The following is a 144179-nucleotide window of genomic DNA, read 5'->3' as shown; positions in this document are numbered from 1 at the left end:
AACACAGCTGGCACGGGCCACATGTCCCTTTTGCTTTGTCTTTTTTGCCTTCCTTCTGGCTGGATGTAAATATGATGGCTGAGGATGAAGGAGCCCTGTTAAGGCAGGAAGTGATTTGCTCAGAAAGAATGAATAGGCTAGAATGAAGTGAAGCCCTATAGATCTGTAAAACAAAGCCCTATGTCAGCCCTGGATGGCCTGCCTTCAGACCTAAACAAAAGTAATGTGTTTCTATCTTACTTAAGCCGCTGTTATTTGTAGTCACTATTAACTTGTATCCAAACCTACTTCTAACTGGTATAGATAAAATGTAGGAGGAAAAGACTGTCACAAGACAAACCTTCTACATTTTCAGTTAAAAAAATGGTGGCTAATAAACTGATAATTAATTGGGGGGTGAGGAAAACATAAAGCTTTGAGCAGAGAGAAGAAGTAAGGTAATAATAACCATTTCAGAAAGTAAGCATATTAGGGAACAAGCTAGTATTGACAGAGAGTTCTCAGTGACCCCTGGCCATTGTGACAGTGATTTAAAATTGTACCAGTTTGCCAAGTGGTATAACTGTTCTCCAGCATGGTTTGGATGTTTGGGTTGAAGCAGAGAAAAGGCAGGTAGTTGGAAACAACCAGATACAGGTTTTACCAGGAAAGTTAAGGATGGAAAGTATGGCAAAAGTTGAGGGTGTTTGTCAGGTATTATTTTCATAAATGGAGCACAGGACCTAGATCAGTCCAAAAGAAAAGTTAAGAAGTGAAGAAAAGAATTAGATCAGTTGGCCGTAGGTCTTAATGAAGTTCAAGAACTTTGTAGATACTTGGGAAGAGATGTGGAAAATTTGAAGATTGTTGTCTGAAAGTAAAATGATTGAAATTGAATTTGAGATTTTCTAACTTCTCTTTTTAATATTGTTTTCCTCTGCCCTGGTAAAAACAGGACTGGGCAGAAGTTGGGACAAATTGTCTTCTGTAGTTCCAAATAAAATAAAAATTGTTTAATGAGAAAGTTTTAAACATTTCAAAAAAAGAAATAAAATGATCTTCAGAGAGACATGTTCCCAATGGGTACACACAAGGTCTTCTTGAAGTGTAGAACCACTATTGCACAAAGAATTATTTTAGAAATTAGTATAAACATACAGTGCTAATAAAAATACAGGCATCCCTCATCATTCAAACTCATATGAACTAACAAACCTAATAGAATTAAATTTTTTTGTAGATTCTTGTGGAGGACACTTTCCTATCTAAACTCTTAGTACCTGAATTCTTGATATTTTAAATGGGGAACCAAATATATTTTTTGTAGTAAGAGAATGCATTGAGGTATATACGTTACAATTTTCTCTATATCTTCAAACTAAATGGATTTTTTATTTCAAATTTTTGTACTATTTTATTAATAAACCTTAGTAAAATATTTTAACATGGCTCTTCACATTTATTCTTCACATCTCCATTTAAAATATCTGACCCACTCAGTGGTATCCCGCTGGCTTGCATCTTAAAAGTTTTCTGCTTCCTCAAACGTTTTTCAACCATTTTACTTTGATTCTTCATTTGGCTATGTTTTAAAAGACAATCTTAACAAAAACATAAAATATACATTAAAAAATCTATGTTTCTGACATTTTTTCATGCTAAATGGCTTATAAGATTTCAAACAGCTGCATATGTCAGAAGTTATTGTCAAAGAGCGGTGTTCACTGTGCAGAGGTGGTCAGGCTTGGCCGAGATTGCTGCTAGTAATGGGCATCTGCATCTCTTTTGTGTTTCCCAGGTGGGAGAAATAGCATAATAGCATAGTTCATTAGCATCGCCAAGTGACTTAAATTGGATAGGTTATGAGCATAATTTCAGACGCTTGAAAGTGTGCAAAGAAAGATCATAAATTGTAATATACGATTGTGGGAGTTAATTTCATTCCGAGTGGAATTAGGATTCTTGAAACATACAAGATTTAACCTCCTTGTTATTTCCATTAAAGAGAGGACTCGAAAAAAATACTGTATCAGTATAACGTACAGATCATGAAGAATTATGGACTTTGAGAATTAACTAAAGGCATGATTTAAAATGAACTGCAGAACTCACAGGCATCCATAGGCTATTAGCCTCAGACACATTGAACAGAGCCTAAAAGATAGACTGTCAGACCCAAAATGAATATACTCTATTTAATAGGCATCATTCTCTACTCTTTAAACATAATAATTTCTTTAATTTAAAGTTCTAATGAGGCTTAAATACAAAAACTAACTCTGGGAAATATAAAAATGATTCATGGAAAGAGAAGAATAAGAATAATTCACAGGTAAAACTATGTCTTGAAGGGTTTTCAATAGGCAGAGATGAAAGGAAAATAAAGCATATGCCAGGGAAAAGGAGAGTACATACAAAGTCAGAAAGTAGGAATGCATACAGCCCACTGGGAGGTCAGGAAATCCCCTACTGCAGATAGAGGATAAAATGCTTGAAGGAAAGGACAAAGCAAAGTAGGATCTATAATTTAGGATATGGTCATATTATGAAGAACTTTCTCTGTTTAGTTTGAATTTTATCCTTGTGAATTGGTTAGCTATGAAGCAGTATTCTGACATGATCAGATCTGGATTTTGGAAGAAACTGTCCTGGGGAAATGGAAGATGAACAGGAATGGAGAGAGACAAGGTGAGGAAGTCATTCAAGAGGCCACGGAAAGGAGACAGAGGCTAAATTCAGGCAGTAGCATTGAGATAAAAAAATAAAAAAAAGGAAAAGATCCAAGGGACGCTTCAGAGAAAGAAGAAACTATTTTTTTTCAACTGAATACAAGAACTGATGAAACTAGAAACAAAAACAGAGACAACAGTGACTATAAGCATTATTTTTTGACCCAAATGGTCACCAAGATGGTCACACCTAATGCGTGGTTCTACCCCTCAGATATTCACATGGTGGTAGTTGTGAGAATTTTCATACACATGAAAATGTTAATAACAGGTTTCCACAAAGGCTTTCAGAAACCACTGTCTTTGAAATTGCTTCTTCAGAGAAAACAAAATGAAAAACAAACAAACAAAAAACAATAAAACTAATTGGGCAAATAAGGTGAATAGAACATCACTTCACATTCACGAAAGAACCCTGGCAGTCAATTGTATATTGCTTGGGCAAATCTATTTTGGTAAATTGAGATGTTGACTGTAAATACATAGCTCCTATATATATATACATATACACACACACACTATATGTATATATAGTATATATATATATAGCATATGTATATGGATATATATAGAGAGAAGATATATAGAGGATATATATATATAATTTACATATATAGAGAGAGGATATGTATATATTTAGAGGGTATATATATATAGAGAGAGACAGGAGGTATCTATCTACATATATAAATATATATATATGTATATATGTGTGTGTGTGTATATATATATATATTTAGAGGATATATATATCTTCTAAATGCCACCACTATTTCTTGTTAGCAAAAAATATTACTAAAGCATTCACCTATGTATAAATTGTTGCAAATTGGTCACACAAGTTACACAGACCACATCTTTCAGAGATTACCAAGGTACAAAGCCTTATGAGGGAACATCAGCCCTCTGAAATGTTTCTCCTTGGTGAGTCCTACATTATCAACTGGCACTTACTAATGACTGCTTGGAGATGGGCATTTGGGGGTTGATTTGTAAATAAGGAGCCTCATATAATGCATATCAAAGTTAATCAATCTGAAATAAGGGTGCCAGGGCAATTATTGCCACTACCCTCACAAAACCACAGATCAGTTCATTACTTTATACTCTTCATTCATCACACAAACTCTGGAAATTGCCAAAATGATAGTGCTACAAAATTATTCAAATATCCCTTGAGAAGAAGATGTTAAGTGGATGAAACATATACCTCAAGGGAACTACAAATGCCCTTATTAGTCATTTCTTTATAAGCAATTGTGTTTCTGGACTTAAAAATTGCTTTATTTTCTTAAAATATTTTATTTATCTATTTGAGAGAGAGAGAGCACGAGCAGGGTTGAGGGGGCAGAGGGCAAGGGAGACGCAGACACCCCACTAACGTCAGGTCCATCCCTGGACCTGAGATCATGACCTCAGTCAAAGTCAGATGCTTAATGGACTGAGCCATCCAGGCACTACCAAAATTGTTTACTGTGTACTAGAAATGTTTTTCTTTTTATACTATAAGATAATATTGATGAATATAAAACTAAAACTTAAATCCTCATATTTGCATTTGTTCTTAGGTTTCCTTGACCACCATGCAATTAAATCTTGAGTGTCTGCTAAAAATCTATTTCTTTTTTTAAAGATTTTATTTATTCATTTGAGAGAGAGAGAGAGCAAGCATGAGTGGGAGGGGCAGAGGGAGAGAGAGAAGCAGGCTCCCCACTGAGCAGGGAGCCCAATGACAGGGGGCTGGATCCCAGTATCCTAAGATCATGACCTGAGCAAAAGGCAAACACTTAACCAACTGAGCCACCCAAGCACCCTTAAAAAACTATTTCTAAGAGGAAAAGCATTTTAATAGTATTACTACATTTTAAACAGCTTCCAAAATACAGCTAAATGAGTTAACCCCATGGAACATGAATAACTGGTCAGATTTTTATTACAGAGGAAGGTGAAGCAAAGATTTTATCTTACTCAGGACTTAGATCAGTAAAATTCAGGGTATTTTGTATAAAAAAACTATGCAATAGGGGGCCTGCGTGACTCAGTCCTTTAAGCATCGGACTCTTGATCCCATCTCAGGTCTTGATCTTAGGGTCATGAGTTCAAGCCCTACATTGGACTCCATGCTGGGTGTGGGGCCTACTTTAAAAAAAAAGAAAAAGAAAAAGAAAAAACTATGCAACAAAGAATCTAGTACAATTTGTGGTAGTAAGAATGTAGTATAATGAGGTGTGGCTGAGTTAACTTGAAGTATTCATCTCCATGATTTTTGTATATCCCTCCTACTGGGCCATTTTTCCTTGTCCCATTTATAATTCACTAGACTTTAGATATTCACTTCATGAGCAATCACAAAGACTATAAATAGATAGAAATGTTATCGTACATGTATATAAGCAGGATTTTCCACCCTCAGAAAATAATGTCAGCCAGTGTTGCTTAATAACAAAGCTGGTGCTTATGTCCCTTCCTTTACCTCTTTCTGGTGGCGTGACACAGGGCAAGTTACTTAACTCCACAGTGCCTCAGGCATCCCACTGGTAAGGTGGGCATAATATTAGAACTTGCCTTGTATTTTCTATGATCATTAAGTAAGTGGATTCATGAAAAATTGTGTGTGCAGTGCCTACCAAAGTAAATCTAACTCAATGTTAGTTATTATTGATAAGAACTGAAATGTGCAGAAGGGAAGAGAAAATGAGACAACTTGAAAAGCAAATAAAGAAATGGGTAAATCTGGATTCTGGTAGACTCTATGGGGAGGCTGATAAGAATGAAGACCTATTGGGGCAGCCAGGTGACTCAGTTGGTTAAGCATCTGAGTCGTGATTTCAGCTCAGGTCATGATCTCAAGATTGTGGGATGGAACCCCAGGCTCTACTCTCAGCACAGAGTCTGCTTGTCCCTCTCTTCCTCTGTTGCTCCCCCTGCTCTCTCTCTCAAATAAATAAAATATTTTTTAAAAAAGAAGGAAGACCTCTCCATCAAGGGGACCTGAGAGCAGAATCAGAAGCTGACACAAGGTCAAGTTGTTTGAGGAATTCATTCCCAAGCCAGAGCCTGGAAATTAGAATGGGTTGACAGCCAACCACCTGATGATGAAAGATAATCCCAAATACTTCTGAATGTATGGATCTGGTAACTTCATAGGGAGTCATGGCACACTGGGCCAGCTATGATCAAGGTAGAACTGGAGATGAGCAGACAGAGATCTCCCTGTGAACAAGGTCAGCAGTAGACATATTACCTCTGTTACATATGGTTCTGATTTGGGGAATCCAACACACTTCTCCACTTTTTTTTTTTTTTTTGAGATTTTACTTATTTATTTGACAGAGAGAGACAGCAAGAGAGGGAACACAAGCAGAGGGGAGCGGGAGAGGGAGAAGCAGGCTCAGGGACCCTGATGCAGGGCTCAATCCCAGGACGCTGGGATCATGACCTGAACTGAAGGCAGAGGCTTAACTGACTGAGCCACCCAGGCGCCCCCACTTCTCCACTTTTTAAATTTAAATATCAACACATTTATACACAGTAAAAATTTAAAAATTCAAGCTATCACAATTAAAAGGTCTAACAGCCTGTTGCTGGTCTCCATAAGGCATTTTTGCTGATTACAAGAATGATGGAAACTTTATTTAAAAACAAAATATGGACCATTTATGCAGGTCTGCCACCTAAAAGTAGACACAGCATGATTCTTTCTTCTACCATTAATATATTCTCTGAAATAGAAAGTCTTATAGTACTATATACTATACACACTAATTAATGCTAATGCTATATATTAATATTATTCATTCTTAATTAACAACTTCTCATGTAGTTGAATGGGAATTGGAAAATGGAAATGACACTTGTACACTGCACCATGAAAAGCTTAATTCCCAAAACTTAAGTGTTTGGATGAAGAGAGGAAGATCTGTGGGAACAGTGCCTTCAGATGACTAGATTTAGAATTATAATAATGACCACAAGAATGCCAATGATTTCTAACATTTATGGAATAATCTATATGTACTGTATAGGTGCAATCTATATTATCTAATTCAGGGAGTGTATGATAATGAATATACAGCATTAAATGTATGGAAGAAATATAATGAGGACTTGACTGTTTATGGTTAACTAGAGCAATAATTTATGACCTGGTGAAAAATAAATGTATGACTTTTTTCTTCCTAATCCAATGATAGAGAGGTGGGGGATACAGGCTTTCCTCCAAAAGACTCTCAGGAGTCTCTCTGTGACCTTGGTAATTTAACCTCTCTCTAATATCTGATTCAGAAATAAGACATTGTCAACAGATCACTGGCAACTCCTCTTGGTGACAAACTTGTAAGTAATAAAATGTGAAAGTGATGTATGAAATCACAAGAATCGCAATGCTAATCTATAATAACAACAAACACTATTATGAAAGCAAGAACATTCCTACTCCATGTCTTAACACATTATCACAATGTAGACTAAACGAGAAGCCAGATACTGATGGAGAATTAGCTCAATGTGTAAGTAATTAGAACAAAGGAAGATGATAGATTGAATATTAGTTTAAATTAAGCTGACTTTGCCTGACGCAACCATCTGGCATTAGGAGTGATTTTGCCCATATTCAAGGACCAGGATATTCTGATGTGTTTGCTAAGTCTCTTTCTCCTCTGGTGGAGCTCAGATGAGCACTGCAGACGTTTGCTTCTAGGTATCTTCGTTTGTTAGGCTTCTGTGGCTAAGAACACTTAACATTTTAAATTTTCTATTTTGAAATGTTGAAACTTGTAATCAGGTTATATTCCAGTCCATAAGACCTGGAAGATATTTTGTCACGTTCATGTGAATTTGAAACTTCCTTTTTGACTTTTGCGTTCAACTCTCAAAGAGCAGATTTAATTCTTTGATTTTCTGAACTTGGAGATGTGAGGGTGTATACCTAACTGAGCTCCTAAATTCTTCAGTTATATAAAAAATTCTGATTCTAAAATATACTATTAAGTCAATTTTCTGATTAGTAAAATGCCTTTCTACTGAAATGTTCAGTGTGCCATATGCTAGTTTACTATGTAATTCTTAGAATAGCCTGAGAATGATAATTGGAACCACATAAAAAGTGAGAACACATGCAGCCGTGATCTGCTTGCTCGGAAGCTCAGCAAGACAAATCCCATTTTTCTTGACTTTCAGTCTGCAATTGTTATACCATAAATAAGTTCTCTTTCTTTGCACATTAGCTTTAAATCTGCACACCCACTCATCCCATTATTCTTAACCTGCATGAAGAGCTGGATTCATTACAAAAAAACACAAAAAACAGAAACCCCCCAAAAAATGGAACTTTCTTTTTCTTCTACAGAAAATGAGATGAGAGAATAATAAAACATTTACAACAATGGGTGGCAAATAGGCAAGACGTGGATGGCTTTCCTGGCTTTCTGTTCTAGTAGCTACTTGTTTCCCTGGTGCCAGAGTGCCCTGCTCTTCTTAATGAAGCCCAAGTGTTCTGTATTGCTTGCCCTATAATTTTCTGGACAGAGTGAGCTGTTGTGTGTGCCAAGAGAGAACTACACACTTCATTATCTTCTCAATTGGCCTGAAAATTATTTGTTTAAAAATCTTTCCCACTGCCACTTTTAGAAGTGTTTGCAAAAGTGATTGTTATAGATTTCCCTCTAATTATAATTTCAGACTTTCCTCACATTCATTCCCTCCTATAATTCCATAAGAAACTGAACTTGGGAATTTAAAATTCACCTGTCTTCCGCGGGTTTGTGTCTTTCCCAAGAGTTGCCCCATCATTATTCATCGGTATTTTGGTTCACAAACTGCTCTCTTTTCATGCATTCAATCATTCTCTTTTCATTCTCATGAGAGCACTTCACAGCGCATCTTCTGAGGGACAGATTGTACCATGCTCTTAATTTCTCCCTTCACTACCCACAAAATTATCACATAACAGCACAGGAAATTTATCCAGGACAGCACTCCGTTGCTGATGTCATTTTAGCTTGAGGAATGCTATAATTTTAGGGTATTTTTCTGCCACATTTGCCTAGTGTACATTTTTAAAACATTCCATCATTTAGTTCTCTAAACGTTTCTAGGATTTCAGGAATCTTACAGAGAGATTCAATTGTGGTCTGTATAAACACAATTACATTAAAAAAAAAATTCTGACCTAGACTTCTCAACCCCCTTATTCCACATCTATATAACTGCTAATGAACAAACCAATCTGAAATACTTCTGATTTCTGACATTATATTTTAATGTCTGATACATAATTTTTTCCCTCACCAAATAGATTCTACTTCCCACAATTAGCCCTCTTTTCCTAGTCTTCCTGCAATGTGGCAGATAGAAGTTGTCCCTGCCTTAAAGAACTCACATCCATCATCTCAAATCACTTTCTTTTTCATATTAGTTTCTGCTCATGAGCTCAAAAGGTAGCTCTCCCAACCCATCTACCTACATTAGGAATAGCAGGAAGGCATCAGAAAATGAGATCTACATGAAGTCCTTTTCCTGCTATTTACTAGCTTTCAATTAAAAAAAAATCTGTTCACATATAACTGTGATTTTTTTTTTAAATACTGTGGTTGCTTTGGAGTAGAGTTTATACCATATTTGAAATCAATGATTTATGAATAATTTGGTGGAGTAGTTCTTTTTTTTTTAAGATTTTATTTATTTATTTGACAGAGAGAGAGAGAGAGGGATCACAAGCAGGAAGAGTGGCAGGCAGAGGGAGAGGGAGAAGCAGGCTCCCCGCTGAGCAGGGACCCTGATGTGGGGCTTGACCCCAGGACCCTGGGATCATGACCTGAGCCGAAGGCAGACACTAAACTGAGTGAGCCACCCAGGTGCCCCGGTGGAGTAGTTCTTAACATCCCTTATGTCATGCTGTAAGGAGCTAGGCTAGCTAGCATCTTCATTTTTCAGACTCCTGGGCAGCTAGACATCTAGATTTGATCTAGCTTCAGCCGAACAGATAAACTCACACAAGATTTGAAAAGTGAATGCCAGAAGAATGAAGGGCATCCCTTGTTTTTGTTTATTCTAGGGAAGCATAGTCTGGAAGACTTGGAAGTTTCTCCACTAATATTAGCCGTAGCTAATAGCTCTTCTTACTCCACAGGACTTAGAAGCAGCGCACAGAACTTTACCTAATTTGGACTGTGGGTAACAGCATTCTTCTGCATCTGGACATAATAGCAGTTACTTGGTGATGATGTTTGCTTGTGGCCAGTGTTAGTTCGGGTACCTGTGGCTTCCTGATTATAAGAGAGACACTAGTTTCCTTGGTAGTTGTTCTATAGCACATCTTTGGGAGACTTTCCTAACCTAGACCTCTGTACAATTCGTATCCTATAAGAAATTCATTCTTATTCTTTTGGTCTGCATCTTCACAATGATTGATAAAATAGCGGGTGACAAGAGTGTTTGAAAGTAATAGACTCTTAAGGAAATGAGAATTTGGAGTTGTTTAAGTGACCTGGTTCAGCTTTAAGAAGGCAATGTTCTTACTAATATGAGTTGGGCCATGGGTAGTCTATGACATGCAACGGTAAAGGGGTTACTTGAATTCTGAGAGGTAGTATATGCCTTGGTTGAAGTCATAGATTCTGGAGAACTATGACCTATATTTGAAATCAGGCTCTACTATATACTAACATGGTGATATTTGCCAAGTTATTTAATTTATCTGCCTCTATTTCATCATCTGTGTAATAGTAATAACTTGCAGCTTTGTTATAAAGCTAAATAAAATATTTAAAGTGCCTAGAAACATGTCTGGCAGGAGTGGGGTTTTTTGGTTGCTGTTATTTTAAGTATTATCATTGTTATTGTTACTATTGTTGTTCTGGTGGTTGTTTTTTATCAACAACTCGGAAGTCTTGTTCACAAGTTAACTAGCCACGGTTTTCTGAATTTTCTGGGGAAGACCTGAGATTCTTGGGTCAGAGACGAAAGTCAGCTTTTTTACATAAAGCAATAATAGCCAGCATATCATCATGTTACCATCCATTTCCTGAGCCCATTTCCTACAGAACAACAAAAAGAGATTCAGGAGGCTCCTGTACACATAATGGGTTATATTATGAGAGAGGAATTTCCAGTTCATGGAACCAATTTTTTGTATGGGGAATAATCCTGGCTTTTGTCCCAGAGACAGACATTACCTTTATCATACTTACTGTAAACGACTTGACTTTGAGACTGTCTTTATCTTCCAAAGCTGTTTACTACACAAACATGTTTAAAAAGATAATTTGAGACAAAGGCAGCCAGTGCCCTTGCAAATGTGCAGAAATGTGAAAGGCCTTTGGGGAATTGTTTCAAAAAGATCTTCCCCTTGCTTCTATACTGTCTTGGCTTCCATGAGTATATACCACTTCATTGATTCCTCCTATAAATCTGACTGATAGAGGCTTGGATTGTATCTGTTCACTTTATCTCCTAAAGCATTTAGCTAAGCCTATTATCAATGCTCCTTTAAGAAACAGGATGAAGCAAACCTGCAGTATTGACCACAACAACGGTCTTCCGGGTTCTCAAACCTAACCAGCTGAGTAACATAAATCGTCAGGGCCCATCTTAGGAAGCCAGGAAATTTTCTTAAGTTTTTGTATTAACCTTTACTCTTGTCCTGAGGCATTAATCCATGTAGAACAGAATGTATTAACAATTGCATACCCTACCCTGACCCTCGAGAAGGAGTCTTAGGACTATTCTCACATCCCTAACAACCCAAGCCAGTGAATTGAGGGTGACCTGAATGTCTTTATGGGTCAAGGTGGTGTCATTGATCACTTCAGATAAAGTCAGGAAACAAATTTCCTACTACCTTTTCTAATTGGGTGACTTTCATTATAGGGATAAACTGCCCTCAGTATGCATATAAATAATGAGTCAGTTATCTCTCCAGGAAGCCCCCTTGAATAATCAAGGATAACCGCATTTTGGAGAGAGTTCTGTAGTGTGAAGGCTAAATGATCTACTGGCAATGTTTCCTTAAATACCTGAAGGTCTCTACAGTGCAATTTACCGTGTTTTAAAGAGAAAAGCAAGTTAGTGCCTAGCTTTCATGCAAGAATTATAGTCCTGGAGCACACGATTCCCTTGGGAAAAAGTGTTATTAACAATTGTTGGGTATCTCCAGCTGGGACCATTATAAATTGAGAGGGGCACAGGATGACAGTACCACCGACGTGGCTGAGAGCAAAATAAACATGAAATGGCCAGAAGAGGAGGAAAGTAATGATTATGAAATATTATGATGATGAAAGCTTCATCATCAGTTGGCAACAACGAACAGAAGTATTTATTCATAATTTCTCTTCCCCTAGTATACACGTATTTTCTTTCCTTCTTTCTTTCTGTTTCTCTGCTCCTTTGTTCATATTTCATATAACCTATGGTTGTAGAGATAAGCTTTATATAGTTATAAACGTCAACATAGAATTATGACTGTACTAATGAAAGATTGAGATTGAACACCTCCCAAAGAAAAATTCAAAGGCTGCTAGAATATTTTCTTTTCCTGGGACACCTGGGTGGCTCCGTTGGTTAAGCATCTGTCTTCGGCTCAGGTCATGATCCCAGGGTCCTGGGATTGAGTCTCGGAAGGGGGGAGGTCCCTGCTTAGCAGGGAGTCCACCTCTCCCTCTTCCTCTACCCCTCCCACCTGCTCATGCTCTCTCTCTCTCAAATAAATAAATAAAATTATATAAAAAATTTCTTTTTCCTTTTGGAGAGTTTTTTAATGTATTTTTTTGCTGTTTGGTGATGATTCACTGTGTTTTGTACGAGTTTATTGTTATTTCTCTCTCTTTAAAAATTTTTTTGTAAATTTAAGTATGAGAAGAAGGGTGCTTATGGAAATAAAATAGCCAAATGGGCAACCTGTGGTTAATGTAGTAAACTGATAGAGAGTGACTTCATATATTTTGGAAGTTTGAAAGCTAAATATTTCATAACCCAAGTTCTGGATGATTTATGTATGACCAATAAGATACAATTCTGTGAGATTTGGGAGATTGACGCAAGATGAAGACTGGGCTCCTCTCTCAGCTCTTTCTGTGGGCTAGCAGAATTAATAACCATGGTTGATTTTATGGTGGCAGCAATATCAGACATCCCAGTCACTAACTTGATAGATGTTAAGAGACAGGACACAGAGTAAGAATGTAGCTGGTAAAATCTGTATGTAGCACAAGGTGGTCCTGGCCCAAGCAATATCATACTAGCTTCTTGATTAGAGGCTTTCTTGATTGTGGCTGTGGTGGTCTGGATCTTGAATCAGTGATTTCTTAATCATAGAAGAGATAACAGCCTTGTTGGCTTGGTCTTCCAGTGTAGATATTGAAAATTTTTCTGAAAATTCATCCCCTGTTCTGTTTTATTAGCCTTCCTAACGATTCCATAGGCAATTTGAAAATTCTGTAATAAGTCAGTTCCTGCTTAAAATACCTAGGTAGACTGTTTTCTGCAACTGAGGTATGATTAATATAGTGCTATAGGTTTACTCCCAAAAAAACCACTTATTTATATTTTTACTTATGAAGTATACACCTTTAATAAACTATGTATACACCCTATAAAGTATGACCACAGCTAACATAAGCACATCCTTCATGTTCCTATTTTTTTTCCCGAAAATTACATGCAATAGTTCGGATTCCTTCAAACCTAAAGTCAAAATGAATTCATTTAGATTTTACGGCTTTGAGTAATTCCCTCCTCCAGGCACTGAATGTTTAAATAGTTTCATATTTCAATGTTTATGGAGATACTTGCAGTTTTTCCATGAGCAGTTAATTACAAATGAAGTGTGTTTTTTTTTAATAGCGAATACTAACATGCTGGCCCCAGCTGCATCTTGATGTATGCAATCTGAAGATGTTTTCTAGGCACTTATCTCTTTAATAAGATGAGTCTCCTTTGTTACTCAACTGAATAATAGACGGCACAACAATCACAGACAAGGACGCAAGACTGAATGTTTCGGCATCGAGATGAAGTCACTTCCCTTTGAGCTTTCAAGTAAAATCTGGCTGAAGTCAATTGCCAGAGTTTCTTTTTAGAGACTTATTCAGTCAGGAAATCTGTTCACATTTATTGAGCATTTAGTATATTACAAAGAACTGAAGTCTGCAATAGAGCATAGGAAAAACAATAAACAGAATGTCATTTTAAAACGGTAACATTCACTTACCCATGCTGTTTCATATGACTGAAACTACACGCAGAAAATGAAGCAAACAAAACTCTAAAGGCTAGGATCTGGGGGCAACCAGTTGAATCAGTTTCCTTGAGTACCTTCCCTAGTGCTCTGCCACGGATCACAGAGTTTCAGCCCGGAGGGTCCTCATGGGCTAATGTGATTTTTGTGAAATACCATTACATATGTAAGGTATTTGTATTTATATGAATTCCTTTCAGAGCAAGAGAATTATAGAATGACTGTGTAATTTAATGGCAATGCCATGGAATTTGGAATTCAAAATATTAAAAATGTGTTTTTGTTTTTGTTTTTTTTAGGCAAGTCATGTGGTCTTAGGTCAAAAGAAATTATCCAGAATGTAGCACAGGGAGTTAAAGACATGGAAAACAAAAAAGAGAGGTTAAGGAACATGAAGGATACAATGACAAGATTTAACATATATCTAATGAACATTCCAGAAAGGGTTGGGAGAGAGGAGAGAGAAGAAAGAATGATTTTTAAAGAAACGATGACTGAGAATTTTCCAGAACTGATGTAAGAAACAACCCACAGATTCGAAGAATCTCAGTGAATTTCAATCAAACACTTTGACATCAGATGGGCATAATCCTGGCCATTAGGAATGTTATAGATTAATGGGGAAAGCAAATATTGGTAAGTGTGGGCTACATAGGCGCCCACTGATATGCATGGGGCCATGCAATCATTTACAAGTTTTCCACAAAGGTGATTTGCATTTCATGCACAGGCCAGGTCAGTGGGAGGGACGTGGAAACAGTACTAGCTTCCTAGAAAAACAGAACTCCTCCCCTCCAATGCAATGTCTATTTGTGAAATAGCTGAGAAATGCAAATAAAAACTGATGCAGAGCCTAATTTTGCCCAATGTAAGTGTGTCATAAAAGTTTGTCTATGCCTTGCTCAAATCACATAATAAATTATTAACTATTATCAAGTGTGTCAGTTCTATTGTTGCTAAAATATTAGCTAGAGCTCCATCAAATTTAAAGTACTGAATGGGTTCAGTATTATAGAAATTATAATGATGTATGCTTAACAAGTCATTACTAGTGACACCCTATATAAACAAAACTTCATTCTTCTGAGCAGAAAGTGAAACATTCCTTCAGAAATTAGTACTGTACTACTGTGAAATATGGTAATCAAATAACTTACGTCTATGTTAAATGTTAGATGTGACCACTGTTCCTGTATCAAAATTTCTCAAATGGTATAAAAAGTACCCTAAGTAATTATGTTTGAATAAGGAAGCAGCAGTATACCACATGCACATTTAACTGTAAAATTTAGTATCAGGTAAATGGCCAGTTCTAGTTTTTGAAAGCAGGGAAGACCAAGTCTTCTTTACTCAAAATTCCAAGAGTAATGATTTTGTCACTGTCTTCTGCTACCGTCTCACTAAAATAAAATTGTATTCTCTTCTCAAAATGTCACTTCATCTTACCTCTTTTCTGTAACGTTAGCGTTACCCAGCATGCATTATGAGCATAATGGGTAAGGAAGACAAGGAAGGTTTTCTAGCTCCTTCTTGGTCATCAATCAGGACTGTATTTCCTTCACTTATTTCATTCTGGTCATCTCTTAACCCTCTTGTTTTGGCATGTTCCTTCAGTTGGAATATGTTGTTTGTAATTTTTCTGTAATATTCCTTGCCAGAATAATTTCTGTTTGACATTAAGCTTTAGTCTCTATCTAGTCCTGGAAACAGTGAAGGCAAAACTTCTAATTCCATAGAGAGCACTTTGATCCCTCAGTTCCTCCCTTTCTGAATCCTCTCTAGAGCAAGATGACATAAAAATTTTGTCTTCTTATACATAGAATCGAAAAAAAATTAATTAAAAAAACTGAATTCATAGTAGCAGAGTAGAATGGGAGCTAATTAGAGGCTGGGATGTGGTGGAAAAAGGGGGATAAAAATAGAGTGGTGGTTGCCAGGGGCTAATGGAAGGGAGGTTGTGGGGAATAATTATTTAATGGGTACAAAGTTTCAGTTTTGCAAGATGGATAGAGTTCTGGATGGATGGTGGAGATGGTTGCACAACAGCATGAATATACTTACTACCACTAAACTGTACACTAAAAATGGTTACGGTAGTACATATAATGTTATATGTATTTGCCACAATAAAAAAGTTGAGAAAAAAGAGAACACCTATGGAACATTTCTCTCCTATATTGTGTGATGAACACATAATTCTTTTTCACTTTTCTAACAAGAAGAAAATTTTTTTCTATCAGAATAGAATTTCTAATAAATTTCTTTGGTGATGAAAAACATTTGTCCTCTAGGACGACCCCCCATCTACATCATGACCCACTTACCTGAGTCACCAGTCACCTCCATACTTCTTGAGAGACAACGCAGATAGGGGCAGTTGTCAGTGTCACCAAGTAGATGGCTTCTCATCCCAATGTAAACTAAGCACACGTAACTTTGACCATGGAGATATCTATGACAAAGTCTATGAAATACATGTGTCCTCTGCTCTCCTACATGTTCATTATGTTATATACATGACGCAGACATATGCATCTTAACAGCTCAGTGACAAATCGTATCGTCCTTAAGTAGTTGATTTGTATTGATTGGAAAACACAATGGTATATATAAGCATTGAGAACAAGAGTCTTTTTATTGTCCTCTTTTTTTACATATTTTTAAATTTTGTTTTCAATTTTGGAGTTTTCCAAAGTGTATATAAAAAAAAAATCTCAATTGAGTATAATAGCCAGTGTTTGAGGTGTATGCTGAGCCTTTGCCCCTCTTCAACGGGCACTGCCTCTCCCCCTACAGAGGGGTGGGCCCAGGAGCTGTGCTTATCTTTTTTACTTTTTTAAAAATTTTCATTTATTTGACACAGGGAGTGTGGGGGGAGAGAGAAAGAGAGAGAGAGAGAAAGTGCACAAGCAGGGGAGTGGCAGAGGGAGAAGGAGCAGGGAGCCAGATGGGGGCTCCATCCCAGGACCCTGGGATCATGACCTGAGCCAAAGGCAGTTGCTAAACCAACTGAGCCACCCAGGCGCCCCTCTTTTTGACTTTAGATGATACAGCTGATTGAACCAAAATGCTCTAATCAGATCAGTTTACTCAAAAATTTGAATTGAGCTACATGGGCACTGAGTTGTTACTCTAACGCATGGGTTAAGTCCATAACCCAGTCCTACCTTCCCTGACTTCAGGGGCTTTAATGCTCACCCTGAGACGTCATTTATCCTTTCGCTGGCTTCCTTTTGTGCTCACGGTAGCTGAAGTTGCTCTTGCTCTTGGCCAAAGGAGTCATGGTGAAGATGTTGACTTTCAGTAAGGAGATACACCTTTCAGTAAAATACCGTAACGTCACCACTACCTCAAGTTACCTAGAGGAGTTAAAATGTTCAGTATAATTACTGGATAGGATACCAGAACATCAAAAAGGGGAATGTTCTCATCAATATGAGGTAACATTTAAAACAAGAAAAAGAACTAGAGAATTATAAGCATTTTCTCCTCAGGTATAGACTCTGATATCTGGAACGAAGCGGAGCTTGAGCTAAGCCTTAGGGTGACTCCCGCGCACACCCACTGTGAGGTCTTCCTGTAAGCTGATCGAAGGGGCAGGCATGATGACTTTCAGAGACTGATAAATTCTTTCATGTTTACAATTATCTGAGATTTCATGTGCATTTCAGTTTGGAAGTAAAGCTAATTTTTAAACAGTAAGTGTAAAAGTAATTCAAACCTGATATTTTCCAGTTATTAGTTTAGATGTTTTTATCATTCTACATGTGAAGACATAGTTTAGAAGTTCTCTATTTTTATTATTTTTGTTGATTTTTGGAAGAAATGTATAAAAATTTAAACCATCAATGGAATAAAGCTTTCCACAGGAGTGAATTTTCCCGATACATGGACACCAGCTAATTAAGCTTCCAAATGTGCACTAGAGAAAGGTTCAACTTTTAAAAAATATTCATTTCCTTGATTTCTTAAACCAAGAACACTGGATATAAATCAACATTTTCTCAAGGGGCAATTGAAGGATTTAGTGCTATTTTTACTACTGGCTTCTGGTTGTTCCACTTTTCTAGTTTTCTGTCTGCATCGGAAAAGCTTCAAGACTTAGTATTGACTACAGACCTGAGAATATAAACCTTTTTCCATGTGGCAATGTAACAATCTTCAGGGACTACTATTATTTGAGTCTTACTGCTTTCTCTGCAGTTTCCTTGGATTTACGTTTTAAAGGTGGGATCCAGCTCCACAGAAAGCCCTTTGAAAGCTCAGTTGCTTCTTTCCTGAATTCTTCAGAGCAAAGGTGACATAAATGCTTCCATTTATAGCATTTTTCATCTACATGAATTTGACAGAGCCTGGACTATAAATTGATATTGGGGAAACTGGCTAAATGCCGTTGAAGAACGTAGCATTTTGCCGGCTTTAATTTTACTGAGAAGTGACCTCGGGGCTGTAAATACTCACCTCAATATTTAAATTGAGCATATTTGCCCTCAAGAAAATAGTAGCCAAAACATGTTAGTCTAAATAATTTTTTAAATATTTAAAAAAAACAGACTTGAAAATGACATTTGTAATATGTGTGTATATATATATATACACACACACACACACTCATATTGTTTATAATTAACTACAGAGTACAAATTATGAGGTACAAATTAAGAGTAAGAATAATTCTAATTAATTAATTATTAAATTTCAAGAATGAATACTTTGTTATATAAGGTTTGAGATTGTCACTTAAATTGACTATATTATATGAAAAATTAACGTGCAATATTCACTTAATTTTATGGTTGTTTCTTTTTTTCTTTACTAATATAGTCTAAAAGCTATAGACAGGCAGTGTAGGGCCAATGTTTTTTTTTTGGAAAACTCGTTTCAGCTCAGGTCATGATCTCAGGATTGTAAGATTGAGCCCCTGGTCTGCCTCTGTGCTGGGTGGACGACCTGCTTAAGATTCTCTCTCTCTCTGGATGCCCCATCCATCTCTCCTCTCTAAAAAGAAAACAAAAACAAAAAACTCCTCAGGCGATTTTAAAATGTGGGTGGAGTTGAGAAATATTGCAAAGGAACATACCATGTTGATAAAAATTGCTTTGCTGTTATATCTTTTTGACTTTTAATACTATTTAATTACAGTGATAGTTAAAATAATAATCGAGTAGGTCATTTAAATAATATTGCATTCAATTAAGAGAATAAGAGAGCTGCAAGATTCCGCGTTTATAAACAGAATGATGAGCTTGAGTTTGTCTAAAAAAAAAAAAACTTATTTATTTTATTGAATGCTTTCATGTAAATGTGAACTTTTTATGATAGAAGGCAGCCAGTTTTCTGGGTGAAGTTGTTTTCTGTACCACCACTTTCTTAACATGTTAAATGAATCGACGTTAGCACTTCATGAACCCCCCCCCCTAAAATTTCAGGGTAGGTTTCTACTTTCCTTGTCACCCCATAACTTTTCATTTTAAAAAGAAATTTAAGAAATTAACAACATTTAGAATTGCTATTACAAAATATCACTGTTATATCCCAAAGTAAAAAAGTCACATTTACAATAAATTCTTGTAAGCAAACATGTATGAACGACCAGAGTACAAAAAACGCAATTTTCAGATCAAATATATTTAAATTAATTTTAATAAGTACAAAAAGATAATGTTTAGCATTAATTTGCATGTGATTGATTAGTATTTTTTTTTAAACAGCAAGCATAATGACACATTCAATAAAGGTCAAATTATCTTACATATGTGAAAAATAGTGACTTTTCCCAATTACAACAAGGTCACAAATTACAAATATTATTAGCTCTCAAATGATTTTCTCAAATGAGAAAACCTACCATACAATTATATTGTCACCCAGAAAATTTCAAATTTCACCTAATGTGAATATTCAAAGTTTAGTGTTGGAGCTGTATCATGCATTCTCTATGCATGTAATTTTATTATTAATGTGTAGCAAGGGGAAAACATTTCATTCCTTTCTGGGTTGTTGTTTTTTTCCAAATTTAGCAACAAATATGAAGCTTTCGTAAATTTTCATGCATGTCAACTCGAAAGGGAATATTTCATGGAAGGTCACATTCCTCGTTTTAGAGCACAGCAAAACCTGAATTTGTATCTGCTCAGAAGAAGCTTGAAAAAAATCGGATACCAACAAACTCGAAATCAATTATGGAGCAGGCACCTAAGATCAATAAGTAATCGAGGACTTATCCATGGATGGTAAAGTTTAATTCATAAAAATTGTGGCTCAAAGTTTAGTTTCATTTAAGCCATTCTAATTACACATTAAACTTCTTCACACATTATGCAGAGTTTAAAACACAGCCAAATATTTAAACTACTATGTTGAATATTTTTGAAATAAATAAATGGGAACGAATCTATCAGCCATTATTTCTAAAGTAATTCTATATCTAAATCCTTTGTTTTGCTTCCCAACTTTGTGAGAAGTACTCATATTTATACAATAATATAGGCTGGAATTTGACAGCATGTTATGGTAAAGTAAGTCTTCTAAAACGAAGCATGAAAAACTGAAATTTTCACACCAACTGAGCTATTTCAACACTAACAATCCCAACTCTGGCGTGTATCTGGGGTCAGTTTAGACTTCTTTCTATAAATAGTAACTTGCAACAAACGGATGAAGTCAATACATAATCCTTAAAATCCAATGAGTTTAAATGTCATGAAACCAACAATATGGCAAATAAAACAAAACCTCTCTGACCCCTAACAAAACTGAGGGAGGGGGGAGAAAGAAAGAAGAAAACAAAATAAAGAGTGTGCTTAACCAATTTTAAGCATTTTTATACATTATCATTACCTATGGTTCAAAAAAGAAAAACACAACATACTCCTAGAAACTAAATTGTAACCAATGTTTGTGAATCACTAGTTTCACAAAAATGGGTTCTTGGTTGCTTTATAGTTCAGTGTTTGCTTGGTTTTGTCATATAGAAAAGCAGATGGTGGACTTTTCAATGGATTGACGCCCCCCCAAAAGGTATGAATATATATTTGAATTAAAGCAAAGAAAAATACAGCTTTTTTTTTCTTTGTCTAAAATATGTGTTAGACTAGCATGTCGGTGTACTATATAGAAATTCTAAACTTCCAGAAGTTCAAGAATCACACAGTGATTTCCGGTTGTTGTGAGGACTGAGTGAGGTACTCTATGTGAAGGGCTTAGAATATCGACTAGCATGCGATGAGCTCTCTATAAGAATAAACTCTGAACCATTTCAATTCAAAAAGGTATGAAACTGATCAGTAATGAATATAGATGACCAGGCATTTGCCTATGATCAACCAGATATTTAATTTAATGAAACCTTTCACAAATCTCCATTTACAAATTTGGAATTCAAATATTTTCGTATCCTGCCTTACAAGCAGAATTGTGAAATCATTTGAGCCAACTAGAAATACATCAGAAAGATGTTTACAACATTACAGGAAGGATATTTCTAACCATATGTATGGCTCAAGACTAAATTTCAACTAATAAGTTTCTGGATCTATTGAAAAACAATTCTATTGACTAAGTTAATTGCTAGTTAATAAGAGCTACATTTGAGATTGGACCCATTAATAAAATAAATTGTTTAGATTTCATAAAATTGTCTGAATTTCTCAAAATGTTCTTTCATACCTGGAAATACACACATACACACACACACATACATACACACACACTCACATATACACACACTTCTAATCAAAGCTAAGAACTTATTAAGGGTTCTTTGGGAACTATACACTGAAACATCTATTGGTTGTTTTTCCTTGCTGGCAATATTAACTGATGTTATGTATTAACTACAACATAGAGAAAGTGATTTAAAGTGGGGTATGTAATTATGTATATGAGAAGATGTTCTTCATATATACTGACAAATATAGAATATTTCAGTTAAATAAAGTTGAAAACAGTGGTATAAATATGTTGAACGATTAAGAATTTTCAAGAAAAAACATGATACAAAATTCTTATAAGAAATAGATTTTGAATAATTTTTTGATTACCTTTCCCGCATGCCTTCACATGAATTTCATCTATTTTAGTATTTTAATCATGATGCTTACCATGATGGAATCATAACTGTTAAACATTTCTGTATACACTTATGCATACTTAATTTCTCCCTTTTCTTGGGAGTAAAAAAGGAAAATGCTTCAGTAGGTTTAATTAGCAACAGCCTCATTTTTCTCTAGTGGGTTTTTGTCTTTGATATTTCTTTCCCTGTCCTAAATTTGTTTTTGAATTTGATGAAAATATGAGTGATTACACCAATGGAAAATATTAGTATCTTTTATATAAATGCTGGTTACAAAAGATTATTAATATTAAAAATGTCATTAAATACTGAATTTCATCTTTTAAAGCATGAATTCAATAAAGAAAAAAGATTATACCTTGTCTTGTCCATACTGTTATGAGTAATTTTGATACAGTGTCTCTGGTTTCCAAGCATGGATATTAAAATTAACCACAGCCCTCCTCAGTTTAAATGGTATGCTTCTATATACTGTGAATTAATAAGAGGAAAACCCAAGGTGCCCATGAAACCTCAATTAAAAGAAAAATAAGTTCACTACAAGGTAGCAATGGGTCAGCTTGATTCCCTTGAAATTCTGAATCTTTTTATTTAAATCTTGCCATTTGCAACAACTGGATGGAACTGGAGGGCTCTATGCTGAGTGAAATAAGTCAATCAGAGAAAGACAATTATATGATTTCACTCATATGTGGAACTTAAGAAACAAAACAGGATCGTGGGGAAGGAAGGGAAATATAAAACAAGATGAAATCAGAGAGGGAGACAAACCATAAGAGACTCTTAATCATAGGAAACTGAGGGTCGCTGGAGGGGAGGAGAGTGAGGGGATGGGGTAACTAGGTGATGGGCATTAAAGAGGGCACTTGATGCAATGAGCACTGGGTGTTATATGCAACTGACGAATCACTGAACTGTACCTCTGCAACTAATAATACACTAGATGTTAATTAATTGAATTTAAATTTCTTTAAAAAGTTAATAAATGCACTACAGGGTAGCAATGGGTCAGCTAGATTCCCTTGAAATTCTGAATCTTTTTATAAGAAAAAATTTTGCAAGTTGCTTCAAAAATATGCAGATGCCTGTGAGAATGTCAGAAGACTGACGACAGGAACAACCTATACAGTTTGGTGTTTGGTAAACCTATTAATATTAATAAGCCTATTAATATGGTCTCAGATTTCAAGTTAAATAATAAACATTTCAGTGTTTCACAGGCATTGTCTGAGGCATCAAGAATGGAGCATTTGGAAAAAATCTTAATAGATGCTGAAGAACTATGACTTTGCTGAAGGCGACTTGACTTACTTCCCTTGTCCTCCCATTGAAATGATGACAGGCCACGCCAAAGTACATTAGTGACAGAATCCACAGAGCTTTGACGCCCATCTAGAATCTATGATACCATGGCAGAATTCAGTTCCCTTAGCCAGGAATATAAAAAGAACCACATCATAATTAAATATTGGATTTCATCATATACATATGTGTATATGCATATATACACACACATATATATGTATACACAAAGAAAAATATGAGTGAAATAACAGCATCTGTGCTCTTTTAAAATAAACTATGAAATATATAAGAAAAAAATTGGAAATGTCACTCAAGGGGATCACTTATCCAAACCTGAGATAAATTCGAGAGATCCCTGAAGATTGCTAAACAGTAACATTGGCATTTTAAAAATCACTGACGTTTAAAATCATTACAAAATGGTTATATTTGTTCCATTTTTGTATTAAAGAAATAGGAACATGAATAGGAGGAAAAAACAAAACAGCCACTACCTTAACACACTCATGAACTTATAGCTCATTAGAACAACTCTTAGTGCTAAATTAATTCACATGTTCCATTTAGCCTTTGATCTTAAGTCTTTAGAAGAAGGTGCACTTTAATTTTCAAATAAATTCTGTGAGTGTGATATGAGTGTTATTAACACCATCCCCACGGTATGGCACATAGTAGGAGGTAAAAAAATATCTGTTGAATAAATATTAGCTAAATCAGAGCAGCAGCTCTACAATAATGAGACTCTATCTCTGTATATGCACAGGTTGTTATCTACATTTTTTACAGACCATAGCTCTTTTTGTCAATGTACAACTGCATAAAATAGGCATCATATTATGGGCCAAAGAGACTTCTGTTAGTATATTAAAAATGTATTTCCTGAAAAATTGGTCTCATTTTAATAAATTCATGTCACTTTTATTTTGCAACTTTACAATGGTTTCTGGAAGGGAGAATGACTGTAATCACTATAGTTCTATAATTTAAAATCATTTTCGATGGAACATCCTCCCTCTCTCCGGCAAGACCAAAAGCTCCCTTTGATTTATCTAAACCTTAAAAGATTAAGAAGTGCATTAAAAAAAATATAGCAACGTAGAGAAATAATAGAAAATCCTGATCTACATTATCAGAAAATCTGAACTGTTGGGATGTTATTAAGCTCAAATAAGGTTTTGGCAATTAAAACTAAAAATAAGGACAACAATAAGAATAACTGTTCTGGCCAATCTACCATAAATGTTAATAAAACTTGTGCCATCAATGTAGGTGCAGCCCTTTGTCAAAGGTAAAGATGAGTCTTTTCTGCTGTCACAGAGAAACTGCTATTTACAACTATTTTTTACATATGTACATATTTATAAATTTATAATTTATAGTCAGACATGAAGGGGGAAATGCAGAACTTACAAGAACAGTATTTTTAGAGTGTCTAATAATGCCTACCCTACAAAGCATTTTTACTGCTTGCCCTCAAGCATGGTGCACTTTCTTAGTCTCTTGTACACTTTCCTAAGCTCTACCGAAGATCTAGGTTACATTTAAATGTGTAGGAAAATAGGATCGCTTCCATTTCAATGTATGAACAAAGTGCATACGTTAAAACTATTTAGATGACAAAGGAGCTGTTATTGGAAGGGAATTAAAGAACTACATTTATTAGCTGATGTAACAATTTTATTAAGAATTATGGATTACCTTTTGTGAGGGAATTTTTAATGTCAAAGCTGTCTTCATGGCAAATTCTGTTAATAAGATGCATTTGTGACCTTGGTATTAATACAGTCATGCAAAGCACATAATAGAATCACACTAAAACAAAGAAGATGAAAAAAAATTAAACGAGGCAAAGGAATAGCAATTTTTGTTGTGATTTTGCTTATTTCCATAAGATACTCCTTTTATTTGATTTTATGAACATACTTATTTATGCACTATACTGAAATACTGTACAAAACTGCAAGAAATGCCACTATTTGACTACTTATGTTTCTACAAAAACACCATCATAAAGGTGTATCTATTAGTAAAAGTCAACTAATAACTGCTAATGTGGATGTGAGTCAAAAGGATTTTGGGTTTGCCAAAAATGCTAAATCTAGGCATGAGACACAATTGTTAACTTCTATTAACACATTTCAGGGGCATAGAGAGTATATTTTAAATATTAGAAGAAAAATGAATTTTGCCCATTAATCATTAGTAATTATATAAAATTGAAAACTGTGGTTTCTAATTTAGCTATTTGTGTGTGTGTGTGTGTAATTTAGTTAATGTGTGTGTGTGTGTCTGCGTGTGTGCAGGTGAACTAATCCACAATCTGTTGGTGATGCTTTAAAGTTTCTGTTTAAAAAGGTTCAACTCTTACCAAAACCTCTTCTGGTATATAAAGCTGTTGTAAATTTGAGTCAGTGAAATTTAAAGTTTCAATTTACAAAAGCAGATTTACATTAATTCTTATCTGAAAGCGCTGCTTCAAGACAGAAAAATGTGCCAACGAACTGCCCTTTCCATTGTAATTAGTGGCTTCTGAGTCCTGATGACAAGAAGCCTTAAGGCAGAATTTGCAGTAAACAGGAAAGAAGAGAATCATGTAAGTGCTCATCTATACTCTGGGACACCTATAAATTCTCATCGGTGGGAGTTTTTGGCACAATTTTCTAATCCAATATGAATGTTGCTCCACAGCAGCCAAACTGGATGCTTTTTTCCAGTCTCCAGCACCAAGAAAATTTAGCTGATCAATTTCAATACAACACATACCTGGAAAGAGTAAGACACATTTGTCTTTTTTTTTTTTTTAATTTAAGGTAGTTTCCAATGATTAAAATAATCTATAGGATTTCAATTATTACTCCCCAATAAACTCTGATGCTAAAATGTAATGACCATGACATTCTGATAGTTATTAAATTCTAGGCATAATTAACATCCTGTCAGGAGTGACTTGTAATTATTTGAACTTGTCATGCGGTAATATGTTGCTATAGATACTATACAGAGTAATTAAAAGCTGATTTCAGATCTCTAGTTTTCTTCGGATGTGTGCTAAGCTTCCAATTACACTAGCAGGGATTCTGAGCACTCATGAAGGGAACTGATGTCGCAGATAGGAGGTTCTGTGATTTAGAAGAATTTGTCTGGAATGACAGTGTTATCTTACGTTATAGTTAGGCAACAGTAAAAAAGAGTCCTATTTAAGACCTAAATCAAAAGAGTTCATCAAGTGTGGTATAGGATCCCCATTTTCATCACTAGTAGGAAACAGATCAGGTCACATGAAACCCACTTTAAACGAGTTCCTAGAGTAAATCTTTAAAAAAGGCAATGGCTCTTTGGGTAGGGGGTGCTTTCTGCCTGCAGTTCCACGAGTGAGCAAATGCGTGTCTCCGTTAGAGGTCTACTGGTGAGCTCTAGAGCTAGATACACACTGTACATGTTGGTTCACAAATTAGCAGTTATTAGTCAGACTGTACATAGCAAAACAAACAAAGTTCTATGTTGCTATACATCCCAAAGATAACTTGTGTCTAGATTCAAGGACTGACCCCTAATACAGGTTCTCTGTTTAAATACGTAGCCCAGTAAACTAAATTAAATGTACCAAACAAAACTGGGAAAACTATTCTAGACATTCTGTCAATTTTGCTAACACTGTTGAAGGTTTTCTTGGCTTCCGCTGGCTTGTTTTCCGGCTTCTTATTGGGTTCTGGCGTGGTTGCGCTCTTGGAGATGGTAGAGAGAACTGGGTCTTTTGAAAGATTCGGGGCATAATTGGCAACAGCCACCGCATAAGCATTGTTCTGTATCATGACAGAGGCCTTTTCTTTTTTCTATTGAAAAATACAAGAATTAACAGAATGTGGGTTGAGTCTGCCACTTAACATTTTCCAAACTCCAGTTCAAATTACGAAGAAAAGTATCTTGATAAACATCATTATCCATTATAAAGATGAAATTTAGTAAATAAATAAAAGGAGTCCTGAAACCATGAGGAAAGCCCCACAGTAAAATCAATGATACCATTTTCCCGGAGAACCATTTTTTGTTGTTGTTTACATGGAAAACAAATAATCAAAACCACACATTTAATAAATGATGCAAAATTTTGACTCTTATAAGTTATTCAAATATTTGTTGAATCGATGATAGAATGAATAAATGAAATGTAGAAATATTTTAACAAGAATGATCATCTACAATGTATGACCTCAAGTTCTGAGGAAAGAAATTTAACGTCTTTAACTAGAAAATAGGATTTCTCTCTTCCTTGTCAAACGCTTTACTCATATGATAGGAAACTAAGCATATACAGTTGGCAGTGAAATAAATATTAAAAATATGGAACAAAGATAAAATACAAACTTCCCTTTTTTGCCTAGCTCATCCATAACCTGTTTCTCCTCATAATCCCCACCCACTCAAATCTGACTCACAATTATCTTCTGCCTGGACCAAACAACATGCTTTGTGCTCTCCCAGCTTCACTTGACCTTGTCCAATCATTAGACACACTACAGCCACAGGGATTTTTTTTTAAGACATCAATGGGATCATGTCACTCCTCAGCTTAAATCTCTTAAATACTATCTCATGGAATTGAGAATAAAATCAGTAGTTCTTACCATGGCTTCTTTACTTCATTAATTATATACCAATCCCATGAAATAATTTCAGTTTTCAAGAATACTTCTTTGTTTGATGCCTTTTGCCATGCTACTTCCTAGCCTGGAATGCCTTCCCTCCATCCTGTTTTTCATGTCATCAATCCCCTCTCATACTTTGGTCTTGGCTTAGTGTTGGTCCTCAAAAAGACCTTCCTCACCACTCCATCTAGTGCAATCTTTTTGGCCATCTGCACTCTCCACAGTATTCAGATTACTTCCATCATGGCATTTTTCTTTTCTTTTTTTTTTTTTTAAAAGATTTTATTTATTTATTTGACAGAGACAGAGACAGCCAGTGAGAGAGGGAACACAAGCAGGGGGAGTGGGAGAGGAAGAAGCAGGCTCATAGCGGAGGAGCCTGATGTGGGGCTCGATCCCAGAACGCTGGGATCACGCCCTGAGCCGAAGGCAGACGCTTAACCGCTGTGCCAACCCAGGTGCCCCAATCATGGCATTTTTCAAAATGTATAAATTCTTTCTTTAGTTGTGTAATTATTTGACTGACATCTTCCTTTCTCATTAGAATCGAAGTTCAATAAAGCCTGGTGCTACTTCTGTCTTGTTTACCATTATCAACTGAACACTTAGCATGATGCTTTCCACCAGCTAGGCATATAATATGCAGCTGAATTAATGAACTTGAAAACATAAATAATATTTACCTGCATTTCTATACTAGTATAAGTGTCTTCTTAGTTATCTAAATGCAAACAAAATTGAACCGGCTATGAATTATCCAAAATTGTGAAGAGTGTAAATCAACAGATTTAGAGGACCAAGTGGCCTAGAACAGAATTTCAAATATCAGTTATTTTCAATTAAGAATTCTAATTGAACATAATTAAAATAAAATAAAATAAAATAAAATAAAATAAAAAGAATTCTCAAAATGTCCAGGCAAAATGAGATAAGAAAGGGCCTCTGAAAGCCCAGGAGGATCTGAAAACAAGCCTGGATTTCCTGTCCTTCACTGGCATTGGGTTTCTCCCTCTCTTCTTTCCCTTGCTGATGACGCATTTTTCCAGATCTGGCTGAAGTATAGAAGGAAAGGAGCTGAGGGCCTACCGTTATGAAAGCTATAAAACAGCTTTTCTTCTGTAATGACACATGCAGTTCCCATGTTACAAATGGAGGGTCATCCCCAAGTACATAACTGATAGCCAGATATAGCTAATACATTTTAAGCACTACGATGTGTCAGGGTGAGTGTTAAGCCTGAGGGTGTCATTTATAAAAAACTTCACTACTGGATAGGAGGTAAGTTCTATTGTTAACCTTATGTTACAAATTCTAAAATGGAGGCTAAAGAGCTTTCATGACATAAGCAGGTCTCCTGTCTACTAAGGGGCTGAAAAAGCGCACAAACTCAGATGTGTGTGATTTCTAAACCTCTGCTTAAACATCATACTGTGTGGCTTTCTTTTTGAGGAAGCTATTTGAAACCTGCGAGTACACTTTTTCTTAAATTTTTCCAAGTGAAGTTTATATCACTAGGTGGATCTTCTAAAAAGACTCCTTAAACCATAAAGTATGTAACATGTAATGTTTATATTACCATTATTTCAATTCTACCTAAATATCATTTAAAATAATATCGAATTGCACTTAGAATTTGGACTTTGGGAATGTTCCTTAACCTCTCCCTGCTTCAGCTTCTAGTAAGAAAAAAGGGGGATAATTATACCAAAGCCACAATGAGCTGCTGTGAGAATTAAATGAATAGATGAATATTCAAACCACATTGAAAAGCACAATCTCTTAGTTGAGAGTAGTAACAGTTATAACTCTATTACAAGCTAAACAATGATTGCTGACTTATAAGATATATAGATAATATACTTTATATCTTTGGAAGAAGACATAAACATTGCATGGAAGAACTCAAAAAAGGTGTCTTGGAAGAGGGACATTTAAGTTAAGTCAAGATTTATGGTGTAGGTCCCAAACATTTTGACAAAGAAACATAAATGCAAATGTCCTTTGTTACAAGAGGAGTCTATGCATAGAAACTCTGTACTGACTCTTACCAACTCCCTTCCTGCCCGACACAAATAACCTTCGATTGTATATAAACCCACAGGTGATGCTAAAATTATTTAACAAACTCTGAAGCAGACGCACTAACAAATCAGAACAGGTACTCTAACTAATCTGAACAAGTATCACCTGTAAATACCCAGAGGGCTGTGCCCGTATGTACCAGCCAAATATCACCCCTGCATGTTTGTATGTTGGTGGGGTTTTTTTTATCCCAATTCTGTGAATGCTATAATAAGCAGTGTTCAAAATAATTTTCACGTATGTTTGAAACTTTTATTGACTTAAACTACAAAGAACAAAATTTCATGATATTTTTTTCTTCGTTGCCCAAAGTATGGCTTCAATCTCTGAATATAAGTATAAACTTCAGAGGCAAGCTCAGTACCTGACAAGATGATGGCTTGACTTCAAATGCCCTCTTGGAACTTGGAAACTTGATTATTTTCAGAACCAACAGCAAGCAAAAGTGCAACAGTCATGAGTACTATCTTTAGTCAAAACCCAGTGGTGGACACCTGTAATTTCTTACCAATTCATTAAATGAAACACAGGGCACCCTCACTGGTGCTAAACCTTCTCAATTCCTAGACATAGCCCAGTGAAGCCTTTCTGGCTCAGATCTTACAAAGTCTTGTTTTAAAGGATAAAATAACTCCCCTTTTGAAAGTAATTGTCACAAATCTACAGAAAAGCAAATTGTTCCTATCTATTTAAAATTACTAATATCATGTATATAGAGAAAAAATCCTATTGACTTCATAGCTGACATACAGTTCTTAGATCTGCTAAAGCAGAGTACACAGAGAAGTCCACACAATATATTCTATTACTGTTCTTTGTAAGACATAGATGTGCTAGTGATAGTATTAAAAAATATTCAGACACTAGGCCATTACTAGAAGATATTACCTTGCCCTATTCATTACTAACTTCTATTAAAAAGAACCAAATTGATATCGTATGTTATAAATCCTCCTTGAGTATCATGCAAGCCTCTGATTAAGGCAGACCATCAGCAGGCTGAGTGCTTGGGCCAATGATTTTGACCCTTCCAGACTAATGTTACTTTACTCAATGTGACCCTTACCTTACACTCAGACCCTCAGAGCCTTGAAGAGAAATAGTGCAATGAACTCTATTGTTGCATCAACTTTCAAACCAGTACTAACTGCCACAAGGTGATTTTTTTTTTATGTTCATATCCCTATATAAAGTTTTTGTTTCTTTTGAGAATTAGGCAAGCTCTGATAGTTCACACTACCTAATTTCCCATAGTCTAATTTTATCATTCTGTATTTCTGCTTTAAGTCTCTTAGGTAGGCCACTTCATATAAGTCAGAAAGTGTAAGTAAAGAAAACAATATTAAATGTGAAGAATGAAACCAAACAGAAGGAAAATGGGGGAAATGAAAGCCAATGGACACTGCTATTTTCTATTAATTTTAAGTAACGCCTAAGGTTTTTGTTACCAATTCAAGGATGACTGACATAATACCTCTCACCAGAATTCTTACCCATTACGTTTCACTAGACTTCTCTATCTACACATGCCATAAGTAATTACAACATAAAATATCCAGAAATGAACTCAGGTTACTTTTACTCCCAACCTAATTCTGTACACCTTCCTACATTCCCTAATCTGTAAATGATACCACAATTGAGCCAGGAACTGATAACCAACCCACACCGACCCCCTACTCAGATCCACTTTATACTGACTCAGCTCAAAATCACTTCTTATTGCAGTAAGTACTCCTTCCATGTGCTTCCATAATGCCCTAGTGTTTGTCTCAATAATGGCACGTATACTTTTTTCACTTATTTTTTTCTTCCACTGATTGTAAGCTCCTTGAAAGCAAAAACTGTGCAAAGCAGAGCTCCTAGCATAGTTCCTGACACAGAAAAGGTTCACAAAATGTTTACTTTACAGTGAATTATATGTATGAGAATGATTACTGTGACAAAAAAATATATATTTAGAAAATATATCATATATAAAACAAGTATTTTGTAGAGTAGGCATTTGTTAGATTCATAAAAACTAGATTCCCATAGTATGTCCTACAATTCTGCTATGTAATTATCTTGAAAGTCCTCAAATTTACCATTCCACATGTTTGTGAAAGTTGTGTTGCTATAATTGAGACTCATATAAGTGGGAAGGGGGAAAATATGGCCAAACACAAAATAGGTAAATTATGTATTTTTACACATTATTTGGGGAAAAGAGTAAAATATGCTGCTATAGAATTTGTTGATGCTGTTTCTGAAGTGGAATGAAAACGAAATATAGCCCATACTAATTAAATTTTCTATTTTTTAAACAATTTTATAGGATTCAGAATATTCTGAGTTAATTACTTCATTAGGATGTCTGAATATATATTTAAGATTTCAAGACTAGAAAATTCCTGATTATAGAAATTAAAATGTCTTACACCATGGGGCAAACTAATCTCAGCAACCTTAGAGTGTTAGATAAAATAATGTGTTAAAAACTTGAGCAAATGCTCTATCTAAAATATAGCCATCTATTAGCAAAGTGACCTGGGATCTAAATAAAAATAATAATCACATGGTTTCAGAATTGGAAAGAATAGCAGAGATTGTCCTTAGAATAAGGAAATGGAGACCTCATAAATGTAACACTAAATAAGACAGGCTTTGGAAAAAACCCAAGGTAGCCAAAGTGGCGTATCTATGCTCTTGCTATATATACCATGTTGCTTTTTTAGTCAATTGTGGCTACTAGCAAGCCCATTAATTGTAAAGCAACAACATGCTCTTTGGTCAGATAATGCTGCTGTTAACTGTCTGCTAACCATCCTGACTGAGAAAAGTGATACTTACAGAAGATTGTTTGAAGGTTATACAGTCCATCCACTTCTCTAAGTACTCTAAAGTCTTTCCTTGGATTAAATTGGGCCATGAGAAAGCTATATACTTGGACCATATTAGCTTAGCTCCTTGAAGAATTGCCTTCACTGAGTTGTATGTTAATGTAATGCCTTCAGCTTTTATTGAAGGGGACTACAAGAAACATCAATATGAAATTCATTACTGCGTTTATTGGGAAATGTTGACATTACTTTCACCAGTACCCAGATTTCCCTAAATTAAAACCGTAAGATACTGTTTTATATAATTCAGTGTAGGAAAATATTTTCCCTAAGAAAATTTATGCTTCCATTTTTTGATTAAAAAAAGATAATAACTCCCCCCCTACCCCATGGCTTACTCTGGTAGACAAGAAGCTCAGAATTTAAAGCTCAACTTCTCTAGCTCTTAATGTTCTGACCCAAATGGTGGACATATTTGCATTCTATTTTCTTTCATCCTGATATCTTATTTCTACTTATGTTTTATTTTATAAGAGTTTAAGTACATGCGTTCTTTTGGTAAACTGACTGAAATGCTTTTGGAACAAGGCAAGATGTTAAAAAATGCAAATAAATGAATAAAACCCTTGAAATGTGATGTTTTCTATGAATGGCATGACGTGAATCACAAAACAATGGCACATTTCATGTTAGTTTGGATATTATGTGTTAAGTCTGTGTTTTAAGTAATTTAATATCTAGTGTGTTTCCATAGAACTATGTATGCTTTTTCTGGCCAGTGTAGAACCACTGACTCAGATTTAGAAATGGAAACAATCTCAAGAGACTAAAGTTATTTATTTTTAATTTAATTCAAATAAACTATGTGCTAACTGTTAGGTGAGGTAATAGCAGAGAAAATGATGAGTAAGACAAAACTATTATCCTCTTAGATCATGTAGCTTACTGTTGGAAACAGAAATATTTATAGTAAAAGTATAATTTAATAAGGTTACACAAAAGGAATTTGTGTCGGGTACTCTAAAAACATAATAGGGGGTGGCAATTACATTCATTTAGAAAGCTTCAATATTAAGTAAAATCAGATGGATATTAAGAAGTAAATAGGAGTTCATCAGTTATGGAAGGAAGGAGGGGGCTATTTAGCAAAAGGGATCAGCACATCTGATGTCACGGAGATGCGTAGTGGCATGGATATTTGGGGATGTTTGTAAAGGCTAGAGGAAGAATATGAGCATGGATTTTAGCTCTGTGTTCAGTCTTGGATGCACCACTTATTAGACGTGATCCTGAGCAAGTAATTTTATGTGATCAATCTTATAGTTTCTCATTTCTATTTTTTAAAGATTTTATTTATTTTTATTCTTTTTGTCAGAGGGAGAAAGAGAAATTGTGTGAGCTCAAGCAGAGGGAGTGGCAAGCAGAGGGAGAAGCAGGCTCCCCACTGAGCAACAAGCATGATGTGGGGCTCCATCCCAGGACCCTGGGATCATGACCCAAGCCGAAGGCAGACGCTTAACCAGCTGAGCCACCCAGGTGTCCCTAGTTTCTCATTTCTAACACAGAGATATTCCCAGGCATGTAGTAGTAAGTGCACAATAAATAACAGTGATATTTTCCTTATTTTTCAACATATATATAAACAAACTTACAAGAAAGCTATATATTTGGGCCATATTAGCTGAGCAGCTTCAAGAATTCATTAAAGAATTCAGCAATTAACATTAAGAATTCAACAATTCCTTAAAGAGCTGAAAAATGAAATGATCAGATTCCCGTTTCAGAAAGATGACCCTAGCACTAGTATGGAGGACAGACTGGAGGGAGACGACTAGGAACACGGAGAAATAATGAGACTCAAAATAATGAGAGATAGTGAGGGCATAGTTCATGACAAAGAGACAGGAAAACAGGTACCATCTGATGGCAGGTTAGATGTTAAGGGATACTTCCAAGTTGTTGGTATGTGAGATTAGGTTTTGCCATAGATAAAAAATAAGTAAATAAATACATGTGGGCAGGGGAAAGATAGAAAGTCAATTTAGAAGATTTTATTTTTGTTTGTTCTTTCTTTAAAAAAAGAGACACATAAAGATTGGGATGTTGTATTCACATAGAAATGCCTAGGGGACAGGTTTGATATATGATCCTGACAGTTAAAAGGAAGTATGGGGTGTGGTTGTAGGTGATAAGTGTGGAAGGTACGATAAAGGCATGAGCTGTAGATTGATTTGGTTCTATTTCATTCATTCATCCCATATTTATTATTTATTATTTTTATTTTTTTAAAGATTTTATTTATTTATTCGACAGAGATAGAGACAGCCAGCGAGAGAGGGAACACAAGCAGGGGAGTGGGAGAGGAAGAAGCAGGCTTCCAGCGGAAGAGCCTGATGTGGGACTTGATCCCAGAATGCCAGGATCACGCCCTGAGCCAAAGGCAGACGGTTAACGACTGAGCCACCCAGGCGCCCCTCATCCCATATTTATTGAGCATCTAACATATACAAGACCCTGTGAAAGGGCCAAGGATAAATGATTTATTGAAATAAACGTGGTCATTGTTATAATGATCAATGAAGAAAATGAGACATAAATATGCAATTGCATACTGCGATAAAGGATCTAATGCAAAATGGCAGGATACAATATGCACTTACAATCAGATCGAATCATTTGGGAGACACAAGGTTCAGAAGCTTCTTAAAGACTGACACTTGTGCTGAGGATGAATAGGGACTATCTATTTGGGGACAGTAAATGGGTGGACAGTGTGTTTAGTGTCGCAGACATCCCCACAAATATCGTCAGTAAAACCTTTAAAGTAAGAATCACATAGTGATTAGTAAAGACAAAAAACAACAATAAAATAAAGCCAAATGCCTGTCTTTAGGGAAAAACAAGGACAGATACTAGGGAGACTGGATCTACTCTGAACTCAGGCAGACTCTCAGAATAGAATGCATAGAGGCAGCTGCCAGAATCTGAGGGCAAGAAGTTGATATTCTAAGGCCTGTTTTAAAGAGGGAAAGAAGAGAAAATGCTGCTGGGTTGGGCCTGCAATGGAGTTCTGAAACACAGCAGTATTCAATGGGTTCAATGGGCATCCCTTGAGAAAAATGAAAAATTATTACCTGATCTGAATATGTGGGGGTTATTGGTGTTCTTCAGTTAACACGACAATAAATGGAAAGGAAATCAGATTACAGTGGGCTGAGAATTCAACTGAAAGTAAGAACACAGACATTGTAAGAAATGCTTTCAAAAAAGCTTGAATGAAGAAAAAGGATAGAATCTGAATGGGGACATTGGATCTGGAGAGAGTTTTGGTTTCGTTTCATGGTAAATTAAGCATACTCTTTAACTGAAAGGAAGGAGGCAGTCAAAAAGGAAAAGATGGCTTTGAAGAAAGGAGAAGAAATACTAACTGTTGGTTCAAGGCTGAGAAAAGAACAAGAAAAAAAGAAAGAGATTAAGAGCAGGAGTGGAAGAATTAGTTTTGGCCAGTGGAAGAATGTTGGGTATCAGGGAAGGTTCCAGAAAAACTTGGGGAATTTCACAAGATGATATTTTTATATATGAAAGGGCATAAAACATGGAATCGAATCATTTGATCCAGTACTACATTTTTAGTATGATAAGGTTTTGTTATCTAGTTTCACACCTGAGGCTAAAAGTGCTATAACATCTTGTCCGAGATCACAGAAGCAGGGTAGGCTATGTCTTTTAACAGAGGGCTCAAATGCAGCTTGAAAAATGGATTGAGTGGATTTATGTATTGGCATAAACTAACTTTAAAGATCATCAGAGTACAATCTACATAAAAATTGTATGTTAAATACATATTTCTTTTTTCAAACATATACTAGTGATACGTGTCATTGAGACATTATTCTTATGAGACAACAGAATATTTGCCAGTTCACAAATGTTTAAGAACTTTTCATCTGCTCTTTGGATTGACAGATAATTTAACTGCATTTGCTTATGATACCAACTTCAAAAGCAGAGGACTTCTACCTGTCTGATAAAACCAGCAGGATGCCAATATGGGCAGTGGATTCAAGAAATTTATCAAGAAAATTATCATTTTTCCACTTAAAAATTAAATCTAAGGAAAATTACAGCAGAGATAGCTGAAAGTAGATTATACCGAAGCATTTTTTTAAGGCAGATATGCTAATTTGGGGCACTCTACTTGATTTCCATTCACTTCTAAGGACCTGGTTATTTCCAAGCTAGGTTTAGGAAGCACCTCCCAAAATTCATTTGAATCAAGAAATTGGGTTGACTACCCACTGACAAATTCACCATTGTCAAGTTCTAAACTCTTTTCTGTGAAGTCAAAGAAGTCTTCTCATTGGTGTTGCATTGCCAGACTTAATAAGAGAAACTCATTGATTCTTTAATTCAACAAAAAACTCTGAAGTGCTAGCAAGTGCCTGCCGTTGTGCTTGGCCCCTCTAGCTATGGAAAAATGAATAAGAACAAGCAACATGCTGGATGTAATGTTTCCTTTAACTTAACCATGAACTTGAACCACTTAGAACTGAAATAATATAGAACTTATTAATTATTTTCCTAAAGATTATGTTGGAACATCAATGATTTTGTCCTAGATTTGTCTTTGCTCTGTGTGATTTGGTATGTGGTTTGACTTAAACCCAATATTCATTACTACTAGGTTATTGCTTTTAGAATGCATTATCAAGAATGTGTTTTGCATTTGTAAGTACCTCTGTTTTCCAAGTTCAGGGAGAAGGTATTTTATTTGATATGCCAAATCACAATGTCAATTTGACTGGCACCTTCATAGCATTAAAAAGTGATCTATCAATAAATATACAGAGCATTTATACCACAAACCATTTATCTTTTGTGACTTATTTGTAAATATGTCTGGCATTTATAAACATAACTAGCATTTAATCTTCAAAGAAAGTTAGTATGAAAGTGCATGTATAACTAATATAACTTAAAAAAGTAATTGCATAGATAGCAATGAAAAAGCAGTACATTATATGGAAAATGAAAACATAAATCAACAATAAAATGTGATGGAAATGCTGAAATAGCCTAGAAGTTAAGCATAGAAAATTAATCAGATTCCATTTAATATTCACTCAGTGGCTGTTCTTATGCAAAACATCACTTATAAAATGAAATGAACTAGTACTTATTAAAACTTACAGTTTATAAAATTAAGAAAAAAAAGTAAGACTTTTAAATTATCACATCAACCATTTATATGCTTAAACTGCAATATGGTCCTAGAAATGGGAAAAAATTATATTTAAATAACTGATAAAGAAGTAAAATCATTGAATATGGAAGGGCATAAAACATTCTAAATTTAATGGAAGAAGTATTTTAATAAATATTTTGTTAAAAAGAAGCCCTCCAAGTAGAACTGAACTATTAAGAAAACTTAATATCTCATTGTGATATATCCAAAACTTCCTCTTAATGAAGATGAGTAATAATCTATAAAATACACAAAACAGCTATTATATTAATGCTCAAAACTCCCACTAGCTTCAGTACTTGCAACCTAAAGATGGACACCAATAATTCCCAAAGAAATTCATCTTAAAAACAAATAACTCTTATAGACTACATTAGCAACTTAAAATTTCTGGGCATTCCAGCACCTACTTATTCCATATAACCTGGGAGAAAGAACAATGTTGCCTGAAATTCTATCCAAGCAACAGAGATGGGGGTAGGTGAAGAGTAACTCAACACACTGAAGGATCTGAAATTCTATAACAGGTAAATTAATGCCCACTTTCTTTTCCAAATCTCTCGATTAAGAAGCAGTGTGGTATTTAAGAGCATGAATTTCATGGTCAGATAGATCTGCATTCAAGTATATTTATTAACTAGTTGTGTGAGCGTGGGCAAGTAAATAATTTCACTAAGTCTTAGCTTCTTCATTAGAAGAATGAGAATTAAAAAGAGACCCTAATCATAAAGTTTAAAGATTACATGATAGAACATATGTAAAAAACTTAGCACAATGCCTGACACACAGTCAGAGCTCAACAGATGCTGGGGAGTTTGAACAGAAGTAATACTATAATAAGCACCGCTAAAGAATTTCAGGCAAGAGCATCCTTTAAAAGAAATCTGCATGATTTCTATATATATACATATCTACGACATAGATATAAAGATACAGATAATTTACATTTGAATGTTCTTCATGTCAATTTTTAGGAACTATCCGTTACAAGCTAAATCTGTTAGGGGATTCTCTTAATCATGGTGAGAAGGAAGTTCTCACTTACCTTGTCATTTACTACACTCTTCCCATCCCAAGCCCATCCTCTTTTGGTGAAGTAGTTAACAGTTGCAAATTCAATTAGGGCAGAGAACACAAATGCATAGCAGACAGCGATAAACCAGTCCATGGCAGTTGCATATGCCACTTTGGGGAGGGAATTCCTCGCGCTGATGCTCAGAGTTGTCATTGTTAGAACAGTTGTTACTCCTGCAGAAAGACAGAAACCAAAAACATCAACAGATCCTAGCAAGACAGAATTGGAAATATTCTTTTTTAAAGCTACTTTCACTGCCAGTTCTATCCACTTTAAAAAAAAAAGCCAAACTGGAAGAACAGTGCAAAGTTAATTATCACAAATGGCTATTATGATTCTTGAAGTAACTCTGAAATGCCTTCAGTTTTCATTTTTGTTTGTATGAATCTCCTTTTTCTCTTTTTAGTATTGTTCAGGTTAAACAGACGGGTGATATTCAAAGTAGAATTTCCTATGAGGAAAGCAGTTACTTTAAATTGATCCATTTCACATTAACATTAATTTTTTAAAAATCCTACACAAAGCCTCACATGAATTTGCTCATCATTTATTTAAATGATGCTCAGCAATGGACCAATCATCCACACCAGTGATCACAATGGAACTATGATTAAGAAGTTCTTTATTCTAAGTATAGCTACCTAAATATGAAATTAATTCTGGATCACTTACATTGTGAGGACATAATTTCTTTCATAATGAAGCTTAGACTCTATAGAAAATAAAACAAGCAACTAAACCTCAAACTTTATAAAAATGCAAATCACTACTTTTAAGGAATATTTTATGCCTCTGTTGGTTTAAAAAGTAATTTAGTCCCTTTCATTGTAAAGCTTTTCTGCCAGTAGTCAGGGAGTCACAATAATTAAGTAAAAAGAAAGCAATAACTCAGGAGGTAAGTTGCAATATCAACTGTCAAAATGTCTGCAATTACCTGTTTTATCAGAGATTCAACAGAAGTTTAATTATGTACATAGAGGATACATTAAATTAAAAGAGTTACAATGTTAAAGAAATGTTCATTCATATATTAAAGTTTTATCATATTGTATTTTTTGCTTTCCCTTAGGATAAATAGGCAGCTTTTTCATCTCATCTACAATAGAGTTAGTAATTCAAAACAGCAAAATAATTCTATTTAATCATGAGTGAATGCATCTAGGAATATGATGGTAGTAGTAGGAATAAAAGATAGAAAAATAAATTCAGTTCACCTGCTGCTAAGCCAGTATTAAAAAACACATCTATGGAAACACATTGCCTTTTCATGCATCAAACTAAAAGGTTTTAGATTGTGAGGATGTTTTCTTTTGAGAATTTGGTACAGTATAATAATTAAATAGCAGACACGATAGAAACAACCACACATACCCACAACCAAAACCATATCATCCTTCAACGCCTGTATGTGTGACCGGTATAGCAATGCAAATGACAAATCAACATATGAAAATATATTTAACTTCACTAGCAGTTAAGGAAATACAAACAAAGTGATAATGACATACCTTTTTAAAACCATATAGTCAGCAAAATGTTAGCAAACTTTAAAATATTTATACCATGGTAGTATTGAGGAGAATGTGGGATAACGGACATCCTCTCTGAATAGGGATTACAAATTGGTGTCATATCTCAGAAACTGTTACCTAATCCAAAGTCATAAAGATTTAGGCCCATGTTTTCTTCTATGAGTTTTATACTTTTTGCTCTGACATTTAGGTCTTGGTCCATTTTAGAGTAATTTTCATGTATGGTGTGAAGTAGATGTCCAAATTCATTCTTGGGCATGTGGATAGCCAGTTGTACCAGTACCATTTGTTGAAAAGACTTTTCTTTCACTATTGAATGGTATTAGGATTGTTGTTGAAATCAACAGACCATACCGTAGCAACTTCTTATTATATATGTCTCCTGAGGCAAGGGAAACCAAATCAAAAATAAACTATAGGGACTTCATCAAAATAAAAAGCTTCTGCACAGTGAAGGAAACGATGAACAAAACTAAAAGGCAACTTATAAAATGGGTAAGATATTTGCAAGCATATCTGATAAAGGGTCAGTATCCCAAAATATATAAAGAACTTATCAACTCAGTACCCCCAAAATGAATAATCCAATTAAAAAATGGGCAGAAGACACAGACATTTTTCCAAAGAAGATACACAGATGGCCACCAGACACATGAAAAGATGTTCAACATCACTGATCATCACGGAAATACAAATCAATGAGATATCACCTCACACCTGTCAGAATGGCTAAAATCAACACCACAGGAAACAACAGGTGTTGATAAGGATGTGAAGAAAGAGGAACCCTCTTACACTGTTGGTGGGAATGCAGATTGGTGCAGCCATTGTGGAAAACAGTATGGAGATTCCTCAAAAAGTTAAAAATAGAACTACCCTATGATCCAGCAATTATACTATTAAGTATTTATCCAAAGAATACAAAAACACTAATTCAAAGGGATACATGCACACCAATGTGTATAGCAGCATTATCTACAATAGCCAAATTATGGAAACTGCTCAAGTGTCCATCAACCGATGAATGGATGGATAGAGAAGATGTGTTATATATATACAATGGAATATTATTCAGCCATAAGAAAGAATGAATCTTGCCATTTGCAACAAAGTGAATGGAGCTACAGAGCATTATGCTAAGTGAAATAAGTCAGTCAGAGAAAAAGAAATAACATGTGATCTCACTCGTGTGTGGAATTTAAGAAACAAAGCAAACAAGCTTAGGGGAAGAAAATATAGAGACGAACCAAGAAACAGACTTTTTTTTAAAAGATTTTATTTATTTATTTGACAGAGGGAGAGACAGCCAGCAAGAAAGGGAACACAAGCAGGGCAGTGGGAGAGTAAGAAGCAGGCTCCCAGCGGAGGAGCCCGATATGGGGCTCGATCCCAGGACTCTGGGATCACGCACTGAGCTGAAGGCAGACGCTTAACGACTGAGCCACCCAGGCGCCCCAGAAACAGAACTCTTAATTATAGAGGACAGACTGATGGTTAGCAGAGGAGAGGTGGGTGAAGGGATGCATTAAATAGGTGATGGGGAAGAAGGAGGGCACTTGCGTTGAGCACTGGGTGTTGCATGGAAGTGATGAATCACTGAAACTAATATACACTGTATATTAACTGGAATTTAAATGAACACTTAAAAAAAAGAAATCAACTGATCACAGGTATATGGGTTTGTTTCTGCACTTTCAGTTCTATTCCATTAATCTGCACATTGATCCTTATGCAAGTTTCAGGCTGTTTTGATGACTGTAGCTTTAGAGTAAGTGTTGAAATTGGGAAGCTTGAATCCTCCAAATTTCTTACCCTTTTTCAGACTGTTTTGGCTATTCACAGTCCCTTGTATTTCCATGTGGTTTTATGATAAATTTGCTCATTGCTGCAAAAAAGATTGTTGGAATTTTGATAGGTATTGCATTTAAACTACTGTTCTGAGCACAATTGCCATCTTAACTATATTAAGTCTTCCAATCCCTGAACACGGGATATCGATTTAGCCTTTATAATTTTGTGTGTGTATACACACACACACACACACACACACACACACACACACACGTAATCTGTTTACTTAGAGCGTCTTTACTTTCTATTAGCAACATTTTGTAGTTTTCAGTGTACAAGTCTTTCACTTTAAGTAAATTTATTTATAGGTACTTTATTTGGATGCTAATGTAAATGGAAGTATATTCTTAATTTCCTTTTTAGATTATTCGCTGCTAGTATACAGAAACAGTTGATTTTTTGTTGTTGACCTTGTACCCTGCGACTTTGCAGAATGTATTAGCTCTAATAGTTTTTATGCGGTTTGCTAAAGGTTTTCTGTATATAAAATCATGTCATCTATAAATAGAGTTTGAATTGTTCCTTTCCAAACTGGATGCCTTTTATTTGTTTTTCTTGCCTAACTGCACTGGCTAGAACCTGCAGTATCATGTTGAGTAGAACTGACGAAGGCAGACGTCCCTATCTTGTTCCTGATGTTAGCACAGAAATTCTTAATCTTCACCTCTGAGTAGGATGTTAGCTGTGGACTTTTCTTCCATCCACTTGTATCAGGTTGAGAAAGTCCTTTTCTCATGCCAGTTTGTTGGGTGTTTTTTATCATGAAAGGATGCTGTGTTTCATTTTTTAGTGTTTTGAAATGATTGTAGGTTTTTTCCATACCCCATAAATTTGTTGTTTACATTGATTGATTTTTGTATGTTGAACCAAACTTTCACTCCCGGGATAAATCCCATTTGGTCATCACATGTAATCTTTTTTATATGTGGCCAGTTTCACTTCACTACTATTTGTTGAAGACATCTATATATCTAAGGGATATTGATCTGTAGAGTTTTTTTGGGGTTTTGTTTTATTTTTTTACTTGTTATTTCTTTGTCTGTTTTGATTTTCTTGGTAAATGGCCCCACAGAATGAGTCAAGAAGTTCCATCGGTTTTTTTTTCAGCGTTTGAGAAAGAATGATGTTAATTCTTTTTTCAATGTTTGGTAAAATTCACCAGCAAGGCCATCTGGCCTTGGACTTCTATTGATTTTTTGTTGTTGCTCACTTCATAACCTCACTTGCTATAGATTTGCTCAGACTCTTGACTCATTTTTGGTAATTTGTTGTTTCTAGGAATTGGTCCACTCTAGGTTATCTAATTTGGGGGGATACAATTGTTCACAGATTCCCTTAGAATCTTTTTTATTTCCATAAGGAGAGTAGTAATGTCCCCCTCTTGCTTCCTATATTTAAAGTTTTGTGTTTTCTCACTTTTTTCTTGGTCAGTCTAGCTAAAGTCTTGCAAGGGTAAGAAATTTATGGTAGTGTGTTGATCCTCTCTAATGTTATTTCTATTCTCTATTCCATTTATCTCTGTTCAGATTTGTACTAATTCCCTTCTTCTTGCTTTGGGTTGTGTTTGCTTTTACAGAAGCAGAGGCAGAAGCAACAACAACATTTGCCTGTAAATGCTTTCAGTGGCATCTCCCTGGTAGCAACTTTTGTACTAGGGAATTCTGAGTCGGGTAATATACAAAGACAAGTTTTTTGCAAATGCCTTCCAGGAAGACACCATAAGGTGATGACAATACTTTCTGAAGGAACTCCACTTTCCTCCCCCTACTACCAGGAGGCTTTTATTTGGAAGGTGTTACTCCACCATTTTTGTTAGTATCTACCCTAAGCCCCAGCAATTCTTCTAGATGGGGCGGAGCAGTGTAAGATACTGGTTAACAGTGTTGCTATGTCCTCAGATGGCCTCACAGTCGGATGGCCTAGGTTTGAATCCTAGCTCCCCTACTTGCTGTTTATGTGACTTTGAGCAAGTTCCTCAACTAATCTCATTACTTTCCTCAACTACAAAACAGAATTATAAACTATACCTTCTTCAGAAGCATGTTGTGAAGGTTAAGTATGCATTTGGCACAAAGCCTGGCACATTGTAAGTATTCAATAAATGTTAGCTATTTTAATTCTTCTCGTTTTTGTTGTTATCACTACTGCAATTATTAGAAATCGATCTTACTGAAATGACAGCAGGAAAATACATAGCAATAAATGATACACAAGGATCTTCACGTGAAAACGTTTTGTAAAAGTAAAAAAAAAAGTAGCAAACATTGGCATATTCATTGATTGGTAAATAGTTTAATAAATTGTTGATTATCTACACTAGTAATTACATCACAACATTACAAAGAGTAGAGTAGGGTTATTCATTTACTGCAAATATATCTATAATACGTTTTGCTTAAAAACATTTCATGATTTAATTTTCATGAAAACATATGCACTTGGATTTGTGTATCAGTATAGATATACCGGCATGAGCTTAGTAAACAAAACATAAAATTAAAAAGTGACATGTCAGTTACCACTGTGGGGAAGAGGTATTTTGTGGCTTGGATGGATGAAATAGAAAATGGACTTATGACTGATTTTTTATTGTTTTATTTCTTTGGTATTTTACCAGAAAAGCGTGAAAGGATAAAATCTGTAAGGATAGAATCTAACATGGTAGTCTTAGTTGCTTTGGGGAATTAATATTGAAGGGAATCCATTTTTTCTTCTTTCCTTTTTTCCCTGCAGTGAACTTGCTATGCTTTTGTGATAAGAAAAAAAAAATATATATATATATATATATATACAATTTTTAATTTAAATAAGGGATACTTGATGACATTTAACATTTGCAATTCAAGTGTGAATTTCTGGGAATGACTGATGGATACATTAATGCTAGTTTAAAGCAAATCTATCAAAAAATGCAAGTTCAAATTATGGCAAACCATAAATTTAATTATGATTCTTATTCCACACTGCTAGTTTAAAATTAGATCTGGGTCTAGTCATTCAAACCAATAAAACCTTATAGCAATTTCAATATGAATCTACTACTATGAGGCTATATTTCAGCATATTCAAATCTTTCCCATATCTAAATTTTATTTTCTTTCTTTTGATTTTGTAAACTTGGTAATTAAATTGTTAACATGGACTGTAAGTTTCTACCTCTTTTCCTCCTTTCTCTTTTTTTCTTTTCACTGGAAGGATGTGATTCTCCTACGCCAGCTTTTCTGCCTGCTGGTTCAGCTTTGCCTGTTCCCATCACACCTTAAATACAAGAGGTGGGCATTAAATAAAGAGATGCACTTACCTGGAAAGCTCACAGACCTTCCACATGCCCGACCCCCTCAACAATGGGCATTTTTCTATACCTACTAGGGCCTCCAAAAATGAATGTTCCCACATTTCTTTAACAGACTCTTCCCTCATCTCCTCTGTGTGACTGCCATAACTCAATGCTTCCTTGGAAGGTGTCAGTGTCTTTTTCAGAAAATAAAAGGCAAGTATCTTAAAGTGCTTTCAGCACTAAAATTCTACGCATGTATGTGAAATACGTGACCATTCCCCATACACAGACAATATCACACATACAGCTCTTTGATATTCTGGTTTTATTCTATGTTAATATTTCTTATTTCGAGGTACAGGTGCCAAAACCTCAACTGCTCATAGCCGAGCAAATAGACCAAACCTCTTGACCTCAGGGGTCATGAGATCGAGTTCTGCATCGGACTTGAGACCTTCTCTCCCCCTCCCCCTGCTCCTCCCTCTGCTCATGCACATTTGCACGCGTGCTCTCTCTCTCTCTCTCTGGGTCTCTCTTTCTCTCTAAAATAAAGAAATAAATCTTTAAAAAAGGGAATAGTGTTTTCCTATAGTGTTGATAGAGTGACCAAACGAGTTACTGCATGTAAAGCAGTGTCTTTATTATAAAAAGATACCTCAGTGCATGTGCAAAAGAATATTACCCTGAAAGCAAAGTCAAGACAAATTTAAATCAGAGAAATGAAATGAAATGAAACAGAACACAATCCTCCTTTAGACCTTTATCCCCATCAAATGCTTGTACGTGAGTGTTTGTGATTGGGTGTGGGGTGGAAGTTAGGAAGAAGTCTCAGAACCAAACAGGCACAAAAGCTGCAATAGAACACAAATGTAAAACTGTTTGATACCACCTGCTGGTTACTGCTAGAAATGGCAGAAAAAAACAGCCATTCTGATAATACAAGTGCTAGATTTTTTTTAACACTTACAAGTAGAGTATGAATGCACTATGAAAGGTTACAATTTTATTTTATTTTTAAGGTTGCAATTTTAACTCATAACTGTGCTACATCTGAAAGATAAAACGTTGAAACTTCATGTTAGAGACAGAAATTAGAACTTAGATGACGTATCTTGTCATAAAACCTAATTAAGTCAAACTCCACTAATTTAAAATTTGTGAGAATTTAGAAACTATCAATTATAATCTAGAAGAAGGTGTTTGAAAGGGTACTTTTAGTGCGCACAATACTGTGAAGGATTATAATTTTTTTTTTTTTGCTTACCTAAATGTATTCTGGATTTAATAAATTTAAAACTCATATCCCTTTACTCAATCCTTTTCTTCCTGAAACCCCTTTCTCAGTGAAAGGCCCCAAGATCTAAAGCCATTTTCATACCAGAGATTGAAGTTGCAGTGACATGAATATTTTCTCTGTTTGGGTAATTTATCAGTCTAGTCAACATAATGTTTCCTCTACCTCGGATCTTTTCCTTCTTAGTCATCCCTCTTTTTTAACTTAGTGAATTCCTGCTTCTTCCCTAAGTAAATTATGGAGTGCCTACTACATGCCCAGTATTTTTGCGGGCACAGGGAACACACCAATGAACAACATAGCAAAGATTCCTGCACCCTGGGAGCGTACATCCTGCTGAGGCTGCCGTATACAGCACAGTTTGCTCATTCTGCAGGATTTCACCCCTAAAGGCATCTGCGACCTGGTCTTACCTCTATCAAACTGTCTTTTCTTGAATTTATGTTGGCTTACGTGACTAGATCCCCTCAACAGACTAGATGGAGTACAGCCTTGTTTGCTCCCCCAATGGTAAAAGGGTACTCAGTAGAGAGGAGGAGGTCGTTAAATAGTTTTTAAATAAATCAACAAATATTTACTGAAACTACTTCTCCAATGATTTGCAACTGATAAGCATTAATTTATTAGGATAACCGTTAAGAAATTTATTTCTTCTTTTCTAATGCAAGTATGCATTTAGTCCTCATGGTGTGCCATACATGGTAGAGCTGCGAGTGGGATGTGAGCAAAACCAAAAAAGATAAAAGATAAAAATATGTTTTTTTAAAAGGGCACAAAGAAACCTAACATCACGACAGGGCAAGGTCTGTGATGAACTGTAATCAGGTGATCTACCTCGCCTGGGGATTTGAGTTAGGCTTCTCTAAGGAAATGAGGGGAAAAGCTAAAGTGGTCACCAGGCATAGGAGGATAATGCTAGACTGGGGAAAGCACACGCGCAGGAAGCTGAAGCCAGGGACATGAGGAAACACGATATTGGAACATAAGAGCAATGGAAACATGAGAGTGATGGAAAGAAGCCTGAAAGGTGGGAAGACAAAAGATAAGAGTTTCATGGAAGATGTCCATACTCCGCCTCCAGCAATTCATCAGAATGAGCATTTAAGTGCCTCTACCAGGGCATGATGCTTTAAGCAGCACCTCTTACAGGTAAAAAAACAAAAAAACAACAAAAAAACCCAACTTAGCTGTGTCTCGCTGAATGTGCCTGCCTCCTCACAATTTGGGATGGCAGTTTGCCTGTCACCTCGATTCTCTTACAAATGCAATAAAAGTCTTTAATTTTCAGTTTGTTCAGCTTTTCCTTGTTGCAAGGATGGAAGTGACAACTTGCAAGCTCTTCACATGTCAGCACTAAAACCTGAAGCCCAGTGCCTTGATGTTAATACAAGATTTTTTTATAACAAGATTTTTTTTTATTAGTCAAATGTCTATTTTTTCTACTTCTGAATTTCTGGTTGTATTCTAGGTAGTTGAATTGGACAGATCATCAGAAAAATTGGGGAATATTTCACAATCAATATAATACAGGCACTTTCTGGAACTGATGTCAGCAGATGACTGATAGTCAACAAGGCAAATTCACAAATCTCTGAATTTGCCCAGCATAATTAAATTTGAAACATAGGTGCTCTAACAATCCACTGTGTTCCTGCTAGCTGAATCTTAGAAGGGAACTTTGAAAACATGCAAAAATAAATCCAAATGAATTATAATATGGGAGTATTGTTCTAATATTGCTGTATCTACATCATTTAAAAATAACTCGTGAAAAATAGAAAAATTCAAGAAATCAACCAAGTTTTTAATCCTTTGTACCTAATTTATTTAATCAACTTACCTAATATTCTCTACTCCCCCCCCCCCCCCACAAGCTGGCTTGATTGATTTTCGGCAAAACTATTACCTGTGAAGTTTGGTCAAATTATCTAATGCTTTCACCACAGGAATAATCAAAATTATATTTTAAGACTGAAAGTAAGAAGAACGTTCATACAGTAATGGTACAGACCGTAATTTAACATGTTCATACACAGTTAAATTAGTAATAGGTTAAAAATCTTCATGGATATAGTCTAAAATTTATTTACAATCATTATGAATGTGAAGTACATGCATGAAAATGTATATGAATATTCAGGAACTCTGGGGAATCAGGAGTGGAGCCTCAAGCTATAAGGATCAGTTAATATTCCAAATCTAGACTGAGTGCCCCCTCCATGTTATCAGAGGGCACCCTGCATATTCCCAGAATATTACATATTGTAATATATGCAATTATTTACCTTCCCACCTCCTCAAACAGACTGTGACCTCTGTGAGTAGGGATCATATCTTTCTTGTTCACTTTGTGTCTGAAAGATCTAGCATACTGCCTGGCACATATTTTCAAATTGAATCGATGAATATAGCTTATGAAGCAAATACATCTATTTGTGTGGATACAGACACAGAAATAAGTGGATATATTTGTGTGTGTTTGGAGCTAAAGCCAGGTATTTTTTCTAGAATTTAACGACTGGAGAAATGGATGCCTTGTAATATTAAGATTAGAGCAAAGTATGACCATTCCAAGAGTTTTTATGTAAACATTTTACGCGCTCAACAACCCTATTCGAAATATTGTATATTTAAGATGTGCAAATAGTATATAGAGTATATTTAGTGTAGATATAAAAATATATATAAATATATATTACATATATATGTATAAGTGAGTGTGTATGTGTGTGTGTGTATATATATATATATATAATATTACAGTTAAATCTTGGAAAAGGTACTAAGCTAAACACCAGGTAAAGACTATTCTCTGGAGCGAACAGGTAGGAAAGCAAACAAAATACAATGAAAGCCCTCACCTCCCAACTTTCATTTGAGAATTTTGGTATAAGACATCCAAGGGCATGATGGCCTGCCTTGGTACCAAAGACCTAGGCTTCCTCTTTCTTACTTCTCTGCCATTTTTAAGGTATTGCCCATATTCTGGAGGTTTGAGAGGGCTTGCCAACACTCGATCTGCACACCAGCAAATAGAAGGGGAAGGGAGGAGAGCCACACCCTTTCACTTTAGGAGCATGTTTCTGAGCTGAAGGCCACAAAGGGAAAATTATACACCTAGTTTTTATTCCTAGGTCTTTAGAACTAGTCATCCAACTACATCTAGCAGTAAGAGAGGCAAAGAACGGTAGCCTTGATTTGGTGCACCCTACTAGAATAAAAATTTCTAGTATTTTGTGACTCATTTAAAGACAATCATCTCTGACAGAGGTAGGCCTGTGACTGTCCAGAAATTTTCCTATGAAAATTTAGGAAAGGAACAAAGGAGTGTTTTGTATTGACTCTCTAACATGCCAAACTCCCTGATAAATAAAACTAAACCAAACATGCAGACATTGGCCTCCTGCTAGCCATGCCAATGTGCTTGCTGTGCAAACGCAGCTTCAAGGCAGTCCCCAGTCCCCCTTCCAGACAGCCTGGTCCCATCTAAGTAAAGATTCCACAGCTACTAATAGTCTATGCACTTTCCATCTTTTACCCACTCTTCTTGCATTCTTTCTGTAGGCTGTCCTTCACTACTGGTCACTGAACTGCTCATATTCCACAAAGCAACATACTGCTCTTCTACTCTTCTTATGTTTCTGCTCTCTCTTGACAATATCATTTCTTTCCACTTCCTAACATTCTCCCATACCCTGAATATCTTCAAGGGTATATCTCATAAGCTTCAATCCCAAATATCTGACCATCTCCTGAATCTCCACATGGACTCAATAAAAATTTTCTGAACCTTCTATATCACATTCATTTTTTTTCATTAAAAATGTATTCAGTCTACTACATATCTGTCATTTTGTTAGATGTGTCTATTAAAAAAAAACATAAATGCTCAAGGAGAATAGAACCTACTAGAAGATGCAGATAATTGGTAGGCATATTATACAGACAGTATAACAAGTGATGGAGAAGGTATGGGGTGCTCTAAGACTCCCTGAGGACAACAATTGGGATTTTGGAGTAAAAGAAGGGTTTCTGAAAGAAGTGATACATAAAAGGAGATTTGAGGAGTCTGGGGGAATATGTTTAATGAAGGAAAAACATGCTTCTAGGACTGATGTAGGTCAACATAGCACTGGGTGGGCTCACAGTGGGTTAGGCTGGGGAGGCCTCATGAAGACCTTACAATTCTGTAGAAGTTTCAGTCCGTGGCTGCAATGTAGAGTCACAGAAAGGTTTCATACAAGACAGCGTTACATAACTAAATTGAGTTTTAGAAAGATCGCTTTTGCCACACTGTGTAGAATGGAATGGAGGGAGGCAGGACTAAGGACAGGGAGACCAGAGAAAGCATTTATGGTAATCTGACAGAGATGAGTCCCACAGAAACCTCAAATTTTAAACATTCACAACTGAACCAAAGCCTATTATGTCTTCCATAATTCTCTATTGTTGGGAATAATGTTACATTCACTTTGTCACTCAATTAGAAATCTAGGCGTGTTCTGCAATGACTACATTTCTCACCCCTTCAGATCCAGTGTCCTGCATATTCTCCCTCCCTCATATCTCTCAAATCTATAACTCCCTCTTCCACTAATATTCATTGTCCTATTTTATGCTTTTATTATTTCTCACCCAGAAGATGCCAATAATCTCTTAACAATCACCCTGTATTATTCACTCCATTTAAATCTATTTATCCAATATTCCTCATAATACTCTACCCTAAGCTCAAGTATGTCAATTTTACGCCCTTGCTAAAACACTTTTCAAGTCGTTTCCATGGCTTTAGCACGGGATGTAAGGCTATACATGAACCGGCTTCTATCGATCTAGACATCCTTACAAATAAATGAATCCCACGCTTAAGATATGCTGGTCAATAACTGGTTGTTCTCCATATGCTTCATCTTACTTTTGGTAATTATATACCTTCTGCTTAGAATATGTCCTTTTCCATGATGCTAATTTGCAAGACTTGACTTGACTCTTCTTCCCTTTGGGCTTCTCTGAAGGCTTCTTCTTCAGATAGAATTGTTTCTTCTTTTTGCTCTTACCTTATTTTAATATATTTCTTTCTTGGCACCCATAATCCTTTACTTCACTTACTTATTTACACGTCTGTCTCATTGCTCCACGCTCTGAGTGGCTTGTGGGCATGTGGCTCATTGTGTCTTTTTAAAATGCTGCCACCGAACTCAGATTCTGGCAACAGTGAAGACTCATTATCTGTTGGTTCACTGATTGAAAAAACTAATTTTAAAAATTGAACGGTAACAGTGGTGGACCATATTGATAGTTCTATCGGAAGGAATATACAAGTTCAGAATCTAACAAGCTTTAAAATAAAACAGAGTTTTAATCAGAACATTGTAATATAAATGTGATGTAAAGATAGCATAAATCTTTTGCACATAAGTCTTACATTCTTATATTATTCCAGATTGGATAATAAAAAGTGTCCCTGAGAAGTGCCTACTATCCAGGTATTATTGTCATCCTCTTTTGCTGTTGAGGAAACTGAGGCCAAGTGATTTGAGCCTTGATCTTACTGAAGATCATACTGTTATCAAGTAGGACAAGTGGGATACAAACCCAGCAATCTGTCTCAAAAGTCCATACTACTAAATTATACTGCCTAATCTGTAAGTAGTCAGCTGTATGTCCATATCATATATTTTTCAATATCATGAATCTAACCCTTGCATTCTATTGCTGAAGCCCTTCAGATCTAAATAAACTTTAAAGTTGTATCATGCATTAAAGTGTTTATGTTGCTTGAGAGGCGGCTGTACATAGACAAATGTGCACTAAAATCAGGCAAGGGTTTGGATTCTGCTTCTGCCACAGCAGTTAGGTGACTTGGCTAAGCTTCAGTACCTCCCCCATCTGCCAAATGGAAATGATAGTTTTCACAGATGTTGGGAGGATGATACAAGTATATATGCCCAGTGCACAGAATTGCTCAACAAATATTAAATTCTCCCTTCCCTCTCCCTCTTTCTCTCTCTCAGCCTCAGTGACTTTATCTTTAAAATGGGAATTATAATATATATTTTATATGCTTGAACGTTAAATGATATATGCAAATGTCCCATTTAGAACCTCTCAAATAAAGAGTGCTAGAGCTTCCCTGTTATTGCTGAGTTTATTAGGCCCCCAAAGTGTGGATAAAGAAGCTAAGAATCCAAACCAAGGATGCAAGAGTCCCATCTAGTGGTGGTTTAAGTAAAATCAAAAGACACAGGGATTATACTGCTTAAAGGGATGCTTAGAAAGCCTCAGGCTCTTTTATTTTAGTTATTCATTTCCTACCTTGAGAAATAGCCTGATGGGGCTTGCAAGAGAAGAGAAAGGAAAGCCTTGAACTGGATTCCCCTCCATCCTTCCATTTGTTCCAAGAAAGCCCCAAGTCTTTTCAGAGTGGATCCACATATTTCTGGTCTTGTTAAACCCATTATCTTCATGACTGAACTACCCTGTTCCTAGGTTTCTAAAAAGATATGATTGAGGTCCTTTGAAAGCCTTTTGCTATCAAATCGATTCAGTAGTATCATTACGACTTAAGACCAATCTCTTGTAAGAACTACCCATCAATCATCATCTATTACATTTTCAAGGTGACTTCCAAGAAACCTAGCATGGTTCACATCCAAGCTCAAATAATGTCAGGAATGAGATGGAAGTTCTGGATTAAAGTAAGGCTGGATCTAAAAATAATCAAACACAACCTGCCAGGAGTATCACTCTGGGATTCCTGTAACACTACTCCATTACCCAAGAAATTCCAGTGTCACTGCTAAATGTCACAGTAGTTATAATGGACTGCATGTGTGTTCCCCTCAAATTCTTATGGTGACATCTGATCCCCAATGTGATGGAAGTAGAGCCTTTAGCAGGTGATTTGGTCATAAAGGTGGAGCGGAGCCTTCATGAATGGGATTAGAAGAGGCCAAAGAGTTAACTCTCTTTCAGCCATGTGAGGACACAATGAGAGGCTGACAATCCCCAGCTGAGAAGAGGGCCCTCACCAGACCCCACCACGCTGGCATCCTGATCTGAGACTTCAGCCTCCAAAACGGTATGAAATAAATTTCTATTACAAGCCACCCAGTCTGTGTACTTTGTTGAAGCAGCTTGAACTAAAACAGTAATATTCTGATTTCACGAATTTAAAAGAAAATAATACATTCAGTATGATGACAGTAAGACAATAAAAGAATAGAAGACTACATAAAACTATCTTGTATAAACTCTCCATTGTTATCAAACCCTTTCACTATTTCAGTCTTATAATTGCATTGCCATAAAATGCAGGGTGGCTGTTCAAATGTTAATAGTTCTGGTGATTTCTTATAGCTCCCTGAGGTGATTTAACAGGGGAGATATTATGTTATTTGTGATGAATAATGCATTATTAAAAATATTTTATCACAAAAAAGTCACCCAAATGGAAATCATTTCCTGGAAAGTCTAGGATATTTGAAAATAAATAATAGCTTTAATTTTTTTTGAGAGTTTAAAACCTAAGGATAAATATGCACTCAAAATTTTGCTATAGTGAAACTAAAAATTTAATGACCTAAACCTGTATGAACAGTAAAATAATCAGGGTAGAAAAGCTATTATTTTCCAGTTTGTTATTTCAAAGCTTAAGGGAAGAAAAAAATTATATTTACAAAAATTTAAAACAAAACAACAAAAAACAAAAACTCTCCTCTTGAAGCACCTGGATTCTGTCATATCCACTATAAGGTTCTCAAACTTTCACAGATGAGTTCCAAGACAAAGTAAATTATAGAGAAATGGTTTTATAGACTGCAGTCAAAAGCAACAATCAAATTCTTCACCTAAGATTAAACAGGAGTTTCTAATGACTAAGGTGATGCTATTTTAAGAAGCTATACTTTTAAAGACCTGGATGAACCAGGTTAATTCTGCTTAAAAATTCAGACTATGACACCAGGAAGGACTGAACTTTGAAAAGTCATTTGATGTATTAGTTGCTGTGCCATAATCGGATTGCATCAACTTCAGGGCAAGGACTAGGGCAAGGAATCTAGAATACCTCAGTAAGCAGCTGCTGATCCTAACAGTTAACTAGCAAATTCAAATCTGAAGGTTCACCTCAAGTTCTGATCTATGTTTAGTAAGCCTGACTCTCAAGCAGAAATTACCCATGTGAGAAGCAATCACCCAGCATATTTCTGACTTCAGGCTCTAAAAGAAGAAGGGAAAAGGAGGACGAAGTAGTTGGACAACATAACAGTGCGGCAGAACACGCAAAAGCACTGGGGTCTGAGAGCTGCAAGGTCAAATTCTCTCTTTGTTACTGACCTGCTGTCTGATAATGAAACAGTTGTTAATACCTTCGAGTTCTGACGTTCTTTTCTGAACAGGGGGGATAATTAACTTTCCTAACTGAAGCTTTGCTTTGTTTTGTTTTCAGAATTAAATAATGAGTAAATTTGAAGTGCCTGAAAGTGTATGACCAACAGTGTTCAATAAATGCTATTACGTAATTTTTTCCTCATTATTATGAGATTTCAGTGTAGAACATAGGACTGGATAACCTGCCCTCGTGACTTGAATGGTTATAACTATTGAAGTGATATTTGCACATCCTGGACAAAATCTAAAAATTAAAAAAAAAAAAAGACAAAACGCTAGCATACACTTTTAATTCTTTTCCCATGCCCTCACTAATAATTCATTCTCATCAATCAAGCTTAACCAGGCCACCTATATTCCCGAAACAACTTCTAAATCTGCCTCTAGAGTAGAACTAGCAAGGCTTTCTAATTTTCCTTGCCATGGTTTATTAATGTATTTTGCCTCAGTCACTTTCCTAATTGGCAGCGGCTGACTGGGATGCGTCTCCGACAGCGGGAAGGAGGGCGGCTGGTGGGCTGGCAGCTTGCTGATTAGCATGTGCTGCCTTGTGCCAAAGTCAATTCTGGGAGGCCAGGTGTGCCTCCTGTTAGCCGCCGCAGCCCAAGCCCTGTGGAAGGCAGGGATCTGGAATGCGTTTTGCAGACACTGTGTGTGCCCTGCACCGGCTTTCTGTTCCTTGGTTTCATGTCCCGCTACCACCCAAGCGTTCTACTCCCGATGCCCCCTTCCCACTATCATACAATTAAAACCAGCTATGTCTCCTTCCAAGGCTGGCCCAACACACTTTCTGATTTTCTCCCTCTATTTTTTTTAATTAAATTTTTTTCAGCTTTATTGAGGTATAATTGACAAACTTGTATTTGAACTGTACCATGTGACGAGTTGACATACGTGGCGAAAGAATCCCTGCCAGAGACTTAATTAATCCACCCGTCACCTCACATATTTACCTCGTTTCCCCTGCTTTTGGTGAAAACACTTGAGTTCTAGTCACTCAGCAAATTTCAATACAATACAGTAGTATCAACCACAGTTACCATGTCATACGTTAGATCTTCATTCGTATTCATCTTCTAACTGAAATTTATGCCCTTTTACCGGCTTCCTGGGATTCCCCTCACCCGCCAGCCCCTGGCAGCCACCATTCTAACTCTCCTTTCTGTGAGTTCAACTTTCTCTCCCTTTGCTTTTGATTTTTTTTTCCAGTTCTTGTGGAATGCCCTTTCCCATCTCTTCATGCCTTGGTCATAGGTGCAAATTCCAATGTCCACAGGGACCAGGTGGGGAAAATACACAGGGAAGGTGGGCGATAGGGAGTGGCAGGGGCTGTGGCAGACTAGAGATCGCATGTCCGAAGGGGCTGTCGCTACTCAGTTCCACTTCCGCGTTGTCATGCAAGAATACAAGTCCCTGTTTTACCAAATTTTCTGATTTTTTTCAAACAATGAAAATTATTAGCATGTATACATATAAATATTTGCCCATGATTAAATATACATATAGTAAGACACTAGCAAATATATTTTGTATGTAAAATCTATCTATCATCTTTTTTGTCCTACGTAACCTTATGATACTCAGCAGCTGGTTCAGATAAACTAAATATAAGAAATGGTTTTGTATACAAATATGGGAAGTAGCTGAAACTTGGTAGAACTGGAGATTATAAGTTCTGGCTAAAGGAATTTGAATTCAAGAAAGAAACACACACACACACACACACACACACACACACACACACACCACTTGGATTCAGAGAATATCCTACAGTACCCTCGGTTCTCAGGAAATACCCAAACTTGCTGTTTGTTGAATATATAAAGTACACAATGAAAGTCTATGTTTGCTCTAAGACTTAATAAGCCCTGTGCACATGCTGTTTCATGGATCCTCTCAGCACCTCGAGGAGGTAGCTGGCACACGTCTTACATCCATTTACAGTGGGGAAAACCATGTTTGGAAAGGCTACACACTTGCTTAATCTAGAAGTAGAGATAGGACCTGACAGCAGCTCTCTTTGCTCTTGATACAATATTTTTTCAAACAAGTAGTAAGCGCTCAATAGTGTCAGCTGCTTTATTATTAAGGAAAAAAATCTATATTCAGATCTAGTCTACTTCAGATCATGATTCTCTTTATTAAATGACAATCACCTCATTATTAGGGAATTTTCTGCCTGACAGATGACTGGCCTCTCAAAGTTTTAGTGGGATGTTCTTCTTATGTACCAATTTTATGGCCATCTTCAGTACTGAGCTGTGTTTCATATACCAGGTGTGCAGAGCCCATTCTGTGTATAGCTTTCTAGAACTAAATGAAGAAGCTTGTTTTTCACTCAGCAATTTCACTGTAAACAAGATGTTTCTAATACTGTATGACCTGCTGGACATGCTGGTGAGGGGAAAGGAATGCCACACAGTAGGACTAAATGCTGACAGAATTAGACAATGATGAAGGAAACAGGATAAAGAAGAAGGTTAAGAACGTGGGAAGGGAGGAAGAAAATGAGAGACAACATTGATAAAGGCATGTAATAAGTAGATATATTGATAACTCAAAATGACAATTTAATAATTAGATATTTAATATTTGGTTTCATAATGTATACTGTATGTTTAATAAAAAATTTAACCTTATCCTGAGAGAGGTCTGGCCTTTGCCCTCAGCTTCTGGGAGGTAGATTTTTAGGCCTTGGAATGATATACCTGAGAGGAATGGCTTAGTTTGCCTGGGGGCTATGGGCCAGCCAGCCAGTAACAATGGAATTTAGGGTGTTTTTGTTTTGGGGGGTTTGTTTTGTTTTTTGGGTTTTGGTTTGGTTTTGGTTTTGGTTTTTTAGCAGGCCACATCAGCTTATCCTCCTAAGCAGCTGGAAACTGAGATCAACCACAAGGCAAGTCAGTCATGCCCCTGTGACAGAGCCCCAGCAAACACTCACACACCAAGGTGCAGGGAAGCCTTCCTGGTGAGCAATGCTCTGTATGTATTGTCACATATCAGTGCCAGGAAAGTAATGTTGTCCATGGCTCTGTGTGAACAGGACAAGGGAAGTGCAGCATCTGAACTTTGCCCACACTCTATGCACTTCTTCCCTGGCTGATTTTAGCCTGTATCTCTTCCCTGTAATAAACCATAACTGTGAGTGTAACAGCTTTCAGTATACGCTGTAAGTTCCAGTGACTTATCAAACCCCAGGGAAGTTTTGGGAACCCCTGATCGTATAATTAATATCAGAATGATTGCAGCCCTCTGCACTGTGTTCCTTCTAAACACAGTTGGCTAACCAATTGCAATGGATGATTTTCATTTATTTTTTTTTTCCCAGTAGTCATTCAACCTTCTTTTGGAAATAGTCCTCTGACCTCCAAACTTGCTTTATACGATTTTGCTTTTGCCAATCTACCTCCTTTGAACTCACAAATGTGTGTGCTTATCTGTCCACCTGTTCATCTATCATTTATCTATGTAAAATCATTTTGCATTTACTATTGTCTCAGTTCAACTTACTTATTTTCTATGACTTTAAAAAGAGGCAAAAATAACCGCACTCCTGAAATTTAAATTCTAGAGGGGGAGACAAATTATGTAAAAAGTATTTTTCTATAACATATTCAAAGATGATATGTGCAATGAAGACAAAATTAGAGTAGGCTGGGGAACAGAAACAGGATTGGGAAGCAGTTAACAATTTTAAGTTAGACTGTTACGTAGTCTTCTTTGAGAAAATGAGAGTTTAGAAAATCCCTAAGGAAATGGAAAGAATGAACCACACAGGTATCTGGGGAAAAAAAGAGGTCCAGGCAGAGAGAAGAGACAAAGCTCGTAAGCGAATGACTGCCAGGTTCATAAGGAAGAGGCCAGTGTAGCAGAAGCAGAGGTTGGAGGTAGAGGGAGCTCCTACTGCATCAGGACTTATTGACCTCTGAAGGGCCTTTCATTTTTACTCTGAGTATTCTGGTGAGCCAATGGGTTTAGAGAACAAGTATGACATGATCTGACTTACATTTTGAAAGTATCCCATGTTGGGAAAAAAGTCCCAAAGAGTGGAAGCAAGAAACAGTAAAAAGTCTAGTGCAGTGTTATGGATTGAATGTTTACACCCTTCCAAAATTCATATTTTGAAGCCTTAATGCTTACTGTGGCTGTATTTGGAGACGGAGTCTCTAAGGAAGTAATTAAAATTAATTGAGGTTGTAAGGATGGGCTCCTGATTCAGTGGGATTGAATAGGATTAGTGTCCTTATAATAAGACACACCAGAGGGCTCTCTCCCTCTCTTTCTGTCCCCTGCCTCAACCCCATGTGAACACACCAAAGAAGGCCAAGTGTGGACATAATGAGATGGTCGCCATCTATAAGCCAGGAAGAAACCTCTCACTGGAAACCAACCCTGCCGGGCCTTGATCATGGATCTTTAGCTTCTAGAACTGTGAGAAAATAAATTTCTGTTGTTTAAGCCTCCCAGTCTGTGGTATTATGTTATGGCATCCCACACAGACTAAGACATTCAGTGATCAAGGAGAGAAATGATGGTTTGGTCTAGGGTATAAGCAAGGTCACAGATTTTGAGGAGCAGAGGATTGAAAGTTCAATTTTGTGTATAGTGAGTTTGAGATGTATACTGGAAATTCAAGTGGAGATATAAGGAAGACCATTGGATGAAGATGTATAAAGGGAAGAGGTCTGGACAGAAGCTATAAATTTGTAATTATCACATGAAAATTACAGTATGCCATGATAAAGGATGAGGTCACCAAAGTAGAAAATACAGAGAAGAGAATGGCTAAATATTGAGCTTGGAGCCCTCCTATATTTAAGTGGTCTGGGAAGGTGTATGGACCTGCAAAGGAGATTAGGAAGGCATGAAAAGAAGGGAGACAAGAGTATGTGGCTATCTTGGAAACCAAATGAAGAAATTCTTTCCAACAAATGTTTCTCATTTAGTAGTTTTCTCATTTACCCTGTCAAAGGCTGCTTGCTATTAGATCAAGTAAACTGATCTGAGAATTGGCCACTGGATTTAGCAATGACAAGGACCTTGAAAAGAGTAGTTCTGGTGGTGTACTGGAGACAAAAGCTTGATGTGAGTGGGTTTGAGAGATCAAAGGAGAACAAAAATTGAGGACAGTAAATATAATTCTTCCAAGTAAAACTACTGAAAAGGAGAGCAACAAAATGAGGCAGAATCCAGGGGTTTAGTAGAATCATGGGAATTTGATCTGAGGATTGGGTAAATAACACCGTATTTGCATTTCTGTTAGGATGATTAAGGATTGCAGACACAGCTGACATTAGAGAGAATGGAGAGGACCGCTGGAATGATATCCTTAAAGAAGTGGAGAAGAGCTGTATCCTAGTGCACAGGTGGATTGGTCAGCATCATAAAGAACTGTAGTCAAGCAGAGTTTGTGAGTGTAGACGCTTAAATAGATGAGGCTATGGGATTCTAGGGAGAGTCTTTCTAGTTGCTTCAGTTTTCTCAATGAAATAGAAATCAAAGTCATCATCACAGAGCTAAGTGAGATATAAATGAGATACAAAGAGCAGAGTGAGGATGTGTGAGGAATTACTTCCTTCTAATAGAAGCCTGCAATTCTTCTATCCTTCAGGAACTACTCCTTCTCCATTTGTGTAGTGGATCTGACAGTACCCACTGGCTCAAGGAGTGGCCCGTGACCCAAGTCTTGCTAATAATTGTGTGTGTGGCCATGAAAATTGCATCAGGGATGAGCACGTGAACCTGTCTAACCAATAAGAATCAATTATGGGATTTTGAGATGGGATGCACATCTAAGATGTGTTTCTTGTCTACACCTATACAAGTTCATGGTTAATTAAGAATGAAGTTAACAAGGAGGCATAAGCCAGCTTGACTTGGGGTTCATTTCACTGTAATTAAAGGAGCCTTGACTAAAACTTAACATACACTGGCATATTACACTTCAATAAAGGAATATGAAAGATTCTGAAATTCCCTTCAAACAAACTAAACACTAATATGTCAAAGAAGCTGGATTCCTGCCCAGATCTGTCTTACCCAGAGATTTATAGAGTTCAAGACTCTTGAAATATGCCACCTTGGGAAGGGATTACTGCTACTCAAACTAAAGCAAGATCTGACCATCCTTAATGTATATCTTGACAAGAAGGAGATAATTAAGTAGTAGGTAATAAATAGCAATAATATTAGCAAATAATTACATAGTACTTACTATGTGCCACAATTGTTCTAAGTGCTCCGTGTGTGTGTGTGTGTGTGTGTGTGTGTGTGTCTGTTTATTCCAAAAAATTACCTCATGAGGGAGATATTATCATCCCAATTTTACAGTGGGTTGAAACTAAGGTGCAAAGAGGTTAAAAAAAACTTTGCCCGGGGGCACCTGGGTGGCACAGCGGTTAGGCGTCTGCCTTTGGCTCAGGGTGTGATCCGGCGTTATGGGATCGAGCCCCACATCGGGCTCCTCCGCTGTGAGCCTGCTTCTTCCTCTCCCACTCCCCCTGCTTGTGTTCCCTCTCTCTTGCTGGCTGTTTCTATGTCTGTCAAATAAATAAATAAAATCTTTAAAAAAAAAAAAAAAAACTTTGCCCGAAGTAACCTAATTTGTTTATAGCAGAGCCAGATTTTGAACCAAGATACTGTGTTTCCAGAATATGCACTCTTAATTTTATGGACTTTAGAGCAAACAACTACTTTTTTTCTTACGGTAGCAGAACCCATGAACTACAAATCCCATATTTGGTCAGTCTATAACATTAGAACACTGAATTTATTCCAGATGGCAATTTCTCAGAGTCTCAGTTATGAGACAAGTTGGACGAATGATATATAAATAGAAATTATTGGGAGGGACTTCTGGGAAAGCTTATTAATGGCAAACAAAGAGCTGGAAGAGGTCTTTTGCCCTTTTTGCTTATTCCTTCCTGTTTCCTGAATATGAATGTTATAGCTGGAGCACCAACAGCCTTTTGGGCCTACGAAGCAAAACCCCATGCTGAGGATATCAAAGAAGGGAGACAGAAAGAGACCGGGTCCCTGATACCCACAAGTGTTGCCACACTAGTCTTGGACCATCTACTTGAGGATTTCTTTTAGATGGAAAAAAAAAGTCATACATTCAAGCCACTATATTTGGGATTCTCTGATATAAACAGTCAACCTGAATAGTGAAAATAGAAGAAAAATGAGCAATCCAAACATATCCCTTTTGGAGTTTTAATTATTCCAAAATTCATATACGATAAATAGTAAGGCCCTCGCATATGCCATGAATGATGCATGAAATATAAACCTTTGAGCTCCCTGTCCTCTTTTACTTGAAAAACCTAAACCCTAACAGATATTTGTTATTTGATTTTAGGTTTTTTTTTAAAGATTTTAGTTATTCATTTGAGAGAGAGAGAGAGAGAGAAAGAGCAAGAGAGAACATACAGGGGGATGGGCAGAGGGCAAGGGACAGACAGACTCTGAACTGAGCAAGAAGCCTAACATGGGGCTCCATCCCAGGACCCCAAGATCAGGACCTGGGCCAAAGGCAGATGCTTAACCGACTGAGCCACCCAGGCGCCCCTGATTTTAGTTTTTAATAGCTAAAATTCTCTATTCCATGCTTAATATAACATTAAGATAAAAATACCAGTACACATTTCTTATATATAAGCTTATTCACATATTCACATGTTCATATAGAAACTTAGTCATATATTCATAAACTGATCCCTAAATTTTGAAAAATGATTTGGATTCAAATATGGAGATAATAATTGGCAAATTCGCTATGATTATCTCTCATTTATGTGAAGTGCTGAAGGCTGTTAATCAACTAAAAGAACCAGGGCCACAATTTCACAAAATGAGGGAATGTATATGTCTATTCAAACTCAAAATGAGGTTGGCAGATTGCAAATGCACTGTCTGCTCACAGGAGCTCTGAAAGCACAAAACCCAAGGTCTGAGGGTAAAAGTTTCCCAAGTGCCTTCTTATACTAGTGACGACAGAGGGCAGTTGCCTCATCATGAAGACAGTTTTGTTCGGTTTTTATTCAGGAACTTACCCCAAATATCTACAACAGTGCTGATAAACAGATTCAATAAGTATTTCGTTGGTGTTCCATGAACTGGGCTTGAACACCCAGAGGAAGTCAACGGAGGCTTTTATCATCACAAGATACACAGGCAATCCCTTCAAAGAAAGATCTTTGAAAAAAAATTAGGCTGGCTCTTCAGCTACAAAATAAACGTAATCTACAAAAAACTGAACAGATAAAACCCAATATAATGGAACGAAGTCTCTGATGTCAAGGGATGTGCATTGTAATTTCAATTCCTATGCTTACTGTCTTGTTTGCCCTACTTTCTTATTCGGTTCACAGTGTGAAACCAGATCTCAAAGGTTGAAAAATTTGACATCTGTCTCTCGGGGCATATTAATTTCTTAACTGTGGTCGTTTTTTACTTGGGTGGGCTATCCATCACAGAAAGCCTTACAAGCATGAAGAGGGCAGATGATTTAATGATCTCTCTAGCTTGTAAACCTGACTATGAATTCAGAGAGAGAAATTTGAAGAGGGTAGAAATTTGGTTTAATAACTGCTGTGTATCTGTCAGACGATGTTGTTCAAATCAAAAAGAGGCAGAAAACAGTGAAAGATGGGATGAGGGTGTGGAGTAGGACAGCTGGGCTGCTTTCAAGGCCCATTCCAGCAAGACGTTAAGATTTTTGTTTAACTTTTACTTGCACACACACGCACACATACACTCACACAGAACTGTATTTATTACAAACTTTACACAGAATAACTTGTAGAGATAATACTCAAAATGCTCTTACCACCTACCGGTTTCTTTTTCTTTCTTTCTTTTTTTTTTAAAAGGTTTTATTTATTTATTTGACAGAGAAAGAGAAAGCCAGAGAGAGAGGGAACACAAGCAGGGGGAGTGGGAGAGGAAGAATCAGGCTCCCAGCAGAGGAGCCCAATGTGGGGCTCGATCCCAGGACTCCGGGATCACGCCCTGAGCCAGCCGAAGGCAGATGCCCAACGACTGAGCCACCCAGGCGCCCCTCACCTACCGGTTTCAATCGATATGAAAATCTGACTTTTGGATCCCTACATCTGTATTGTAAGTAATTCATATAAAATATAGCCTGGATTTTTAATTTTATATATGTTTATATATGTTACTTTTATAACCAATCTAAAAACTTTTGTATATTTTTTATCATTCAGCTTAGCAGCCCTGACACTAACACATTCTATTCATTCAAAGTTAAGTATTTATTCTTCTATTTATCTCTCCTCTATGTTTATAAGTAGACTACCATTGGCCTCTTTTAACAAATGTATCTCTGTGATTTATGCTATGAAATCTGTCTTTATTTGCCTCAATATTTTATTTCCTTCACAACCTTTATTAAACACTTTTAAACATTTTCAAACACTATTAAACAAACAATATGTAAATTTATATTTACATATAAATTTAGATCTTTCTGGAATATTAATTCAACACCAATTGTGTAATTTCTTCCTAAAACTTCTCTTCTGTATTATTTGTCTTCTGAAAATCATGCAAGTTTTTTATTTATTCCATTCCATCTGAATGGAAATTTTCTCTTATTTTTGGTCCCATCATTTTGGGTGGGGGGGGGTTTGATTTAAAAATTTACATTTTTGAAGTAGATATCTGAAAAGGAACTTCTGAAACTAAATCATCCTGAGAAAGCTTTGATGCACTCATTCCTTACTTTTTTTTTTTTCCAACTCATGACTTTTTAAAATTATTTCACTAAGGTGAAATCCAGAAGTATATAATTAACCGTTTTAAAGTGTACAATTCAGTGGCATTTATGCATTCACAATGCTCTGCCAACCACCACCTCTCCCTAGTTTCAAACTTGTTCATCATCCTAGAAGAATATACTGTTCTTATTAAGTAATAACTCCCCATTTCCCCTGCCCTCTATCTACTAGCAACCACGAAACTGCTGTCTGTCTCTATGGATTTGCCTGTTCTGGATAATTCTTATGAAAGGAGCCATACAATATGTGACCTTTTGTGCCCACCTGCTTTCACTTAACATGGTGTTTTTGAAGTTCACTCACATTGTAGCACGCTACTTAATCACTCTTATGGGTGGGTAACATCCTATTGTCAGTATAAAGTACATTTTGGTTATCCATTAATCCACTGGAGAAAATCTAGGTTGTTTCTACTTTTTGACTATTAGGAATAATGTTGCTATAAACATCTGTGTACGGGTTTCCATGTGAACATATGTTTTCACAAATCTTGGCTATATACCTCAAAGTGGAATCGGTGGGTCATATGGGAATTATTCTACGTTTAACTTTTCAAGAACTGCCAAACTGCTGTCCACGGAGGCTGCATCATTTTACATTCTCACCAGCAATATATAAGGGTTTCTATTCTCCCCATCCTCACCAACACTTATTTCTTGTCTTTGTTTTGTTTTGTTTTATTTTATTATTATTATAGCCATCCCAGTGTGTGTGAAATGCATTTTATTGTGGTTTTTGTGTTTCTTTAATGTTCAATGTTGTTTCATATCATTTTACGTGCTTATTTGCCATTTGTATACTTTCTCTAGAGAAAAAAATCTATTCAACTTCTTTGCCCATTCTTTAAATATAGCTTTTTGCTTTTTTGTTTTTGAGTTTTTAGAATTCTTTATTTAGTCAGGATATTAAATTCTTATCAGATATACGATTTGCAAATATTTTCTTCCATATGGAAGTTGTCTTTTCACATTTTTGATAATGTTCCTTGAGGCACAAAAGTTTTCAATTTTAATGAAATCCAGTTTACTTATTTTTTCATTGTTACTCATGCTTTTGGTGTCAAATCTAAATATCCATTGTTAGATCTAAGATGGTAAAGATTTATCATATGTTTTCATCTCATAACTTTATAATTTTAGATTTTATATTAAAGTTTTGTATCCATTTGTGTTCATTGCTATATCCGAAATGTGGTAGGAGTCCAACGTCATTCCTTTGCATGTGGTAGTCATTGAGCTTCTGGTATCCTTGCTGAAAATCCCATAGAATGTTCTTAACACACTTGTTGAAAATCGATTCACCATGAATGTTTGAGTTTGTTTCTTCTTCTCTTTTCTTTTTAATTTGTCAGAGAGAGGGAGAGAGAGAGCACAAGCAGGGGGAGCAGCAGGCAGAGGCAGAAGCAGGCTCCCTGCTGAAAAAGGAGCCCAATAAAGGACTCTTCCTGGGATCATGACCTGAGCCAAAGGCAGATGCTTAACCGACTGAGCCACCCAGGCATGTCTTGAGTTTGTTTCTATCCTGATTTTATTCTATTGATCTATACGTCTATCTTTATGACACTACCACACTGTTTTGATTCATGTAGCTTTGTACTAAGTTTTGAAACTGGGAAGTGTGAAGTCACCAACTTTGTTTTTCTTTATCAATATTGTTTTGGCTATTTGGAGCTTCTTGTAATTCCATATGAATTTGAGGATTGGCTTTTACCATTTCTGCAGAAAAAGGCCATTGGATTTTTTGAACCTATAGATCGCTTCGGGGATTATTCCCATTTTAATAGTATCGCTTTCTAATCCATGAACATGGATGTCTCTCCCAATAATTAGGTTTTTAATTAGGTATTTAGTTAGGTATTCTTTAATTTCTCTCAGCAAAGTTTGGTAGTTTTCTGTGGACAAGTCTTATATGTACTTGGTTAGATTTATTCCGAGGTATTTTATTCTTTCGGATGCCACTGTAAATCGAATTATTTTTTTAATTTCCTTTTGAATTATTCATTGCCAGTGTTGAAAATCAAACTGATTTTTGTGCATTGATAATGAGAATAGCTAATGTTTTATAGCATGTATTAAATGGCAGGCATTGTTCTAAAAGTTTTACATATTTATGCCTTCAGAATACTAAAATGGGTTGCTATAGCCTATAAGATAAAGGTACACTGTATTAGCATGGCTTAGAAGGCCATTCTCATCTAGGCCTCAAACTATAATTCTATCTAATGTATCCACACTGACACGGAAACAGCTCACTGTCACTGAACACACTATGTGCTTTCATTCCTTGATGTTATGGCACAGTTGATCCTTTTAGGCTAGGATTTTTGCCCCATCTCATCTGTCTGAGAAACTCCCACTCATCCTTCAAGCCTTGGCCCAATAACTTTAACTGAGGGCACTCATTTAAAATAAAGCATTTCAGAGGGGAGTTGGGTGGGAGGATGGGTGAAATAGTGAAGGGGATTAAGAGGACACTTATCATGATGAGCACTGAGTAATGAGGTATAGAATTGTTCAATCACTATATTGTACACCTGAAACTAATATAACACTATATGCTGATTATACTGGAATTAAAATTAAAAAACTTAACTAAAAAGAAAGAGACTTAGCTAAATGTTAACTAAGCTACTTAATCAGTTCTCACTATCTTGTAACAACTTGTATGCACCTCTTTTATAACCATTAATCTGTGTTGCCATTATCTTTTCTGCCTATTCTGTTGCCCTCCACTATACTTAACTGATTGAATGTAGGGACTATGTTTTACATGTATTTGAGCTCTAGGGCTTGGTGCAATATCCAACAGACTGGATTCTCGATAAAACTTTCCTAAATGAACAAGGGTACTGAACACAAAAAGACAATCTGCTTTGCACAAAGTGTGCTCAGCCTAGTTCATTCATCCAAAAAGCAGTCATTCCCCTGCATGGTTTATTTTTTTTTTAAGATTTTACTTATTTATGAGACAGAGAGAGTGAGTGCAAGCGCCCTTGAGAGTGAGAAAGACAGCACTAGCAGGGGGGAGGGGCAGAGGGGCATGGTTTAAATCAAGAGAATTAACTTTGTCATTAAACACACTAGTGGTAGTGAATGAGGGTTCTCTTTCTTTCTCTTCTTCCCTTTCTCTCTCTAACCTGAAATACAAAGATCATCTTTGTCCATCTAAAAACAAAACAAAGCAAAAATAAGCAAGGAAAGCCTAGAGATATGGTACTGTTATACTCCAAGTCAAAGCCTCTAAGAATTTCTCCTTATACAAACATGAAGACAAATGATGAAAAGAGGAGCAAAACAGTAAGAAGACTGAGTTTCCAGAAGATCTGAGTAGTGTTTCTATCTCTTATTAATAGTGTGGCACTGACTCTGTATTTTGCCTCTCTGAGCCTCAGCTTCCTCATCTACAAGGTGGAGACAATATGCCCTGCCCCACACACCACAAATTATTGGTGTGAGTATCAAGAAAGAGAATGCTTTTAAAAGTATGCCACAAAACATAATGTGCTACACAAGAAAGCGTGTAGCTATTCACTCACCGAACACTGTTCTTGCAGGCACAGATTCTCTGTTAAGCCAGAATGACACTTGGGAGAGAATGACAGTCATGATGCAAGGCAGATATGTCTGAATCACAAAATACCCAATTTTTCTTTTCAAGTGGAAATGAGCTGTCATTACGGTATATTCACCTAGAAGAAAAATTTAAGAAGCTTAAGGAACTATAATAGTCAATAGTTTGAACATTTTGGAAATGGAACGGATTTGAGAAAGAACAGTCCCTGATTTGAAAATAAGAAAAAAAGAATTCATCACATATACAACATGAAAAGTATAAACCTTTAAATGCCTCTTTAACATAGCAAGAATATTTTTAAAAGAATTTTAATATTATCAAGAAATTTGCAATACATATCCAAGGTACATTTGTTTTTCTCTCCAGGTCATGCCTCTGACCAAGGAGATACAGGATTCGCAAATGCTCTTTGACCACGAATTATCTTCTCATGTCTCTCATCCCGCCTGGTACCAACTTCAAGTCTCTGCTTTGATTGTTCTAACTCCCTGCCTTTTTAAAGTGTCAGTCTCTGGCCACATCTCTAAGACTGACCCAGGCTTTTGACCCAAATGTTCCACTTTTGACCCTGTCACCCATTTAGAATCTCTCAATGTTGCATGTGTACTCTAACTCACTGCCATCATTTCTATCCAATCCTGAGAGCGACCTTCCTTTCTGCTTTCTGGGCTTACATCCAACCAGAGGTAACATCGTCAGTTCAACATGGCAGCTTTTTCTTAGATGAGTGTGGCCCTTAGTAAGGGCATCAGCTTTCCCACACAGGCCAGTAGTAATGATCCATAAATCAAGAGTTGATAGTCACAAATTATCCAGAATAGGAGGAAAAGAATTAGAAAACTAGGAAAATTGTGACACTGTTTGAAGGTAAGATTGGCTTGTCTGAAAAGTCACACACTTTTTGAATTGACAGTATATTTTAGACCGGTGTTTCTCAAACTTCATGCACACTTCCTTGGAATCTTGTTAACGTGCAGATCTTGACTTAGTAAGGGGTCGGGTCTGAGACTGTAAATATCTAAAAAGCTCTTACAATCTACGCTGGTAGTTCTTGGACCCCAAGAACAAAACTTTTGAAGCAAACTAACGTATTTCAGTGACTTCAACCCATCAATTTTCTTAGAAACTAGTTTTTTTTTAAGAGTCCTTTTACTAACCTGTACTGGATTTAATTGTTTCCTTTCCAATGGATTGGCCCAGAAGATCATACTGATTTAATCTGGAGCCATCAGGAGCAACTTGTACTGAATCGGATGCATTATAAGTCCAAATATAAGTGACCTCTGAGGTTGTATATGCATCTGTAGGAAATCAGAAAAAAAATTTAAGAACTTTAGTAAGAACCATCAATAAAGTGCAACATCAAAAGTTATATATTGCATAGAATCACTATTTATTATAAAGATTGATATTTATGGATCATATTTTGTAGAGTAAAATGTATCTTTGAAATTTAGAATTTTCAGTATGAAGAGTGTGAGGTGGACCAAGAGAGAAAATCATGACCATAGAGTATTTTCATTGCAACCACTTTGAGAAGTGAACAGCAAATTTCTCTTCCGAGCCTGCAAAAATCACTGGGCCCTGAGATGGTTCAAACGTCCTCTATGGTTCCCAGGTAGTAGATGAAGACATTGTAGTACACAGGTTATAAATGCCTAAAGCCCACTTAAATGGTTTATTTGGAGATAGCAACTGCTCATGAAATAACATTTATAATTAAAAATGATATCACTCTCCGGACATAAAAGTAACTTATTATCATATGAGAATATTGACGAAATGCATTGTATTTATTTTAATTACTATTTTTGTAGTTAGTTTTGTAGGTTTTTCTTCAAAACCTTCACCTCGTTAAGAATTAAATGACTTAGCTATCATGATACAATGCATTCCATTAGAAGAATGAGAATTAATTATTGCAGAACATGTAAAATAGATCAAAATGCTATGGTTTCATCAAGATATAAATACTCCTTAAAACATGATCATTTTAAAATTAATGCACCCAGACCTATGGATTGGTAGGAGACAAAACACACACAGACCAGGTGTAACTTCTGATTTATTTGGCCAAAATGCTGAACTCAGCAGAAGTTAGATAATTCTAGCACTGGAGGGCAGGCAGCCTATCTCTGGCCCTGGCACTTTCTTTAGGCCTGTCCGGGTGGGGAACAGCTGACCTCTCCATGCGGGAAGTCTCTACACAGTTGAAGTAACAGATAATTCTTGCTATCCTACTGATCTTTTGAAGAACTTCTATGTACTTTTGCTCATAGGAATGTTTAGAAGTAGTGGTTACTCCTGGTTCGGTTTTCTAGTTTGATAACATTGTTCTGGGATGGCCCTGCTACTTACCTTGATCCAAGGTCTACGGATCACAGACCAATTCACACTTAAGCATCAGTCACAGTAATGTGAATGTCTATGAGTTTGTGTCTTTGTTGTGTGGCCTTTTAATGACATACTACAATGTTGTCTGGTTTCTGCGTGTTACTACTAAATGTTCATATCAGTGAAATACTGTTTTCATTGTACACATATTCACCTATATCCATAATTAAATTATATTCTGTGAAACAATTTTTGAACGAAGACTCTAAAAATATGTAGATGTGTGTTTATCTTTATATATATGTGTAAAACATATGTATTTTAATAGCAGACATATGCCTATAGCTTGTATATGAATGAATTCTGGTTACTCTAAGGTCTAAATTTGTATTAATTTCAATCAGTGAATCATTGATGATTCTGCCGCTATGATTAAATAAGGAACATTAGTAATGTGGATAACTAGCAATCCATTTGCACATTATTTAAGTGGCTTGTTTTTTTTTTCCCTATGAATACACATTAGTAGTTGTGAATACTAATAAATTATGAACTTTTCTTAAGTATAATGATTCCATTTTTGAATTTTGATGTTTATTTTTAAACATAAGTAAGAGAAAATGAAATCTTACAAATGCAGTGACATTTTTGAGAAACTAGGGAGACACTAAGGGGCAGGGACTCTATCTTGTTCATATCTACACTGCTTGCACCTGGCACAGAGCCTGTCACCCAGAAAAAGTTCTCAGATTGTTCTTGCTAGATTAATCAATAAACTCATAATATTTTAATTATGTTATTTATTTTTATGAAGATGGAAATCTGCATAGCAGCCCAAGAACATGCTAAAGAAGGTGACTGATACTTCCCATGTCTTTTATGGAGAAGTAATGCAACATTTCATTAGTTAGATAGGAATATGTTTTTTAGATTTTGAGTCTGGTGAGAGAAGACAGAGAAGAAAGTCATGCAGCTTTGAGGCACTCCCGGTCCACCAACACCATATAAACCAGGAGACCACTGCAGTGTTTTTCAGTAAAGTATAAAAGGAGAGAAAGATAGTTTGTTCTACAAATTACACTGTAAATTCCATCTCTAAATTAGATTTTAGTTAAATAATTTCATTTAATTCTGTTAAATAATCCATTTTTGAGTCCTAATCTGCATTAAACATCAAATGCCTACTAACTGATTCTTAATATTTGGTAACCAGAAAAAAAATCCCCAAATCATTTTTAATTATTAATTTTTATCCCAAAAGATGATTTATAATTTCTTTTGGACTAATGCACAGGACACATCCAGACTCCCATTTCGGAACTTTTAATTATGTTGAACAGCAAGAAAATATATAAAGATATAAGGCAAGAGAAATAAAGCAAAACAAAAATGAATTCAAAATTATAAACTTAAACAAAAGATGCTTCTTTAAGAACAATGATAAATTTCCAGAAATTCTATCACTTTAGGTGGCTTTTAAGCAAGAGAAGAATAAATGACTAGAAGAAAAAGCCATGGCTGCTTCTGCCAAAATCTGTTGTGCCAACATTTTAAAGCTTGGGTTGGCTAATCCATTACATAATGTTTAATGCCCATACTTTTTTGTTTTCTTTTTGTTTTCTTGAGAGAGAAGGGGGGGAGGCAAAGGGAGAAACAGAGAGAGAGAATCTCAAGCAGGCTTCATGTTTTGTGAGGAGCCCCAAGGTGGGGCTCGATCTCAAGACTCTGAGATTGTGACCTGAGCTGAAATCAAGAGTCTGACACTTAACCGACTGTACTACCCAGGCAGCCTTAAAGTCCATACTTTTAACACTTATGTATCCACCACTTACTATTGGCAAGGATAGATAAAATAATATGTAAATCAAATTGTTTATTCAATCTGTCAGAAAATAAACATGAAGAAAATGAATGGAAAGCGATTACTTCGAGAATGCATAACAATAAGCTTTGCTTGTTGTCTAGATCAATCACTTCTTGATATAGAAAGTCACACGTGCAACATTTCACGACTCTGTAGATACAGTACAAGGGATTTTAAAGTTTTATTTAAAATATTTTCAGGCATATTTATTTCATATTCAGAATTAAGACATCACATCAGTTATATTTGGTGCCTTAATGGCACTAACTTGTCCAGTGAAAAATTCCTTTCCTTCTCATACCATACTGCATTTTGAATAAATCCTTTCATTGGTTATCAAGGCTTTTCAATTTTCTCTTTAATGCCATTTACGTAATGCAAATGAGTTTTTCTCTGCTGCATCTGCTGTAGTTTTTTCCACATCATGTTTACGTTGTATAACATGATTGACTATCTTAAATAATTTGGGGAAAAATGCCAGTATTGAAGCGATGGTTTCCATGACAATAAAAGAAGGCTTTGTAGTTAAACAAAGAAGAGATTCTCAAAGAAAATTGAGAGCTGACACCTTTTGTAAGAACGAATAGAACAAACAAGATTGAACTTCTCATTCTACAGAACTATGGTCATCAAAATAATTAGAGGAGTGTGCATTCATCTTAGCCATCATTCTCTTTTCTTTTACTTGATACAGTCTGTGGGGTGAAGGCACCTATTCAATCATACATATTTTTAACCAGATGAAGGAACTGCATTTCTGTTCAAGTGAATGAAAAGTCAAAAGGTGCCCTGAATGGATAAAGATGGAGATACCAGAAAGAGCAAGGTTTTTGAAAAGGTCAGGTGGTAAGACATGCTAACACAAGAGAGAAGCTGCTATAGCTGTGTCCATGAATTTATTGTGAACCTGCCCTAAATGTGGGCCTAGGGAGATGATTTGACCTCCCCTCTTTGCAATTATTCTGGGAGAGTGAATGCTTCTGCTTGAATACAAGCTGTAACCTCAGTGACCTAGAGAATGGCCAAATGCACAGAGCCTTTTCTGAAATATTATGTAAGCAGAAGGTGCCTGCACATAGCCATCCAGTTACATCATCTCCTTAAAATTTATTTTAGAAAATTAAGAAAAATTCTTTCCATTAGTTGGAAAGTAGGAAGATAATTGCACAGATTCAGCTTTGCAACAGGCTGATTACTACCTTAATAAACAATACAATCTATCCTTGACAATTCATTCTTAGTTATAAAAAAAATGCATTTTGCATTTTTAAGGTGCTAGAACTTGGAAAAGAAGGTAAATGACATGGTCTTGACCTTCACTAGGAGCTCCTGGACTACCTTTCCCCATGTATAAAAACACATGATGCTCTTTAATAGCAGTAAAGCAAGTGATAATTTAAACACCATGATTAAAATATAATGATATTTGAGAGTGCGATAGGGCTAGTCAATTAGTTCCTTGAGGAAAATCAGCAAGTCTTTTACTTCTATATCTTTTTGGGCAAATATTAAGCATTCCATAATATTAGAAGAAACGGTACAGGTAAGCAATGCTGCTGACTATCCTTGATTCTACAGACCCAAAATGTGTAACTTCACCCCCATACTTACAGCTGCCAAACTTTAGAGGACATGAATGGGCATCCATAGGAAAATCCTCCAGGTGCATTGGACATTCAGCTTGAACTGTAAGCCTAAAAGCAAAAATTTCCCACTTTAAGTAAATTGACAAGTCAAGATAAATCACTCCTTACTGTTGTCAACAGCATCAAGGATGAAGTAGGACCTTCATTATAGCATCGCACTAGGCTAATTCACATTTCAATATTTTTGTTCTTTCACATTTAGGTGATCCTTCAGAAGACATTAGCATATACAAAATCTGAGCTCAAATAACAATATTTATTTACAAATACACTTAACATTTGGAACTCTGCGGCTTGTTAAGAAGTAAAGAAGTTTTTTTTATTAAGAAATAAAGAAGTTATATATGCATTTTTGAAGGGCTATTTTCACGTTAACATTCATTATTAACATTTGAAATCCTAGAGAAAAAAAAAGAAAATTTATCATGAAAAGAATGCTATTTTCCTCCCTCACGTCAACAGCAACCATATAGCAAAATTGATATAAGAATTCAATACTAGCTCACAGGAACTCCCTCCAAAAATATGTCAACTGTGAATGAGTATCACATACAATATACAGGTACATGGGTTTAAATATAGAAGTAGATATAGATAATACATAGATGTGCCTCTTAAAAATATCTTTTTGAAACTAGACTATTAGCTAAATTATGAGCACAAGTTATGTATTGTTAAATAAATATTTTTTTCTGTATCTACACGATCACATTAAAGAGTAATCATAGCAAAAAAAAGCGTAATCATAGCAAACTTGTTATAAAGACAGTCATCAATTTTTCCATTTCACACACAGGTAAAATGGATAGAAATGGTATTAAGTTGAACTTATGGAAGACTCTTATGATGAGCAAAACAAATGTGGCCAACAATTTAATTATAACTTATATAATTCTAAGAGAGCATTTAAGTAGAACTCCATGCAATATTTTCCAAAACTCTGTGTGTTCTCTGCCAACATTTTGTTTAAAGCCAAAATTTCCAAACATTGTCTTAATCCACAGCAATGTTCAAAGTGTAAAACCAACAGGGATACTGCATCCGTTTGTAAGATTCAGAGAGACAAAGCATAGCTAGCACTTCCATTTTAGGTAATGGTCATTTAGTAATGAGTCCTCAAGAGTTTTATCTTTAAAGTTCAGGGTTGTATTTTTGCCCCTTCTTAAATAACTTACACAACTGAAATCCGCCACCTAACGTTTCATATGAAATAATAACACATCAAATGCCTAGAATACATGTCTAATCTATATTTTGTGCTGATAAAAGTCACCCATGCTTTAAAGCCTTTATTAAGCATTTAAATTTTAGATTACACATCACTTTATTAGATTTGTGATTGTTTTCTTTCTTGTATAAGTAACTTATTTTAAAAGATTAATTCATTAGAAGAGTTAAAATGGAATAGTTGTTACACTATATAAATATATATGTAAATATACAGTCAGCAACTGTATATTTCTTCAATTTTTAAAAAAGATTTTATTTATTTATTTATTTATTTATTTATTTATTTGAGAGGGGGGGGCAAATGTGTGTGAGTTGGGGGGGAAGGACAGAAGGAGGGAGAGAAAGAGAGAATCTTAAGCAGCTCCTCTCCTAGCACAAAACCCGCCATGGGGTTGCATCTTGCGGCCCTGAGATCATGACCTGAGCAGAAATCAGGAGTCACATGCTGGACTGACTGAGTCACTCAGGCGCCCCTATTTTATCTTATTTTAATATCCAGGGGTTTATAAAGGATGCTATATGTACCTCAATAATCTGTTATAAAAATGTTCAATTTGTGCTAATACTTGACAACTAGTTTGGCTGGTTGTTTAATACATGGATTTCTCAGTATTTTATTGCCACATATCAAACCTGAGAACCTACCTCATTGTGTACAGCAGCGTCCCATCATCCTGGATTCGGAGAAGCTTATTTGGCATTGTCATATTATGAGCTACTGATTTTTTCCCATTGTGAAAGAAAGTATCAGGAGTCCAGATTTTGCTAGCCATTAAATTGTTAAGTCGAAGAATGTTCATAGGACCTTTAAATTTTAACCGTTCATCTTTCCATTTTTGTCGAAAGAAAACATCAATTGTATATTCCTGAAATATAAAATAGAATTCTTTGGAAAATAATAAATGTTTTAGATACAAGGTCACTATAAAATTCCAACAAAAATAATAATAGCTTAAAAAGAGAGAACACTATACTGGGAGAAGTAAGTTTTGAAAGATCATTTCTTTATCAATAAATGTTGCCACTTAAAATGAGATAAGCATATGTGTTTACACAATTAGCTACATACAATGAAAAGAAAAGAATAAATCTACTTTATTCTGGCCTCTATCAATTGAACAAGGTCTTAAACTGCTTTCCTGCATCCTGTAACTCAGTATAGGACAAAGAGCATGCTTGAGAGCAGGGTCTTGGTTATTGGTCTAAGTAGTTTATCTCAACAAAGAGTAAGCAGGCAGCCTTCTCAGTAGCCAAAAAAAAAAAAAAGAAAAAAAGAAACATTAAACCTACTGTCAAATCTGTATGAGTCATCATCTGATGTTGCCAAAGGAACTATAAAATATCATACATCTTTTTTAATCCTAAAAAAATGGTGAGATACCATATTGCTAGCAAGAATGTATTAGGGGATGATAATTTAAAGAGTTTATTTTATAAAATTAGTTGTAATAAAAATACTTATACAAGTTATTATAATACTTAAAATACAAATATTTTGCAAATAAATGCCCTCAGTTTAAAATGTACTTTTAAATATTCATACAGACGAGTGGTCAATTCCTATATTACCATTGTCCAACATTTTTAGGTAGCTTAATCAATCAATATCTTTCTCAACCTCTCTTCCTCATTCCTCTGCTCTGTCTTCCTTTCTCTCTCTCTCTCTCTTTCTTGGAAGAGAATGTATACATTTTAGACAAGAGGTACAATTCACAACTGTGATTAATACTGACCATCTATTAATATGAAAATTTTTGTGCACTCACATGATAGATCACCAAAATATTCAATTACACACCTGAGAATGTGAAATTCAGAAAGTCCTTTGAGCTCAAAGTCACAGCCATCACATTTGAAACAAACACCTTAGCAATTGGCAATTTCAGTCAACTAAAATTATGCATATAAAAAAGGACAGATTAAAAAGGCCATATACTTATGAAAATATCAAATTATTTGTACAAACTTAAATGAAGTAAATGATTCCCGTGATCGCTCAAAAATTGAATGGATGAAGAGAGTAAGTAACGGCCATAGGTCATGACATAGGAACAGGAAATAAGCAATGGCTCTGGACTTTGTCCCTGACCCTGACAAGACAATTTCATGATTGAATTGACACTCACTCTCAGTGGTTTAGTCCTATTTAAAAATGTTTAATTCCATATAGATATAACTCAGTATTTAAAAAACATCTAGATTAAGAGATGAGTCTTCACTATCAAAGTTTTTAGGCAAGTGTTTCTTTCCAACCATGGTTCCTTCAAATCCAAGCCTGATGTGAATACATAAGACATTTATTTGTCCAAGAAAATTGAATGCATTTTACAACTTTTTATAAAACATCAAACTCAAATTTTCCATTTCTGTCAAATTATGATAGGTTTTGTCTGTTTCAGAAGCTGTTGCTAAGGCAATCATTTCTTGCAGACCTACCCCATAGGAGATATGCAAGGTTTATAAACAGGATGTTTCAGGTGAGTTCTTTTTAAAAAGTGTTTTCAGAAACACTGTTCCTGAGCATTCATGGTGTCCCAAGTGTGTCTGTCAACCTACTGAGAATGATCTGTGCCTTTTTCTCCCCCACCCCACTCCAACAGGCACTCATGTTATGTTGTAGGCAATTTTAACAATCTCCTCTTCTTACCATTTCTCCCCTAAAGCAAGTTTCCTATCTGCCTGCATCAGGAACTGCTCACAACCACACTCCCAGTCCTTTGAACACCCAGAAAATACATAGCCAGCTGTCTGTATACCTTCATTACTCGTAAAGCATTCTATTACTGTAAGATCTCACGCTGCAATTGTGTGTTTGTTCCTCTGCCTCCAGACAAGCTTGCAAATCTTCACAAAAGGCACCATGGCTTTCATCTGTGTATTATTTTGGTTTGTCTTCAGACATACATGAGAGTATAAAGAATATCATAAAGGCCTTGTAAACATTCCCAGCAGAAATGCCATCACAAATATTATTGAAGCCCTCTCTCTCATTTATTCCCTCTCAATCACATTCCCCCAACTCTCTGAGGAAATAATTATTTTGGATTTGGTGTTTATCATTCCCATACATGTACTTAAATATTTACTACATAAATATATGTGTTTCTATATCACATTTTCAACATTTATGTAAATGGTATCATATAGTGTGTACACTTTCCTGACACTGACTTTTTTAGTTACATTACTGAAATTCATTCATGGCAATACATCTAGTACTTTGACTCATTGTCATTGTTACATAGCCTCATCTTTTAAGAATATTTCACAATATTCATCCTTTTTCTATGTTCTTAATTTTTTTCTATTTCCAATCTGTCACTCTAGCAAGCAAAACTGCTATAAGCATTATTATACTACACTTTTAGGACAAAGACCCAAGAGTTACTCTAAACCAGAGCAAACTTTCTCCATAAGGGGCCAATGAGTAAACACTGTAGGCTTTACAGGTCTTACGGTATCACAACCACCCACCTTTGCTACTGTAGTGTGAAAGCCTTCACAGACGATACATAAATGAGTCAGAGTGGTTATATTCCAATGTCTTTGTTTATAAAAATAGGTAACTGATAGGATTTGGCCCATGGACCACGGTATGCCCACCACTGCTCTACAGTAAATCTACAAGTGGGATTACCAGAATGTATTGTATTTGCATCCTCAACATAACAAGATATTTTCAAATTGAAATCCTAGAGGTCTGTACACATTGAACTCTGTTTCTCTACAACTTGATATACATAGAATATTTCATTTTAGCCATTATGATTAGTGTGAAATGGCTGATACTGCTACTGTTTGGATTTCTCTACTGACTAGTGAAATTTAACACATTTTCATATATTTATTAAACACTTTCCTTTTTTTTTAGAAGAGTCTATTTCATGTACTCTAATAATTTCATGTACTCAGTTTCCTTTTAGGTTGTCTTTTTCTTATTGAGTAATAGAAATTATTTACATTTTCTACATGTAACTATTTTATTAAATATACTACTCAGTAAGAATTCTAATAAAGAGTATAAAGGTATGCAAATATCATAAATATATGCCTGTATATTTCTTCTAAAGATGTAAAAGTTCTGCTTTTTAACATTTAGGTCATAGAATTATCATGTATTATGTGCGATAAAAATTCACTGTTGTTTGTTTGTTCTCAAATGGAAAAACAACTTTCTAGTACCATTTACTGACTGATTCATCTTTCTGCACAGATTTGTAATGTCATTTCTCTCAAGTGTATATTGTCCATATAGGGATTGGCATGTTTCTGAGATCTCTCTTCTTTTCTATTGTTTATCTATCCCTGCATTAATTCCAAAGTCATGATTACTACAGCTATATAACAAGCATAATTAATAGTATATTCCAGATTATTCAGCCAAAGACAATCTTTAATTCCCATTATGACTTTTTCTTTATGTAGGAGATACTGTGAAGCGTTTTTGTATTTCCAAATGTGTTGGTTTCCTTAATTATATTTTTGTCATTGATGTTTAATTTTACTGCATTTGTAATAAGAGACTATGTTCTGAAAATACCATTTCCAATTTATTAAAAATATCTTCGGAGATAATGGTAATTCAGTCCATTTACATTTAATGTGATTACTAATATATCAGACATATCCCCAGGCTATACTGTTTTTAGCAGTGATAATTAAAATTATGAAGATAGAAGGGATCACTTGTATAGATGTTTCATGATTAACTGATGAAAATAAAGAAGAAAAAACTCTAGAAAATTAAAGAACACAGATACACACATACACACAGAATAGCAGGAAAGAAGAATACCAAACTAAGAAAAAAGAAATTTTAAGAAGCATGTAGAGATAAAGAGTGTCAAATAGGGCTGAAAGACCTTGAGCTTAGTTTAAAAAAGCGAGTCCAGAAGGCAGAATGCAATGGGTTAGGAGTGAACGGAGGGTACAAACGGCAGAAGTTAAAGTACTCTCCCTACTCCTGAGTTTGTAAATGCCATTAAGGGGAATCAGAGTTTAACCAGTAAAACTTAGAGACTAGTTAATATCACTTAGCTATTCCTGTGTAAAAAACACCCAAAATGAAGTAGCTTTTAATAGCAACTATTCATTATTACCTCAGAAGACGTGAGACTGGGGGTCACAGTTGATCTCACCTGGGCTCTGTTGACCTCAGCTGTTCTTGCTCGTGCATCTGGGGGTTAGTTGGCCATTGGCTGATCTAGGCTGCCATTGTATAGGACCACTGGGGCAACTGAACTCTGCTCCATGTGCCTCTTATCCTCCTCCAGGGACCACAAGGCTACCTTGGGCTTATCTTTCTCATGACAGTGGCAGAAGTACAGAAGAACAAACCCTAATGCATTTCAAGTCATCACTTGTGTAATGTCTGCTAACATCTCATTGGCCAAAGCAAGTCACGTGGTTGAATTTAATGACAAGTATTATAGCAAGTCACCCCACTCTCAGTGGAAGAGCATTATAAAGTTAAGTGGAAAAAGATGTGGATATAAAAAGGGGTAAAGAATGGGGGCCATGACTGCAACCTATCACACTGGCCCCCGTAAGAGAAAATTAAAGATTTGTGTGAATGAATAAGGAGTTTGAAAACATGTGAAATTTTACTTCATCATGTGAGTCTAATGAAAGTTACATGGGTCTAATATAAGGGAGGCAGGTTGGTTTTAAGTCAGTAAATATAACTGTAATCAACTGTATCATACCTAAATGAAGAGAGAGACTGTAAGCACAAACGGGATATTCAGCTTAGAGCAGTGGTTTACAAAGTGGGGTATGTACATCCTTGTAGCTGTAAGAAGAAAATATGGAATATTTATCTTTAAGTGAAATTCTCATCTAAATATAAGAAGTGAAGCCTTGCTAATGGATAATATAAAGAATGATATTGGCACTCTCACTGTGCCCATAAGTCTATGCTGGTCATATAGGTAAGCCATTCTACGGGAAGAGAAGACACAACGGGAATGGTCAAGTGACATCTCCTTCATTTGCTCTCAGTGTATTGTGATTTGGAATCAGGTGAATTTGAAAGTTATAGTATTTAGTTTTGATTAAACTAACTCCAGCAAAAATAGACAAATGGCTTCAAAAGATCATTGCTAAATGACAGCATGGATTGAAGAAAACACTAATCATTACGCAAGCACAAGTGAACAACAACAGCAAGAAGGAATATCAGTTCTATGCCTAACATAAGGTCTTCATTAGCCACGTGAAGAATGATGAACTAATCAAGTCTAAAAAGAAATTTATAATTATCAATGAGGCTATTTAAAATATGAGTTTATAACCACGGCTTCTTAATGATGACATTCATCTTAAGCACATATTGTACCTTGAGATACTGGTTACTGTGGCAGAAGGCCACTGCAAACAGCAAGTTGTTTTAAAAACTACTAGAATTGGTGGATGAGTTTTTAAAAATTAGCATGATGGTTCAGGAACCAATAACCAATGATGCATTTCTTAAATTTGAATTTATATCTTTTTCATTTATAAGTTATCAAAATAAGTAATAAAATACAAATTTAGAATCAGATCTTTGATTGTTAATATTTTAAAGTACTTAAGAAAGATATTTAAAAATAAAATACATTCAAACAGATTAATTGCTAAAATATTATCATGAATAGCAATCTTAAATGAGAGCAAAACCAAATCTATTTTATTAATAAATATAATTATTTCTGAAATGATACATATTTTACCTTTTATTATTCAAATTTCTGCACTAGTGCTTATATTTTAATATATTAATAAAAAGTATACAGATATATAAATATATAAATAAATACAGTTGGTTCACTCGTTTTTGTGGTTTTATTTTCTAGATTAAAAAGGAAGGGTAAGGAGTATTTCAGTCAAATAATATGCATTGCATATCCACTAAGAATAACAGGATTTCCAAATTATTTGCACTTGATCTCCTTAAATGCATATAAAATGCATATTCTTAGTATTTGGAAAAAATTTTCTTGAAAGACTCTTTAAAATTAACCTCAGGTTTGCCATGAGTATGTACTAATAGAGTAAGTAATTGCTTGATTTGTGTGTTACAAGAAAATTGCCAGAAATACAAAACAAAGCAACTTCTTCATATAAACTTAAGACTTAGAACCATGAATTGAGATTCTAAAAGGAATAAATAACAACAAGATCAACTACAAAATCCCTCAGGGAATATGCAAACAACTAAGAAGCAAAATTAGAAAGAAACCAAAAAATTCACAAAGACAGATCAGCATGCAGCTATCCCACGGTCTATGCTCAGGAGACGTGACTCGGACTGTCGGGTGGGACTGAAGAGTTGAAGAATCCACACACCTCAAGATTTGAAAAATTCTTTAAAGGAAGCTTCATCCAAATTCTCCTTTTTATAGATGGGGTTGTAGATAAATTGTGTCAGTTTCCTGTGTCCAAGTTGGTAGGGGCAGAACTCATATAAGGATACAATTTCCAGTCCAATGTTTTAACTACCAATAAGTATTTTTTCCATAATTGGTACTGCAAACAAGGAAATCACTCTTTTATTGCACAGTTCATTGTATAAACATGATTTCAAGAGCACGTTAACTTAGTGAAGGCAGAATATTTTTTAGTGCCTGACTACATTAATTATAAGTCAATGCATGTAGCCAATTTCTGAAGAATTCTATCTACTCACTGAAACACAACCAAACTGCAGGACTGCTCTTGGGGTGAGTTCTCATTTACTTTGACTTACTGAGCATATTTTAAAGTACCAAAATTTATTTCCTTTTACTCTTTTTGCTAATAAAGGCTAGTCTCCACTGCGTAAATTCCAACCAGTGTATTTCCTCTATAACAAAGAAAAATGTGGTTTATGAAGCAGGTATGTAGCTATTAGAGAAAATAACACCCTTGGAATACACAAGAACGGGTAAGCTCAAACACTTCCAGTTGGTACTCGGAAGGGGTGTGAACAACACATGCAGCCCAGTATTAGCACTGCAAAAATTGCAAAAAAATGGAGAAGTTTTAGAACAGAGCAGCAGGGTGCCAATCAACCCAATTAATACAAGATCATAAAACCCTATTATGCAAAGGTCAGCTACAGCATGCTCTGACCATTGTGCAGGTAAGGCATCTAGGCTTTTTGGAACTAGGGGCTGGGCAAGTTTCACAAACAAATTAAAAATCAATCCTACAGATTCAGGATCTGAGAGTAGATTATTAAAATATATCTAATTAAAATATTCAAAATGATGAAGAGTTATAATAGTTAATTGCAATTCACTTTAATATAATTTTTAAACTCACAATAACATTATAAAATATGCAAAATATCCTCATTTCACAGGTGGGAATACCTCAGAAACCATACCCATTTAAAAAAAGAGAGAGAATGCCAAGCTTTGAATTCAACTGTGCTTTCTAACACCGTGCCCTTTGTTACATCATACGTAAACGTAATCCTTGAAGGCAGGACGTCAGAGTGAAATTTCCATCTTTTATAGACCAATAAACAGAAGTTAGTCATGGATTATGGAAGGTTACAGAGAGAATTTGGTTGCAGAGCTCTCTGAGAATGGAGTTTTAGAGTCTCTATCAAAGTCTTTCCACATCGAAAACTGACTTAAACATTAGATCAAAAGATAACAAAATAATAAATTAAGTAATATAAAATAGATGCTAAAGGCTTGGGCTCTGAGGTTGGGTTGATTAGGGTGCTCAACCTTGAGCAGGTCTTTTAATCTCACTATTGCAGTTGACTTATCTATAAAATGGTGATAATAATAAAACCTACTTCTCCTTATAAGGACGAAGTGAGATAATATGTGTAAAGTTCTTAGAAACAGTTTGGACATTAAGGGAGGTAGCTTGATATAAATCACCTTCAAAATACATTTCTCCCCCCATTCCCCACACTCAGCCACGGGGCAGTCTGACAAGCGAGGGGCAGCCAGCTGCAAAAGGTCATGAAGTAAAGTGCCAAGGGTATGGGGTGAGCCACAAAAAGTCCATTAAGGAATAAGCCACCTGTGTTTTCGGTGTTTTGGACAATAAAGAGGTCACTGAGAAGAAATCACAAATGCGCCCCATGAGAGCCTGCATTTGCTAGCTATACGAATGGCCCTAAATGCCAAGAAGCACCGACAGAAGAAGCTAAGTAAAAACATATTTTCCTTCATTTTTATAATCTCCCTTTCCCCTGCCTCAACTCTGGCAGACCCAGAAAGAGGAGAGAAAGAGCAGATCATAGCCTTTTGCCCACTGCACATCCCTTAGCTGTGAACATGGCTGCGAAAAGGAGAGATCTAACAGGCATAAAAGACTGATGTTTAAAATGGCCTGCACCGGACTCTTTGATATCTGAAAGTGAACAGAAAGCTACAGGATACACTCAAGATATTGTCACGATGGGTGGGGGGGGAGATCCAAAAATGACTGTCCTTGAATTTGGTCAGTTGAATTTCAGCATCCAAGTGCCAGCATGATCTCTCCCTCCACTTCCTCTCTAGCCGGGGGTTTGGCAGTCCCCACCCTCCCACTCCACTCTGCCCGGAGCAATACTGATACTGCGGGGCCTCTGATGTGTCCTGTTCCAACTAACTCCCCGAACTCACTGATCTCTGCTGCAGCGGCTCTTCCCTGCCAGTCCCTACATTTGGCCAACGTTTACTCCACGCTAACAAGGGCTGTGATCACCTTCTTCGATAGTGTAACAACAGCGTCTAACGAACTGCACGGAACATAGGAAATAAACAATAACTAGTTGATGAATGAATGAATGAGAGGCATCATTAGAAATTAAAGGTAGGGGCGCCTGGGTGGCACAGCAGTTAAGCGTCTGCCTTCGGCTCCGGGCGTGATCCCAGCGTTATGGGATCGAGCCCCACATCAGGCTCCTCTGCTATGAACCTGCTTCTTCCTCTCCCACTCCCCCTGCTTGTGTTCCCTCTCTCGCTGGCTGTCTCTATCTCTGTCGAATAAATAAATAAAATCTTTAAAAAAAAAAAGAAATTAAAGGTAGTAACAAGGATTCTGGGCAACAAGAGCTCTAATTCCATAAGGAGAAAGCCATCAGCAGAGGCAGATGGTAGATAAGCTCTCAGGTATCTTATGGCAAACAGTCCCCTGCATGTAATACTCTAAACCCTTAAATTTAACAAGTGTGAAGTAATGTTTGCATGTGTGTGTTTGTGGAACTATATTAAACTAACCACAGAGGTCTTTTATTCTGTACAGTAGTTACATTTTACAGAATGTTGACACGTATCAAAAAAGCTATGCCATAACCAATCTTCTGGTAAAAGAGATCTCCTGTGTTTTAAAGTTTCATTTGGGGATGGTTTTGCGGCTCTCTTTTTTGGGCAACTGGCCATAAGGCCTTCGTGATCTGGCTCTGTGTTCTTTTCTAGCCTCATCTCTCCCCCCGCCCCACCCCCTAGATCCCTTAAAGCATTCTAGGCTCAAGTCACACTGAATTTTTGCATTTTACTAAATTCAACCAGCCCTTCCACTTCGTGCTAGAACACTCTCCTCATTTGTCCTCTTCAGTTACCTTCTTTTCCTAGAAATCTCCTCGGATACAGATATCCTATACCCACATACCCTCTGCCACACAGTCATCCGCAAATACTTCAATAAAAGCATGATCCCACTGTTTCAAAGTTGACAACTTTTCTTAGCTGTTTCCCCACATCACTGTGAACAACTTGAGGACAAGCACTGGTTATACTTAGGGATTTCAGCTCCCACACGGTGAGAGACACAGAGCACGTACTTAGTAAATCTTGTTGAAATGAACAAACACAACTCACACCTCGTAGTAGCTCAGACGGCAGTAAAGAAGAAACACATGTAAAGATTTTTATAATCCAGTATGTAAAGGCGTAAAAACGTGAGTACACCGTGTGGCAGAACACAAGGACGAGAAGGACTGACCCTACTTGGAGTAGCCCACAAAGACATCGGAGAAGATGAAATTTGAGTTTGGCCTTGAATAAATGAAAGATCTCCAGTTGGCAAAGGAGGAGGAAAGCATCACAAGAAAAGTGAAAAACATCTCCGTAGGGTTGTTAAAGATAATGGAATGTTCAGAAAACAGTGAGAAGTTCAATGCAATCTTTAAAAAGAAAAGCCTCCCTGATGGTTATAATGTCTTACAGCTACTGCCCTCTGTCTCGCCTCCTCTCCTCAACCATGTTGCTTAAAAATGTTGCCTCCACGATTTCTCCATTTCCTCACCTCCCACACGCTCAACCCACTGCAATCTGGTTGCTTTTACCACGATCAGCAAATACCTCCGTGTTCTTAATCTAATGACACATTCGAATCCTTTTCTTGGCTTTTCCATAACATATGACACCCTGTTCTCTCCCTGTTTTGCAGTGCTGTCTTGGGTTGGTATTCAACTATATTCTCCTGGTGTTGGAGGAAACCATTGGGAAAATCCTCACCACGGGATCTGAGACCTTCTGTGTCGGCCAACAATCTACATGTAATGGTAACCCTTGAAAATGTATGCGAGTAGCACCAATAAACAATATCTATTATTCTTCACTACTGCAAACAAATTCTGTGTGGCTCCCCCCAGAAGAGAGATTCCACTCTTGAAACCTGGGGAAAGAACATGCAACTTCTGCAATTTTAATTTTTAAAAAACCACTTCATGTTCAGAAATTATAGCTGTTTATTATTTAGTTTATAAAAAAGAATGGGGGGATGTTAAGGAATGCCCCTCTCCGTAGGAAGTCAAGAGAACTCTCACCTGAACCCTCCCTCTTGCAGGAATGTAGGATGGAGTCAACCTAGTCAAACTGCCTTTATTTGCCCTCTTTTCTGAAACTGTTACCCCCTCCCTAGTTTAGATTTTACTCTGGGAAAAACCCATGAGTCCTTCCCATTACCGAATGAACAATACCACCGTCAGTATACAGAATCCTACCTTGCCAAAGAGCTGTAAGTGACACAAATATCTGACAACTGTGCATTATTGCATCCGATAAGGAATAAAAGGCAGTGGTTTCTAACTTTTGTTGTTAAGGATCAAAACATAGTCTGTTTCAGAGAAGGAAATCCCCCTTCATGTTGACAGACACCCATAGCCACTTTTCAGTCTCCTCTAAAATCTGTTTTATTCTCTTGTACGCTAGAGTTTCTGTGAAAGTACAATGACCATTTCACTCGAAATCTCTTTCTTGCACAATGTTATACATGCCCATGGTTTCAACTACCATCAGATGGCTCCCCACACCATCTGCACGCCAGCCTTTCTCCCAAGCTCTGGATATATGCCCGCACCTAGACATCTCCAATTAAATCTCTCACAGATACTCAAACTTAGTGTATCCAAAACATAAGTACTCATCTCCCAAACACCAAAACAACAGCAAAGTAAACTCTTCCTCCTGTGTATCATACCCCAGTGAATGGTACCATCCACCCAATCTCCCAAGCCTTCACCCTGTGCTCCCTTCAACCCCCACATCCACCAGATCACCAAGTCTGACTAATTTTACCACGTGGAGAGCTTCTAAATCTTTTCATTGTTTCCATCTTTGGTACCACGACTCTGGCCCAGTCCACAGTCGTTCTTGTGTGGAATAAAAGAGCTTTCAAACTATTTTTTTTTCTTTTCCCAATTCTCTAATACAAATTATTGGATTGCAGAAAATCAGACTCCATCACATGGTCTCTATATTACACCAACCCCCCTACCCTAAAATGGCTTTTTGCTGCCTTCAGCATAAAGTCAAATACCTTAACCTGTTAAAATGTAGACTGACATGCCCCACAACTAGCAATTATGATTCCACAGACTGTAGAAGGAACCCAGGAAACAATCCAATTCAAGTGTCTAATCACATTTTAAGGGACCCTATTAAAAACTCTAAGAGGATACTGGAAAATATCGACTGAATGAATGAATGTTCTCAAAGTCTAATTCCTATCCTTCCAAAATATCAATAACTTTCCAGTAATCAACTTCTACATGCCAACTTTGAAGTGAGTAAAATGACTACTTTACGTGTGGTAAACAGTATTTGCCATGTTTATAACAGGTTTTCTTACCTAGCTACATTTACAAATGACAACTTCTAATAAGGGTTAACAACGAAGTCCAGTGTCAATCTTTGACCAAATGTCGAGACCTAATAACTCTCTAAACCTCCCTATGATGTTAACCACCAAAATACATAAGATCTCAATAGCTTCTGGTGAGTCTAAGAGATAAAGCACTTTGTTTTCAAAAGGACAGAAAATATTAACCAAGGGGATTTAAATGATCAATAAACCAAACTGGTGATGGGTAGTAAGGAGGGCACGTATTGCATGGTGCACTGGGTGTTATACGCAACTAATGAATCATCGAACTTTACATCAGAAACCAGGGATGTACTGTATGGTGACTAACATAATGTAATAAAAAAACATTAAAAAAAATAAAATAAAATAAACCAAAGTTATAACTTACCTGACTGCCTGCTTCTTAACAGTCTAATGGGAAACCCAGGTTCAGAAACCTTGAGGTGATTTCAAAGTTTGCACTGCTCAATTTCTAACCCTAACACTTAGCACTGCAAGAGATTACCATTTGGACTGAGGTTCTCAGTTTAGGTTTTAGTGTAGTAATTGGTAGCTATACCACTTACGCCTGAAGAATATGTACACGCAGTGAAAATGTTTACTAATATGGGAAAAGACCTACATAGAAACTAAGGAGAAAAGAAAAAACAAATAACAGAAGAGTGAGTTATAAATTGCTAAAATGCACATACCTATTACAAACTTTGTCAACTGTCAGCTACTAGTACATTCCCAACTTTAATTACCTTCTTACTCGTGAATTTTTTAAATGTTGAAATAAAAGATTTTAAACTTAATTGCAGACACTGTAATTAGAATCTTTAATTATAATTTAGATCTGCAACTTTCTTTGGACAATTACACTAGTTAATGATTCTGAGATAGCAGAATGTGTGTGTGTGTGTGTGTGTGTGTGTGTGTGTGTGTGTGTGTGTGTGTGTTCTTCGGGTTCTTAATTCTTTTTGTTATGCTGCTTTTTCCTCTCAGGCTAATGTCACAACAAATCTGTATCACTGACCTGAACAGGATGTAGGGGTTTGGGTCCATGCACACTGCATAGAAATGAGTGTATCAGCTAAGCTATTAGAAGTGAAATTAAATTTATTCTTTACTTTTTTCTCATTACTAAACTGCTTCTGTAAGACATGAGTTAGATATCTTCATGCCCACTTGCACATCTGGTTAATAATAATGTGTCTTCCTTCCACATTTAATAAATTCCTTCCTCTTTAGAGTGTCGCATATAAGTTTCATTTCTTGGCCCTTTATACTAACATAAATTCAAATTTTTCCTCATTATTTATCTTGCTTTCCAACAAAAGTAGTATCAAGATTGAAAATCATTTCATTTGGTGATGATGAAGACCAAATCATTTCTCTTTATAAAATGTATATATGTTTTTAAGTTGAGTTGTTTTCCCTAATAGGTTTACAATAGGAGTTGTGTGTGTGTGTGTGTGTGTGCACACGCGTGCACACATGTATATGTTACATGTGTATAGAGATTACTCAACTTTAATTTTCCCCAGCTTCATCTTTCTTCTTAGATTTGGACAAATAACAAACAATACATGATGAGTGATGAAACTATCTCTTGTCTCTCACTCAAAATCCTTTCCATATCACACATTATTATGTGTACCAATTATTAGCGTATTGTCTCTCAGCTCCAAATGCAGGCTCCTTTCCCCTTTTTTTGTAAGATAGCTCTGTGTGTGTGTGTGTGTGTGTGTGTGTGTGTGTGTGTTCCTTGCTTGTTCATGATGCTTCACCCCTAAAAGTAGATGCTGCCTTCTGCTCTTACTAGTTCTGTATTACTTACAGCCTTCTTTTACCCTGTTTCATTATTAAAGCACCTTGTTCTAGTTAATAATACCTTTTATTAGATTTTCCCTGTTTAAACTACAGTTATAGATCCTTTCCTCTGACTAGACTCTGTTGATAAAGTATATACCCCCTTGATGGTTTTGTAATTCATCAGACTTCCTCCAAGCCAACTATTGGTAAAACTGAATAAACAAGGTGAATAAAGATGGAAATAATGTAGAAAATCTAACATGACCAAAATAATTCTATAGGACCATGTTAGGCTAGGTAATTCAAGGAAAATGAATCATTAGGAAAAAGGTCTAGGGCCTTCAGCTGTCTCAAGATCCTACCAAGATGTTAAATACGTACTTCATTTTAGGGAACACCTCTACATACAAGGGCACATGTACCTTACTCACACACACACCACAAAATAGTAAAGGAAAACTAAAAATTCAAAGTAATTTTTTATTTAAATGTTTCCAACTACAACTCTAGTTTAATTTAATTTAACCTATATCGTTTGGATTGTGAGTGCATTTAAATGTTTAATATAATCTGTAGTAGGGTCCTCCCAAATATGAAGCCTGTCTGGAGCCTGCTCAAATTTTTCAAAGTTCTTAAGCTAGATTCACTGAAGAGGGCAAAATATTTAATTCAACTCAGACAAAAGAGTTTAAATTTGTTCTGTTGCTAATGACCTCATACCTGACAACAGCTACCAGCTTTTTACTTTTATTTTTTGTGCATCAGCTTGTTAATATGAACCCTATTTTTAAGAATGACAGCAGCAAACAGAACCACAGACCCATAACCACTAGAAGCATGATTGCCTGCTAATGACGGCTTCGCTCGTACATGGTTCTGTCCCAGTTCTGGGGCATGCTGTCCTTAACCTTGGAGTCTTCAGCTTCTCATGTCAGCATTCCCTGTGCTGCATTTCAACCTGACATCAGTGGATTCCTTATGTTGACTGCTAAGCTTTCATTCTTGACGGAGAATTATAATGTTTTTCCCATTTTTTTTCTTACTTGATTTTTCCCAGAATTTAGGATTTGTAAAAACATATAAATTTCCCAACAAATGCCTGCAAGGAATTTCTACATGGAAACACTAAATGATCGCAGTTTCTTTTCCCTTTTCCTTTTTTTTCCCCTAAACTTCAGCTTTACTAAGGTATAACTGACAAATAAAATTATAAGCTATTTAGGGGCGCCTGGGTGGCACAGCGGTTAAGCGCCTGCCTTCGGCTCAGGGCGTGATCCCGGCGTTATGGGATCGAGCCCCACGTCAGGCTCCTCCGCTATGAGCCTGCTTCTTCCTCTCCCACTCCCCCTGCTTGTGTTCCCTCTCTCGCTGGCTGTCTCTATCTCTGTGAAATAAATAAATAAAATCTTTAAAAAAAAATTATAAGCTATTTAAAGTGTACACAGTAGTGACTGATATACATATACATTGTGAAAGCATTCCCCCTTCTAATTAATTAACATATCCATCAACTTATATTTATCTTTTTGTGTGTGTGTGAAAACAGTTAAGCTCTACTCTCTTAGCAAATTTCAATTATACAGTCCAGTGTTATTAACTATAGTCACCATGCTTTACATTAGATCCTCAGACCTTATTCATCTTGTAGCTGAAAATTTGTACTCTTTTACCAACTTCTCCCTATTACCCCACCCCCAACCCCTGGCAACTACTTATCTACTCTCTGTTCTTGAGTTTGAATTAAAAAAAAAATTATTCCATGTGTAAATGATATCATGCAGTATTTGTCTTCCTCTGTTTGGCTTATTTAACTTAGCATAATAACCTCAAGGTCCATCCGTGTTGCCACAAATCCAGATTTTGGTTTTTTCCCATGGCCAAAAAATATTCATATATATAATATATGAATTATATATGAACTATATATACATATAATATATATAATGTTTCCATATCTTGGCTCTTATGAATAATGCTGCAATGAACATGGGAGTGTAGAAATCTCTTTGAAATCCTGTTTTCATTTCCTTGAATATATACCCAGAAATGGAATTAATGAATCATATAATAGTTCCCTTTTTGAGGTGCCTGGGTGCCTCAGTTGGTTAAGTATCTGCCTTCAGCTCAGGTCACGATCCCACAGTCCTGAGATCGAGCCCCTCATAGGGAGCCTGCTTCTCCTCTCCCTCTGCCACTCCCCCTGCTTGTGCTCCCTACTCTCTCTCTGTCAAATATATAAATAAAATCTTTTTAAAAAATGAATTCCCTTTTTAAATTTTGAGAAAACTCCTTACAGTTTTCCATGGTGGCTGCACAATTTACATTTTCACCAACAGTGCACAAGAGTTCCTTTTTCTCCACATGATAAACACCACTTATCTCTCATCTTTGTAATGACAGCCATACTAACAGGTGTGAGGTGGTATCTCATGGTGGTAAAGATTTGCATTTTCCTGATGATTAATAATGTTGGGTACTTGTCATGTATCTGTTGGCTATTTGTATTCTTCTTTGTAAAAATGTCTGTTCAGTTTGTCTTCCCTTTTTAAATTGGATTGTTTGGGTGATTTTTTGCTATTGAGTTGTTTCAGTTCTTTATTTTGGTTATTAACACCTTATCAGATATATGATTTGCAAATATTTTGCCCCATGTGTAGGTTCCTTTCCGTTTTGTTGATGGTTTCTTTTGCTGTGAAAAAGCTTTTCAGTTTGATGTAGTCCCACTTCTTTATTTTTGCTTTTGATCTCAGGTCCAAAAAAAACATTATTAACACTGATGTCCAATGGTTTCTCTCCCATGTTTTCTTCTAGTGGTTTTATGGTTTCAGTTGTTCTGTTCAAGTCTTTAATCCATTTTTTTAAAGATTTTATTTATTTATGTGACAGAGAGACAGCCAGCGAGAGAGGGAACACAGCGGGGGGAGTGGGAAAGGAAGAAGCAGGCAGGCTCCCAGCGGAGGAGCCCGATGTGGGACTCGATCCCGGAACGCCAGGATCACGCCCTGAGCTGAAGGCAGACGCTTTAACGACTGCACCACCCAGGCGCCCCTTTAATCCATTTTGAGTTGAAACTACCTGATTTCTAAATGTGTGTTAGTAATCTGACCCTATAGTCAGAACAAAGAGTCTAACCCCTTGTCACCACCGGAAAAAAGTCACCTGACACACTTTGCCAAAAATATATGAGTGAGCTTGTCCAAAACCTCCAGAAAACAAATATTTAATATGTCTAAAAGAAGTATTTATTTTTCCATTATTGATTTTTTAGGTAGAATAATTCCCTTTGCAAAAAAAGTTAAAAATAAAAACCAAAACATTGAAAGTAACTGTGAGCACTAATATTCACAACACAAGATACGCGACATTGAAAACTATGAGATTTGGGGCCCAAATTAATATTATTTGCCTTTCTGTTTTGGCTGGTAATGAGGCACCAAAGGTTATCATAAAAGAACCATCTACATACTATCTTGCTAGTTCTTCAGTGTCAGACGAAATTCTAACTCTCCTTGATTCCACAGAGGTCAGGTGCTCACTCTCACTGTGTCTCTAATATTTGGGAACATCTACTGAGACAAACTGCACAGATACATTGTCTTTACAGCCAACCAATAATATTTGAGATGCATATTCTTGCTAAATATGTCTCTGTCATATTTTCGAGTTCCTGTACACTTGAAACTGACCTATGGAAAGAGGCAGATTAATATTTCAGATCACAATAGAAGATACCCCAAGGGAACAGGGAAGATTATGTTGAAAGTAGGATTTCTTCCGTTGCTGTGGAATTGTGGCCTGGAGTTAAGAGAGGGGAAAAAAGCACTTAAATCTTCACATTGGCATTTGAAATAACTTCAAAGACCTGCCAGTGTTTGTTATCAACCACATCTCCAAAGTTGGCGGTCATCACCCCTGTGCTACCTTACAGTTTCAGGCATGCAAGTCAATGTAAGAAAAGGACTATGCAGTCAGAGACGAGACCCTGGTGGAGGACAAAGCAGAGGTTTTCAAAGATAGAAGGGGCGTATCTGCTTCCTGAAGGAAAGGCAGAGTGGTACCAGTGAATTGGCTGGTGTTTACTGATGCCTGCATTAAAGGAAAACTTAGTTTTTGTGTATTTATCCCAGTGAAAAGCCATCAAACTTGGTGTCCTTTGCCTTGGGTTGTCAGAGAAAGGGAAGAAGCTGGGGAAAGGTGACATGATGGAAGATGACCAGGTAGAGAAAGGATAAGGGCATTTCCTCTCATTCTCACTTCCTGGGCTATAAGGAAGGTGGACGAAAATTATTTCAACAACAATTTCTATTACTGAGCACTGCAGTTAGCAGTAGAAATGGAAGACCGAATACTAACATTTTGATTCTTAATCAATAATTATCTATGATGTTTCTAGCCTGCCAGTTGCTAACCCAACAGACCAATTTCCCTCTTTTTACCCATCTCATTTTAAAGAAAAATAAATACCAATTGCATTGAATCCAAGAATGTCGAGATTCTGGTTTTCTTCAGATTGATTTATATATGCCTACTATGTATGTAGCTTGTAGGTACTGTATGTGTTTGGATAGTGTGAGAAGGAACCCACCTCATTTACTCCCAATGGAAGCTTTACATTCATGGCACTGACCATGAGCACATTCTGTAAGAAGTGGTTGTTTACAAAACTATACTGATTTTACTTATCAAAGTCCAAGCAAGTCCTCGAATCCTAGAAAATGGTTCTCAGTAACATAATTATTTGTATTTAACTACCACACTGCAGCTAGGTAGGCAAGCTCTGAAAAGAATATAAAATGTAAAGGGTTACTATAAACACTCAAGGAGGAATAGTGTACCATTGACACAAACAAGTATCCTTAACTCTCCAAGTATTTGGATAGACTAGGCATGAGACAGACACAAAATCCTACAACACTAAAAATACTTGTTTATTCTAACCTCCCCCCATATAATGGGAACATAATATGAAGTACAAATACTATTTAATGAAAAACTCACCATATCTGTATCTGAGACAGGGCCAAAACTGGTCACGTAGATGTTAGTGAAGACTTCAGTAATACTGTCTGATATGAGAAAAAGAGATTAAATATAGATAATATATAATGAGAGCCACTGAAAGAGAAGGGGTCAAGTACATGAAATGATTAGAAAGCTGTGCGATATTTAGGAATATTGCTTTTTAATTTCTTTTCAACCTGTACAAACAACAAAAACTTCTATATTGCTCAATTATTTCATAGGTTCTCACAATCCTAAATGCTAAACGCCTTGAAGTATTATGGCACTCTTACTTGGAAACTATGCCTGATTTAGAGCCTTCTGTTTTAAACATATTTCTGAGAACTACTAGTTTCTTAGAATCTGTCTTAACTGAGCTAGTTTACAATAAATTTACTACCAATACTAAAAATAAAGTGTGGTTAGTATGGTTGCTGTTTGATTGAGTTCTAAATTTGGTTTTTAAACTAAATATTTCAGATGGTACTTCATGATGGTAGAGGGTTAGTCTGTAGATTGTAAATTAGTTTGCAGATTGTAAATATCTTCTCAATAAAGCACAGAAATGAACTGTTATTTCTTAAAAATAAATATAATTCAAGTTAATATAAAAAAGCTTCATTATTCAGTGATATAAAAATAAAAGCAATTAATAGACATTAATCACAACAGATTACTTCCAGACAAACTTGCCTTTTAAAGGCATTTACAAATGCATGAAATGTTAAGATTGACTTGAATTGGATTCAAATGTTATATAACTTATTAACCGTAACAGAAATAACTGGATTGCTGTTTTAAACAGGTGATTGAGAGCTTTGATTTTAAATAAGCCAAATGGTGATGGGGGAAAGGCTCAAAGAAAAGACTTAAGAAGAAAAATTCTTCCAAAGTACTTATAGAAAAAAACAAGACATCATTAATTTCTATCATCATGAACTGGATGCCTCATCCATCAAATTTGTAACTCCACAGAAGCAATATCACAAAATATTTTTAATATTATATTGGACACTAATTCACAACCATAAAAGAGAGTAAACTAAGCCTGGGGATATCGTATCCACTAAAACCAAAATACACAGGGTAGACTTTGAATGCTTAGGCTTTAAATGACTTAAAATATAATAATCTGCTTGACAATCCTATGGGTAGATTCTCTGTTATAATCTCAATCTGTACACGTACACTTATGTACATACAGAAAGGTAAGGAAATGTGCCCAACGACCCACACTTGGTAGAGTAAATAGAGCCAGGTTTTAGAACCCCAGCAATCTGGCTCCTAAGCCCTAAGGGTAAACCAAAGCTAAAAGTGTTTTCTCATTAACTATGTATTTCTATTTACCATATTCACTGTAATACTCTGCACCAAAAACATATAGTGTTCCAAATAGATATATTATTCAGCTTTATTATTTTCTATTCTATTTTATTCCAAAAACTGTTTTCATGAAATTTTACCATAAAACTCATTTGGGACATAAATATGTTTATAAAGTTAATTCTCAGCTACCAGCTGCCCCAAAGACCTGCACAGGGTCAGCTTTGCGGGCATGTAGCTCGTGCCATCTCATACAGCCCTGCGCTCAGAAAAGCTCCATGCTTGCTTAATGTTCTGTTTTTCTCTCTTAAGGTTCTTAATTACCTTTTGAATAAAGGGCCCTGCATTTTCCTCTTGGACTAGGCCTCACAAATTACGTAGCTAGTCCTAGACGTGAATTATATACGCTATTAGAAAGAAATTATGAAAACGGGACTCTTATTCATACCAAATCAATACTGTCACACTTATTCAATAAACAACTGAATAAAACTTTAGTCATTATAGATACTGATTTAAAATGTTCCAGAGAAGAAAAATGTAAATGGCGAGGTAGTTTTCACCCAGATAGAGGCAAATGAAATTATTCTCCTTAGTCTGGAGTAGCAAAACTAGAGAAGAGAGATGACAAAAATGTGTGAATATATTTATGCTAAGGATATGAAGACTATCCATTATATGCCAAATGGCAAGTAAAGGGTACGGAAGGGTGTTATCAGTATCTTGTGGCTGCAGGGAAGTGGCAGCTAAGAATCAAAGAGAAAAATAAGATTACCCTCAAAGCTCTAAGCAGTAAGAGCAACACCTGAAGACACAGAACACAGATATGCAAATTACCTTAAATAAATGATTTCATGGTTTATCAACTTCATAAGCACAGTGAAAGAATGTATGCATTGCAAGGAATATTCTCCAGCTATTAAAGTTCAAAAAAAGGAAAATCAGCAAGGCAAACACTGACCAGGAGTACCCAATAGCTAGGAGATTGAGAAAGTGGTTCTTGGTTGTTGCAATAGAGTTGTAAACAACCGACAGGAATTAGTAAAATATTTTAGGGTGATGGCTACAGATATTTGATACATCTAACACCGTTTTCTAAGGTTCTACATTCAGAATGCTATCTTTGATTATGATTTGGCTTTCCATAAGAGAAGAGAAAGGAAGGAAAGAAGAGGGGAGGAGAGAAGAAATAAGAATTTATGAATATCGGTTATTTGGGGATCTTGTGACACTAATTTGTCAAAGTCCATAGTATCTTCTGGTTAATTTTTGTTTTCCCATATGGATTTGGAACAGGGTTAAATTGTGTTGCTGATTAATACCTGTTATAATATTCAGATCCATGTGACAGGTGTCTGTCACAGAGTAAACAAATGAACTGATATTCTGGCGGCAACCTCAGTCTCTTCGCTTTAAGTACCACGAGTTACCTTCTCAAGTCCTGATTACATTGAATGGACTCACCTTGCACTGTCCTGCCTCAGGACCTTCATCTTGGCTACTTCCCCTTTCTCTTCCCTTCTCAGTTGATTGCTTACCTGCCTTCAAGTCTCTACTTAAATGTCTTCTCCTCAGAGCAGAGGTTCACTATGCCCCCTCTATAATGTAAGTCCGCTTCCCCTTATTTTCTCCCTGATAATTCCTTTTCATAGGACTTTTTAGAATTTGCCATTATTTTCATGCCTTAACTTTTTTTACTCACTTTTTGTTTTTGTTTTTGTTTGGTCTATCTCCCCAACCAGGATTCAGATTCACGAAAAGACAATGATATGTCATTGTCCTATCACCAGTGCTTAGCACAATGCCTGCCACATATTAGGTGTCTTATGTTTGAATTAACAAATAATTTTTTTTAAAGATTTTATTTATTTATTTGACAGAGATAGAGACAGCCAGTGAGAGAGGGAACACAAGCAGGGGGAGTGGGAGAGGAAGAAGCAGCCTCATAGCAGAGGAGCCTGATGTGGGGCTCAATCCCATAACGCCGGGATCACGCCCTGAGCTGAAGGCAGACGCTTAACCGCTGTGCCACCCAGGCGCCCCTGAATTAACAAATAATTTTTCATTATAGTTCATGTAGAATATACACCTTTTCCCAAAATATTTCACCAACATTACAAGTGGCCATGAATAGCGGAATGGGTACTGTCATTCGTGAAGACAGAGCCCAAACTGTCCATTGATAGAGGGAGTCTGAAAGCCTAGGGAACTGGATTTCAGTGAGGAAACTTTAAATCAAACAAAAGGAAAGAACATATTTAGGGAAGGCACTATTTCAGTGGAAACCAAAATTTAACTTTTGAACAAACAGTAGGCGGCTTTTAACAGAAATGTATATCATGAGTTACCTCAAAATAATTGTTTATAATCTAAATTCTCGGCTTTAGAAATGCCAACAGCAAAATATGCAAACAAGGATCTTCTATATAGATTTTTCCAAACACAAAACACCATGAGGTTAATAATAAGTACCTGAGGAGAAATAAGGACTACATGTAGTAAACATAAAAGGTGTGATCCGGGGACGCCTGGGTGGCTCAGTCAGTTAAGCATCTGCATTTAGCTCAGGTCATGATCCCAGGGTCCTGGGATAGAGCCTCGTGTCCTTGCTCAGCGGGAAGCCTGTTTCTCCCTCTGCCTGCTGCTCCCCCTGCTTGTGCCCTCTCTCTCTTGACAAATAAATAATAATAAACATAAAGTCTTAAAAAAATAAAAGGGGTGATCCTTAGGAGCAATCATCAAATTCAGGATTTGAGAGGCAGTTTATCACTGGAGAGAGAAAGGAGAATAACCTTCTCAGGGTTACAGACGGGATTTCTAATGGCTTCCAATGTATTCTATTATTCTCCTTTTTTAAAATTTGATCTTAATTTTGGCAAATTCTAAGATTTGATGAAGCTGGTCATGAAATAAATCATTCTATTCTCTGTACTCTTTTGAATGTTTGAAATACTTCATAGAAAAAAAATAATAGATGGCCCTGAAGGATATCCGAAATGAGCATATACATAATTTCAAGAAGGGCTTAAGTTAATTGATAAAAATTATTTTTCTTTGGGTAATGCAGCATACAATAAAATTAAATTGTTATTTAAATTTTAGTTAACATACGGTTATAGAAGGGATTCCATTTATATGAAATGTCCAGAATAAGCAAATCCATAGAAACAGAAACTGAATTATTAGTCATCAGAGCCTGGAGGGAGGGAGAATAGGGAATCTGTGCAGGGTTTATTTCTGATGATAAAAATGTTCAAAGGTTAGATGGTAGTGATGTTGTACAACCCTATCCTAAAAACCACTGAATTGTATACTTTAAAAAGGGTGTATTTTATATTATGTGAATTATATCTCAAGAAAGCTATTATAAAAGAGTAAGAGACTGTATGGGTGAATAGGTAGAAGCAGTGTTACTATAGGAAGATGATGGTAACTTTAACAGTAGTAACGGAGAGATCACGTCATCTGACGTCTGGAATATTCACTGCATTTGGAGACCTGGGAGCCATTAGCAGAGGAAAGAATATGTGCAGAGGCCGGCATGGAGTGAGAGAAGGGGGAGAAGAGGAAAAGGCTAGAGTGATTTGAAACAACTCTTCAGGAGTTTGATTGTGAAGGGAAAGAGAACTCTAGCAACAGAGAAAGGTGAGGGAAAAGAGCTCTTCGCTTGTTTAAGGTGGAAGATGTTTGAGCATATGGCAGTACAGATGGAGCGACTGGGGTAGAGAGAAAAAGATCGGTGACAGAGGAACATTCCTGGGTAAGCAGGCAGTGCATGCATTAAGGGACTGACAATGCATACATGGAAGGAAGGAGGAGGGGGGAATATCCTTGATTATATCAGGAGTGAATAGAAAGAGTGTGGAAATGAATGGAAGCAGGTTTTTAGGTCTGATGGTGAGACAGTTAAGGAAGTTCTTGAAGAGAAGAGAAATCTCAAGTTACGTGCAAAATATCCGTCCATCATTCTCAGTATACGAGATAATGATTTCAAGTAAAAGTTTGATATTTAAATGATCATATAAACAACATTTAAAATAGTATATATCCACAGAAGACCAACGTAACATCTGCTGCCAGTTCTTCGTCCACACTCCCTCGACAATCCCAGTTGCTCTACCTGCTGTGGTATTCTGCTGCAATCACCTTGATCCTCTGCCTGGAGGCTTTGCCCGGCTGCGCAGGGCAGCCTGAAGTGCAGAGAATCTCACACTCCTGGGAACAACCGTCAGTCAATGACTGATGGGAGTTGGGGGAAATAGAACTGAGCTTTCTCTCCTCCTCAGTGGAGACAACTTTAAGGCATTTTTCACACCCATTTCTTGGAGGATGTCAGTGGCAGGGGAGACCAGACCCCAGTCATCCTCAGCAGTAATCTGCTCGATACCTGTACCCTGTCTTGGCTGCCCCCCTTTCCCTGTGTCACGTAGCCATCCCCTCTTCTAGTGCTTCCTGATAGGACTTCTGAAGTTAATGCATAGCTTACAGTCTGCTCCTGAGAGAAACGAAAGCTAAATGCAAACACTGTTCAGTTATTCTAAGAAGAAAAAAATGATAATAATTAAAGACACAGGAAAGATAGTCACTGTATTTGCTGGAGCTAACTATCCAAGCAATTAGCTATGTTGTCTTTACCCATGTAATTTGGATCTTAACAGTGATATTAATAAGGACATGAACTTGCAATACTGAGAGCAAAATCAAACTGTGGAGGACATCCCTTCAAGATTAAGATACTAATAATTTTGCTTATCATGTATCATAAATAGAATGTCACGCATATATTTTAAAACAAGTTAGTCATTTCTGTGTTTCGCTTTAACTCTCTCAGCGACAACAAGGACTTTTTGCTTCCTGGGATGATTCCCATAACACCTACATGTGCCATTTGTCATCATTCAGTTTTGTTAAAACCAAAAAATACTTATTGACTTTTGTGTATATGGCACTTAGTGTTCCCTATTAAAAGCTGGAAACTTTGAATTTGATAATGCAATTTGTTGCCATTCGACCACAAAGGAATTGCTGCACCTTGCCCAATATGTGTTTGATAAAAAGGAATGGCGAACAGTACAGGGCTGCATTTGAATGGTTAGCAAAGTGCCTACGAAAGTAAGAAGAATTAAGAACAATAAAAAATTCAGTATGTACTACGTTTCAGTATAATCAGTTTTCATTATAGCTCTATATTTTGGTCTTCAATTCTTTGTGATGATTTGGACATGTGAAATATCAACATATATTAAATACATGAAATTTCCTCTCAGTGTAAGATTTCTGGTGCTTTTTAATTGTTGCTTCTTTATATATTGTTCTTGTGGTTTTGTTTTACTTTGATTTTATCCTACTGATGAAAACGGGTTAATTTAAAAGTATAGCTCATTTAAGAATCCCGAACAAGGATAAAAAAAAAAAAGAATTCTGAACAAGTATCAAGATGACTATATGCTTATGAACAAGAAACAAAAAGTCCTGAAAGAATAAACTAAATACATCCCATCATGACAGTCTTTGATTCTGAGTTACAGATCAATCTGAATTAAAATACTGCGGGTTTTTTCTATCCCCAAAAGGGTTTTGGACTATTCTGGCCCATAGAACCATCACCAGGTAGAACATCACAGTGCCTCTCTTTGAAATGTCCTTCTTTAATATCGAACGATTCAGCTTACTCCAGTGAGGAAACTGAAGACACACCTCTCTCCCCAAAGCACTAGCAAAGGAAATCAAACAGGAAAGGGAAGAGGAGACTGAATGCACACTGTTTCCCATCAGTTTAGTGGGGCCGTTTGGCACAATTAACAAGTAACTACTAAGGGTTTACTAAGTACAGTCCAGAGACAACCACAGCCTGACAGACAGGGAGAGAATGTTTCCAAAGGGAACTTGTATGTGGTACCAGAAGTAATATATGTTCCTCAAGGTAATGTTTCATCAAGCAGTTGCTACATGCTCAGTCTGGGACTCTGACAAGCGAAAGACAGAAGATGTGCTCAAAGATATCACTTCTACTACTTCAAGTTAGATTCTCTTGTGAGGAGATTCTAGTGACCCCATCCTTTCAAACTGTAAAAGATGACATCTAGAGCACACGGAATATGCTAGAACACTAAGCGTCCATATTTCAGTCTGGGCACAGGCTGTTACAAATCTAGTATTCCTGAGTTAGTAACTTGGAGCTTATTAGTTGTTCTCTAAGTACTGATAGAAACCATTAACAACTAACTTGTGAGAATTTAAGAATGAAAACTATGCTCATACAAATTTACATTTTGCTCCCAAAATGCATATGCATAAGAAAGGATTCTCATATCCAACATATAATAAAGATAAACTTGTATCATCTTAAGATAATGAATTATTTTGTCAACATGAATTGAGAATTCTTAATGCACTAAGAAATAGAATTCATATATATTTCTAATTATCAATGGATCGAAAAACCTTACTGTATTCATTTAATTTATTATAAAAAGGTACGTAAGTTAAAGCATGCCAACTGTGTTTATTTTATGATCTTTTCACCATCCCTACAGAATACTGCTGTCAACAGCAAAATAATGTTCATCGTGCAAAATAACTTTTCTGTTCTTTCTTAACTATTTTGTAGAAGGGAAGCATTTAAATGTAATACAAGTATAACTATTGGAAAATACAATCCAAACAATTTCAAAAGCTCATATTGAATGTGGCTTTCAAAAATACAAAATTCTGCCTATTTCTAGTCTTGGTAAAAGGTACCACGTCAGTTGTCAAACTCTTAGACTCAGTCTGACATTCTTACTCATACTCTACATTTTAATTGCTCGCCGGGCTCTATCGATTACATTTCCTACATATTTCTTGAATTTCCCTTTCTTCCCCATACTCACTAGCAATAGTGTCTGGAATGGCCTCTTTTAGTCCTCTTGCCTCCCATCTTGCCAACTCCTATCTGCCTTCTGTGACACTGCTAGCTATTCCCTCCTAAGTAGAAATTGTGTGATGCTTCTTCTCTTATCATCTGATCAAACTTTTTTTCAATGACCCTCCTTTGCTTAATGATCAAGTTTGAAGATTATAGCATAGCACGTAAGACTGTCTTTGTCCCTCATGATCTGTCTTTGTCCACATTTCCATCCTGATCCAATACTGTTCTATACCGCCTACCTCCGCCATGCAACACTCCATGTCATTCTCCTTCATTTCTTTGCTTTTTTTCATACTTGCTCTTTCCCTCTATATAAAGTCTCTTCTCAATTAACCCTGTTCTTAAAAAAGATAAGCTCAGACAGCACGTCCTCTGTGAAGCTGTCCTTGCCATCCCTGGAGTATTTAATTAGTCTTTCTGTTGGTTCCAGAAGTTTTTACTCCTTTAAATGAAACAATCAAATCACCTTGTAACTTTTAATGCATGAGAAGTTATCAGACGGTCCTGTGTTCCCCCGGCTCTATTCACCACTCAAAAGCTCCCAGCACTTCGTTTTATATGAGTAACATGGAGCATTGCAGATAATCACAGAATATTAAAAAACATCCTAAAAACAATCACTTATCATTACTGTTTGTTATCGTGTAGTTTACATTTTCTTTAGAAATATGGCTTAAGTAGGAAATTCATTTTGATCTTCTTGTTCAAGATTATGATCACAGATAAGGCCATATGAATGCTGACACACTTAAACATGAGATAAACCAAGTTTCTCTTTATGCCTTAGATAATCTGAAATAAATTACATGTAGGAGTATTATGATGGTGGTAAAATGGTTAAATTGCATTAATCATATATGGAAAAATTTTAAAGCAAAGTTTTAGATTTATATGCTAAAAACATTAGATCATTTGCTTTTTTTTTCAAGTAGAATGCAGTTCTCACATTCAAAAATCCAACATTTTTCATCTACAACATTCCAAAGTTAAATGCATGGGGAGCTTTGTTGGCAATATTACAAACCATTGCTATCTTTCCCTGAATCTCCTGGATCAGCCTCAAAAGAAACTGTACTTATAACATAGAGCTTATTGATATTCTAATTTGATGATAGTATCACTTTACTTCTTAAAAATAAATTTGGCTTAAAGTGGTATAGAAGGAAAAAAGAAATCTCCGAAGTAATTAACTTTATCACCCATCACTGGATGCTATTTCCTGATGGCATATGCACTGGAAAATGTTATGATTACTCTACACTTAACCTGTAATTAGAAACTTTTAGAAACTTATGTAGCAACCTTTAAGACTTGTCCTATCTGTTGAATTCCCATTGTGTGATAATAAAAGGAACTTACCGCCTATTAAGCATTTACTGTATGCCTGGACTAGGTTAAATATATATATATTATCAAATTTTATTTTTATGATCATCATACGAACTATACATAATTATATTCACTTTATCCCTCATCTAAATACAATAGCTGATAAGACAGAGAGCTGCGTTGAAACATTTTTCTCTGGCTTACATCTCATCCTCATAGCTACTCCAATAATAAAATGTCATTCAAAAACACAAGGATTTTTCGTTTCGGTTAAGACTGTTTGGTATGTCCAGCAGCACCAGTATAATCAAACCATATACATTTATTACACATCCGTCAGACACCAGCCTCAAGTTACATATTTAGAGAGATGTAATAATACAGAAATAATAAAGAAACCTGTCATCTAGTTAAGTAGTCAGTGCTAGTTTTACACAAAACATCTCATTGAAAGGTCAGCATGAAAACCTTACAGGGATATGTATGTGACATACACACATATATACTTTTCATCTTATAATATATATCATATATGTATCTTATGTGTATACACACATACATGCTCTATATAAATGAGTGTGTATTATATATTGGTATATAGATTTTATCGTGTTATATATGTATGTGTGTGCGTGCACACACACATATCAATATACAAATTTTGGTGTTGAACCACCCCTTATTTAAATCAAAAGACATATCACTCTAGCTCGATCTGGAACTTCTGAAGACAGCTACATGCAGAAAGACATGGAGAAATGGAGAAATGAATTTTCTTTCCTTTCTCCTTTCTTTCTTCCTGTTTTCCTTCCCTCAAAATAAAACATATTTGAATGCCTGTTACACTATGTAATTCACTTAGATAAAAGACAAGGAACAGTTTGTAGCCATCGTCTTGGAGGGAATGGAAACAAATAAATAGAAGAGTGCATAAATGGTAAAAATCATCAAATCTGCTAAAGTGTGGTGTGAGGAGGTCGAAGTGGTAAGGAGAGAGCCGTAGCACTGAACTCAGAGCTGAGGAGTCAGAGAAGGCTTTGTAAGCCATTCTTTTATCTACAAAGCACGCTTCTTTTTACTTATTTTTTCTTTTGGTCTCAGAACATTTCCCTCCCATCACTTCAACTCATTTTATTACAGTCTCACAGTCGCAAGCTAAGAAGAAAAGGCAGGGTAGCTTTTACCTTTACTAAATATTTATACTTGTGATAGGCCTCTTTGGTGAAATTTTAGGAAACCTTGATTTTTACCTAAGGGGAAAATCCTAAGAATATAGATTACAGCATAGGATGTGGACCTCAAAATGAGTGCAAGAACCGGTAGTAGAAGGAACTTAACAGAAAAGATTCACTACATGCAAGAAAGAAATGAAAGGACTTTGAAAAGTTAACTATGAAATTAAAATGACGACAGATTTTTCTGGTGGTTTTTAAAAATTGTTTCGGGTTTTACACCTAGATGTGGTCAGGAAATGATCATTTTAATTTAACTCAAGTTCCCAAACTCAACATCCTTTGCGATTCACAATATTATTTTACTTCGATCTGTTCTGGATCTGTCCCTGAATCCTAATTACGTCTACACATTTTCAAACAAAAAAATATTTTTATTTTAGAGAATTGCTACTAAAAAATTGTAGAGATAGTAGAATTTTTTTTTACAATCAAAATTTTTAAAGTCAGAATATTTAAAAAGATACATATGTAATAACAGTCAAGACTTATGCATGAAAAATTGACCTTTCAAAAATAGCAACTACAGACCATATTTGAAATCAAAATGGGATTCACTATTTATTAGTGTAGAGTATACCTTTAATTTCTCAGCTCTGATCACATCTCTCACATAAGTATTTCAATGTAAGTGTTCAAGTTGCTTTATTCCTCTTTCATTTGCACTTAAATTTTGTCCCTTTTCCTTCTACACTCTGATACAGTGTTACAAACAGTTGATTTCCCCCCATCCTCAATTCAGATTCCAGCACCACTGCCTATAAAAGTATTTGTTATATAAATTTGTGAGTTGACACATTTGGGGTTTTACCAGAAAGCGATTCCCACTGCTCACCTTTACTTATTCTGGTCATTCCTGGTAGTCTTTTAAAGTGCTGTTTCAACTCTCCAGACAGTCTCGAAAGGCAGCTGCGGTACGACCGCAGCTAATAGATCAAAGAGATTCACCCCATGTTTGCCTTCACTGAGCGCAGAAGTGGGACTCTCAGCCCTTTTGCTGGAAGGGCAGAGAATCACTGATAAACGAGCCTTTGCACCTCATGCAGTAAAAACACACCCAGTTTATAGTGACAGGGACAGTTATGGCTCAATCAAGGTATTTCATTTGTACCCTGATACTCCTCACCCCCAGCTCTCCTGTTTGGAGCCGGCACCACATTTCTGAACTCTATTTACAACTGTTGAGCTTCAACATACTGCTTAGATTTGTGACTCACTGATTACGATGACAAAACAGAAATAGTAAGTGAGCTACATAATTTATTTTTCCTTTGGTCCTCCCAGAAATAATGTTTGCTTCTCCTCTCAGTGTGAAAGTTTTTATGTATCCCATCTGTAAATGTTCACAAGAATATAAATCCAATGCAGAGATGAAATATATCATTTCCAGAAAATACTGGGCAGTTCTCTTAGTTCCTAAGAATATATCACCACATAAAAAGAAGAACTGAAATCCCCTTTTGCCCATGTAAGAGGAAATTTAGGCTTTTTAGGACTTACTTAGGTAATTTCATACAGTGTCCATTCCTATGCATAGGACTTGTCTCTATGTGGCCAGAAAACAATGAGGCCAGATCACTACTATGGCTCTTAACAAGGGAGACTATTTTCCACAATCAAGAAGGCTGTGTGCATCCACACTGATTCTGCAGAATGTCTGGAGCAGAGTGCCTGGGTCAGACAATTTGATGGGGGATGAATAGTTAGGGCTGGACCTAGATCAATCTGCAAAGTCAAGAAGATTTCTCTGAAAGGCCTTACTATTTTTTCATGCCTAATGTTTTCTCTGAGCAATAAAGTTGTCCCCATGTCCCCCAAAGATTCAACGACTATTTCATTTACTCAGCTCCAACTTTGGGTATATCATTTTCACAGTGCTGTGGAGGATGTAAAGAAGCACAAGGGAGTTCATTGTTCTTTCTTAAGTGTATAAAACAAGAAGCCACAAATTGTAAGATAATAATTATATTTATATATAACCATTCTTGATACTTAGGCCAAGACCTGGTAATTATTCTTGACTTGCATTTTCCACATCCATCCATGAGGACATCTGTTGGTTCTGTCATCAAAATATCCCAAATCCTACCAGCTGCCATGATCTCTACTTCTACCACTGTGGTCCAAGCCTCTCTGTCTCTCACCTGGATAACAATAATGCCCTCTTAACTGGTCTCCCAACTTCCATCTTTTCCCTTGGACAGTCTACTTTCATCACCTCACACAGAGTGGATCTTACAAAATGGAATCATGCCACCCTTCTGCTTGGAACTCTGAAATAATTACCCATTTCACTTAGAGTAAAAGCCAAGGCTTGTATAACAGCCAACAAAGCCCTAAGCAATGCGGCCATCCTCTCCGTTCCATATCTAACTTCATCTCCTACTAACTTCCCCCTCCATCAACTTGGCCTCCTTGCTCTACGCACACTTTAACCTTAAAGCCTTTGAACGGACTCCACCCTTCCCCATCCTAAAGTGCTCTTTTCCCAGCTGTCCACATAGGCCACTCCTTCAATCTTCTTTAAATCTTCATCCTTAAAGAAGGATGAAAGTAGACTGTCCACGGCTAATATTGACGACCCGAGAAACTGGAAAATGCTCTCTTACGCCCAGTTTTCCCACTATTCATGTCCCTGCTCTGCTTTTATTTATTTTTATTTTTTCCATAGGATTCATCACGTATGGCCAGACTACGTATTGCCCTTATTGACTGTGTTTATTTATTTCTGCACCACTCACGAAGATGTAAACTAAGGAGCAGGAATCTATTTTGTCCACTGATGCATTCCAATGGATTAAAACAGTTGCTGGCCATACTTGGCACCCAATAAACACTTATTAAATAAATGAATACATTTATGAAAGAAAGCATTAAAAACAGCTATCTTTTACTGAATGCCTACTAGACGCCAGTGCTCTGCTAAGTATTTTGCACTCATTATCTTGGCTCCTCTCACAAAACCCTGTGAGGTAGGTACTATTCCTCCTCTTGACAAAGGCAGAAACTGACATTTAGAAAAGTTTGTTACTTATCCAAGGTTACGCAGCAGGTAAGTGGCAGAGCCAGGATTGAAACTCATGTCCAACTCTAAGACTCTGGATGTTAGCACTGTGACATGCTGAAAATAGCAACTTGATTCACTACACACTTCTGCATCATCCTAAGTTTTGTTAGGTGTAGGAAAGGATTTAAGCTTTGGAGACTGGGAAGCAGAAAGTAATTATCAAGCGATAGGTTTTTCCCAGAGTCTAATCCTAATTTACAAAAATTTTCAAAAGAAGATACCGGCTCATAATTTTTTATAGGAAAAGGCAAGGAAAACACAAGGAACATGAGTGAATTTTAATTGGTTATCCTTTTAATTCATTTCATCATATCTTGCTTCTCAGTTTTCTCCTGGGAATTACTCCTAAGCTTCTTTAATGCTTGACCTCTGTTCTTGACCTTCCATTAACGCAATACCTATACTTGTCTCTCTTCTTGCGCACATTAGCTCATTTTAGATCTGAATTTGTCACCCACTTCTGCCCCATCTATGTCAGACCTGGCACCACTTGTGTCTTAGATTCCAAAATTCCTTGGAGGAGGAGAGGCCTGGATATAATTACACACACGAACTCGCTTTATACATACCTTACAGGCAGCCATCAACTGAGTAGACTCTTAATATGTGCATTCTGATAAAAATATCCTGGTCTACTCCCTTCGGAGGCACCCTCCACCCACGCCAACACTTCCCTTTCTTTCTCATTTGCCTGGTGAGTCATATCAGTGCTGGAAATTTATATTAAATGCTTCAATCCCAAATTCTTGCTTTCTTTTTTTGTCCGTATTTTCTTAACCTGAATAGTCTTTCTAACTGCAACTGTTCACTTCCTATGGTATAAACATGGAGGAATGTACAGCAGTCAATAGACTCCTAGCATTTCAATGCACTAAACAATATTTTTGAGGATTAAACATCCATCATGCTTTAAAAATACTTCAACAGATTGTCTTTCTAAATGGTGCCTTAAACAGCAGTTGTCCCTTCCTCTGCAAGCTCAGTGAAGAGATAATATATCCTTTGGGGTCAGGCTATGCTCCATTTTCTCCCCAGTAGACCCTTTAACTGCAAATAACTTTTCTTCAATGGATTCTCAAATTTCTTTTTAAATCAAAGTTATTATTAAATTAAAGAAAATAAGAGAAGAATTGTTACACGTACAAAGCTATTCACTTCAGCACTTCCTGCAGGGTGGCTCATTTAAATATGTAGGATTCCTGATTTTCCCACTGCCAAACATGCCCCTCAGGGGCACAAGAACCCTCAAATAATCAGGACTATGCCAGGCACAGCACTACCAGAGCACTACTGGAAGAAACTACATCACTGTCCAATATGCTACAAGTTTTCTGCCTTGTTTTCATTTATTTATCATTTTCTGCATTACTTTAAAATATAACTGAGTCAATTAGAATGGCAGTTCAACCGTAAGACTCTTAAAGGCTCTTTCTAAATATACGCTTTATTGGCTTATTAGACCACTTGGAAGTAAATGTTGTTACAATTTTGTTTACATTTCTCTTCTGTTATTCTCATAATGGCACCGAAGTATTACCTATTCCAAGAGCCACGAGCACTCATGCCCAGCTTCATTAAACGTGTTGGGATGTAACATCCCTTGCCTCACATAAGGCTTCAACATCATTTCCCTGTTAACTGCTAGTTGGATCACGGCCCTCGGTGCCCCAGCCCACATCAGTCCTCATGGAAGAACACCACTTACTTCCAAATGCACCCTTTAAGCTCCTAAAATCAATTTCCTCAACCACTGTTCTGCTATGCTCCTCGCAGAACTTTAATAATTCTGGAGTTCTCCAAAAATCAAAGTCCGTTTTCCTTTGCTCAGCTTGTCATCTCTTTTCCCCAGACCTCTGATTTCATCCCGTCCAGTCCTTCTCTATAAATCTGCCAAAGCCAGTCTGCCAGTCAATTTTCTGACTTTCTTGGAATCTCCCATTCGAGAACCTGTTTGCCACAGCTGCTGCTTCTTCACACTCTTGCCCAGGCACAAAGCGTCTCGCTATTATCTGGGGGGTACGGCAAACCCACTGAGCAGAAAGCAGCCACCGCTTTCCAGCTTCCCAAATTGATGGCATCGAGCAGTTCCTCTCCTTGATGTTTTTTTATTTTAATGTTTTTTTATTATATTATGTTAGTCACCATACAGTACATCCCTGGTTTCTGATGTAAAGTTCGATGATTCATCAGTTGCGTATAACACCCAGTGCACCATGCAATACATGCCCTCCTTACTACCCATCACCGGTCTATCCCATTCCCCCACCCCCCTCCCCTCTGAAGCCCTCAGTTTGTTTCTCAGAGTCCATAGTCTCTCATGCTTCCTCTCCTTGATGTTTATCAGGCAGTTACAGGGGTTGGTGGCAGCTGTATGGGATTGGTAAGCCTTTGAGGGATTTAGAATCTGCATATCGAAATCACCAAGATTTACACGAGCTCTGGGTCTGCAGAGATTGTTATAGGACAATCAGGGACAAATCGAATGGTTTCAGAATTAGCACAGTCTATTTTCCTAGGGAGGTGGAAGGACCAAGACCACATGGCTGCCCGGCAGAGGTCTGATCTAGTGTTAGGGAGAACGCTTATTTCCCATTCCTCACATTTTCACAGACCTTCCCCTCCCTAGAGGGAACAATCTTGAAACAACACTTTTTAGCTCCACTTGTGGTGAGCATAGCGTAACATACAGAGATGCTGAATCACTATGTTCTATACCTTAAGCTAATATAACATGTGTGTCATCTATACTCAAATATAATAATAATATCCAAAGAAGCCCACTGGGGAAAAAAAGAAAAAAGAAATAACACTTCCAGCCCCAGTCACTACTTGTTCAGAACTCCCCTGAGAGAGAAGTAATTTTTATGACAAGTGAGTTCGGGAGAAGGAACTGAACATGTCAGCTCTGCTACCTTCTCTGGTTTACCAGCTACCTGCCCCAGGAGAACTGTACCCTATGTTCTTTCTTCCCATGATAAAAAATATCAGGCTATGATTGTCATTTAGAGACAGAGCTGACAGTGCCCCTTTCTGGTTCTACATTTTGGGGTTCTACACACATAGAACAGTGGCCAGGAGTATGTGTCTGCATCCTTAGGCCCAAATACTCCCTGGGGTGAATGAAGTATTAGGGAGACTGAGGATAACCAATATCTAAGCCACATTCTCCAATCTAGGTTTGACACTCTGATCTCCATATGTCTGCTTTTTATGTCTAGGTTCTGTTTGAGTTGGAATTTAAGAAGGAAATAAAAGAATCTTAATACTGGCCTCATAGATCCTCAACAGCTGAAGAGGAACAATTCTACATGCTTTTCACCCAAAATGTTGAATTTCACTTGACTAGTGCCTCAGTTTCCTCAATTGTGCATTCAACTAATATTTGATGAGCACATACTAAGTGCCAGGCACCGTTCTAGGGTCGGAGGACACATGTCTAAAATGTCTGCATTTACAGAGATTTCATTCTGTACAACTGAAATGGTTATACGTACGACTTAAGGTCAGTATGAGGATTCCGTGGGTTAGCATATCAGATGTACTTACAGTGGTGCCTGGAGCATAGTAAGCACTCCATAAGTGATGATGATGATGATGATGGTGATGGTGATGGTGATGGTGATGGTGATGATGATGATGACGTCACTCTGCTTCAGTTAGGGAAGCAGTGCTAACCCTAACTGAACAATTCTTGCTACTAATGCATTCTTCTTTCTCTGTGATTATCTCTACGCTTCAGAAGCCCCAGGATGTAGTGATGCGTCTCAGGTGAAAATACTTTATACCTTCTGATTTCTCAACTCCACTTGCACACCCTACACTCACCTCCTTAGAGGATACTGTTATTTAATATGCCATGCTGTGTCAGGAGGAAAAGACAGGGCTTTCATTTGGCACGTGCGTTTTGTTTTGCAACATTGAAGTAAACCATGCTCTGTATATCATACTTTTAATTGGATTGTGGTAGGCAATATTGAAAAAATTATTTTCTCATAGTCTCCTTTATGACACTAGGGCATTGCTAAATAAATACGGCTATAAAGTCAACGAGGATGTTGACAAACAAAGCTGGCATTTCTTCTTCTTCTTTTTTTTTAACTCATGATTTAGGATTTTATTTAACTGTTGAAGGGACCAGGCAGATGTGTAGAGAAAGAGGGAGCGGAGAGGATATGAAGGGAAGGGAGAGAGGGAAAGAAGATGCTTGGCAGGTGGGGGATGGTGAAGATCTCCGTGAGGCCTTTCTTGGCCCAATTACTGGCTCATTCAAGTTGTTTTTGCCACTGCAGAGACAGGTCATTAGGCTTCACTGGATTTTCCCCTCCTCCTTCTCACAAGCTTCACCGCAACCAGAGCTTGGCACCCCCTGGGCCTCCTGCCACCCCACCCAGCGCTTCTGCACACAGAATTGGCATTTCTTTAAGAGTGTTCTAATTATTATCTCAGTCACACACATTTGCCGGTTAGGGATTCCGGGCTTACATATTTGCTGGGTTGGTTCTAGTACAGAACTGGCTACACAAACCCTCCTGAACTTAGTTCCTCGATAGCCACTGGCTCCTGTGCAACTGATCTAGATTCTTCTCTGACAAAATTCTCGGCATACTCTTCTATCAGAGTCCTTTTATCTACATCCCATGCCAGTTATGAGGATCTTATGTACTAGCTTGGTTACTTGTTAGAATTTGTCTGTTTGAATTCCTGTTTAATCATCTGTGACAGATCTATTTATCTCAGCCACACTAATGTGCAGAAGGACTGATGAATTGTGTTCACAGGTAATGGATTAACTATCAAACACAGCTCATTTCTTCACCCATTCTTTTAGCCATCAAGACACATGTTATTTACGAAAGTTGTGATCTGCAATTTTGTCTTCATTTTGAAATAGGAAATCGAAACTTGGGAGAACTTAAATATTACACTGTATACAGGGTCATGAGGATAATAAGGAGCAGAGGCATTCACCAAAATATATTCCTCCTGACCCCAAGTCCATCAAACTACAGACACTGATCTGCAGAATTTTATCAAAAACTGGCCATTCATGTTTTAAAGTCTAATGGAAATCACTCACTACAAATTTAAGGAGATACTCTGAAATAAATTCCTTATGAGACCTAACATTCTTTGACACATCCTCTCCACTTATGTTGTGAAGTCTAATGCAAATCGCTCACTCCAAATTTAAGGAGATATGCTTAAACTAAACCTTAATGGGACTTAACATTCCTGACACCTCTGCATCCACTTGTTATTGTGGCCACTTGTGATATTCATTATACTTTACTCTGTGGGCCCCAGACAAAGGCACTGGCAGCCCTGTCAAATATAATCAATAAGTATCCTATCTTTCTCTGTTCGGTTATGTGTTGTATATTTTAAACAACATATCTACAATTGCCTGGTTCTAATATATTTTTAATAAACCAAGTAATATTTGGAAAGCATCTGAGGATCTTTCTACTGTTCAGAATTCTTTTTTTTTTTTTCAAAAGTCATTACTTTCAGCATGGAAAGACTCCTCATATAGTGACTTATTTGTTCATTACAATGCAATGCTAAGTGACAGCAAGAGCAGTGGGATCTCCACTCACACCCCTGAAAAAATAGGGATGAAGGAAGAAAACCAACTGATGAAAAGAAGAGTCCCTTCTCCTGTCCTCCTAGTTCTGGAAGCAATGAAACTAGACGCAATGCCTTATAGCTCTTTAGGAAATGCGATACGTTCAGGAAATCCAAAAATAATAAAAATGGCATTCCTTAAAGCTTGAAAAAAGAAACGTCATTAAAAAAAAACATTTTGCATTAACTTATATTCTATCCAACAAGAAAAGCACAGTTTGGAAACAGAGCCAGATTCAAACATCTTTAGATGATGTCATCACAACAAAACCAGAAAAAAACTACTAAGCAAATAATTTGGGATTGTTTCGAAACTTTTAATGACTGATTATAAGCATCTGCCATATGGTTGCTGGTCATTATTAAGAAGAGAGAAATTCAAGTCTTAGCAGACTTATACGCAGCGAAACTACAGTTTGCCAAAGGACAAAGATGATGATGTTAAGCCAGCTTATTCAATGATTAAACATTTCCTGAGGGACACTCTGTGCAGGGTGTTGTGCTCAGTACTGTGGGGATAAGACAATCAAGAAGACTTAGTTCTTATAGTCAAGAAATTCATAATCTTCTCAGGAAGCTAAGGCATGTACAAAAATAACAATAGTTCAGATCTTTGCTATTTTAAGTAAAGGTCAGCAGTTTTTCCAACAAATTTGCCTAAGTCAAAAGCCTTTGAGCCATCCTTGGCTCACCTAGTCTAACAGGTTATATAGGCACTCACTGCAAGACATACTCAAAATCAGGTGTTTTTGAAAATGAATAAAGCAGCAGTGGGTAAGATAGATGATAAAAGAGGGATAATGAATGGACGGAATGAACCTCAACAGGACAGAAAGGAGACAGGTGGCAGGGGGAGGGTTAAAACTCTGTGGAGACAGCTAATAGGTGAACTAGGAGATGTCTACACCTGCAGAGATACAGCAGGCGTGAGGTCTCCAAGCTAAGAAAAGGCTTTAGAAATGTGAACACATAGGGGCAGCTAAATCCCTGGGAATAGATGAGACCCACATCAAGAATGAAAATAGGAGTAAGAAATATCTACTTGTATCGAAGGAGAAAGAGAAGAGGACATCAGAGAGAAAAGAGCCAGAAACGCACTAATACTAACACAAGATAATGACCTATTTGAGCATATATAATGACTTTTAACTAATTTAAAGATGAATTTAGCCGTTGCACTCTTAAAGAAAAAATATCCTTTATTATATAGAATTACTAATGTATAATAATTTAGCCTTTCAGCTATAAAGTTAATATCCTGAGACTATTTCGTAAAATATTTAATAAAGATGCAAAACCATTAACAATCTTAAAATGGTTTCCAGAGGCATTTATTCAATATAGGCAAAGGTGATAAAAATAAAAATAATTATTATGAATTATCAATAATGCACTTTAAAAGCCAGTCATTTCAGAATATGTAATTTTATTCAGATTAACGTCAATTTTGAGCAACTGACATCTAAAAAACATTGTTGAGCCTAATTCAACTTTTCCATAATAATTTTAAAGGAAAAATGCATTCACACATAATGGCTTAAAACTACACCTACAACTGATAATCTTGCTACATAAAAAATGAAATGAAATTTCTCTATCTCTTGTAAAGGTTCATTTTGTAGATCAAGTATCACATCAATGCCAGATCTCATCCTATAGATGGCACGTTATCATCTCCATGAAATTCCATTCCTACATAATTATGGGACACATAAGATCCCAAAACTGGGAATCAGAGAAATTTAAGTTTAGATCAGAGTTATACACTAAGAATTTTGTGGACCTGCACACATTACTTAAATTGTGTGTTGGCAACTTTCTCACAGATGGGGTTTAGAATGTTAATGTCATAGTGTTTTTGTAAGAATTAAATGAAATGATGTTTGTAAAGTATACTGGGTCTGGCACAGGTTAAACAATTTTAAAAAATGGTATATTTTCATTAATAATCGCAATTGTACTAATTTTGTATTGCACAACAAATTATTCCAGCCTGAAACAACACACGTTTCTTAGTTCTGTAGGTCAGAAATCCAGCTTGGTGGGGCGCCTGGGTGGCACAGCGGTTAAGCATCTGCCTTCGGCTCAGGGCATGATCCTGGCGTTCTGGGATCGAGCCCCACATCAGGCTCCTCCGCTATGAGCCTGCTTCTTCCTCTCCCACTCCCCCTGCTTGTGTTCCCTCTCTCGCTGGCTGTCTCTATCTCTGTCAAATAAATAAATAAAATCTTTAAAAAAAAAAAGAAAAGAAATCCAGCTTGGTGTAACTGGGTTCTCTGCTCAGGGCCTGAGGCTGAAATCAAGGTGTCAGCTGGGCTGTGTTCCTTTCTGGAGATTGGGGACAGATCAGCTGACATGCTCATTCAAACTGTGGACTGAATGCAGTTCCTTGCAGTTGTAAAATTAAGGTCTCCGCATCCTTGCTGGCTGCCATGTCTCATCTCCTGGTGGTTGTCCACAGTCCTTGCCATGTGCTCCCCTCCAGCAGTGGACAATCTCCTTCACGTTAACTCCCTATTGTGTTTCAACTCTCCCTCACTTCTCCACCTCTGACCTCCAGAATCAGATTTAAAGGGTTTATAAGATTAGGTTAAGCCCACCTGCATAATCTCTCTTTCTTAAAGGCAAAGTGCCATAGAGCCTACTCATGACGCTAGATACATTCACAGTCCCAGGGATTTTAAAGGATTTATTAAACTTGCTGCAGGAACCATGGGGGACATCTTAGAATTCTACCTACCACAGTAGTTGTGGTAACAGTCTTAATAGTTGTCTATCGTAAAATACTTTCAATCATTTTAAAAAGGTATAGTTTTTAAGATTTGAAGAAATAGATAATTATGATTAGAAACCTAATAAAACCCCATATGTTGTCATACCATTAGTATTTAATTATATTTATACACAGAAGATACAACATATTTATGGGACTTTGAATTTCTAAAGAAAAGCCAGAAGAAACTAGACTATCTTTTACCTGCCAGCTCATTTTTCCCAGAACGCCTTATTTTCCTGGTTTGTTCTGTACTTCCATAGACATAATTTTGAAAGCCAGAAATTCTCTTTCATTTAGCTCCAATGTGTGGCAAGAAATACCATGCGATTCACAGATTTTGACAAATTTCTGAAGTTTGATTCTGTAACAAACTTCTACTGGAAAGGCATCCCATAAAGGAAAAGTTTAATCACAGCTAACCCCAGGGTAAGTAGTTAAAAATCATCCAGTTTCATGAATTCTCTTAAAATAATAGCTACTCATGTCCTATTTTTAAAGGATCTCTCATTTAAATTCCTTATTTCCCAAATTGTGAACAAATCTCCATGTTATGACATGTTAGCAAAAATCAAAGGGCAACTGGGAAGTTGGCCACTAGCGAACATGACCACGTGCCAGGTACTCTTATGGGAACACTGCACACATATTGCCATGTCATTTTTTAACATTCCTATGAATGGTAGTTACTTGATACCTATTTTATCTCTGAAGAAACTGAGGCTCAGACAAGGTATAACTAATGTGTACAAAACCCACATAGATAGAACATTCTAAAGGCAGAATACAAACCTGGGTTTATCAGACTCCAAAGCCTGATCTTTCCAAAGTACACTACACTTTCTCATAAGATTGACATGAGTCAGATGGTGGCAAAAGAAAATCCATCTAAGAAAAAGATCTCTTGCATTGAATAATCCATTTCTTTGGCTTTCATAGACTTATACCTTTTCACATATCCTATTCTTAACTTATGATAAACCCATCAAAGCTGAAATTTATATGAATGGTTGCATCAGTGCTTTATTAACTCTACAAATAATCTAAGGACCAATATATTATGTATCAAACAATGTTTAATTATCTACCTACGCCACATGGTCATCTTGTGTCCTCATTAGATATGCTTGAGCATAAGAACAGTAAAAATTCTGACTCACATCAAGTAAGGGGTAAAAACAGCAGAGTGAAAATCAAAGATTCTGGCTTTAAATCACCAGTGCCCTGAGAGATTTTCTACTAATAAATGTTCTTTCTGTCTCTTCATATCTCAACTCAGATCCAAGTCCCAGATATACGTCAAAGTCAAGGCTGACCAAGAAATGTGGTAATAAGAACCCCCAAGCAAATAAATGAGTCGTGTTGTAAACCATCCTTTTCTTTCCTGAAGTCCTTATCCAGAGGCCAATGGTTACACAATTGTAATAAACAATGACCTCTTGACATCCAGAGCAGAGATATTTCCATTGCTATTCAGCACCTTTGTTGGATTTGGGGGTTCCTAACTTCTGATTTATCAAAGTCTCTGGAGAAAGATGCATCTGGAATGCCCACTCTATCACAAAATAATTACGTGACAAAGGGCAGATAATTGGTCTCTGGCTCTCTTTTTCTTACTAGGAAAGTGAGAATCATCAAATTACCTACCTCATGGCACTAATAATGAGTATTAAATCATAGGTAAAGTGCTTAGCATATTACCTGGCACTCGAAACATGGTAGACATGATTATTAATTTATTATGATTAGCAATATTTTATAATATTTAATTAGAGGGCTTCCACAAGACAATTGAGAAATTTAAACAGACTGCATGAAGCTAATAATGGTTTTGCAGAATCTCAACATAAAAAAAAAACAATTTAGACTTACGCTACTCAGGCTTTGGAAATGCATTTCTGTCATCTGTTTTTGTTACTATCCTATGCAACTGGTGGCTCGCCTGGAGCTTTTGTCTCAGTGTTAGAATGCAGTGCCAGCCACATCGCTGCAGACAACAGCACCCCTGTAGCCTTTTGTCCACCATCATGGCTCGTATAGCCCCCCAGTTCAGTAACAGCAAGGGCCGGTGCGTTCATCTATTTCCCTGTATTAAGTACAAGCCCATCCTAATGGCTCTAATTTTATGTGCTACTGCATTCAACGTTCAGCCCAGCCACTGAACACATAGATCAATCCACATTGTTTCTGAGAGAGATGACTCATTGTAAGCAATGTCAGAAGTCTGAATCACTAAAATTTAAAGATAAAACTGATTGCTAAATGCCTAAAATGTATGTGAGAACCCAAAATCAGTAGTTGTCCTAAGTAAGGCTGTGTCTATGTATTTTTACATATAGGAGTGTTGGATTCGTATAAATAAATAATCATTGACAAAAAATGAATTCTAGGGACCACGCCAGCCACTGAGGACACAGTAGCAAACTGGAATGACATGTCCTCTGCTCCTCGGCCATTTAATTCCACTCTCCCTGGCAATCACTGTCACAGAGGTTTGAGATTTCAGGCTAACGTTTCAAAGACTATCTCCTTCTAAGTACCTGCAATTCAGGCTATGGTTTTACAGCTCAAGTGGCAAAGCTCTTTATTCCTGGGACCTGGGAAAGGCTCTGAAGGTATATCAAGTCAATTTGTCAAAAAAGCATAACAATTAACTAATAAACATGCTACGTATGTAATACACAAAATATAGTTCACAAGGTTTATACCTTGAAACAAAACATGACCTGTGCCAGCACACGGTGTATTAGCTGTGACTACTGAAGATGAGCTGCACCCTGAGAATGGGGTACTTCTTGCTGATCGTGGTGGTCATTAAGCTGCCAAGAATCCCCAAGTCTACTTCTGAGTTGTACTTCTCCTCACCCTTGAAGTTAAGCATGTCTATATACCTTCCTTTGAGCAATGAATCCGAGTAGAAGTGACACAGTGTCACATCCAGGCAGAAGCTCTAAAGAACACTATGACCATGTGTTCTTTCCCTGACACAGCGACCAGCAATATTTTAAATGGTGGAAATCTATCAGCCTGAGACCCTAAGTGAGGATGATGTATAGGAGAGCCCAACCCCTCCAGACCCATCCACCTTCAGTGGACAGTGTTAGGTCGTGAGAAAGAAATAAAACGTGATGTTTTAAGCTAAGAGTTATTACCACAGCATAAGCCAGTTAATTCAGACGAATCAACTTAGGAACAAACCCAGGTCTCTGACCCTATGTAACAGCTAGCTCAGCAGAGTAGGGCACAAAAGCCCCTCTTTCAAATTATTGAGGAAAATGCGACCAGACTCATCTATTAACAGATTGATCTTACCATACACACTGATTTCTCACTTTTAATTAAAAGGACACAAATAAAGTACTACGAGAGAATGGAAGAAGATACCATCATTTTTAAACAGAAACTCAAAGACACATGATTCCACCCAGTGAATCCAAACAGACACCTGCATCAGAATCAAGAACATTTGATGAAATGCCCTCCAGGGCCCAAACCAAAACCGACCAAATTTTTGAGGATTGGTTAAATTTGTATTTAACAAATTCCCCAAATGATTTCTTCATAACCTTTATAAAATCTCTTGGTTTGGGTCCCGAGGCTGTAAACTAATACTCAGGTGTATTTTGTCCAGGATACACAAGATTATGTTTGTTTTGATTGAATTAGAATTGGTTGGCCTTTAAAAATTAAGAAACTTCTCATAAAAATTGGTATTTCTACTTTTGAAAAATAATTAGAATATCTGGCGACTCTTATCTCAAATACTTATATGGCAATAATCAGATAAAACACAGCCACCTTCGCAAAATGCATAGCCATGCCTCAGGTCTTGTCTCCATAATGTCAACTCATTTTTTTTATTGCCCAGCCCAAGGGAGTAATAGAGTTTGGGTCCCTTTATTCTGATTTCTGTTATACAGACTGGAGATTGTGTTTTGGAAAGTGAGAAAAAAGAAAATCATTGAAGACTGTTGAGCAAAAGAATTACATAATCAAATTTAACTAAAAAATTAAAATTTGGCAATATAGAAAATAGGATAGTGCTTTACATATGCAAGTGTTTGGAGACGGGCAGCACATTATTTACTGGCCAAGCAGGTAACCTGACTGAGTGACATGAACAAAATGAGATCTTCGGCTAAATGTGAAGACCATACTGCCTCCATTTAGAAAACTGTTACTTAGTTTCAACTGCTATCATCAATTCAATTTCTATTTCAGTTTCTGTCATCAGTTTCAGCCTGGGTTCACCAGATCTGCGATTTTTAAAAGAGAAGATAGACATCCACATTTTTTATTGGAAATGTCCTGATTTCTAAATGCTTTAAGTAAATTATTATTTTTTAAACCAAAAAATAAGCCAATCAATTGGTTGTTATCTGCGTATCGGAGGACAGCAGAATTAGAGTCAGGAGACTGGAAAGAAGTAAGAGAATTTGAAAAACTGTTCTCAATGGATTTTTAGCCCTTGTAGGTTGACAAATATGGACTCCATTAAGAACCACAGGATGAAAAGTAGTTTTAGGTGATAAAATTATGAATTTAGTTTCTGGAAGTTTAAGAAATTCATATATGAAAGATACAGTTCATCATTAGTTTGTTATCTATTCGACAGGCATTACGGTTACTACCTACCTCCTACACGTGGTACTGGGGCTAGAACAAGAGACGAGGAGTCACAGATCTCTGCCTGCAGAGATCTTAGTTTCCAACAGATGGAACACAGAGTTACAAAACACTACACTCATGTTATGCCAAATGTGGTAATGGATGATTTGTTCCACAGAGATGTGTGTGTGTGTGTGTGTGTGTGCGCGCGCGCGCACGCGTGTGTGGAAGGGTGACAGTCCTGTAAGGCGGCTAGAAAGTAGTGACATCTAAGCTAGAACGTGAAGAAAGGATAATGTATGTCCCAAAAGAAGCAAAAGTCTGTGTAAAGGTTACAGAAAGCCACGTGTATTAAAAAATAAAAATGGAAACAAGAACAGTTGGTCTAAACCACTTGGTGCAATGTAGTGATTAGTAGCGAGAAATGAGGAGAGAAACGTGAGCAGAGGCCAGAGTCTGCAGAGACTACCTTAAGTGCTCTGGACTTGCTCCTGAAAGCCGTGGGTGGTCGTAGAAGGGAGTTCACCTGGAAGATGACAAGCAAATCCACACCAGAAAACAGCTTCAGAACCAGAGATAATCTACATATGGGTCAATATTTGAGGATACGGAATTGAATGAGATTGTTCTGAGAAAATCATTAAAGTGATACGTGTTTAGGTGTTGAAAGTACAGACCCTACGGGATCACATTTAGGAAGAGAGAAGATGGAAGAGAAACCAAAGAATGAGACAGATAAAGGAGGGGGAAAAGACCAAGACCCAGCTACCAGAACCGAGTTTCAAGAGGGGGTAGATCTATAAGGGGGTGGATCTATCATATTAAACAGAGCCGAGAAGTCCCGGAGGGTAAGCTCTGAAGAGATGCTGTCATTCACATCACCTCCACAAAGAGAGCAGGGCAATGTTCAGGACCACGGAGGTTGGTCAGTATAATTTTGTATGTTTATCACTACGTCACTGTACCAATCGCTTCGTATTCAAACCTTACTCAGCTTTAAGAGAAGCTCTTAATTGAAATTTTCAGGCAATGGAACTACCTAGTTTTGTACAAACTCCTAATTGCTGGCAGTTGGAAGACCAAACAGCCTTTGTACTTTCCTTGGCAGGCCAGACTTTAGAGGTTCAGCCGCCTAATTCTGCTTGCTTCGATTCAGGCCCATACTCTATTTCTCTACAATGAAGAAAAAATTGGTTTTAGATTTCTGTTCCAAGAACCTTATTTTCTACTCTATTTGCCTTGAAATAAGCCACAAAAGATGAGAGAAATTTTAGATGGAAGGGACATCGCTGGTCTTAGCTACAGTCTCCCCCTCTTCATGTTTTAGAAACTGAGGCACTGAGATGCTAACTGGCTTGCTCAAGGTCATAGAGCTTTTATAAAAACAAAGGGGTTTTTCACATAAATAATGGTTTTCATGCTTTTATACACTGCTTTGCCATCACAGACTCTTCTGATCATAGCAAAGGCCCTTTGCCTCTTAGTGTTTTTAAAATTAAAATAAAATCAGTTCTTTAAGAATTTAGGATCCTCCAGGTTTATAATCTGGTCTCTGGCAGGCACTCGAATATAAGCCGTGTATAATACATTTTAAGGAAATCACATTTTTTATCTGCCTAAAAAGAAAATTTTGAAGCATCTGAAATAGAAAATACAAGAAGAGAGCTCTATTATTTTTCTACCGTGGAGATTACACATGTGGCAAAATTTTATTTACCACAATACTATATTTAAGGATTAAATTCATTTCTTATCATCAATTACTTATACTAGTTTAGTTTACAACATTCATGTCAATATTATTTTTGCCACAACTAGTAAGAGCTGCAATCTCCAACACATCTTAATCAAGCAGAGTTCAGATTCCACCATGGCATTATCAGAGATTAGTGTTTTCCGTTTTACAGGGATATGTTCTTCTTTACAGAATATGGTAGCATTAGAGTGTTAATTTAGTGATAACTAAATTAAAAAATATGCAGCATATTCACAGGAATTAATGGTCAATCTAATATTTACTAGCAATGTTGTAAAAGCACGTTATAAGGAATAAATTTATGTATGATTATGCTGTGGTCAAAATAAGGTTTATCACCACAACCTTTAGAAACAGAAATTATGAATTCGTAATTGTCAGAGTAAACCATGACTAATAGTAGTAGTAGTAGTAATAACAATAATAATAATAACACCACCACCACTTCGTGAGCACTCAAAGAACCTCTCCATTGCACTGTATTCTTTACAGAGGCCCCTGAGGGTTGTACAACATGGTAGCCTTAGCTGAGTACCTCCTGGCTACTTAAAGGGTAGCCCCAGGACCAGCCACATTGGTATCACCTGGGGGTTTGTTACAAAGGCAGCATCTTGAGCTCCACAGTCACAGACAGAATCAAAATCTGCATCTTGACAATCACTATCCAGGTTATTCATATGCAAATTAAAGTTTTAAATACTTCAGATAAATCTAAACTAACCATTGGAACTAATATTATCCATTTTACAGAGCAGGAAATTGAGGCACAAAGAAATTAAGTAATTTTTCCATTAGCATCAGTAAGATGTGACAGGCATTGCTAGAAGCCTACTGAATATCAAATGCATCTTCCTTCTTTCTAATAGATCTCCAATTTTCCCAGATGCTCTCTTAGCTTGGAATAGCTATGAGATAAATGTGGAAATCAGCTGCAAGAGCTGGGAAGGTTTATTTTTCAAATGAAAGGAAGTAACAGAGCTAGTGCCATCCTTTCCTTTTATTCCAGCCTGTACTGTGGACATCATAGCTGGAGCTGCAGCAGCCACTTTGAGATCATGAGGTGACAGCATTAAGGACAAAAGCCAATGCTAAGGAAGAGGAAGTGGGAAAATAAAAACAGTTTGGGTTCCTGAAGTTTGATGCCATCATGTAAGAGCTCAGTCTTCATTTGAAACCACCTGCCTACAGACCTTTTTTTGTGAGAAAAACTGACCCCCATTGAGATCACTGTCAATAGGTTTTTCTGTTCGTTTCTGACAAACACATCCCTAATGGATATAGGCTATGATAACATTCCTTCACCTATATTTTATTGTTATTCCAATGCTTGCTCCCGCCTATATTTCCAACTGGAATCAAACTTGCACTATAAAAAGCCACTTGGCATTACTATATCCTCTTCTAATGTCCTCAAACAGAAGTAGGTAAAGTGTTACACCACGCTCTCCGACCAGGTGGGGAAAATCATAGAAATGACAGACGACAACACAGTTCCCTAAAAGGAAGGGATTTGAAGAGACATGTGCTTTCCACCCCACTAACTTTCATATCCACTCACTTAAACATGCACCTGCCCACTTTCCGTATCTGCTGATAGGTTTTGCTTAACCTCCCAGCTGTTCCAAGGCAGAGCAACAGCGGCAGGAAGTGCAGCTGCTCTCTGCACCTGGTGGCAATCAGATGTCTGACAGTAAGACGCCTATATTAGAAGCTGCCACCAAAAACGACAAAGTCTAGATCGGGCGTGGCAGCAGTCAAAGGAGAGTGATGAAGGCAGGCAGCACCAGCGTAACAAGCAGAACTGCATCGAAGTGTACACATCTCTGAGTCAGCAACTGGGTCCCATGGGACCTCTCATCAGCCCCGTATTTCACAGATAATAATGTAAATCCTAAATGACCCACCCTGCCTACTGAAGTTATGAGTCATACCATCAGTTTGGCGGCAGCCAAAAACATCTTCAAGAGCCCTTCAGATTATCTGGGAATCTTGAAAGAAAGACCGTTGAAAAGAATTCTGCTACAGATACTCTCCTCACTACTTTATCTGCCTGGTCCTTTAAGAATTCAGACACTATTACTTGATTTTGTATGTTTTAAGAATAATGAGTCATTTTTTTTTTACATTTAATCTATTTTAAATGCCGACATACTTTAATATAAGCACTACTAGTCATATGGTTCTATATATAGTTTCTTGTTAGTTATCTTTGATCCTGCAATTCTGTTATCATTATTAAGGCAGAAGCTACTCAAGACGATGAAAGAATACTTAGTTTTAATTTTTAGTTATCAAGGGACTTGCTGTTCTCCCAGGAGTGCTCCAATGATGACTTCCTTTAAAATGGCTCTACATTCACTCCCATTCCTTTGTGACATTTTCATCACCTCAAGCCACCCCACTTACTCTCTTAAGGGTCTACAGTTTCTTTTCCTCCAATACATGTTGGATGATTCTTTTGCTATTTTACAAAGCACAGTCGTCAGCCTCACATTTTTTGCTTTGATGATTATCCTCTTACATGCCCTAGATAACTAATTAAGTCTACCCTCCCATATTCTCCTCTACCCGACCTGAATACCAGCCTTGCGATTCCATTTTCTTTTAATTAAGCCTCCCTCTCTCTTGGTATCCACATTTTAATCTTCCATGTAAACCTGGCTGGCATTTTAGCCCACTGTTTCCTTTCTTGAGAAACTGGAGAGTTTATGTAATCGTGGTAACAAAAATGAATTTGTTCCATTTACCCTATTTTCTGACTACGGCTGATTTGGTTAATTTCTATTGTAAAGGCTTCTAGAGAGTTCATATAATTGAATGCATTTGGACTCTCCAACCCAAATATCTAGGTAGTAACTCAGCATCTTCTGCTTCAAAAGCTAAAATCTTCTTATGAGTAATTAGAGGTAAAGTGGACTTCTCTCTTTTTTATTTCTTTTTTAATCCTTTTCTAAAAGTCCCCCTTGACGTCCCTCCTCCTCTCCAAATCACTCCTCCAATTCAAGTCTGGAGATCTTTTCTGTCCCAGAAATCTTTTAACACATACCATTCTAAAAGCACCCAAGCCTTCTACTTTCTTAATAAAAGTCAAATATCTCCCTAATACTTACTAAGATACCATAGGTATCCCCACAAAACAGTCTAAATACAGGTTTGGGAATGCTATGAAAAGACATTTATAATTTTTATCCTTTCTTCACCCTTCTTTAATCTTGTGACATAACTCTACTCTTTTATTCAGAAACAAAATCCAATTGTACTACTCATTATATCATAGTCCTGAAATATCCCTAAAATCTGTTACAATTTACTAACTGTCTCCACAAAATAGTTGAAATAGCAGTATCTTCTTTTTGACATATATTTTCCTGTGGGTACTATATCAGAAGAAGAGCCATACGTTTTCTTTTATTGTGTTTTAAATCAAATTAGCAATGTCCTAACTAAACATATCCTCCAAGAATTTGAAATACGTTTATGCAGAAAGAATGTCACCACACATGTTCCTGGAACAATCTTTGTGCTACATTTTGCATTCTTTCCCCTAGGAAAAAAAAAAAAAGAGGAAAAAAACTAACATCCCGAATGCTAATAAAGATACTTCTTAAAATTATGTTCTTATAATAGTACTATTTTTTTAATTTTATGGGAAAATTTTTTCTTTTGTTTTAACATGTTTTAAATATTGAAATAAACAAGAAGGAACATAAGAAAGACAAAATAAAAATTGACATCATAACTTACGTCAAACTAAGATGGAGATGGGTTCATATTTTCTATATACTAGTTTTTTATTTTTTGCAAAGGTCTAATAAAAACATACAAAGATATCAAAACTATTACTTAATCAAAGTTTCTTAAAATGCAAAAAACTATGGAGAATTTGAGAGATTTACATCTCATCATAAGTGATACCCTTGATATGGTGAACTTCTATATGAAATATGTTTAGATTTAAACATTAATTTATTCTTATACATTACTTTTAAATGATAAGATCTGTACCTCAAAGGATGACATATTTCAAGTTAAAAACAAGTTTTCAGAATTCTTTATGGTGTCAAGACCATTAAAAATTCAAAAGAAATAAACTTAATACTCATTACATTCCACATCATGTAATTTATTTCTTTTATTTCACAAGGAATGTCTAGTTATTATTGAACGCATCTCTGGCTCAAAAGAACTTAAAATAAGGCAAAAAAATTTCTTTAAAAAGAGAACGAGAAATGTCTAGAAGCTTCAACTGGACTCTAAGAATACTACACTTAACCCTCAACACCTCTGCTACAGACCCAAAAAGACACGCTCTCTGAATGTCATACTCCTCTACAGATAAAACTCTCAGGCTGACAGTAAATAAACCAAAATTCACTCTTCCCGTTATGAGAAAAGACAATCAATAACATTCAATAAAGAAAACATAGGGTGGTTATATGGTATTTTTAATTAAGGAGAAAAGGAAGAAGTCAATGTCTAGGACACTTGAAAGGCAGAAAGAACCAAAATATGGTGTGATATGAATTTCTGCAAAGTCTGGGTCTTATACATCAAAATATTTCCAGCATTTAAAATAAGACTCAGCAAATAACTGGCCCTTAATAAGAAATAGTTGAATGCATGAACCATGATTATAGATACAGAACTTGGCCAACTCTGGTTATATGGTACAAGAAAAGTGAATTCTTCTCAAAACTTCAATAACATGTTCTTAAAATGGAACGTATGTTGTAATATTTCAAGTTATTTTGAGAATCATAGCGTATTTACCTTATCTGCCTTCCGAGGGACTTCAATCACCAGAGACCAATAACACACCATGTACACATCTTTATATTCTGCAGAATGTCTGGAAATCATAAGCCTTCAATAGACATGTGCTAAGAAACAGAATACTAGAATAATTTAATTTGACTCTTTGCATGTTAACACAATGAAAAGTAATGAATTGCTGACTGGCCAAGCTGTTCACTTGGCCATCTCCACTACCAATATAGATTTCTACAATATGATTGAGCTGTAGCAATCAAAAAATAACACTAAAACAAATGGATTGGTCATGCCTATGGTCCAATTTATCCACTGTGTTAAGGGGGTAAAAAGAGAAACGCTGATTGCACCTGAGCTTAAATGCTAGCCAGAAAACACAGTGAGTGAAGCATGCTTGTGCCTGAAAAAACAAAAATAATAATCCCTCAGAATTAAGACCGAGGGCAATGCTTTTCTAGCAGCAATGATTGAGAGAAAAAATGGCTAATCAAGTATTTTTTAAGGTGAAAACAAAGTGTTAGCGTTACTTTATGAAAACATGAGTAGTATTCTCTTGGTCACGCATTTCAATGATGTCACCTTGAATTCTGCCGGAGAGATGCTGTTTGGGAGGAAAGTGCCACCATCTAATGTAATGCATACCCTTGCTGCCATGTATCCAGTCTGCTTTTCCTGTAAAGTAAATCACAAGCTGTGCACAAGTTCATACAACAAACTGAGAAAGAATTCTGCAAACTACCTCAATCTAACCATTTCTGAAGAAGCCTGTCTTAGTGCCATTCTCTGACAGGGAGTGAACAAGCAACACAGCGTTAGAGAGGGTGTGCAGAAATGCTACGACGTTCTTGCATCAAAATATCAAAAAGAATCCAGAAAACTGTACATAACATTACCATGCTTCTAGTTTAAGCGAGCTCGCACTGTGATGAAGCCCATATTATCTCCATGCCAGAGGGAGAGTAGTACAACAGGTCCCAGACAAAACTGAAGGAACCGATTTCTGGAGGTCAGACCCAGAGTTTCCAGCCTCCCCAAAGCACCCCACTTCAAGCAGCCAGTACCTCTCTGCTTTTTATCTTTTGTACCTCCCACAAAATAATTTTAAATAGACAGGAAATGACAAATGATAATGATCCTTTACACTTTTATGAAAAGCTCTTTTGCACACTTGTGTGAAATCTCCCCAACTTATTTCCATTTTCTCACTCATGAAATAATCAAATGCAGCTTTCCCTGTGACCTTTAGGCAAACTCAAGTGGGCGAAGAAGACAGTGGCCGAGAGCGTAAAAAGGCTCTGAAATCTTCTTTTGCCTACTACAGCTTATTCTGAAGGTTAGCCTACTCCAGACACTGCAGGGAGCCCCAGAAGGCTGAGTCAGAAAGGGAAGGGAGATGATATTCTCAGCTGCCTCGGGCCTCTTTGCGAACATCAGCCCCAACCACAGACTCTGAAAGAGGAGCAGAATGCCAAACTTCACAGCTTTACGGAGAGGGGGGGTCCCCAGTCCTGGAGTTTACCCTGCCTCCATCTGAGACCAGAACTTCGTAACACTCAATGTCTCTTTTCCTGCTCATCTTGCAACCCACTCCCCCCTCCATTTCTAATAGCATGTAGAGATCTCAGACTATTCTTTGTATGTTCTATTAGTCCAATGCCTCCATCACCCATCATCTCAAAAGACACCTTCAAGCATCGGGCACATACTCTGTTGCTGCAAGACCCAGAGTTTTTGCCACTCAAGTACCTGGCACAATCCCAGGTAAGGTTGATGGACACGCTTTTGGTTTTATGTCCCTCAAATCATCATTAATGTCACAGACTAAAGTTTTATTCTGTAACTATATCTTTTCTCCCAAAGGCAAATTTATTACCATGAATTGATGATACCAAATTATTGCATGTCATGATAATAATTATAAAGAGCAACCCATATGTCATACTTCTTTGGTGACTACCTTTGTTTTCAGAGATTCTGTACACATACAAAGGTGTGTCTACAAAATGAAACTAATTGCATGAGAAATATACAATCTCTCCTTTCTTTAAAACTGGGTTATGCGGGGGCCCCTGGGTGGTGTGGTCAGTTAAGCATCCCGCTCTTGCTTTCAGCTCAGGTCGTAATCTCAGCGTACTGAGATCGAGCCCCGAGTCGAGCTCCCCGCTCAGTGTGGACTCTGCTTAAGTTTCTCTCTCTCCCTCTCCCTCTGCCCCTCCCTCTCATATTCCTTCTCTCTCTCTCCTTCTATCTCAAAACAATAAATCTTTTTAAAAAAATAAAACTGGGTTATGTGTACTACAAATTTATCATTTTTTTAAAAAGTCATAGCTTTTATACATTAAGCGAACCACTGGGTGATGCTCTCTATTGCATTCTAATGCCAAAGCAGCAGCATTAACGCTTACGTGTATTGCGTTCCTACTCTGCTTGCCATACCCTGTCCAAAGGATTAAGATGTCAAAAAAAAAAAAAAATTACATCCCCAACAAACCAGTAAGTCACATATTTTTACTCCCATTTTACAAATAAAACACCAAAGCAAGGAGAGATTGAGTAGCATGCTGAAAGTTCTGTAGTTATCATATGGTGGCAACAGAATTCAAATCCAAAGGTGCTGGTATCCAGAGGCACTGACCTTAAGCGTTACTTTATACAGTAATATCATGCTATTTTGAGGTCAGAATTCCTCTTAGGTTCTGGGAGGGATCAGATTTTTCTATATTAATTTCTCTCATTGAATAGACTATATTTTATTTTTATAAATTTGAGAGCAGTAAAATTCATAGAAATGTGTTGTCATCTATCTCTCTACAGCCTGAAGATAAATATCCAAGAACGAACTTGGAAACTGACACTCAGACCCCAAGCCTATGATCTGACATCATGTTTTTCATGGATTTAAGCATAAAGTTTCTTCAAGATTTCAGAGTATAAAACAAGAGCATGGAAGGAAAAAAATCTATCTGGACGACCTCCTCGAAAGAGCTTTTCAAAATGCAGTTAAGCATGGTGCTCAATCTAGGTTTTCCAGATTGAATCTATAATTTAGATACCAAGCCTTGTCATTTCTAATAGTTGTCACTGTTGAGCACTGTGGATGTTAGCTGTCATAAATGTACGAGACCTGTCTACACATTCATTTTTCCAATGACCCCACAAAATTGGTCCAAAAAACAAATGCTGCTCTTTTTATTTACAAATTTTATTTATAAATTGTTATTTATAACAATTTGAAAGCCTCTTATGGAATGTAAAAATCCATGCGTGATACTCCAAATTGTTAGTTCTAATGACTAAAATGAAGACAAGAGGAAAAATTAATCCAGTTATTAGTTCTAGGTGATCTAAATGCATGGTCTTGGTAGATAAGATATCAAGGCAAGCCCATCTCAGGTTTCCAGACTCACAAAGATGTAAGCCTACCAAATGCACAAGACATACCAGTATTTTCTTGGCATGTTTTCAAAGGACACTGCCTCCTAAGATGTTCTTCTGGAATAATCCTTTTCATATTCCTGACAATACTAATGCTTATCAATTGTATTTCACACTACGATCTCTCAAGAATTTTAACTTACTTTAACCACGTGGTATCCTTGTGAGATTTAAATAGAATGAGTAGATCCTCTCCTGCCATTTCACAGATGTGTAAATTAAGTCACAGATGGGATAAATGAATCACCCAAAATCACAGAGTTCAAGGCAGAATCATGGTTAACATTAAGTCAGGATTTGAGTAACTGGTGTAATAATAGCTCTAATTCACCAAGATGTCAGCCTAAAATATGCTGATGCTAACAGGAGAAGTTCAGTGTGTTAATTAAATGATAACTGCTCCACTGATTTAAGGATCAGGTAAGTTCTATAGTCAATTCTTTTCATGATAGCACAGTAAAAATTAAATTAAATTAAATTAAATTAAATTAAATTAAATTAAATTAAAGTTAAATTAAAATTCATTCCAGAAATATGTGAGAGCTTACTATATGCCAGGTATTGTTCTAGATGCTTGGGATAGATGATGCATCAGTGAATCAAGCAACAAAACAGACACAAATCCCTGACTTCAGTGAGCCTACATTCTAGCAAAAGAGACAAAAATAAGCAATCGACATAACAGTGATAAAGAAATAGATTATCTTAAATATTAAAGGATAATAAGTATTAAGGAAAAAAGAAAAAAATGAAGGTGTGTACAAGGGATCAGAATTATCAAGAGGCGGACAGGTTATAGTATTTATTTGGTTGGTCAGGATAGGCCTCATTGAGAAGGTGAGATCAAAGGATATCCAGGGAAGTGGGAACAGCCAGGGAAAAAGCTCTAAGGAATATCCTGGTGTGTTCAAAGAACAAAAAGGAAGCCAATGTGACTGCAGCAGTGTTAGCAAGGTGAGTTGTATGAGGGGAGGTCAAAGAAAGAATAAGGAGTCAGATCATGCAGGGCCTTGGAGACCACCACAAGGAACCTGATTTTTATTCTGAGTGAAGTAGAAATGATTGCAGAATTTTGAGCAGTTGAGTGGCATGACGTAACTTAAATTTTAAAGAGACTCTATTATTAATCATAAAATATCTTAAAATTTTATTGCTCAATGTTTCATATAATCCTTATCATATATATGAATCTCAATTTACTCTCCTCCTTTCAAGATAAAATACCATTATTGCCATTTTCCCAAAGAAAATACCAAGAGTCAGAATGCCTAAGCAACTTGGCTAGGGTAAAATCTAGTAAGTGGTAGAGCCAGGAGAAAAAGAACAATTTTTCTAACTCGTAATCCAAAACTGATTGCTCTTTCCTATATACTCATTTTAAAGTTATAAAGGAAAGAAAATAATAATTGAGATTAATTATCCAGATTTTTCATCAATAGAGATGTTCAGCTTGATATATTAAAATCGAATCAAACTCATTTTTTCCTTCTTATTAATTTCTGGGACATAATGATGCAAGTAATTTCCTTGGACTTTCTATTTGAAATAACATATGAACATGTAGGCTAAGAATTTGGGATGCAGAAGTAATCATAATAATTTAAATTTACAACAGTGAATTTAGAAAGTTTTTGAAAGTCTTTTAGGCATTGTTATTCATTAACTCTCTACCATATCACTGTGCTAAATTCTTTGCGTATATCATTGTATGTCATATTCGTCAAATGCTTTAAGAACAGTATGAGTAATCACACTCTATAGATGACAGATGTGGACCCAGAGAGGCTGAGTATTTCAAGGTCACAGGACTGCTCAGGACCAGAGCTGGGATTTTACCTAAATCTCCACATTCTAAAGTTAGGTAGGTCTTCACTAAGCCACACTACCTTCCTGCAACATGATGCCTGACCTATCGCCTCAACACTTCTAACTAAAAGGTCAGCTAAATATAAGTAGCCCCATTTTACAGATGATTAACTGGTCATAGAAAAGTTAATCAAGCAATCAACATTTACCTGATGGCCACAATATGCAAATCAATATTCAGTTGCTAAGAGCACAGAGGATTTATGATACAATATCTTGCCTCCACGAACTAACAATCTTGTTAAGGTAACAAGAGACACACAAAAAGGTAATAAATAATCCAAACCAGCACATAATAAGTTCCAAATGAAATATAGAGCCAACAACCACTGAAGAAATGCAACAGAGAGAAAATTGAATCCGGGTGCTTCAATTCAGTTAAGAAAGATCTTTACTAGAGGACCAGTGTTGAGGTGGTCTTTACAGAAAAGGAAGGGTTTCGATCATCAGAGACGATGAGAAAAATACTTCCAGGGAAAGGAAAGAATATGACCAAAGGCCAAGGGAGCAGATAGGAATGGATTAGCAAGAGACAGAGAACCAATGCTTTGAAGTACAGGATGAACGGGAAGGCAAAATAAAAATGAAGCCCCAGAAACAGAATGTAGAAAACCTTGATTGGCAAATTAGGACTCTAAGGAAGGAAGAAGAACTACATCTTTGTTGAATTGTTACTATGTGGCACCAGCTTTGTAGACACTTTTTGTTTATATAATCCTCTCAACAACCCTATAAAGCAGAAAGGTAGATATATCATGACCATTGTAAATGAAAGGAAACAGAGATTATCTGGCCAAGACACAGCTTCGTGTGTGGATGGAATTGAAATTGCACCTAGATCTATCGACCTCCCAGGCCTATATTCCTTCTACCACCTTCTTCTACTCCTGCCACCTGCCGAAGGCAAAGGGGAGCCACTGAAGTTCTATGATCAAGAAAAGTGAGGGGTATGTGGAAAGCGTTGTAAGAATAAAAGAAAACTCATCCGACTGGGAAATATTGGCATACGAGCAATATCAGAGAAGGACTGGGGAAGAAGACACCTGCCAAGAAGAGTCACTTAACCCAAATAAAGTGACAAGGATCCATATCTGAGCAGCGACAATGCAAGTAAAAAAGAATGTAAGAGATATTACCAAAGAAATATGAAGAGCTAAATGGCAAGACCCACGTCCTGAAACAGGTAGTTTCTACTCCCCAAGCACGCACCGACAGCGTAGGTACTTGCCCTAAAAACTCCCAGACACAAAACCCAAGGTCTAGCTCAAATATTAAGATTCTTGACAGCACATTATTTATTTTAAAAAATAAAATCTGGGGCGCCTGGGTGGCACAGCGGTTAAGCGTCTGCCTTCGGCTCAGGGCGTGATCCCGGCGTTATGGGATCGAGCCCCACATCAGGCTCCTCTGCTATGAGCCTGCTTCTTCCTCTCCCACTCCCCCTGCTTGTGTTCCCTCTCTTGCTGGCTATCTCTGTCTCTGTCAAATAAATAAATAAAATCTTAAAAAAATAAAAATAAAAATAAAAAATAAAAAATAAAATCTATGACTTAGGAAAACTATCTGCCTTAGTGCAAACTACCTCTTAAACCACTATCATGAATGATGACAGATTTATGCTAGGCACACTTCTACGGTATGAGTTTGGCAATGGCTCATTGTCACATCAGGAATCAGAGAGTGGTTCCTTACATACATGCTCATTAGAAATATTAATTACTGAAGAAATATTATTTTCCTTTTAGTTTTTCCTTTTAGAAAACGAAGTGTATATTAAGCAATGGACTTTTCTCTGAATGATACAATGGGCCATGTTTTTTAATATTATTCGTCCCTGTACTTATCTTAAAGTGAGAGATACCTCTCAGGGATTCCAGTAAAAACTAACAGCATTAAATGGCATATTATTTAACAAGTTGGGTCTTTTTCTGACTTTTTCTGAGTCCTGGACACTCCAAACCATACACTGGGAAATATACATAGAATTAACCACCACCTACATTTTTCAAAGAAAGTATTTACATAAATATCTAGGCATTTAGTCAATACACATCTTTGTAAGCAATTTCATATTACAAAGTTGCCAGTAATAACCTGGCTAATTATATAAATCTTTATTAGTATCAATTGTTCAACTATTTTTTCTTAATTTTTAATTACTGGTTAAACCAAACATCCAAATAAGTATAACATACATGTGATAAATGTATGTATGGAAATATATATGTCATGTTATAATTGATGAGTAACAACATTTTGATTCAGAATCCTTTAGGAATTGCACACCTTAATCTACTTTACCTTCACCTAATTTCCTTGGTATCACCTAGCTAAGGATAATTAGAGGATAATTAAAATTATACATATTTTAAAAATTAACATTTTGGCCAAGCCTAATTTCCTTTATTTTTATGGATAAAAACAGATTTGTTTTTCTGAGCTGAAAATTAATATTTAAATTTGAAATCAAGCTATGCCACAGTCCAGTAAATTTAGGCCTAGAGCTAATGTATAGCTAAAATGTCTTTGAAAGTTTCAAGAATGCCAAACCAGTGCTGCATTTTAGAAACATCATATGTATGTGTAAAGAAATAGCATCATAGGATCCTAAACTGTGTATTTGTTGAAATACAACCCAGATACTTTTTTTAATGTGTCTCAATTCTTCGTATCTATACTGCTGTGAAAATAGGCATCTGTAAAATGTGAAGATACTATACAAGCATAGCTGCCCAGTAATGTTTCATTGTAATATACTTTAAGTTTGAAAAATTATAAATAAACTAACTTAAGAACTCTTCATGCAGGAAGTCTAGGCTCCATATGACTTTAGGCATTCTTAAAACTTATGTTAAGTACATTGTGCATGCGTAAAAGGAACATTTATTTCATATACCTTACGTTCTATTATTTATGTTTTTTAATACATGCATTCATATATGAAATGTATTAGAATATTAATATTACTCATAACTTTTAAAAGCATTATTTCGTGAGAGTTTAAAAAAAGGAAAACTACTTTTACCTCCCAGTCCTGGTCTAAGCCGATTATCGTAACCATCCAGAAGTCTGTCTAGAATTCTTGTAAAGATGGTAATGTTATTTTTAGCCTCATCTTCTTGGATGTTAGCCAGCACCAACCTAAACAGACAATTTTACAAGATGATATATATATATATATATATGTATATATATACATATACACTTACACACATATACATATGTGTGTTGTACAAGTGCCAGCATGCTCTTCTTCCTTGGTTTGAATTCTAAGCCTCTCGAAGCTATTAGGGCCACCCATTTTCTCCTTTTATCACTTTTATAAATACCAGCATATCTGTGGAGGAGATAAACATGTTGTTGAAAATGGACACTAAATACAAGATTATCAGAAAGTTTGATGTCAAAATTATTTCAGGTTTCTACCACTTAGCATTCAGTGTAGAATATTCATTTTGTCTAAAAGCCATCCTCTAGAATCTATTATGACTGTAGATGATCACATGCAGACACTATTAGTAATGTTATTCTGCAGTAAGAAAGGTACAATAACCAAAACGGCTCCTAAAATAATACTTCAGTGCTCTGAATATTAATTGGAAAATAAATCGTCTCCCTGGAGGCAGAAAATGTCTCTATCTTCCTCATAAATGCCTTTTTTTCCCCTTTATGTCATTTTTCTCTTTTAAACCAAGATTATTTCCTTACTTTGGGTATACCTCCACCCAATGGCCAAGTGCAATATAGACATCAGGGAAACTCCACTGGCTGTATTCCAGGCTCCACTGTAGCCAGGCGGTGGAGGTGGGCTCTCAAAGGAACAGGAACACACACAGGGCTGCACACAGCCTTGGAGGAGTACCCCTCCTGACTGGTCTCTGAGGAGAGCAATAGGGGTTGCCTGAAGATTAAAATGCCTCGCCACTTTTGTGTGTGTGCGTGATAAATTTGCGGAAAGAACAAATGGTCTTAAAATATCACCAGAAAAGGGTTAGAAACAGTGATTTTCTCCATTATTTCTCCATCAGAAAGCCAGAGACCTGATTTTGTGACATCCAGCAATTTGGTGCAGCAGCAACTGGATGCATAAAACAGAATGTCCCTTTTCCCTGCCATTTTTTCCCCCTAGAATGATTCAGAGATTTAAATTACTGGCCCCAAAAAAGAATCATTTATATAATAGAATAAAATACTGGCATGAGCATTACTGGTCAAATATAGAACAGAAAACTAGTAGAGGGAAATATGGTTAAGCACTGAGGATCTTCAATGATTACTAATTGACCGTGGTGTGTTCACTCCCTTAAAATCAAAGATTATATGTGATTGCATTCTGAGCAAGGTGTATTGTATAAAATATCATTGACAGAGTCCATTTGCATTTAAATGATTACACAGCTAGTAACTAAAAATAGTCACGATACATTAAAAAACTGGTAACCAACTTCAAACAAATATTGTCTTGAGGGCAGAGAAAATATTAAAACACTGATACAAAGGTAAACATTTAAAAATTACGTAAGCAAATTAGTTCATCAAAACTCCATCATCAAAAGTTTCTATATTACCTTAAGCTAATTTTAAAACCAATCACTACAATAATCATAAAGTTCCACACAGAGGTTTTCACTGAAAAGTGTTATTTGATCACATGTCATATTTTTTTCTAAATTCAATATTAAGATGTTAAATGAGGAGCTATTTTCCAATTAAAAATAAGCCTCATAAAGAGATTTCTTCTCAATTCGAGAAAGTATGTTCATACTTTGACAATTACTTGGACAGGAAAATGAAAAATTAAAAAGGAAATAAAAATATAATAAAGACATTATTTTTCAAAGGAATGGTTACATGAACATTCTTATAACTCTTATATTTCAAGTCCTCTAATATTTTGAAAACCATATCCTAAATTTAGACAATAAATAAAAAATGCCCAGTGATGATAAAAATCAGAAAAGACTACCATTAAGACGTTACTGAAAGCAATAAAAATCAATTTCATGTTTGTAGAACATAGGCAAAACAAACTTAGTTACATGTTTAAAATAAGTACTGTTTATGACAGTAACCATTTTAGGAATAAAAGATCTCTAAATCACTAATACGAAAAGTGGATTAATAAATCAAGCTTTTGTTTTATTGTTTGTGGTTGTGAAGTTGTGTACTACCTCCACCTAGAGGTTAAAGACTCACACATCCTCTGGGTTTTCTACTTGACTGAAGAGAGCCTAGACCATTAAAAAAGGGAAGATGAAAGAAATAAAGAAGAAAAAAAAGAAGGAAGGGGAAAAAAGTTAATCAAATCATTTTAGCTTGTGCTTTTGTTTGGCTTAAAGAAAAACTGTTGGCTATTTTACTGAATCTTGGTGTTATAAACACATATAACTTAACCACTTCCATTCCTTGCAAGAGTATGCCATTCAAAAGATAAGTCTTTTCTCTGGAGATTTTCTTTTCTTTCTTTCTTTTTTTTTTTTTTTAAGAAAATGTTTCTGATCACTTTTGTTTTTTATCATTAAAAACAAGAAGCAGTGAACTTTTTATAGCCTCTGCCACTTCATAGTTCAATTTCCTGATACAACCTCTTTTTTTCATTCGAGTGGACTCTTCAAAATACTTCAGCTTCTCAAAGGCCACCTCAGCATTGACAGCATTCAAGAAACACACCGTTACCCTGAATTTAAAAAGTCAAATACAATAAATAAATGTCTCACCTGGCTGGGTCCCACACCAAGAAAACAAGAAGCAGCAACTGCATGTTGTAGGTGTTTAATTTCGTCTTCATTGCCGCTCTTTGTAAAGCCATGGAAGAAAAATAAAATACACTTAAAATTACATTCAGTACCACCATCCAAATAGCCCCAAAGAATGTCAATCCAATTGAGAACTGGAGTTAAAGCTACAGAATTATTCCAGCGGAGCGAGTGTAGGGTGTGATGATGGGGGGTGGGGGTGGAGGAGGTGCGGGGGGGGGGGTTGTCTTGTCTTTCTTTTTTTCTCTTGACAGCAAGATGACCAAATAATCAGACTTTGCTCTGCCAGGAACTTCCCCCAGCCCCATCGTCAGCAAACTGTTTTGTGCTCACACACACGTAATAATAACACACGGGACCCTGAACTGACATAGGAGCTCAAGAAGAGAATGGGTCGGAGGGGAGAGTGAAAAGAGGTAGGAGAGATGGGTACTTGGTGCCACAACCTCCTCAACCAAGGCCACCCCCGCAACCCCAGCGGGAAAAGCAAGGGGCGGCCAGCCCACTTTTTCGATTATTCTTTTCATTACAGTGAACTGCAGTCCTCACGTTTTCACTTCTTCACTCCCTCTAAAATAATAGAAAAGAAAAGAACCTCCCTCCCTGCCCCTGCAGTTTGCCCAAGACCACGTCTTGGAGGCAGCCGGGTTCGGATCAACTGCTGCGAAACGACGCGTTTGACAGCTGTTCCGGAGCCGAGGACCACAATCCGAGCCCGAGCGCGAGGCTCCCGGATCCAGCCGCGGCAGGCAGGCAGCGGCAATCACACTGTGCAAAGTTGAAGACTATAAAAGAGCCAGGCTAACGTGCCGCCTGCCGGGCGGGAGGGCGGGCGTCTCGGATCTTATTGTAGTTGCAGATACGCTTCTGGTGATGAGTATCGAAATTATTTTTTTAAATGTGCTGGGGAGGAGGAGGCGACCTGAACCTCCTGGGTTTCAGGGAGCATCGGAGAGTGTGGTGGGGGAGACAAGGCATGCACCCGAGGCAAAGGCAAATGGGAAGGGGTCCCTGCTGGGACCGACGTGTGCGACCTTACCTGAAACAGCAAGCAGAATCGGGTGTTTTCTTCCCTTTGCCCTGATCTGAGGAGATAGGAAACTTGAGGGAGAGCGAGAGAGAGCGCGAGTGAGAGAGAGAGAGAGCGCGCGACTGCAGCAGCCTAGCGAGCGGGGAGCGATGGGCTGGTGGAAGCCGGAGGGGAGCGCGGAGAGCGGCGGCCACGGTGCGAGGAGTAGATGGAGGCAAAGGCGTCCGTAGTGGCGGTGATGGGCGGAGGAGGAGGAAGAGGAGGAGGGGAAGCGTTGGCAGGAGCAGGCGGGGTGGGGGGGACGCTAGCCGAGGCGCGGTGCGCGCAGGCTGTGGCGGGCACGAGCCCCACGCCTGGAGGAGGAGGAGCCAGGCCCGGGAGGAGGGCTAATGAGGTTCCCGGGAACGCAGGGACCCCCACCCCCGCCCGGATCCAGGGTAACCGCCCGCCCCCCGCCGGGCACCTGCGGCGGCACAGCCCCGGGCGGCGGCAAGCTCCCCCGTGCGCCCCGAGCGCTGCTCCCCGCGCCCACGCCCCGCCGGAGGAGCGGAGCCCACGCGCCGCCCCGGACTGCTCCCGGCCGCAGCCCGCCGGTGCTCCCCCGAGCCCCCGAGGTTCCTGGCGTGGGGAGTGGGGGGAGGCTGCCGGTGGGTCTTGGTGCGGAGTAGGAAACGCAGTGTGAATGTGCGGCCGTAGATCCTTGGGGCCTCGCCCTGCCGCCCGCCCCCCAACATCCCCTGGCTCCGGAGCGACGTGGCTGCTGAGGAGAGGTAAAGAGGTACCACTCCCGCTGGAGGGCGAGGGGACTCTAATCAGCCTCGACTTAGTCATCAGCGCATCCACGCAGGATCAAGTTCAACGCATGTTGCGTGGAATCAGACAGCAGGAAGTTTCTTTGATTTCCTGAGCCCTCTTGATATACCACTCATTCCTTCACACTTCTGCAATCAGGATCAATTTCCCCTCAGAGCTCTGAGGGCTGGAGACTTCCCTCCAACGGGTCAGCGAAGTCCATTTGCAGATTATGCACCTTGGGAAACCTCCCGCTCCCTCTGGGCAATTCTTTTCCCCAACGTCTTTTAACGGGCGTCCTCCCTACGTGATCAAACTCAATCAACAAAGCTCTAAAAAAGTTTACATCCCGCACCCCCGCACCCACCCCACCCCAGCAAAAAGGTACAAGCTGTGCTTCTACTGTCTCTGCAATTCTTGGGGCGGGGGTCGGGGGGCGGGGCGGATAGGAGACGCAGTCTCGCAGGGTTTGAGGTTTTCCCCATGTAGGGTTTTCGCTGGTAAAGGGACCTGTTGTAATTCCACTCCCATAGTACACTTTCAGTATTGTGTTTGATCTGTCTCATTTCTCTTCTATTTTATCTGAGAAGATAAAATCCAAATGTCCAACTTGAACAGAAAAAAAGAGAGAGAGAAAGACATTTTTCTTTTTGTACTGCACATAAGACAGAATGTTATGCACATCCTACTAAGGCAAAGCAGAGCAGGTGTTTAGCTCTTCAAGAAGTTGTTATAAACGTTAGACACTTTAAAAGGGGGAAAAGATAAGTATGCTGATATGTTTTTCTCATATTACATTCAGAGTCAATATGTGCCAAACACTTCAATTTCGTTAGTTATGAACCAAAAATTCAGATGTTTTTCCTAGATGGTGCAGTTTTCATAACAACAGACACTGCTAATCTACAGTAAATTTTAGCTTTGCTTTGAAGATTATGTGAGGAGAGTAAAACCTTTACATTGTAAATATTTCAAGCTGTTCTTTTTAACCTATTAATCACCACTTTCTGAATGAGCATTTAATATGCTACAACCTAAACAAACATTTGCTCTCCTATTTAGCTGGCTCTGTGAAGAATGGAACACCACCCAGCCTTCTCCTCCATCATTAATATTCCCTTCCTGACTTGCCCATTGCAGAGTCTAATTGAAATTCACAAAGATAAAAAGCATGCCATTTAAAACCTTGCAGCTAGGGAATCTAAACATCTTCTACTTGGTGTGAACACTTTACTTCCTACTGTAATTTCCTATTTTCCATTTCTGTGAGTCAGTCTTCATTAAGATCTCTATCAGTGCCATTTATATTACTACTAAATTGTTTATATTTTGATCATGGAAGTTGAACAGCTCATGGTTTCTTCCCAACCTTAACTTTCTGCTCCACAAAATTACTCTTTTATGAATGTCACAATTTTTGTAAATACCCTCATAGATTATTTTCATAGATTATTTTCATATTTACCAATGTAGGTTTTTTTTTCTGGATTCTAATGCTGAATTATCGATTTTAGGTTTGTTTGTTTTACCTCAAAATTTGTATCTATTTGAATGATGTGTTCTAAAAAAAAATTAGGCTTTCCCATTAGCACCCTTAATAAATTTGTAATCTCATTGTCATATGGCCCATTTACCTGGAATTGCACAAAGTTCGAGCTATTTGGGATGATTTTCACCATTTTTTTAACTATTATGTTCAAACAATCTATAGATTTGGGTATGTACTTAGTTGAGACAGACTTCAGTAAAAGCTAGATTCCAATAATTCATTATAAACCATACTTTTTAGTTCTTCCCCACAAAATGTTTTGCAATGTTATTGAAGTTGGGTAGCTGTGATTTGACTTCAAAGTACATTAAAGGAAATGGAAATCAGAAAAACTTATTGCAGGCAGTGGACCTTTACTTTTATTGCTTTATCTATACTGATATTTCACTGTGTTGCTAGTCCAGCCAAATATCTTCGAGGATCATCCAGCTTCCACAAATACCCGACAAATCCAGTCTGATTTCTTTCTTCTCTCTCTGTGATGGAGCACGGTGCACTGCCTGTGATTTGAGAGCCAGC

General features: G+C 36.8%; 1 protein-coding gene across 3 annotated transcripts; it reads right to left on the bottom strand.

Annotated features, from left to right (window-relative positions):
• Nucleotides 1-26774: 26774 nt before the first annotated feature.
• On the bottom strand, nucleotides 26775-140321 carry GABRA2 (gamma-aminobutyric acid type A receptor subunit alpha2). 3 transcript variants are annotated; one of them, XM_040624855.1, is made up of 10 exons: nucleotides 140251-140321; nucleotides 137559-137674; nucleotides 95837-95904; nucleotides 76631-76851; nucleotides 74721-74803; nucleotides 70069-70212; nucleotides 68874-69026; nucleotides 39164-39366; nucleotides 32884-33063; nucleotides 26775-27156 (listed from the first exon to the last, which is right to left on the bottom strand). In XM_040624855.1, the coding sequence occupies exons 1-10, from the start codon at nucleotides 140319-140321 to the stop codon at nucleotides 26860-26862; spliced, it is 1536 nt and encodes a 511-aa protein (XP_040480789.1). In that variant the 3' UTR covers nucleotides 26775-26859. The 3 variants fall into 3 exon arrangements, with proteins under 3 accessions (XP_040480789.1, XP_008699662.1, XP_008699663.1); XM_008701440.1 differs by lacking the exon at nucleotides 32884-33063 and adding an exon at nucleotides 32693-32695; XM_008701441.1 differs by lacking the exon at nucleotides 32884-33063.
• Nucleotides 140322-144179: the final 3858 nt, after the last annotated feature.

This window comes from Ursus maritimus, unplaced genomic scaffold, assembly GCF_017311325.1.
Source record: "Ursus maritimus isolate PB19 unplaced genomic scaffold, ASM1731132v1 scaffold_8, whole genome shotgun sequence".
Lineage (NCBI taxonomy): Eukaryota > Metazoa > Chordata > Mammalia > Carnivora > Ursidae > Ursus > Ursus maritimus.
This window is presented reverse-complemented; position numbering and strand designations above follow the sequence as displayed.

What these genes read in the sequence shown, in the direction of transcription:
- GABRA2 (XM_040624855.1), bottom strand. Translation starts at nt 140,321, where the DNA reads ATGAAGACGAAATTAAACACCTACAACATGCAGTTGCTGCTTCTTGTT. An exon ending in ACGCTGCTGTACACAATGAG is followed by an intron (nt 74,804 to 76,630) that starts GTAGGTTCTCAG and finishes TTTTGCTTTTAG; the next exon opens with GCTTACAGTTCAAGCTGAAT. An exon ending in TCCTCTAAAGTTTGGCAGCT is followed by an intron (nt 70,213 to 74,720) that starts GTAAGTATGGGG and finishes GATTTCCTACAG; the next exon opens with ATGCATATACAACCTCAGAG.